The following is a 140634-nucleotide window of genomic DNA, read 5'->3' on the forward strand; positions in this document are numbered from 1 at the left end:
GGATGTATTGATTTGATACAAGCAAGCTAGTACTTCAGTGTGTACTTTCTACTGCAGTCTCTCTCCGGTACCTCAAGGTCTCGAGGCAACTGGATGAGAACCATTCATCATTGCACGCAGAGGAAGGGTTAAGTTAACTTTGAAGTCATGTCATGCTGACCTTCCGGTCCAGTAGGTGGCGAACACATCTTAAAGTCACGCAGCAACCCGCCATTAAACTACAAGCAGAAGAAGAGGAGCAGCGCTCTGCAGTGGAGGACTGCCTGCCGGAAAATCACCAGCAGAAGAAGAAGGGCAGCAGCCCGGAGAAGTAGGAAGTTTCCCCCAGAGCGGCTGGTCCTGGACGTCGTGGGTATCAGTCCCATTCGCAGACCTCTGAGACGTGAGTGCCAAACACCGCCGTATTCCCCCGGCGTGACACGTTCACGGCCCGCGGAGGCGTTGCAGCTCCGCCGCCAGCGACACCAACCCTCCACCGCCTCAGCGTCGTCTTTGTCAGTTGAGGAATTTGGCTGAACGTCGCTTGCATTGTTCCTCCTCGGCGTGGGGGTTCCGCCAGAATCCCGTTTTTGTTGCGGATTCAAACGTTGAGGAGATTCGGTCGTGGAAGCGCGCTGGTGTGTAGGTGTGCTAGCATTAGCAACACGGCTAGCTGGGCTGTTCACCAGGTGAAAACATGAGCAGTCCTGGTCCAAGTCACCTGCCGAAGCTGCCGTGAGTCAGCGGGAACGACGTGAGCTCGTCAAGTCCCGGAACCTCCGAGTCGAAGGAACCAACGGCGGGTTCTTCATAAGGCCGGTAGGATGGGGTTCTGGAGTTCTGGACTTTGCAGCCTGAAGGCTGAGCACTGCTAGCTGGGTTCACTCCGAGGTGTGGAAAGTTTCCTGGGGGAGAAAAATTACAGGCGGGATGTGTCCGTGATGGCGCCACGTTCATGCGTGCAGCTCCACTACCGGGGAGGACCGGGGGTCGCAGATCTGAGGTCGCGGACCGGCGAGGACCGGGGGTCGCGGACCGGCCCACACACACAGTTGCTGCTCTGTCAGCATTAATACTCGATATCGTCACTGTGTCCCGTTATTTTCTGTTTAAAATTGTTTTGAGTAGAATTATATCAGAGCAGGATTTTGAAACTGTGTATTCCAGTTTTACTCCCTTTTTGAAATGTACTTCTGCCTCAAAGGTTCAAGGGTCAAACTAATAAACAGTAATGCATCCACAAAACTTTTAGAAAGCTGCAGGATGGAAGTTGAAGTCCACCTGAAGAACCCTCAGACCAATGGCCAGTGATCCAGACTGACTGGTCTCCTAATCAATGAGAGTTGATGAGTGTGTTCTCTTGCACCTGCCTTGGCGATCAGTCCTGTATCTCTGTCACTCAAACACGGGTTCAGCACTGGTCACATATGTGCTGCCTCACACGTCTGTGCAATAACTGAGATATGGAAGATCACTTGAAGAGATCCAGCAGTGCCAGCAAATTCTGTTTTTCAAATAATTGGAAAATAAGTGGAGCCTATCCCAGCAGCCTTCCCCCTGGACAGGTCACCAGTCCATGGCAGGGCCAACACATAGAGACAGACAACCATTGGCTCTCCCAGCCACGCCTACGGTCAATTTAGAGTCTGGATTAACCTGGTCCCTCTTGATGTCTTTGGACTGTGGAGGAAGCTGGAGTACCAGAGAGAACCCAGCAGGAACAGGGAGAACATGGAGACTCACCCAGAAAGACCCCGAGCTGCAGCCGGGGCTCCACCCACAACCTTCTTGCTGGGGGCCACAGGGAGGACCACTGTCCAATATTCCATGATCTATTAATTTAGACATTAACAAATGTGTGAGAAGCATTTTCCGATCAGTTGTATTTCCTGCTCTCTGCCACTGTGACTTCATCAGTTAGAAGGTCTGAGCTGTTTGTTCCACATCAAAACTGCTTCTCACCAACTGAAGTGTTTTCTCAAACTATCAAACTTCTGTAGAAAACACTTTTCTAGCGCCTTGGAAACTGAACGAGTTGAAACTGGTCAGTAGATTTAAAACAGTGTTTTAAAGAGCGCATCAGTTTGACAGTTTTCACTTCCTCGTATTTAATGTAGTTAATGGAGTTACTGGTCCGCCCTGTTTTGATCGTGTGTATGAGAGTGACTGGACTGGGAATGGGAACGTGCTCGATAGTTCCTGTGCACATACCAGCCTCTTTTCCCAGCACGTCCATGTACTCAGAGGTTCTGGTCACGGCTGCGTTGTGACGCGTAACAGCTGGCGGCGGGTCTGTGGGCTGCAGCCTGCAACTGCAAGTCAGCACACACTCAACAAAAGCGGCGTTGGAGTTGCTGAAACAGCCTTTTTAGTGTCTGGTGTGTTGTTTAAAGCTGTAGTGCGTCATATTTTCATATAAATGAAGGCCTGGTGCCGGTGAGGTGGCAGTGCTGGTGAAGCTCACCGCTGCCAGGGTGATCTGTCCGTTCACCCCCGTGAGTTTGTGTACGTGGGGACGTTCCCATGCTGCTGCTGGCGCTGGCGGCTCCTTGTTAGCCCTCTGCTAGCGTCAGTGTGAAAGAATCATTTAATAATTCAGTCACGAGGCAAATGTTGAGTCTGATGGTCACATGAGTTCCCCCCCCCCCCCCCCAAGGAAAACAACAATGATGTTTGTGCTCTCATTTAATTTCCAGTCCACCCTGAGGGGGGTCTGTCTCCACTCTGATGTGTTCTCTCTGTGTGACGATGCTTCTGTGTCTGCTTGGCTGTTTCAGCTCCACATACAAGCACCCAGATGAGAGACAGGTGAGGAGACGGCGGCTCACTGCACCGCGGTGGTGAGTCCTTCAACCGCCTCCCAACCACAGGTGACCTGGTGTGGTCTCTGTCTGATCACGGTTTGATGGCTGCTCCTGTGTGTTCACTCCCTCCCTGACCTCATACGGTCACGTCTGTACAAACGCACGGTTTAGAAGCTGGACTCCTTGAGTTTACGACATGGACAGACGCAAGCTGGCAAAGAAAAACAATAAATTCAGAGGCTGAAGTGGAGACACTCGGGACTCTGGAAGCCACAAACCGTGTAGTTTTGTTTGGTGGCCTGAAATCAATCAGGTATAAAAGGCAAGCAAAACAATGCAGCGTGGAGAGAAATGACAGCGACGGTCAACAGCGTCCCTCAGTCAGTCGGACTATGGAATGTTTAAATTTCTACATCTGAGATGGTGAATAAAACATTTGATATGACTGAGTTTTTCCCACTTAGGATTAAAACTGTTTTATTTGAAAGATGTTCCTGAAGAAACGGTCTGACCTGAATGGATCACATGGAACTGTTAGAGCTGTCCAGCAGTTAAAATAATAATAGTGTGTAACTCACCGACGAGATGACTCCCACCCTGCTGCTCGCCCTCCTGTCACCGAGGACCTACGCTGCCGTCGTCATTGCTGTCGTCACCACCATTCACGGATGGTGGCGTCGGACGCACACGGGGACAACCAATCGCTCCAATCACGTTTGGAAACCTCAAAAAATTCCCTTTTAATCCCAGTTTTCTGAGCATCATGAAACAGGAATTGAATTCACTCAGCAGAGAGGGAACTGATCGCCCTCAGAACTGCTGGCATGGTTGGGCTGAGTGACGGCTGGGTGATTCCAGACCGATCACCGACCTCCCGCTGAAAGGGGCCATACCTGTGCCAGTGCCATTCCTGCACTGGAACAGGTATGGCGTTAGAACGCCGGGATTCTCTCCTTAATTGGGGTTCTAGGTTGTGGCATCACTCCAGGAGATGCCTAGGGAGACGAAACGACTCATGAGCCACTCATCGCTCTCCTGGAATAAATCTTAGCGGTCCTGAAAAACCCTCTTTGACCCGATGCACGCGTTCAGGTCCTCTAGCAGAGCCAGATCTGCCATCGCTGAGCCTGAACGCCTCACAGCCAAAGCTCTGATTTAAATAGGCGACTGACTAAAGTTCCACTGTCACATCACGGATCTGTTGATATATCAAACGCTTTCAAGTACGGGACTGTGTGTCCACCTGTGCCTGCTTATAGCAGCGTTCCATGCACCAGTTCTGATTGAAAGGGTACTCAGGTACACAATTATACATCTAAAAATTATTTTTTAATTGGTAGGCTACACATTTACCACAAGGGTTTGTCCATCAACCACAAGTCCCCTCACGTCAAGTCTAAATGTGCGTACACAAACTCTGACCTGTCGTAAGAATACGTTCATGCTTGAATTGATAACAGCTTGTGTAGAAATGCACGTACAGACGTTTTACACTCGCTTTAGGTCGCACGCTCGTTTGATAAAGGAGGGCCACTGTGAGGAAAACATGAAATGACCTAAGACCTGCAGCTACATGGGGCAGACGCAGTTAGACAGGAAGTCCTCGGGACTCACTTGGTGAATCCGTCCATTTTCAATGTAAAACCACGTGTAAAACAGGTGATCACAAACACAGACAGAAAAGGACCGACCACCTGCTGGACGTTCACGCAGTAGAAACACAGCCCAAGAGAAAATGATGGAATCAATAGAACCTGAGTTCACTAAGCCGGGGAACGCATCTTTGTGTTTTGGAAGGACGAGCGGCCGCCATTCAGACCTGTTCTTATGTTCATAGCACTGTAGACTTGCTTGTCAACATCTCTTCATGTTCCTTATTAATCAGGAAAACAGTTTTTATCCTTTTGCGATTCTTGTAAATTGGAGGTTCATTGAAGGAGGGAGGTGCTGGACCTGCTCTGCTAGTTGCCAGGAGGGAACTTTGGTTGGGGTTTGGCGCCACACAAATAAAACCGACTGAGTTCTTTATGTGCTATTTGATTTTTCACTTCATGAGCTTCTGCGCTCCCTGAGTGATGTTCATGTGGCGCGCAGCATAACTCGTCAGCACGCTGGGAGCTGGGCTCCTAACGGCTGGGCGTAGTCACACTGGTTACATGGATTTTTCTCAGTGTGTGAAGTGCTGAGGGTTCACCTGGATAGAGGAGACCAGTCGCACTGCATGCTGCGTGTGAGGGTTGTGAATGGACATTTTGTGTGGTTTTGCTGTTTATCTTTGGTTTCCATTCACTTCCAGACATAAAGAAGGGCTTGGTGTGTTTTGGAATCACCAGTAAATCAAGCAGGGACATTTTTGTTCTTGTTTTTTTCGTTTGTTTTCTTTTTATGAATTCCAGACTTCTAAGAGTGAGTAAAAGCTAATATATGGGTGAAGTAAATGTATATTTTCATACACACAGTACGACTATTGCTCTCTTCTTGTCTTAGCCAGTTGGAGAATTTGCTCCCAGCGACTCTTGAGAGGTGCCAGACGAAGCAACGATGTCGGTGACTGTCCACGAGAACCGTAAATCCCGCACCAGTACCGGCTCCATGAACATCTCGCTGTTCCACAAGCCCTCACACCCTGACAGTGTCCTGACCCACCTGAACACGATGAGGAAACAGTGCATGTTCACGGATGTCACTTTGTGGGCAGGGGACCGCTCCTTCCCTTGCCACAGGTAAAGACACAGTGACGTCCTTCTGTTCCCACTGATGAAGACAACAAGCACTTGCCTCAGTCGCTCTGTAGATGACACGACTGAAATATCTCTATCAAGATGAGCATGAAATTCAGTAGACATCCCCGCTGCCTGCAGAACGAACCCTGGTGGTGCCGAGACTTCCTGGCGTGTCACCAAGCAACAACAACACAGGCTACAGCATCTAAATAAATCAGCTCCCCTCAAATAGAGACAGTAACTACGTGAACCGCGAACCCTCATGAAGGGAAATCCACTTCAGCTAAAATAGACAACATCAACGGGTAGCTGTGACATCACTCGTACCCACTGAACAGTTCCACATTAGCATTGTAAATGTGGAATCAGGAGAATAATGAGATTAGCGTTCGGCTCACAGAGCAGAAACAGTAATTCAGAACTTTGTTTTGTACCCTGACGTGTTCTGCGCTGTTCCTCAGACTCCCGTGACGCTGTTGTTAGGTTTCCTGTCAGCTGATGCAGGTGGGTTAGGTCACTCTCCCCGAGGTGGCAGGACCCGGCCCCAAACTCTCAGCGGACACATGCTGTCGGGTACATGGTTAAAAGTCCCTTCCATCTCTTGTTCCTGCCCACTCTTCTGTGGTTCCCAAGGAGAAGGTCATGGGGTCAACGTAAGATGGCGAGAAGAGTTCATAAGTAGACAGGAGGCGGCGGCGAGAGACTCCGACCACACTTTATCCGAACAATGTCAAAAAGCAACGGTGAATGTAACTGGTGTCTTTCTGCCTCAGGGAACTACAGTTTTCTGTATATGGACTACAGAAGGGCCATCTTAGATTCTTCACCTATTTGCGGGAAAATAGCGCTTGAAATAGAAGCTGTCAATCACAAACATGAAAGAAAATGATGTAGTGTTGGGAGTCCTTGCTCACCGTCCTCCTGTCAATCATGTTGATAACGTGAACGATCACGGCAGGAAATGATGGACACCTGGATGACTGGCAGGTGTGTTGGTCTTCAAATCCACTGTAACGTCATATCTGCACTTTCAGTTTCATTTGTTATTCTTTTTGCACTTTATTTCAGAATTTAGTACGTCATGTGTACCGTGAAGTACTGCAACTCTGTTGTTTTTCTGGTTTGAGTTCTTAAAATAGATGTTAATATCAATAACAATTTAAGTCAGTCACCTCAAATACACGGCGTTCCAAATTATTATGCAAAGTGTGTTCAAGTGTCAGAAAGGTAATTTTTTGGTTACCCAGTGAAACTCATGGATGCTATTGTGTCTCAGGGCTCTTTGGGTCAGTGAAATCAATCTGACACCTGTGTCAATGAGACTGCCAGGTGAGTCCAATTAAGCAAAAAACGACGTAAGAAGGACGTTCCACATTATTAAGCAGACCACCATTTTCAAGCAAAACGGGGAAGAAGGAGGATCTTTCTAGTGCCGAAGAGCAAAAAATAGTGGAATGCCTGGGACAAGGTATGAGAACTTGAGATATTTCGCGAAAACTGAAGCATGATCACAAAGAGCTTTGTCGCTGATTCAGAGCACACACGGATTCGTGCTGATGAAGGCAAAGTGAGGAAAGTTGCTGCCAGACAAATGCATCGGATTAAGAGCTGCTGTTAAAATGCCATTACAAAACCGCCGACAGATATTTGAAGCTGCTGGTGCCTCTGGAGTCCCATCAAGGTGTGGGATCCTTCAGAGACAGTGATGCACAAACCCTCTTCTCGGCCACCCTTGAACAGCTCCCACAAGCAGAAACGGCTCCAGTGGGCCCAAGAAATACATGAGGACCAATTTTCAACAGTCTTGTTTACTGATGAGTGCCGTGCAACCCTGGATGGTCCAGATGGATGGAGTGGTGGATGGCTGGTGGACGGCCACCACGTCCCAACAAGGCTGTGACGTCAGCAAGGAGGTGGCGGAGTCGTGTTTTGGGCTGCAATCATGGGGGGAGAGCTGGTCGGCCCCTTCAGGGTTCCTGAAGGTGTGAAATGACCTCTGTAAAATAGGTGGAGTTTCTGACCGACCACTTTCTTCCATGGTACAAAAAGAAGAACCGTGCTTTCCGTGACAAAATCATCTTCATGCATGACAATGCACCATCTCAGGCTGCAGGGAATACCTCTGCATCACTGGCTGCCATGGGCATAAAAGAAGACAAACTGATGGTGTGCCCCCCCCCCCGACCTCAACCCTATGAGCATCCTCAAGCTAAAGATCTATGAGGGTGGGAGGCAGTTCACATCCAGACAGCAGCTCTGGGAGGCGATGCTGACTCCCTGCAAAGAGCTTCCAGCAGAGACTCTCCACAAACTCAAGTTCAGTGGATGCAAGAATTGTGAAGCTCCTATCAAATGAGGGCTCCTATGTTAACATGTAACCTGACCTGTTGAGATGTTTTGATTAAAATTGCTCCTGATTTTCTCTACATATGAGCTGCCACTGCTTCTACTTTAACAAATGACCATGTTCAGTACTTTCCAGCAATACCATGGTTTGAAACTCTGTGCATAATAATTTGGAACAGTGCGTTTTAAGATCTTATTTTTGAACAAAATACCGTTATCATTGGGAGGTTTGTTCACTAACATTTGAATTGTACTCTAAAGGTTGATGACTTGAAAAATGTGACAACTGTCATTTGTAGTGAATATTTAGCAAAATCAGAGAAAAATATCATTTGCATAATAATTTGGAACGCAGTGTAACTGCTTCAGTGCAGTACATCCTCTGTTCCTGGGATGCAGTATTCAGACCAAACTTGTATAAATCAGCTGACAGGCTACAGCACAGCAGCACCATGTGACTCTTCTAAGGAAGACTGCAGGAAGTTTGACGTTGAAAACACGTCAAAGTATGAAACATTTTCTGAATGAGTTATTTTGTTGTTCTGGTGGTTTTATTCCTTGGAGGTTTTTGGATGTGGCTAACAAACCATTTTCTCTCCCAGGGCAGTTTTAGCAGCCTGCAGTCGCTATTTTGAGGCCATGTTCAGCGGAGGACTACGGGAAAGTCTGGACAGTGACGTCAATTTCAGAGACAGTATACACCCTGAGGTACCACTAATCTCCCTGAAGAGAATTACACTGTACTAGAACAGAGTACTCCTCAGGTATTGCTACTTCTTTCTTTGCCCTCACCAGGGCTGTCAAAGAATATTCCAAATGCTAATCTCATAATTCTCCAGATTCTTGTGAGACTTTGGGCCGGTAGCGCGCTGTAGCACCTTGGCTGCTCTCGCAAGATGTGGTTCTGTTCTTCCACCACACGCCTGCCAGATGTAGTAATGCAGCTCAAGCCGGTCAACTGCCCTTACACCTCATAGAAGAAGCCACACAGAAGAGAGCTGGCGTTGCCCCGTTATCTCTGCCCCCGCATATGCCAGCTGCTAGCTTCCACTGCTGTCAGCTGGCATGTCCAGCAGGGAACTTGAGAATGATTGGGGGGTTGGGCTGTTGTTGGACCGTAGGGGTGTATCCTGTGTTCAACTGCTGTTAGCCACCAGCTCAGATGGTTCTGTAGCAGCCATATCAACGATACCAGAGAGGTTGTAGACGGTTCAGACACCACCAAATTAACACAATGTTCTATCTGATGCAGCTCTACATTTGGCTTTTCTTAACCCAGTCACACACTTAGCTGTCCGGTCCATGCTTCCATAAATATACGTTCATACACTAAACACAGCAAACCTGCCCCCCCCCCCCCCCAACACACACACTTTCACTACATAGTCTTGTAAAACTAAAGTAAAGCATCAAGGGCGAGTTGGAGTTGAGTCATTTACGTTAGTGTAGCTCTGCCTAGCCTTACTGTAGCTCTACGTAGCCTTACTGTAGCTCTATGTAGCCTTAGTGTAGCTCTGCCTAGCCTTAGTGTAGCTCTGCCTAGCCTTAGCGTAGCTCTGCCTAGCCTTAGCGTAGCTCTACGTAGCCTTACTGTAGCTCTACGTAGCCTTAGTGTAGCTCTGCCTAACCTTAGCGTAGCTCTGCCTAGCCTTAGTGTAGCTCTGCCTAACCTTAGTGTAGCTCTGCCTAGCCTTAGTGTAGCTCTGCCTAGCCTTAGCGTAGCTCTGCCTAGCCTTAGCGTAGCTCTGCCTAGCCTTAGCGTAGCTCTGCCTAACCTTAGTGTAGCTCTGCCTAGCCTTACTGTAGCTCTACGTAGCCTTACTGTAGCTCTGCCTAACCTTAGCGTAGCTCTGCCTAGCCTTAGCGTAGCTCTGCCTAGCCATAGCTTGTTGGGAGGAGGGGCTTGGTATTTTCTGTCGTTAAGTACTGTCGGCTTAAACAATTTCGCTGCTCTACGCCAGGAGCCCGTTCCGTCGAAGAGGTTCAACCCTGAACGGAGTTGATTTGACCTCAGATAAGAAACTCTTGAATTTCAGTATCAATTTGAGTTTGATTTGAGTTCATCAACTCCGAGTAGCTTCACTCTCCTGCACCACAACTTTTGCCATCATTCAGCCAACATTAATGGAGCCCCAATATTAGGAGTCACCGTGGCAACCACTAAAAAAGGGGTCCACACACTCGACTGCTCTGTAGTCAGAAATCCTCACGTGATCATGCCAGGATGAACATACTTCCAGGGACAGTGATGCAGCTGCAGAGGAGAGAGAAGCAGAACTGGTGGGGGAGTCAAGTGTGTTAAAATGTATTTTTATGAAGGTTCAGTCCCGTGGGTGAAGAGAGATGGAGGAAGCAGCTTAAAATGAAAGGTTGGCGACATGTTTGATGTATGAAAGTGAGGATCATTCAGGGGTTGTCCAGGGCACAGTAGCGTTGGTGTTGGTGTCATACAAATTGACCTGAAGAAATCAAAAACGTTGTCATCTTAATTTGTTTCCTTTTCACTTTTATTCTCCACGTCATTCTTCAAGTTTAATAACTCATAAATCTAAATTGAGTCATTTTGAGGAGCAAGGGATCAAATATCAGCCTCTTTTATGTTTGTAAGCAAAACTGTGGCTCTGAATTTTCTTCAGCTTCTAAAATTTTCATAACCAAAATGACAAACTTAGGAATCACAATGAAACCAAGATCACGATACTGCCATGAAAATATTAAGTTATGATATTTTTTGCCATTTTTTAACTTTTATTTTTTATTCATATTTTAGCTCAGGGCTTGTAGAGTACAAGACAGGAGCAGCGAGAACAAAGAGTGGTTAACTCAAACTCTTCTGCAGGTCTTGGAGCTGCTGCTGGACTTCGCCTATTCATCCCGAGTCATCATAAATGAGGAAAATGCTGAGTCGTTGTTAGAAGCGGGAGACATGCTGCAATTTCATGACATCCGGGATGCAGCAGCAGAATTTTTAGAAAAGAACTTGCACTCCAGCAACTGTCTGGGGATGATGCTTTTATCAGACGCCCATCAGTGTAAGCGGCTGTACGAGCTGTCCTGGAGGATGTGTCTGCTGCACTACGAGACGGTAAGGAGGATGAAATGCTGCCTTTCTTCTCAGGACAAAGAGGGTGTCAAGGGTCCTGAAGACCGGAGCTTCCCTGGTGTCCCTCCTCTGGTAGATGTCCAGCTGCATCAGAGCCAGTGGCCAACAGTTTAGGACAACAGTTGTCATGTTGTGTTCAGCCAAGTCTGAATTCATGTTCTTCAATAAAAGAACTAAAACCCTGCTGGTGAACTTCATGTGGCAGTAGCCAACCTGTAACCTGGTCAAAAGGGTCAGAATGTCAAGTATCAACAGAAAGTGGGATCTATAGATGTAGTGTCTGTCAGTCCATCAGTACATTTTTAAACCCCATAGTTACAAAATCAGATTGACTTGATTGTCGTCACATCGGGGAGCAACCCCTCAATGAGGGAGGAAAAGCTTCCGAGCCCAGAGGAGGGATGGACACGACGACCACCCCCCTCCATTCCTTCAGCCATTAGTCTGGGCCACATCGCAACGCTCTGTCTGATGCGCAGTGTTCGGTCTGTCTTGAAGGTTCGAGAATCGGAGGATTTCTACAGTCTGACTAAAGATAAGCTGCTTGAGCTGATCCTCAGTGATGAGCTGGAGATAGAAGATGAGCAGGTGAGTGGGTCTACTTTCCTCTGGGACTTTCTTTGTCTTTCATTAAGCACCAAAGCTGTAGATTCTCAATGCTAAAAGCAGGTTAGTTGTCAGGAATATTGAGCAGTCGTTGAAAGCTCTCCCAGGTTTAATGCCATTGCATCCAGGTTCCTCCTTCAAAACTGGACCGGTTCCACTAAATGTTCTCAAGGAGTAGTGAGCTGAAACATTAACATGTGACTCTGTGTGGCTTGTGGTAGGTTGTGTTTAATTCAGTGGTGCGATGGGTTCGATATGACTTGGAGGGTCGGCGCCACCATTTACCGGAGCTGCTGAAGGGCATCAGGTTGGCGCTGATGCCCTCTGAGTGTCTGCTGGAGGCTGTAGCCTGTGAAGAGCTGGTCGTGGCTGACAAGAGGAGCAGGTAGTCTGGGTCCCGTCACGAACCTGATGTGAAGTTGGCTGGAATATTTTATGCGTTCAGGCAAAATATGGTAGCAGGAAGGAGGAGTGGTGGTGTCGAGGCCTGGTCTCCGCATGGAAGGGGGCCAGAGAGAGAGACATCAGCAGACTTGTGGAGACTGAAGTTGTTACCTGTTCTTAGAAGATTTCATGAAAATTTGAGTGTTGGATGAAACAAAGACATTGTGACTCGTCTACAGGTCGATAGTAGAAGAAGCAATGCAGTGTAAGAAGAAAATCCTTCAGAATGACGGAGTGGTGACGAGTCCCTGCGCCCGACCCCGCAAGGCAGGACACACGCTGCTGATACTGGGGGGCCAGACCTTCATGTGTGACAAAATATACCAGGTAAGACCTCGTCTCGGACGGATTTGCCCCATCAGCTTCCTGGCGTGGAATCGGAGGCCAGTTGGCGGGATCCTCGCTAACCTGTTGTTGAGCCACCGTGGTAGTTTAGAGTCTTTGCTTCATTCTTTGCTGTTGTCACACTCCAACCAAGGCTGATCACCCACATAACCTGGACTAGAATGCCTTTATAGCTTTAAATCAAGATGATAATCATGGATAAATGACATAGACATTTAAAGTAGTTGGTTAGTTTTAATTAGATCAGTTTAAAAAAACAGTAGCGCAAAGAAAATCAGAGCCAGTGAGTGTAGTTAAAACATCTGGTCTGCTCTTCTCTCAAAGAAGTCCTGCTTTGTGCGGGCCTCCACCCAGTGTCCAGGAGCCTCCACCTCTGGAGCAGGTTAGATTCTATGAAGGAGACGCAGGAGGCACGGGCCCTGGCTTGTCGTCAAGGAGCCATTTCATTGTGAATATTGTTGCAGGTTGTTGACTCCATGCATTGTTGGGTGAATATACTTTTATCTTTCTGCAATAAAGGTTTTACAGAAGTTTGAACTTATTTATGTCCCGTGTACTGGGGCTCCTCCTTCCATTCGTAAAAGTTACTGCGTCGGCTACGTGAGGTGTCAGGTGTGCGGTTCGTGGGTGTGACTGGATGATGACTTGCTGTGTTTCACAGACTGAGTTAGATGTTCAACAATACAAAATGGATCCAATTTTTAGGTGGACCATAAAGCGAAGGAAATTATACCCAAGGCCGACCTCCCCAGCCCCAGGAAGGAGTTCAGTGCTTGTGCCATCGGTTGTAAGGTTTACGTGACCGGAGGGAGAGGGTCTGAGAACGGCGTGTCCAAAGACGTATGGATCTACGACACGGTCCATGAGGAGTGGTCTAAAGGAGCGCCCATGCTGATAGCCAGGTGAGTCGATGGCTCCAGTAACTCCATAGGATGGTGAGTAATGGTCTTGGAGTATTCTTCGTGCTAACAGTACTCTACCTCCTTGGAGTACAGGGATGCATTGTTGGAGACAACCACCACCCTAGTAAAGTTGCACGGACGCCTTCAACGCGCCCATAAAGCACATTTAACAATCAGGTGGTTTTTTTTGTTTGAATTTTTGTCTTTAATCTGCGAAATGACCCCTGGAAGTGGGGGGGGGCATCAAAAATGGATAATTCTGATATAAATGGTGGTCGTGCTGTTGATTTGACCTCAGAGTCAAATTTTGTGCGCGTAGGTTAAAAACAAGGTCTCTCAACTGCTTTCTTCACAACCTCTGGGGGGTGCCGTTGAGCCAGATGTGCACATTTATGGACCAGACCTATCCAATGTTAAATTTTCACCAGTCCTGATAATTACATACATGTAAGATGTCGTGGCGGCCTGCAGCCATTTAGTCACAATTAGTTGCCAATTATTAGATGAATCCACAGCGGCTCTGACGACCCACATGAAGGGTGAGGAGCTGTGGGTGAAGCCCAAGTCAGGTCAGGTTTATCTGTGGCACCAAACCCCAACCAAAGTTCTGTCCAAGTAGAGCAGGTCCAGCACCTCTCCCTCCTTCAATGAACCACTTCAATGAAAGAGATAAAGAGAGAGGGAAAGGAGGAGAGACTGATGGACAGAGACAAAGACAGGGAATGGAGGAGGACAGAGACTGACGGACAGAGACAAAGACAGAGAATGGAGGAAGACAGAGAGAGAAGGAAAGAGAGGGACAGAGAAAGAGAGAGAAAGGAGGAGAGACTAATGGACAGAGACAAAGACAGAGAATGGAGGAAGACAGAGAGACAGAAGGAGAGAGAGGGACAGAGATAAAGAGAGAGAGAAAGGAGGAGAGACTGATGGACAGAGACAAAGATAGGGAATGGAGGAGGACAGAGAGACAGAAGGAGAGAGAGGGACAGAGATAAAGAGGGAGAGAAAGGAGGAGAGACTGATGGACAGAGACAAAGACAGAGAATGGAGGAGGACAGAGAGACAGAAGGAAAGAGAGGGACAGAGATAAAGAGACAGAGAAAGGAGGAGAGACTGATGGACAGAGACAAAGACAGAGAATGGAGGAAGACAGAGAGACAGAAGGAAAGAGAGGGACAGAGATAAAGAGACAGAGAAAGGAGGAGAGACTGATGGACAGAGACAAAGACAGGGAATGGAGGAGGACAGAGACTGACGGACAGAGACAAAGACAGAGAATGGAGGAAGACAGAGAGACAGAAGGAAAGAGAGGGACAGAGATAAAGAGACAGAGAAAGGAGGAGAGACTGATGGACAGAGACAAAGACAGAGAATGGAGGAAGACAGAGAGACAGAAGGAAAGAGAGGGACAGAGATAAAGAGAGAGAGAAAGGAGGAGAGACTGATGGACAGAGACAAAGACAGAGAATGGAGGAAGACAGAGAGACAGAAGGAAAGAGAGGGACAGAGATAAAGAGACAGAGAAAGGAGGAGAGACTGATGGACAGAGACAAAGACAGAGAATGGAGGAAGACAGAGAGACAGAAGGAAAGAGAGGGACAGAGATAAAGAGACAGAGAAAGGAGGAGAGACCGATGGACAGACGGGGACGTGAGCAGGTGGAGCTACGGGTGGCAGCTGGAGCCTCTTCAGGTCTGGAGCCTCCTCCAGCAGCACCAGGATCTGGGATGAGGGGAGAAGACGAGGAGTTAGTAACACGTCTGAGGACAGGAGGAGGAGAGAGAAGCCCAGTGCATCATGGGAGATCCCAGCAGTCTGAGCCTATAGCAGCAGATCTCAGGGCCAGCCTAAGCAGTCCTGACTATAAGACTGATCAACAAGGAGGTCTTTAGTCTGCTCTTAAACCTAGAGAGGGGGTCTGGGTCCTGGACTGAAACTGGGAGACTCAAGCCCAGGCAGCATCTGTGTGTATGTGGTTCCCTCAGTCATGTGACACTGGCAGCCACCTTTAGGTATTCATAGATTTTGCAGGCGACATTGTTGTTTCTTCAAATGTATCACAGTATTAATACTGCAGGAATCTGCCCCTCCGTACTGCTAATGAGCTGATGGAGTGACGCAAACCTGCAGCAGACGTTAAGGATGTGATGGACTCCTAGCCAACTGAAACGGTTGCTCTGCTGTGAGTTCCCTGAATGTGGCACCGGCAGCAAGACAGCATTTGTGGCCCACGATAAAGTTGTGAAAGGGATTCAGCTTTGCCGGTGTTTGAAATAACGTGTTTGGTCTCTGAGAGACGGCATCTTGGAGAGAGAGCGGTCTGCGGCGGTCCCTCAGTGACCGTCAACAGGCTGTTTGACAGGTTGGTTAGCAGATAAAAGTGAATAACGACTGTTAGCAGTGGACGAAGCAACAAGAGCCTCAGGTGTGGAGTTGTCACATCCTCACCTGCAGCCCAACCAGAAACGACGGCCACTTTGTCTTTCGTGTTGACATCACCATGCACCTTAGGAGGGAAAGAATGTCTCGGCCTACAGAGCATCGCGCTACATTGCTGGATCAGTGCTCATCATGTGATGTTCTCAAGCCAGGTTTGGCCACGGTTCCGCTGAGTTGGAGAACAGTCTCTATGTTGTTGGAGGTCACACCGCCATCGCCGGCATATTTCCAGCTTCGCCATCCGTCTCCCTTAAACAGGTACGACTGTCGAAGAAAAGTCTAGAAGATTTGATACAAGAGAAAAAAAACTGTGTGTGTGTGTGTGTCTAGGTGGAGCGCTACGACCCTCTCAGTAATAAATGGACCATGATGGCTCCTCTCAAAGATGGAGTCAGCAACGCCGCTGTGGTCAGTGCCAAACTGAAGGTCTTTGTGTTTGGAGGGACCACCGTGCACCGGGACAAGGCCTCCAAGGTCGGTGGGCCAGTATGTCACCAGTGGTTGGGTTCTAGTTTTTGCAGCTCCCGAAGCCCCTGGGCCCCCAGGGTTCATCTCCAGAATGAGTTGAAATACATGCGTGTTCCACAGTTGCTGTTCGTCATGCGAGAGGTTCAGAGTTTAAGTGTGACGAGGACCCCTGGTCTGAGCCAGACTCTGTTTGTCTCTCACACACACTGCATAGGTGTGTGTGTGTGTGTGTGAGTGTGAGTGAGTGGTGTTTGCGTCAGGAGGCACAACTGCGCTCCCGTGGCTGAAAGGTGGAGGTGCCGGTGTTCTGCGTGTTGATGTGTGCTGATGCTCCTCGTGGGAGGAGGTCGCCGCTCCGCCGCGGCACTGACTCACGGCTGTCTGGTGTCCATGTAGGTGCAGTGCTACGACCCCGTGGGGAACCGCTGGAACATCGCGGCCGAGTGCCCCCAGCCCTGGCGCTACACAGCAGCTGCTGTGTTGGGGAGTCAGATCTTCATCATGGGGGGTGACACTGAGTTCACTGCTGCCTCTGCTTATCGCTTTGACTGCGAGACCAATCAGTGGACTCGAGTGGGCGACATGACATCCAAGCGGATGAGCTGCCACGCCGTGGCCTCGGGAAACAAGCTGTACGTGGTTGGAGGTTATTTTGGAACTCAGCGCTGTAAAACGTTGGACTGTTACGACCCCACATCAGACAACTGGAACTCCATCACCACGGTGCCTTACTCCCTGATCCCCACAGCTTTCGTCAGCACATGGAAGCACCTGCCTGCCTGAAGCTGGACCGGCAGTGCCAGGTAAATCTGGATAAGATGTTACAGAGGGAAATGTGTAGCTGTCAGTCCATAGGAGCTCCTGAAACATCTCAGCGCGTGTGTTCTGGTTCCCAGGTGTTGGTGCGTCCTCCACTGAGAGGCGGCTGGCGGTTCCACACTCTCCAGGCTTCACTACAGCTGTGAGAGCTGCCCCTCTCAGACGGGTCACACCTGAGCAGAGCAGCACACCTGCCTGGCCTCTGGACACTGAAGGCTCCATCTGGTGCCTGGTTCCAGGCAGTGCAGCACAAGCATCATCACCCAGCATGCACCTGGTTTAACTAGCAAGTGCACCTGTACCTGTCAGTGCCCCTACAGGAGTGTTCATCCCAAAAAGGATGTGGTCAGGTAGTTTGTCAACACATTCCGAACTTAAGGCAGCACAAAGAATTTGTGCCATTGACAATTAAAACCAGTTACCTGTGCTGGGAAGCAGGGTTGGATGATGAGCCAGGTCACACCCGGCTCACCACCTGATGGTCTTTACTGCAAAGGTTGTGTACTTTTCAGGTGAGTACATCTCCGCAGTACTGTATACTAGGGTCCGCATGTGCTCCGGAGCAGCCATGAGTGGCTCATCACACTGCCTCAAGTCCTGATTGGGTTCAGTGGTTCCGTTGTTCAGCCCTGATGTGGATCCTGCTTCCTAGTACAGGCCTCCTGGTCAAGGGCGCCATGTTCGACCGTGAGATGCACCCACACAGACACTCAGCATGACACACTCATGGCAAGACACACATACAGATGTCCCCAGTAGGCCAAGTATGGAGGAGAATCTTAGTGAAGTTCCCATCAGGGAGCCCTGGTGGACTCCTGCAAGTCTGAGGCCCGTACACTCACACATTATGAGTGGGCGCCGCCTCCACCTCCTGGTCGTGTCAGGAGCTGATCGCTCATGTTTACTATTACAGTGTTGCAATTAGCAGATGTAACCTGAGGGGATGCAACGAACCAGCACATCTACGAATGGAGGAGAACGACAGAACAGAGGAACCCTCCGTCCTCAGCAATAGTTTGGAGAAACGTGTCGTTTCCTCAGCAAAAAGCTGTGAGCTTCCTAGAAAGCAATACGCCAGGTGGGGGTGTGAGAAGAGCCAGATCCCGCGGCGAGCTGATGAACACGCTGTGGAGACACTTCCACCGCCTCGTGTAGCGAGTTTGAGCAGCTCCTCATCTGACGTGATACTGCCGAAATAATGTAACCCTACACAACCAAGTACCAGATTCGCAACGGTCTGTCATTGCCATCAGTGTTGGCAGACATTTTAAAGAAGTGATCTGTTACTAATTATCCATTACTCATTGCCTCGGTGAGAGAAGGTGTCAGCTCAGGTTCACTCCTCCTCTCTGCAAGACCATGATGATGAAACATCCAGTGATTCAGCAGCAAAGTGAAGACGATGGTCTGCTTCCTGCTGATGAAGGTAATTGGTCAGGAGCTGCTGGAGCGCAGGACAACCAACCTCTGGTTGATCCAGACTCTAAATTGACCGTAGGCGTGGCTGGGAGAGCCAATGGTTGTCTGTCTCTATGTGTTGGCCCTGCCATGGACTGGTGACCTGTCCAGGGGGAAGGCTGCTGGGATAGGCTCCACCCCCACCACCCTCAACAGGAGAAGAGGGGGAACATGGAGGGATGGAGGGATGGAGGGATGGATGAACTAGTACAGTACCACACAAACCAAGTATTTGTTAGTTGGTGCCATCAACCTGATTTGGGTGTTCAGAAGGAGTAAAGTGAGGGTGTGAAAGTAGCGAGCGGCTCAGGAGGAACAGGCCCAGACCAAGAGGAAAGGCCTGTGGCTCTGATCTCAGTCACTCTTGCTGTCATCTCAGACTCTGAAGTTCAGTATCCTCTGATGGCGCTCAGACGAAGGTTGAGATCGCCACATTCCTTCATCATTCATATATTTTTGACCCCCAGTATTGGTGGCAGCTTCCGCCTTGATGATCCCGTGTGGGTCCTTTTGATCCAATGCACAATGTCCCCTCCCACGTCGCACACGTCCTGGTGTGTTGTCCGGTGAACCGCCAGAGTCGCATCAGTCTGTCGTCAATACGGCGAGCAAAGGACAAACTTGTGCACGTGTCCTCCAGGAACCTGCACCACCAAAGTCTGGAGGCTCTCGCGGCTGGTGTTGGTGCGTTCAGTCTGTCCAATAATTCCAGACCAGCTGATGTGGTTGTGGCTCCTGCAGGACACAGACGCTCCAGCGTGGTACTTGGCCTGGTTTTGTACAGTATTTGTTGGTATTCCAACCCTTCTGGCTGCTGCACCGAGATGGAGAGATGTTCCAGAAAGACTCCTCAGAAGCAACAGTTTCTTAAACTAGAGAGGAATTGCACGTTTTTGATAGAATTTACAATTTTTAAGATGATTTGGAAAATCGACTTGTAGAATTTGTGGCAGAAATGGGACCTGCTGTATGTTTTTACTGGTGAAATAAACGGCGCCTCGCCTCTCAACACTGGACTTTTCTCTTCTGTCTTCATTCGCTGCAGAACTTCTATCCATCCGTTCCAGCTCTGGAGTGGTTGCTGCTGTTCTCAATGGGTCGGGACCTGCGGGTTCGGATAAAAAAAATATGCAAGTGGGTCAGACGTCGGGCTGCCCTTTTTTCCCAAAAAATATAGATCACTGGTAAAGAAAGTGCTGCTGGGATGCTGCTGCACGCATCACGGAGGGGCGGGGCCGACCTGATGCTGCTGCACGCATCACGGAGGGGCGGGGCCGACCTGATGCTGCTGCATGCATCACGGAGGGGCGGGGCCGACCCTCTGAAGGAACCAGATTCATCAGCTCATCACTCTCTCTGGGCCGCCCACATCCACAGCTCTGCACCTGAGACTTGATGCACCAGGCTTCACCGTTCAGCTCCAGAAGGACGTTCAGGTGTGACAGTGCAGGATGAAGAGGAGACTCTTCAGTGTTTGGCCAAATCACCTCAACTTTATTGGTTATTCTTAACGGTGATGAACACCAGGAGACGATCAGTTCTCTTGTCCAGGTGTGGTCTTCATTAGTGGTCACACCAGTGAATACTAGTAACAGTACTCACTGAACTGTGCTGTATGGATTTGAATGTATACTCCAACAACTGTGTGACAGTGATGGTATTTGCTGCTGAATGACGTCAAGAGACTGTTACTGCAACAGAAGTTTGCTGATCTGAGAGCAGTTGATCAGAGTGGTGCTGCTCCAGACTTGCTGCTCTGTACGGGATTCAGTCCAGTATCTGTAGATTAATTCCTTCTTCATACACTGGCGAATATGCACTTGATACAGTATAAACGTAGCAGAGTGGACTTCTCGTCTTTATATATCTAGAGAGCTGTAAAGCCCCGTCCCCATCAGTGAGGGAGGAGTTCCCTCATCCTTTGATGCTGCTATTATCATCCTGGCGACGTCACCAGGGCACAAAGAGTGGGAGTAGTCTGAGAGATTTGCTAGCATTCAGAGTGGAAGTCATTTAACAGATGGACATAAATAAATGTAAAGAGAGGATTCTTGATAAAAAAGGAGCATCAACTGGAGCAGAGCCAGAGGACAGAAGAGACCGCGCGGATCAGGGGAGCTGGTTGCCTTCCATGTCGGAGGGTGTGTTCAACAAGACCTGCAAGTGGGAGCAGAACAATCTATATGGCAAAAAAAAAGAATTTGTTTATTAAAAATGATTTCTGAACTGATTCTAAGTCAAATGTCACGTAAGTGTACTTGACAAAAGTGTGATAAGAATCCGACCGCGACAGGACTCGAACCTGCAATCTTCTGATCCGAAGTCAGACGCCTTATCCATTAGGCCACGCGGCCGATGATAACTTAACGGGAAGTATTACTGCATATATAGACATGTATACATGTATGGGCATTAGTAGGTCATTCTTTATCTGTCGAAATCTATTTCATTTTTATATCAAAGTTTAAGTTTTTATGGCGCAAAGGTTTGATCAAACAGCAAATGACGTCACTATGACTGGCTTGATTCACGGCAGGTTCTGCTGGATTTCATCGGAAACGCGATTGAGATTATTGGCCCTCCTCCGGGCCGTTAGATGGCGCTGTAGTTGTACACCGCTGTGACGTCGCAGTACCCCGACGGTAAGCACGGTGAGGTTGGAGCGCGAGTACGACGTTGTATAAACCTTGAGGCGAACATTATTGATTACAAAACGTGCCAGAGGTGGAGCCTTGTCATCTCCGTCCAGCTGGCAGCTGCTGACGTGGCTGTGACGTGTAACCGTTCAACATCGGTGAGTGAACGTTGTTTCTCCTCGCAGTGGCCGAGCACTCGTTACCAGCACCGTGTGACTGCTGTTGAAAGACCTGCAGGCCCTCAGGGGGGAGGTCCAGGCCCGGAGGCGCTGATGAAGGTGAAACAGGTAGAACTGTGAGTAAAACCCAGCCATGACGTATTAGCCGAATGACGACGTGGTGTCTTGCTGTGTTCCAGCTGCAGTGACTGGTCCTGGTGGGGTGATGCTCCCTGCACTACGCCGCTCTCTGCTGAGGCCTCTCCTCCCCACACAGGCAGCATGTCCACGCCCCTTCTGCTCCACCAGGCCTCCCTCCATCCAGGACCAAGACTCCTCGGAGACTCGCCTGAACCCCCTCAACATCCAGATGCTGTCGCGGAACCTCCATAAGCAGATCTTTCGCGGTGTGGAGCCGGAGTACCGGGAGGAAGACGTGGAGCGCAGCATCAGGCACCTGCAGAAGCACCAGCTGTGGGGGAGAGAAACTCCTCTGTTGCCTGACGTGGAGCTGAAGCTCTCCAGGATGTACGGCAGCGATCTCGACCAGCACTTCCGTGTTTTGGCCCAGAAGCAGAGCCTCCCTTACCTGGAGAAGGTGGCCAAGCTGAAGCAGGCCACGCTGCCACCGCTGCCTCAGGAGTGGACATGGGAGGCTGGCTGGACACGCTACGGGCCGGGCGGGGACAGTCAGAAGGTGGACTTCCCTGAAGAGACGGCCCTGGTGTTCGATGTGGAGGTCTGCATGACAGAAGGACAGTGTCCCACGCTGGCTGTCGCCGTGTCTCCCACCAACTGGTGAGGAAGTCATATTGATGTAATGGATTCACTGGCCAACACTTCGGCCAAGAGCATCGAATCCCTGCAAACTCCCGCCCAGGGATGTCGATGTGAAGGTGCCGCCCTCAGGTGTGAAGGGTTTCGTCTCTCTTCGTAGGTACTCCTGGTGTAGCAAACGCCTGGTTGAGGAGCGCTACTCCTGGTCCAACCAGCTGACCCTCGCTGACCTCATCCCACTGGAGACGCCCACCAACTCGGCCCGTCCTCCGGGGGGAGAGTGGAAGGAGAGGCTTTTAGTGGGTCACAACGTCAGCTTTGACAGATCTTTCATCAAGGAGCAGTATTTGCTGAAGGTCGGTACTGAGAGGTTGGGGGGGCTCCCTGCTGGGGGTAAATACTCCACATCAGTTATTTTTCCTGCTAAAGGGCTCTAAGACACGCTTCATGGACACCATGAGCCTCCACATGGCCATCTCCGGGCTGACTGGCTTCCAGCGCACGCTGTGGATGGCCAATAAGATGGGGAAGAGGAGGGGCCTCCAGGAGGTCAAGCAACACATGAAGAAGACGGGACAGAAGAGGGAGGGGCCCATGGTTTGTATCAGTTCTATTCTTGTATGAAAGGGGGGACACAGCAGCGTGTAGGAGCGGCTCGCTGATGGCAGGTGTTTGTGCAGATCGGCTCCTGGGGTTGGATGAACATTAGCAGCATCAACAATCTGGCCGACGTCCACGCCCTGTACGTGGGAGGCCCGCCGCTGCAGAAGGAGGCCAGAGAGACGTTTATAAAAGGAAGCATGATGGACGTTCGCAACAACTTCCAGGTCTGAGCTTCAATCCCTCCTGAGATGTTCTTTCATTCATCTCACCTTACAATAACTGTGCCTCTGCTGCCCCCTGCAGGAGTTAATGAGGTACTGTGCCTTGGACGTTCAGGCCACTCATCAAGTCTTCATCCAGCAGCTTCCCCTCTTCATGGAGAGGTCAGACATTTAGCTTGAACCCCGATGTGCTGAGTCACTACTGCTACTACTACTGCTACTACTACTGCTACTACAGTAACATGCTCACTGTCCTTGGCCAGGTGCCCTCATCCGGTGACCTTAGCTGGAATGCTGGAGATGGGTGTCAGCTATCTGCCCGTCAATCAGAACTGGGGGCGTTACCTGGAGGATTCTCGGGACATTTACGAAGAGCTCCAGAGGGAACTGAAGAAGTCTCTGATGAGGCTGGCGGATGACGCCTGCCAGCTCCTGCAGAACGACGGGTGAGGAGACAGTCACGTGGATTCATTTATTTTACTCTGACATCAAAAATGTGAACGTGTTCTATCAAAGCTTCAAGGACGACCCCTGGCTCTGGGATCTTGAGTGGGATGTGCAGGAGTTCAAGGTGAAGAAAGAAGCAGCCAGCAAGAAGAAAACAAAGACAGACTTGGAGAAACAAACGGCCGCTCCTCTTCCAGACAGGGAGGAAGGTACCAACACACCCAGCATGTTTCATTGAGAGATGAGTGGTTACAACAGCAGTGACAAACCAAGCTGATCGAGTCTGGTTGGCTGCTGTTAGACCCTGATCCTCCATCTGAAGAGGAGATGGACGGCCGCCCCCCCTGCAGGCTGGCGGTGGACAAGCTGAAGGAAACAGTGAGCCGACTCCCCAAGAGGAGGCAGCATCTGCCGGGACATCCAGGGTAAGACGACGTCAGGCCCAAGACCATTCAGGGTCCCTCCGCTGTCACTCGTGTTATTATCGGCCTCACTGTGACATCAGGTGGTATCGGAAGCTGTGTGAGAGGATGTCAGTGGAGGACGGCTGGTCGCCTGGTGCCAGCCTCATCAGCCTGCAGATGAAGATCACGCCCAAGCTGATGGGCCTCACCTGGGACGGATTCCCCCTGCATCACAGCGACAAACATGGCTGGGGCTATCTGGTGCCTGGGCGCAGAGACAACCTGACGCCTCAGCAGGACGACGGCAGGCCGGTGTGTCCACACAGGTGTGTAATACTCCACTCTCACTGGACAGGTGTGGTGCCTCTGCTCCACCTCAGGTTTGATATGTTGACTTGTTGTGTTCCAGAGTGATTGAGAGTGTGTACAGAGAGTATTGTGAGCTGAACAGCAAAGAGCAGCCTGAATACCCGAACTGCGGCCTGTCGGACGACCTCATGTGGACAGACAGCAGTGTGTGGGCCAAGGTACCACAGTGCACCGACCGAAGCAGGTGGAGCCACACGGCTCTCAAATGTGATACTTGTCTGGTTCCCCCACCTGGGCTGTATGTCTGATGGTCCTTCAGTGTCTTTGTTCATTGTTGAACACCACGAGACAGGTGTCACATTACAGGCTCCATTAGCCTGAAGCTGAAAATACTGACGGTGTCTTCACCTCCTCCCAAGGTGGAGGAGTGGAGTTCCAAGGAGCGTCTCACAGAGGAGACTGGAGATAAAACCACGAGAGGCGGGGTGAGCAGAACTGTTGCTCTCTACTGTTGCATTTTGGAGGTTTAATCCTCCTTCTATTGAACAGCAGTGACATGATAAGTTTTTGTTAAACCAACAGTCCCCAGACCAGCATTGTGCCCTGGAGAAAAGCTCCTGTCCCTATCACCATGGAAACGGCCCCTACAATGATGTGGATGTACCAGGCTGTTGGTTCTTCAAATTACCTCACAAGGTAATGCAAACTGAGAGCACCTGGTTTAACCATCACTGCGACCCTGAGCACCTGACCCAAGGTCTGTTTCAGGATGGTAATCACCAAAATGTTGGCAGCCCTTTTTCTAAAGACTTTCTGCCGAAGATGGAGGACGGCACGCTCCGAGCAGGGAGGGGCGGAACCAACGCCACGCGTGCCCTCGAGATCAATAAAATGATGTCCTTCTGGAGGAACGCTCATAAACGCATCAGGTGCATCATTGTTTACCATGAAGTTCTTCGGCTGCTCAGTCAGGAAGTTGATGGTTGTGTCCTTGTAGCTCCCAGATGGTGCTGTGGCTGAGGAAGGGAGAGCTTCCCCGCTTTGTCAGCAGGTTTGTGGGGTCTGTGCTGTTCTCCGACCAGACAGTGATGACATCACCATCACTGTGTCCAACCGTGTGTCTGTCCTCCACAGGCATGGAGAGTTTGATGAAGAAGGGCAGTATGGCGCCATATTGCCTCAGGTCGTCACCGCTGGAACAGTCACGCGGAGGGCTGTGGAGCCAACATGGCTGACTGCCAGTAATGCACGAGTAAGTCACCAAGGAAATACACTTCCTGATGCTTCATCCGACGGGAGAGAAACTCAGATTTTGTGTCGACAGCGGGACAGAGTAGGCAGTGAGCTGAAGGCCATGGTGCAGGTGCCACCCGGGTACCACCTGGTGGGTGCAGACGTGGACTCACAGGAGTTGTGGATTGCAGCTGTTCTTGGAGAGGCTCACTTCGCTGGCATGCACGGTGAGGTTCCTCAAAAGCACTCGTCTCGTGAAGCAGATCGTGCGTCCTCACGTCTCTGTTGCCTTCAGGCTGCACAGCTTTCGGCTGGATGACCCTTCAGGGGAAGAAGAGTCAAGGCACCGACCTGCACAGCCGCACAGCAGACACTGTGGGCATCAGCCGGGAGCACGCCAAGGTTTTCAACTACGGACGCATCTACGGTGCAGGACAGCCGTTCGCTGAGAGGCTGCTGATGCAGTTCAACCATCGTCTGGATCAGACAGAGGCTGCAAGCAAGGCCCGGCAGATGTACGCCCTGACCAAGGGAATCCGCAGGTACGGACCCAACCATGATGGGTCAGGCCCCTAAAAACCAAGACAAGCCGGCGGTGACTAAGGTCGATGCAGCTCTACAGCTGGTTTATGCTTCTGCGTCACGGTGACGCTGTACCTACGCCATTGACGCGGACCCTACGCCGTAGCCTGACGTGCACCTCCAAAAAATCCTGACTATGCGTCGCGTCGACGCGTTGTGAACGTCACGGACTGTAATTGGTCCGCTCGGAATGACATTTGCGGTTCAGCACAACAACACCGCCATTTTTAAAGTTTCTGTGGTGAGAGCTAGACGCAAGAATGGACCAAGCCGAAGAAAAGGTTATCGAGGAGGTCCACAAGTACAGAGACAGCCACACCCCCTAGCGGCTTGGCAGTGAATTGCAGAACTTCGAATGCTCAATGACGGCGTAGGGTCTACTACGGGGTCGCTCGACCGTCGCCGTGACGCAGAAGCATACACCAGGGTTAAGATGAACACTGCTGACGACTGAATGTCAATGGTGGACCCAGGAGATCTGATTTGGGTGTTGGGGTCCTTACGGTTTCTTGACCGATCAGGCAGCTCATCTGGGAGTCCTTCAGATGCACATTCATGATGAGTATGGATTTGTTTCCTTCTCTCTCGCTTGTTGCTTAGAATCCTTTTTCTCTCAGACACGCTGTGCACTCTTTCCACTGACCTTGTGTAGCCCCATTGATGATTCAAAGAGGTTTTCTTGCACTGCTGAGGTCTTCTGTATCAGGGACCGACACAGATCCAGGAGAACCGTTCTGGTACAAATTCCCTAACCCTTGAAGAAATCCTCAGCATTGTGACACTGATAGGTGTGAATGTTACAAGCCTTCCATGATTAAATGCTAAAAACAGACATTTGAGCCAGTTTGCCGTGTTTTGTGCCAGGTATCATCTGTCGGAGGAGGGCGAGTGGCTGGTCAGCGAGCTGGGTATTGAGGTGGAGAGGGAGGAGGACGGCAGCGTCTCCCTGCAGGAGTTACGGAGGATCAACAGACTGGCGTCACAGTGGTAAGGGAGCATGTAAATAACTCGCCAAGGTCCTTTCAGACACTCTGAAATGTTTGTTCCATTTATCTCTCAAGCTCTCGGCGAAAAAGGTGGGACATGGTCAGCAAACGCCATTGGTCCGGGGGTACCGAGTCAGACATGTTCAATAAACTAGAGAGTATTGCCCATTCAGCCCAGCCGTGCACTCCAGTGCTGGGCTGCAGGATCAGCAGAGCGCTGGAGCCCCAGGCAGTGAAGGACGAGTTCATTACCAGCAGAGTCAACTGGGTGGTCCAGAGCTCAGCGGTGGACTACCTCCATCTGATGCTGGTGGCCATGAAGTGGCTCTTTGAGGAACATGACATCGACGGGCGCTTCTGCATCAGCATTCATGATGAGGTGCGATACCTGGTCCGCACTGAAGACCGCCACAGAGCAGCTCTGGCGCTCCAGATCACCAACCTGCTCACACGGTCCGTTTACAACTTCCTGTTCATTGATCTTCACACGCGCGCACACTAATTCACCACTGAATCATAAACCAGTGTGTTCTTCTGCAGGAGCATGTTCAGCCACGCGCTGGGCATGCACGACCTCCCACACTCAGTCGCTTTCTTCAGTGCCGTTGACATTGACAAGTGTCTGAGGAAGGAGGTCGACATGGACTGCGTGACCCCCTCCAACCCCACAGGTGTGGAACGGAGATACGGCCTACCCCCCGGTGAGCCCTGTGCCATTACCAGCGTGTGTCAGAACCATCAGAATGTCAAGTAAAACCAGTTTTAATGTTAGTCATAAAGAACTGCTGCACTGGAACAGACCAACTGTGTGTGCTTTCAGGGGAGGCCTTGGACATCTATCAGATCATTGCCATCACCAAAGGCTCCCTGGATAAGGAAAGGTAGTGCCAGCAGTGCTAACACACGTCTGGAGCTGCTCATTGCTTCCTCTTCTTCTTTTTGGGTTCCTGTGTCTCCTCCGTGTCCTGTGACTCTGGTGGCTGAAAGATCAGATGGAGAAGAAACGGAGGATTCAGGGGAGGGAAATGTTCAAAACAATATGGACGTTCCAGAAAGCTCTACGAATCAATTATTACGCCTGGAGAACCAGTTGAGAGATACCACCTACCTCCTGACTGTGGTCCTGCTCCTGCAGGGCAGCGTCCAGAGTGGCAGCGTTGATGCGGAAGTCTCTGGAGGTGCTCAGCTTCATGTACTGCATCAGATTGACCTGGACGACACACAACTGCTGCTGAAACTGCCGCTGCCAGCGCAGTGCACAGTGGCACAACATGGAAGAAGTCTTCCAGCTACCTTTGATTTCTTTGAGAGGGTGATGAGGTACTTCTCATACTGTTCGATGCTGAAGATCAGGTTGGGGATCGCCTTTGTCTCCCGCAAGAGTTTTGCCTGCAGTGAATGAACAACACAATTGTTGAGGTTGTGCAGTATCTGTTCATTTTTCTACTAATAAAGTAAAGGAATGTGTGTGTGTTTATCATGACTAAGACGTATGGAGGCGTCCTTACTGAGGCTGCAGGGTTCACTTCACTCCTTTTCTTCCTCTTCTTGTCATCTGCACCTCCGACACTCAATTCTCCACCCTGACAGAGCGAGAGACAAGAACCCAGTCAAAAACCTCCCTCAGGGCTTGATGGTTAAACACTTCTCTACCTGAACGTATGTGATGAAAGCGTAGCACTGCGGCGTCAGGTGGGAGCCAGAGAGTTTGACCTGAACGGTGCAAGAGAACATTAGCATGGCGTCAACTGGGTCCCACGTTCAGAGCGACAGACGGTGCCTGAGACTCACCAGCTTCTCAAAGCGTGAAGGAAGTGCACAGTTGGCAGCACATACTTGAATGTACTACAACGAGATGTAGAGAGGCCGTCACACAAGGCAGCTCATTACACAAAGTCCTCCACACTCATAATAAACACGCACATATTTGACCAGGGTGGTGAGGATGGTGTACGTGCGGCTCAGCTCTCTCAACAGCGTGATGGTGCAGGTCCCGGGAGGCAGTGCTGTCTGGACCAGCTCGATGACTGCTGTCAGGAGGGTCCCAAGCTCCAGCGTCACCGCTTTCTCCACCGGATCCTGATGACCAGCTGTCTGAGTGGCCTCTTAAAGACACAGCTATTTAGTGGCCCCTCCTCCCTTCTTAGCTCTCACAATAACAGCGAGAAGGAAAGAGTCCTCACCTGAGTCAGACTTATCTGAGACCATCTGGCTTTTCTTCTTAGCGATCAGCCAGTCCACCTCATCAAGCACCTTATCAGCCTGAGCAAGGACCAGCAGCTGCGGTCAGACACCAAGGTCAGCTCAGCAGACTCAGGACGCACGACTCAGCTAGAGAACACTTACTGCTGCCGTTGTTGCCGTCTTCACGTTGACCACAGCATAGTGACGCTGGTTCTCCACCTCCACATCCTGAAGGCGAAGACCAAAGGTGTCAGGAACTTTTCCTCCTTTCACACTGGTTATTGTCCACAATTTTGTCCAGACAGACTCCATCAATCAAGCTTCTTTTCATAACAAAACCACTCGTCATCCACTCACTTCCTGGGCTACTGAAATGTGACTGTTCAAAGAGGAGCAGAGGAAACACCAGAGGCAGGAAGCAAAAGAGAGAACGTGACTCCATTAAACACTGAACAGATTTTAAACTGATGAATGAATCCTGAAATGAGTCCCGAAGCAGACAACCAACCAGTGCTGGTGTGTGTGTGTGTGTGTGTGTGTGCTGGTGTGTGTGTGTGTGTGTGTGTGTGTGTGTGTACACTGCGCAATGACATCTTTCTCAGTAGTTGGGCTTTTTCATGTGTTCGTGCTGCATGTTTGTACCTGGTCGATATCTCCCAGTTGGCTGTGGATGTCTTGGCAGAGCTCTAGCAGCAGGCCCACGGGGCTCTTGAAGAGAACGTACAGTTGGAACAGGAGCGAGAGCAGCGCCTTGGAGAACGCCGAGTCCTCTGAGGAGAAGGAGGGGACCTTGGATCACTTCCCACCAAAGCTAACAGAAGTGTTTCATTTCACTCACTCACCAAAACTGGCCTCCTTGCAGATCTTCACAGTCCAAGTGATCATCTGAACAAACTGTTGGTTCAATGCATACGAGTGTGAGCAGAAGCAGCGCTGGCGGCGTCCAGTGGAGGGTGTTTAGGGGGGCACATACCTGCGGGGACGAGGGCTTTAACTGCTGCGACAGCACAGTCAAAATACTGAGCAACAACTGAGCCTCTTTACTGTTGAATTCATCTTCTCCTGCACTCAACTGAGTGAACAGCGCCCTCTGTTGACAGGTGGAGCAGACAATCAGCGCAGGTGCTCAGACCAGACAAAATGAACCGTGATGTGTAGTGTACCACATACCTGGAATTGTCTTATGTAAAAACAGTTCATGTCCGTGACGTTGGCATCATCTGGCTCGACATCCTCCTCTGACATTTCTGGAAGAAACACAATGGAGTTCCTGCAGGTGACATCATGATATTCTCCAGGTGTATAGCTGGTCACCTGTCTGTGTCTCACCCATGCTGGAGAGGAGCTGGGCCACCCTGTCTGGGTAGCGCTGCTGGCAGGTAGTGAAGATCCTGAGCAGACCCTCTAGACACAGGTGGGACAGACTGGTGCGCTTCTCCTTCCTCCCAGCATCCTCCACCACGCTGGGGATGTTGGTGTAGCGCCACATCAGCACACTGCCAAAGATTGCATCGTCTCAGAGAAACAAACCAGCATCAGGAAATGCTGTTACTCAGGCCAAGGGATTCCTACCTTGTCATGTCACAAAGGAAGCGGAAAGTCTTGTCAGTGTTCTGCCCATCTGGGCCGTCAGTGTTCCCAGTTTCCTCCAGCTGCTGGATCTTCTGGACCGCCACGCTCACCGAGTAACGCACAAACTCTCCATTTGAACGCAGCACTGACAGAGCCTCCCCTCGGCTCTGAGCGCTGTCCCTGGAAAACAGCCCTGATGGAAGTTAACATGTACAGTATTTTGAGTTCACGTATGGGGTCTTTGTTTTTACCTGAAGAGTGCAGTGAGGAGGGTTGAGATGAAACCCATCGAGAGCAAACTGCGAGGAGTCTTGTGTGAGGGCAGCCGACCCTTCCCAGATTTCTCCTTCAGGAGCTCGGACAGCTTGTGGTAGCGGCTGAACAGATCCATCAGCTCCTCCAGGTGCGTTTTACTGACAGTTAATCAGAGCATAGAAACACATCAATGGCACCGAGTCTTTTCTAGAAGACGATCCATTAAGACACATGACGTGTGTGAAGAGTGACAGTGACTGAGGAGCTGGACATCAGAGCTCTTCAGCTTTGAGAGACAGAAACATACATGTGAACATCTCAGTATGACACACGCGTGTCATTTATGGCATCGGGAACCTGAAGCTACTGTGTTCTGTTTTTCTCCCTATTAATCTATCAATATTTCTTTAAGATAATGGAAATATTAATAGAATCAATCGGGAAAGAGTCACAGTGGTGCATTGAATTCTATAGAATCACATCAGTGATAACTCATCATATCATTGAAGGAGATGGGGCCTGAACACGTAGCTTTGTGTCACGCCTCCCTTTGTGTCCCTGTTCGAGTATTGAACACTTGAATCATAAATGCTTCACAGGTAACAACCGTGCCAATAACTGAGATGAACTAACCCATCATGACAACGCTGCACATGTACAGAGCTTTGTGTTCCATACACACACAGTCATGATGACTGTGATCATCATCACATATACGTTCCAGCCCAAGCTGCTACCTGTAATTGGCTCTGACGAAGGTGTACTCCATGAGGACCTCGTACACGCCCATCACCAGCACAGCATAGATGCTGTTCTTCACCCCCACACCAGACGCCATGGAGAACTCGGCCGACTTATCCTGATTAACAACACGCACGCAGTGGACAAGTTTGTTTGTTTTCAGGGAAATGGATTTCGTGTTTACTTCATACTGTTCTAAAATGTACTGCTTCTTCCACTCAGTGTGGTTGTAGTCAGTCTGTTACAGCTCCATGAATTCATACCAGTTCAAAGTCCTCCAGGTCACTTTTACTCATGCGTCTCCTCATGCTCTCCAGCATCGTCTGCAGTTCACTCTGGTAGCCTTCCTCCTCCTCATCATCGCTGCTGTCAGCATTAAGGGCAGCTGACTGGCGAATGTTTTGAAGCCACAGCAGACAATGAACAGCACAGCACACAAGATGGGCCTGAAGCAAGAAACACTCCTGGATGAAGGGGAACGAGGTGAGCTAAGTTTTCAGCTGCATTGGGAGCATATACTCCTCAGTACCAGTGGCTCCTGGAGGTAGACGTGTTCTCCGTGAGCAGTGATGCACGGCTCCAGCTTCACGGGGGGGAGGAGGTCTTGCTCAGGTTCGTAGTATCGCTTCAGCTGAAGGTAGGAAGATAAGAGACGTGACTTCAGGATCAACACCATGTGCCCTCAGTACACTTACACACCTGTGAGAAAAGGGTCTGCATGATGGCGCCTGCAAGTTGGGAGTTACGACGGAGAACAGCGTAGAAACCCTGAAACAGGCAGGAAAGGAATGTGTCCATCAGCGCCACAGAGGGCAGTTTGGTTGTGGTTGCACTCGGTCGTCCTTAAAATGAAGTAAAGTCAACACAGAAGAAAAGTGGCGTCTAACCTCATAGAGCAGGAGGCGCACGTCAGCCTGCTGGCCAAGGCAGCGGCGCAGGCTGCTGAGGATCTCCAGGCAAAACGCCTCGTTAGCTGCAGAGTTGTAGCGAGAATGGACGTCCACTTGGATCTATTCAGGGGTCATGAGGTCAGTTTCTATACGTGACACACAGGTTCACAACTAGACATACGACACACCTGACTGGAGGAGAGCGCCTGGCTGCACTGGCTGGAAGTCAAGCTGCCCAAAACTTTGAAGTTCTTCAGCAGCAACAAGAAGCCTGTCACTGCAGACTTCCTTCCATCCACTTGGCTGGTTGAGGGTGTGAATGTATTTGAGGGATTAAGATTGTAAAAGATGCATTTTCTTAATCATGATACAAAAACTAGCAAATCCTGGCTGATGACACGACAGAGCCAGAGAGGGAAAAAGCAGAATGTGACATACCTGGAGAACATGGCCTTGCGGAGAACTAGAATCAATGCATCTTTCATGGACATACTGACCTTCAGCAGAGGCTTGAGATTAGACAGAGAACAGTCACTCAACACGACACCTCTCTGTGAGCATGTGTGTGTGTGTGGGGGTTTGTGTGCGTGCATACCTGGACAGCTTTCAGCAGGCCCTGTACGGTAGACAGAGGCAGGTACGACAGGTGGTCAAAGGTCTCTGTCACCTTGGATGATGACTCCAGTAGAATCATGGGAGCAGAGGTCACGATGTCAGAGAAAAGGTCTGACGAGACGGAAGAACCAGGTAAATAAGCTCATTAGAATAAAGGGAGCCTGGCCTTGTGAGGACTGGGCCTGTGAGGTCTCATCACCTAAGTAATGGCTGACTGGCGAGGCCGTCTTTGTCACCAGTCGATTCAGAACTTGCTCCAGGATCTCGCCTCTGACTGCTTCGTGCATCTGACCACAGAAGAAACACACTTCCTCCAGTGAGAAACGAGCTCCACAGTCCATGACTGCAACCTGCCATGATTGCCGTTACCTTGAAGGCCTGCAGGAGCACCTGGCCTCCCAGCTGACATGCCAGCTGAGTGGGGGTCCTGGCCACAGCACCAGAGCCCTCTGGGGTCTTGCAAAAGGGTCCAGGTTTGGGTCCATAGTTGTCCAGGAGGAAGAAGCCCAGCTGTACCAGCCCCTGGGTCACATGATCCCAACCAAACACACTGTAATGGATTCACAAGGCAGATCAACCTCAAATACTGTCATTATTTTAGTGAATCAAATAAACAGGAGGGTGAGAATAAATGAGTGCATTCCAAAAATGGAGTGCTGTTGGATGCCTTGGTTCATAGGAGTTATTTGTTTTGCTTTTTTGAGCGACATCTTTCCAGGTGGCATGGGCGCTGTGGATAAATGTGCCACCATAAATGTGATGGTAGTGGGATCATGGAAGTCATGGCCAGGAGGGAAGTGGCGCTCTGACCTGTTCTTCACCGTGTGAACCACCATCTGAGCCACGCTGCAGTGAGCAGGCCGGAGGTCCTGCAGGAACTTTGACCCCTGCAGCAGCTGCTCATCTTTAAAGCTCTTGACGATGGCCCCCTTCAACAGCTCAAACACCTACACAACCAGTGGCCACACAGCATGAATGAATGAGCGGATGATAAATGAACGACAGAACAGACTCCGCTGACAATAAAAGGAACAACAGGAGGTCTCTCACCTGCTCCTCGTAGCGCTGCACGCGTGCCACTGATAGCAACAGGGCAACACTGAAAGGGCAGAGGTCCCCATAAGATGTCTGCCATTTCAAAAAGCAAGTCAATAGTTATGTGTCGTGACCATTTACTTCAATTCCTAACACGGTTTCAGTTGTAGAGAGGAAAAACACAAGTTACCTTGAAGCTTTTAAGGAGTTCTCTGCAGAGTTCGTGGTTGAGTCTTATAGCAAAGACAATGTGGAGGATTATAGTGCCCTCCACGTACCTCAACTGGTCCTGTGGAATAGACTGGACCTCCAGATCCAGGCTCCTCAGAGAGAAAGTGTGGGGGGTGTTACAGAATAACATTCAAGCAGGTCACAAGCAGTAATTTTACTGTGTACAAATCAAGACAACAGTCAGAGCTCCCACCTGCAGATTTCCATCACTGACATCCATCTGACTGCGTGCTAAGAAGTCCATGAACAAGTTTTTGTTCTTAGCATTAATGAAAATAGCATCAAGCTAAAAATATGTAGCTGCTGTTTCTGAATTCTGGAGTCACAGAGTAACGCAGCGGTAATAAAGCCTTCTCCTCATTTCAGTGAGTACTTGACAGGTAAAATAAACTTTAAAAGAATGGCGTTGAGGAAGGCGGCCACCAAGTTTGATGTTGGAAGTGACCTCATCCTGAAGCGGTAGATGAGATTTGGACCAGTGATTTTGGCGCTTTGACACTTTCCGGCTGTTGTCTTGGGAACACAGCACATCACTCACTCTCCGTGTTTCTGCTCCTCTTCCTGGTGACGATCTTGCTCCTTAAAGTAACTGATGATTCCATCCAAGACCTGTTTCTTGCAACCCTGGAAGACACAACACAGACGTTTGGATAATAAAATGTAGAGAGGCAGACGTTACTTATCCTGCACACGTACCTTTCCAGATAAAAGCAGCAGTTGATAAACTAGCGGTGGGATCTCCTGCAGATCCAGCTGACTGAACATCCGCAGAACTTTCTCCACCACGAACTGCATCTCCTCTGATGATAAAGGAACGTCCCTACAGTGATGCAGAGCAGAGCCACAACAGCTCCATCAGATTATACAACTCATGAAGCCACAATCGCAGGTGACATCAAAGCTGTTACCTGAACATGGTGGCCAGGTGGACAACACACTGTGGGTCCCATCTGCATAACAAGAGACAAAGAAAATGTTTTCATGAGAGGGGGGAGGTATAAATAGCATGCTGCTTTTTAAAACATGATGTTGAAGCACCCAACACACACACACACACACACACACACACACACACACACACACACACACACACACACACCTGCTGGAGCAGAGGCTGTTGATCAGCTGTCTCTTGTATTCCTCCCCGTTGAGTTCACCTGCAGTTGTCATGTCGCCACACAAGAGACATGGAGCAATGATCTTTCACAATAAGCACCTGGCAGTGAGACGGTGGCAAGGCTGCTAACTGGCACCCACCTTTGCCGTAGGTCAAGGCTTTACAGGCTGACAGTGCAGTCAGCACAGTAGGAAACAGCTCCAAGGATTTCCCGTTGCCCATTTTCCCAGACTTCACGGTTTCAACAAAAAGCGATGCCAGTTGCGCAAGAGAGGATCCAGATAAAGTACGAGTCTGCAAACAGACTCAGGGTTACCATAGGAACCAGAGGGAGCCTTTATCACAGGTGTCGCAAACAGAGCACAGGAACAAAGAGAAGCCTCAGTTGTTATCATGATGGAAGCCCTGGAGATCAGATGTCCACAAGAGTTGGTCCAGGCATTCATTATATAATCACATCTGCACGCATCATCAGTCTCCAACCAGCCCAGACACACGAATGCGAAGGCCCGCGTCGTGATATTTAGCTCCCCGTATCTGGAGAGAGGTCCCAGTTGTCCTGCTGTCATGGGACAGGTGTGATACTGGGTGGTATTCATGTTGTGGGTGGTGTAGGTTGTTGGGTTCTACATTGTGTATCATGGCTACAGGGTACTGATTATGAAACACTTACTGTGCTGATTAATTTGTACCAATCCAACGAGGGACAAACGACACCCAACACACCTGCTGTATTGTCTGTGCTGGGACCACGTTACACCGCACCATCCCAGTCCAGTACCACAGCCCAGTTGGGGAACTGCACACGCCAGCTATCCTCCACTGGTGTTTGGTTGATCAAACATGATCACTGAAAGACGTCATTTTGAGAAGCCTGTATTTTAGTTACCTCCAGCATTAGCAGGCCAATGATATCAGCTGCCACCTCAGGCTGGAGGTCACCGGACTCACACAGGGGGATGCACTGCTGATAGAGCAGGAGCCTGCGTTTGGACCCCTCAGTGGAACTGGGAGGAGAGCCTGAGGCAGGAACAGGTGACAGGTGCCGTTAACGCACAGCAGGGCTGCCACTGACAATAACTATCATGATCAATTAATGTCATCATCATTCAGTGAATTCGTTTGTCTATAAGATGTCAAGAAATTTCAAAAATGCTCATCACAATGAACCCAAGTGGCCCAAAGTGGCATGTTGGATTCTTCTGTTCCTATATTCAGTCAGACAGGAAGTTGCACAGTTCACATCGTTACTGTTGGTGATACTGACAGAAGCAACCATACTGCTGCTGCTATGACTGACACAAGGATGAGATGACGGTGCTCTTACCCTTCAAGATGCCTTTAATCACGCCGCCCACCTTCGTACCCTTCAGGGCACTACTGGTAATCATGGAGGTTAGCTGGAGGTGCAGAGAGAAAATTACAAACTCATGTTGGCAAACCTTGAGTCAGCAGTATAAAAGGTAATTAAAGCTGCAAGCAGCGTTGTGAGGACCTGAGCCCTGGCCTGAATCCCAGGGTGTCCTGGTCCAGGGTGGAGGCCTTGTAGTTGAGGAGTTAGAAGCCTGAGTCTGATCAGAGAGTGAGAGCAGAGCTGAGAGCTGGCCCTTTAAGAACCCCTCCCCCACTGCTCTGTCTCTGATCTGTGCTAGAGTGGAGAGCAGAGCTGAGAGCTGGCCCTTTAAGAACCCCTCCCCACTGCTCTGTCTTTGATCTGTGCTAGAGTGGAGAGCAGAGCTGAGAGCTGGCCCTTTAAGAACCCCTCCCCCACTGCTCTGTCTTTGATCTGTGCTAGAGTGAGAGCAGAGCTGAGAGCTGGCCCTTTAAGAACCCCTCCCCCACTGCTCTGTCTCTGATCTGTGCTAGAGTGAGAGCAGAGCTGAGAGCTGGCCCTTTAAGAACCCCTCCCCCACTGCTCTGTCTTTGATCTGTGCTAGAGTGAGAGCAGAGCTGAGAGCTGGCCCTTTAAGAACCCCTCCCCCACTGCTCTGTCTCTGATCTGTGCTAGAGTGAGAGCAGAGCTGAGAGCTGGCCCTTTAAGAACCCCTCCCCACTGCTCTGTCTTTGATCTGTGCTAGAGTGAGAGCAGAGCTGAGAGCTGGCCCTTTAAGAACCCCTCCCCCACTGCTCTGTCTTTGATCTGTGCTAGAGTGAGAGCAGAGCTGAGAGCTGGCCCTTTAAGAACCCCTCCCCACTGCTCTGTCTTTGATCTGTGCTAGAGTGAGAGCAGAGCTGAGAGCTGGCCCTTTAAGAACCCCTCCCCCACTGCTCTGTCTTTGATCTGTGCTAGAGAGAGAGCAGAGCTGAGAGCTGGCCCTTTAAGAACCCCTCCCCACTGCTCTGTCTTTGATCTGTGCTAGAGTGAGAGCAGAGCTGAGAGCTGGCCCTTTAAGAACCCCTCCCCCACTGCTCTGTCTCTGATCTGTGCTAGAGTGAGAGCAGAGCTGAGAGCTGGCCCTTTAAGAACCCCTCCCCACTGTTCTGTCTTTGATCTGTGCTAGAGTGAGAGCAGAGCTGAGAGCTGGCCCTTTAAGAACCCCTCCCCACTGTTCTGTCTTTGATCTGTGCTAGAGTGAGAGCAGAGCTGAGAGCTGGCCCTTTAAGAACCCCTCCCCACTGCTCTGTCTTTGATCTGTGCTAGAGTGAGAGCAGAGCTGAGAGCTGGCCCTTTAAGAACCCCTCCCCCACTGCTCTGTCTTTGATCTGTGCTAGAGTGGAGAGCAGAGCTGAGAGCTGGCCCTTTAAGAACCCCTCCCCCACTGCTCTGTCTTTGATCTGTGCTAAAAAAAATTGAACATTCGTGTCCAAATTGTGGTACGAGTGTAGGATTTTTCCGTCTCGACGAAACAAATCCAACGGTGTCGGTCCCGTGTCTGTAGGACGTTCCTACGGGCTGTTGTGGTGTTTTTACTGTCCCTAGATGGCGCTATTGAGTTTTTCTTGATTTCCTTTTAGAATATCAAATTTTTCGCCGACGTGTGTGCCAAATTTGTGAGAAAGAAAGAATTCCTCTTCTCTTGCCCCCCCCCCCCATTGAAACCAATGTTGCACCTCACCCCCTCTCCTGCCCCCGTGACCTGCCTGTGAAATTTGGTGGGGTTCGGAGCTTGTTTAGGGTGGTTTTTTGTTTGGGGGGGCGGGGGTGGTGTTGTAGTGTGCTGAGCAAACACTGTCAGTCTTCGCCCCGGAGTACCTCCGGGCTCAGGCCCTAAATTTACCTTTTCCTGTGGGAGGGAGGACAGGTACTCCTGGAGTTCTGCAGCGCTGTCCCCATCTGACAGAGAGATCATCTTCTCCATGGCGGCCTTCGGGCTCAACCACCATGAAGCTCAGGCACTCGTCCGCGTTCACCGTTGACTGTCGTTACTGATATATTCCGCCTTGCTCCTGCTTCACCATTGCTGAAGTCGTCGCAGCGTCCGAACTCAACCAACCAGCCGGGGAGCAGGCGGTAAACTTCCCGCCAGCGGACACTTCCTGGTGGGCACCGCGGGCGCCACACTCAGTTCGCAATCCCCAGAAAACACGACGAAACAACGCTGCTTACAGTAAAAATATAAAAAATACTGAAGACTCTTGAACGATGTAAAGTGAAAGGACATATATTTTCTACCACAGGGAATTATTCAGCTGGAAATTTGTGTTACGGCTGGTCAAATGTGATGTTCCCTACAAAAGCTTAATTTCTACAGATCTGGCAACATTGTGGTTACGTTTGTGCGACCGGAAAGTTGGTTTCTGGAAAGCTGCGTTTTCCTATTGTTTGGTGTGTTTAGGGAGCCTGGCGGCGTCTGACTGACTGTGCACATGACCTGCTAAGGGGACTTGTGGTTAATCAATAATCAGTTTCGACTGTGGGTCTGATAGGAAGTAAAATATACTCTGAATTTAGGTTTGAGTCGCAGTTAATAAAGCAGCCTGTGTAATTACCGTCTTGTGTGAGCAAAACGATGCAAAACCTACGATTTCCCTTATTCTTATATCGGTTTCGGAAAAATTATTCTGCTATTAAAACAAAAATTGTGGAAAAGATGCTTAAATATTGTAGCAGTTATCTAAGTAAGCAGCGGGCTAGTGGCGCAATGGATAACGCGTCTGACTACGGATCAGAAGATTCTAGGTTCGACTCCTGGCTAGCTCGGCAACATTTTCTTAGGCATCCGATACCTTTTATTTAAAAAAAGAAAACATTTTATAATGTTGTTATGAAAATTACAGCCAACATTCACCTTATCGGTTCCCCAAACTGATGAAAGTTATTCTGTGAAGTGATTAAAAAACTGAGCATGTAACATTGCTGATGTGGAAAATTCAAAGTTCAAATGAGCACACATGAATTTGACAGTAGTGACTGCATGAAGTGTGAACGCTGTGGGATGAGTGCTGCTGGCTAGAGAGCACAATATTTCTGTCTGGTGAAAAAGTGCTGACGGTTGATGAATGTAGAAAAGTTAAGACTTCGCTCCCTTCAGCTGTCTGGTCCGCCTCGGCTCAGGAATCCCTTCACCTTTATAGGTGCAAAAGACAACAATTTTCCAAATTCAATACACATATATAAATATATACATCCACAGAACCTTGAATGAAAGTTTAAATTTACCTGAAAAAAACATAATCGTGGTCAAATAATTATTTAATACAATTCATCAGGTCCAAAACATTGCTAGTGTCTAGACTCCAAGCGGTTGAGGGACGAGGGAGCCGGCAGCGTGAGCAGGCCTGTACCAGGTGTACCAGGTGTGTCACCGACCCGGAGCTCAGGAGCTTCAGATACTGATGAACCAGAGGAATGTCTGAGAAACATTTAACGTCTTAAATACTGTCAGACCAACAAAGCAGCAAGACGAGGGTCGACACTGGTTCAGCAGCTCTACGCTGGTCTGAGCTGGAGGACCAGAGGGGCTGAGCTAAGCTAACGGTTGCTAGCGGACAATAGTAGCAGCTCAAGTTAGCAGCTTTAGCCACTGACAGGTTCATGTTGTTCCTGTTAGTGAGTGACATCATCACCATGGTGACGAGGTCGAGGTTCCCGCTATTCCACCTCTGACCACTTGTGGTGATTTGAGTCAAGCAGCGTTGCGTCCGAACTGCCAAGTGGCAGCCTACGTCCTCCCGCTACGTCCTCCTCCTACACCCTAAACACGGCGGCACCATTCAGACACCCCAGAAGATTGGTGGTGAAGCACGACCTCTGCTGGCAGAGCACAGACACCGCAAATAGTATTACTTTTTCAGCGGGTGGGGGCCACAATTTGGAAAGAGGCTGGTAATTTAGAGCCAGTCACTGTACTGAAGGGCATCAAACTACACAACAAAATGTATTTGTTGGGTCTTCATGAGATTTAAAGATTTTAGTATCGTACCTCTTTTGTTTAGCTACAATCATCATTTAATCATTCAGCACTGCTTTAATGCCAACGAATGAACAGCTCAGAGCACTGAGCAGCATATTTTTGGTGCCTGGCTGCTTTTGCATTGTATACATTTGATGAAAGTCAACAAAATTCAGAGATGTTCCATTTCTCAAAAGTAAAAACCCTACGCAATATATTTGCTCTGTTTGGTTCGTGCTCCCACTGGCATTCCAGCTACGGAATGGCAGTGGGAGCAAATGTTGGAATGCCAGTGGGGGCACCTTGCTTCTCGGGATGCCTAGAAAGTTCTGGCATCTGTTGTTCTTTCCGCATGGCAGCCAGTCAGCATCAGATGATCACGCAGGTCTTGGGTGCCAGAGCTATCGAGTGCCTCAGCCTTAAATGCTGCAAGAAAAATACTCTCAAAAAAAGAGCTACAGCTGTGTAACATGGAGTACCTTTGCTTGTGTACTATTGACTTCACTTGGCTCCCTTGGCTTAGTCAAAGGGTTTCCTCTGGCCTCTTTACGCCAACATCGTTGTTTGAGTTAACAAATGTATGTTTTTTAGGGAACAAGACACGGTCACCACCAACTGGCCACCAGGTCCAGTTTCCCGTCTCACTGCCTCTCCAGGATTGGCTGTGGCATATGGATGATGTGGCCGTTGTTGGAGGAGCAGGCTGCCTGCAATGCTAAGTCTCAAAGCATCACTGGCTGCTACCGTATTTCCATGAAAGTGCCCATCACCTTATAGTTCAAACAAATCACAAAGGTGAGCTTGAACCATAAAATGTAACGAGGCCGGCAGGAGAGAGTTTGTGTGACACCATCCCAGGCTCCAGAGTCAAGGCAACAGCTCGGCTGAGACCACTGGGGGCAGCATCAGCCTCTCCACAGCAGAGCCGCGGTCAGAGAGCGTTCGGCCAACCCTGATCATGGGCGCCATGTTTGCTACCAAGGCCTGATGAGGCCTGTCACGGGGAAAACCAAGCATTTGTTTCCGCCCCGTTCCTGCTGGGCAGCCATGATTATTTGTGGAAGTTGATCATTGATAATGTGTAGTGGAGCAGTGGTCCTCCCTGTGGCCCCCAGCTAGAAGGTTGTGGGTGGGGCAGTGGTCCTCCCTGTGGCCCCCAGCTAGAAGGTTGTGGGTGGGGCAGTGGTCCTCCCTGTGGCCCCCAGCTAGAAGGTTGTGGGTGGGGCAGTGGTCCTCCCTGTGGCCCCCAGCTAGAAGGTTGTGGGTGGTGCAGTGGTCCTCCCTGTGGCCCCCAGCTACAAGGTTGTGGGTGGAGCCCCGGCTGCAGCACGGGGTCTTTCTGGGTGAGTCTCCATGTTCTCCCTGTTCCTGCTGGGTTCTCTCTGGTACTCCAGCTTCCTCCACAGTCCAAAGACATCAAGAGGGACCAGGTTAATCCAGACTCTAAATTGACCGTAGGCGTGGCTGGGAGAGCCAATGGTTGTCTGTCTCTATGTGTTGGCCCTGCCATGGACTGGTGACCTGTCCAGGGGGAAGGCTGCTGGGATAGGCTCCACCCCCACCACCCTCAACAGGAGGAGAGGGAGAACATGGAGGGATGATGGATGGATGGATGATGGATGGATGATGGATGGATGGATGACGGATGATGGAGGGATGGATGGATGATGGAGGGATGGAGGGATGATGGAGGGATGGATGGAGGGATGATGGATGGATGGAGGGATGGATGGATGGATGGAGGGAGGGATGGATGGATGGATGGAGGGATGGATGGATGGATGGAGGGATGGTTGGAGGGATGGATGGATGGATGGAGGGAGGGATGGATGGAGGGATGGATGGATGGATGGAGGGAGGGATGGATGGATGGATGGAGGGATGGATGGATGGATGGAGGGATGGTTGGAGGGATGGATGGATGGATGGATGGAGGGAGGGATGGATGGATGGAGGGATGGATGGAGGGAGGGAGGGATGGATGGAGGGATGGATGGAGGGATGGATGGAGGGATGGATGGAGGGATGGATGCACACACACACAAACATATTTACAGACACGTCAGGCAGTCAAATGAAATCAAACCCGCAGGTTTGAAGTGATTTTCGGTGGTGGTGTCACAGCTTCTAGGCAAACTGAACAGAACAGGTTTGGTGATTTTCCAGTTGACCAGGACAAAAATGCGCTTTAAATAAATGACAGTCAATCCCCAAACACATTTGTGAATCCTCCTGTGTGCACCTATGAGTTAACACTGATTTAACACCGTGATCGTTTTAATTTTCATGTAACTTTTATTGAACAAGATGAGCATCATTGAGATTCAACCCTCTTTCTGGCCAAGAAGGCAGCATGAAACAATGTTACAACTGCGAACGCAAACCGTGCACACACACGTGACACATCACCGACGATGACACAGAGTGACCAGTCCATCAATGCGTCGGTGCAACAATCATGTTTTTAATTGCATTGATCAAACAAACTTGTTTCTTTGTCTTTTAACCAACACATGATGAGACTTTCCTGTACCGTGGGAACCTAGAAAATTAAATACATCCTCGTTATTACACGTTATTTTTGTCAATCAAACTTTCTTTATGTCTCCTTTTCTAGTTCTTGTACAGTCCACACTTGGTCCACCTCCTGTGCTTGAGGACAGACACATAGGAGACAGGAAAAAGAACTGATGTACTCAAGGGCGGCTGCCCAGAACCGACTTGGCATGCTGTGACAGTCCCAGGGCCCCGGGTCCCCCTGCAGCCAGTCCCTCAGGACCCTCTGTGTCTTCCTGCTTGGGCTGCTGTAGGATCCTTTGAGCCTCTTCATCCTGTATCTCCTGCAGCAGCTCATCCTTGGGGGGCCTTGGTGTACCACTGTGGTCCTCCTCAGCTTGGAGCTGGGTCTCCAGGACTTTTGCTTCATCCTCAAGCTCAACCCCTCTGGGCCGTTGTGTGACTACTTGAGACTGTGCAGCCTCCTCAACATATGCTTCCTGTGGGAGCTCATCCTCCTGGTCCGTCGCTGCATCCCTGGGGTCTTCCTCAGCATTTATCTGGTCCTCCAAGACCCCCGATGCCTCATTCCGCTCTTCTTTCATGGCCTGCTTGTAGTCCTGCTGGACTTTTGTAACCTTCCATTCTTCTGCCCTACATTCCGCATTGCTGGCCCTCCAAGTGTACTGCAGAAACCTGGCTTCATCCTCTTGGGCCATGTACAGGATCTTGGTGCCCGACCTCCACTCTAAGACACCCGGGGTCCTGGACACTCTCAAGAGCCATCTTTCCTCCAGGTGGGACACCTGTTAGCACTGGTATGTATGGCTGTTAGCACTTGAGGATGCTCTTCTCACTGTACATCTCAAGTAGAAGGGTGAGGGTTGTCTTCTACGTTGTCTTGGAAACACACTAACAAGTTTGATATCTGTAAAATGACGAGTTGTACTGCTCTTATACTTACCCTCTCTAAGTTCTGTTTTAGTCATAAGGCTAAGAGGCTAAATGACTTCAAAGAAAAAATCAGATCAAAGTAAGACAGTCAGAGATTAAAGACAGAATCGTGAAATCAAAGTTAGAACTGCAAGACCAAACCACACACATACAGACAATGCACACATGTATATATATATATATATATATATATATATGTGTGTGTGTGTGTGTGTGTATATGTAAATACCAACACAGATATGTATTTATGTTTTTACATATATGCACACACACATATATACATGTATGTGTGTATTTGTCTGTATGCATACATACATGTATATATGCATACATACATGTATATATGTGTGTATTTAGGTGTGCATACATTTGTGTATAATAATTGTCCTCTATTATCATATTTTGATAATGTTTTTCAACTCCTTTTGATGTTTTGTCTCCAGTTTAAACAAAATCTTGAAAAACTAACATGGGCGATTATTTTTAAGACGGAATCTCGTACAAGCAAAGGTCTTCTGCGTGTTGAACAGGAGGTGACGTCACGGACGCTCCGCCCGCCTCTTACGGTGTACTGCGCATGCTCAGCGGAGAGGAGGAGGTCCGCCACACTGCAGCGAGTCGCTGGTCGCGGTGATGTAATGTTGCCCGTGTTGTGACTCCGGATGGCTGTATGTGCCAGGCTCTGCGGAGTGGGGCAGTCGCGGAGGTGCCGGAGGCGACCGCGGCAGAACCAGCAGGAGCGGGGCAGCGACTCCGACATTGACGAGGAGGAGGAGGAGCGGATCGTGGGCCAGAGGCGAGGCGACGCCACGGGCCCGAGCTCGGGCCCGGGGAGCCGCGTCGCCTCTGCAGGGCCGAGTTGTGTAACGTTGTACGGCAGCGGTCTCGTCAGTGGCGGCGGCGGGAGCTTCACGGACCCCCCCGGCGCGGGACCTCCACACCCGCAGTTGCTCTCAGACCTGCCGCCGGAGCTCTTGGTGGAAATCTTCTCCCTGCTGCCCGGGACGGCGCTCCCGAGCGTCGCCCTCGTCTGCAAGAAATTCAGGCAAATCCTGAGCACGGAGACCATCTGGAGGAGGCGCTGCGCGGCCGGTAAGTCCCGCCGAGGGAGCCCCCCCCCCCCCCCCCCCTCCAGCCCGCGGCTCCGGTTCCTCCAATAGCTCTTCCAGCGATGTTGACGGTAAACAGAAAGGAAATGACGGGACGTGGAGGATTGACGGAGCCTTCGGGCTGCTGCGTGAGCAGGCCCGCCGCCGGTCACGGGCATGTCGGTCTGCCGAGGGTCTTTTCGGTACCAGACATTAGAGGTCAGCCGCTAGCAGGAGCGTCCAGCACCGCAACATCCGGTGAGAGGCGCTGACATTGGGAACTGCAGCTGAGCTGATCGACACGATGACAGTGGCGGACCTGCGGTTTCACGCCGGGGGGGGGGGGGGGGGGCTTCACTTTGAAACCGTGCCAGAAAACCAGCCAGTCATCAGCGGGGCCATGTTGAGGAACACCTGAGTTCCTGAGTTCCAGGTGACCAGTGGCCTCTTCCGGCTGCTGTGATCAAAGGGGGGGTTCACAGGAAGATGGAACCTCTTCACATCGACAGTAGTTTGTCAAAACAGGGCTCGGGTCAGTCATATATCAGGGTAGCCAGCCCCACCCGTCTGGCTCCGCCCCTAGTGTGACGATTGGCTGAGTCAACCCTTTTCATGGTATATATATATATATATATATATATATGTATATATATATACGTATGTGTATATATATACGTATGTGTATATATACGTACGTATATATGTGTATATATATACGTATGTGTATATATACGTACGTATATATGTGTATATATATACATATGTATATATGTGTATATATATATACACGTACGTATATATATGTGTATATATATACGTACGTATATATATGTGTATATATATACGTACGTATATATATGTGTATATATATACGTACGTATATATATGTGTATATATATACGTACGTATATATATGTGTGTATATATACGTACGTATATATATGTGTGTATATATACGTACGTATTTATGTGTGTATATATACGTACGTATATATGTGTGTATATATACGTACGTATGTATATGTGTGTATATATACGTACGTATGTATATGTGTGTATATATACGTACGTATGTATATGTGTGTATATATACGTACGTATGTATATGTGTGTATATATACGTACGTATGTATATGTGTGTATATATACGTACGTATATATGTGTGTATATATACGTACGTATGTATATGTGTGTATATATACGTACGTATGTATATGTGTGTATATATACGTACGTATGTATATGTGTGTATATATACGTACGTATATATGTGTGTGTATATACGTACGTATATATGTGTGTGTATATACGTACGTATATATATGTGTGTGTATATACGTACGTATATATATGTGTGTGTATATACGTACGTATATATATGTGTGTGTATATACGTACGTATATATATGTGTGTGTATATACGTACGTATATATATGTGTGTGTATATACGTACGTATATATATGTGTGTGTATATACGTACGTATATATATGTGTGTGTATATACGTACGTATATATATGTGTGTGTATATACGTACGTATATATGTGTGTATATACGTACGTATATGTGTGTGTATATACGTACGTATATGTGTGTGTATATACGTACGTATATGTGTGTGTATATACGTACGTATATGTGTGTGTATATACGTACGTATATGTGTGTATATATACACGTACGTATATGTGTGTATATATACGTACGTATATGTGTGTATATATACGTACGTATATATGTGTATATATATACGTACGTATATGTGTATATATATACGTACGTATATGTGTATATATATACGTACGTATATGTGTGTATATATACGTACGTATATGTGTGTATATATACGTACGTATATGTGTGTATATATACGTACGTATATGTGTGTATATATACGTACGTATATGTGTGTATATATACGTACGTATATGTGTGTATATATACGTACGTATATGTGTGTATATATACGTACGTATATGTATACACGTGTGTGTATATATACACGTGTGTGTATATACACACGTATGTACGTGTGTATATATATACATATACATGTGTATATGTATGTATGTATGTATAATCACGGTCGTCTACCCCCCAGGCTTCAGCGGTGTTGAAGAGAACTTCTTTGCGTAGTTGAGATCCTCTCTGGTCGCTGCTCACCTGCCGCTCTGCATCTGGTGAGCAGCGACCGGCGTGTCCGATACGGCAGCTCTACCAGAAGCAGGACTGCTTTTCCAAACACACAGAACTCAATGAGAAGAAAACATGACACAATCAGAGAACTGCTGGTGAAATAATGATTTAAAAGAAAAATGTGAGGAATGTTATCAAGAAAGTTCCACAGCGGCGTATCAGAAGGTGAGCTGACAAGAAGCTGGAAGCAAAGAATACCTGTGCGGTGGAAAGAAGAAGATGTAAAGTAACAGCCTGTAAAATAAAGGTTAATGCTTAATGCCAGCGACATCGGAGACTCCTGTGTTGGAGGGGGGAGGAATGCATGTGAGAGATTTGTTCTTTGAAAGTTAGCAGGTCCCAAACTAACAGTCGTGAATGAGGTCTGATGAGGTCACGGCTCCTGACTGTGATGTCACTGTTATGCAAATATGCCGTCTGGCCTTGGCAGCTGTTTGAGTATCTTCATCTCACAACCGTGCACAGAATGAACTGCACCAATCGTCTCAAAACAGAAAAGTGGTCTTGGTCATCCTCTCATTTTCCCGATGTGTGTCCTCTCTGCAGAGTTTGGGATGAGCAAGGATCTGAGGAAGATGGAAGTGGAAGGAGTGTCCAGCCAGGACCTGTATGTGAAACGTGAGTGCGGCGGTCCGATGGACGGGGCAGGATGATTTGTTGAAGTAATTTGTGGGTCTGGTTGCATGGATGTTTGTTGTGGAGAACTTTGATACTGGAGCAGAGATGGGATGGGTGGGGGCACCTGTGGGATCTGGTCCTTGAGGCTCCCTGCTGGATTGATCAGAGCCCTTTCCGGGCTGTGCCTGTGTTGTACCTGTCCAGGTGTCAACCCTTGGGTGAAGTCTGGGCGCTTTATGAAGCTCCTTCTGGACTATGAGCACATGGACTGTAGTGACATGTGTACACACTGTATGTACATGCACAGCCACAGCATGGGGGGGCTGTCATTGATGGAATGCAAACAGTTGCAGCAGTGTTTTGCATCCTGAAGGATAAACGTGTGACCAGTTCTCCTCCGCACTGCTTGCTTTCGTATTAAGAGAGATAAGAGGCGTGTGTGTGTGCGTGTGTGTGTGTGGGTGTGAGTGTGTGTGTGAGAGAGTGTGTGAGGGTGTGTGTGTGTGTGAGAGAGAGTGTGTGTGCGCGCATATGACGTGTGTGGATCTCAGTAGCTCCTCTTGCCTTTCTAACAGCTCATATTCTAAAGCAGAGACTGATGAACATGGAGTGACGGTGATGTTGTGTTGCAGTGCTTCATCCATACAGACACATCTTGGGTCTCTGGCAGCCGGACATCGGCCCTTATGGTGGATTGCTCAATGTTGTGGTAAGCACAAAAATATGCTCTGCATTAATGAACCCCTCCAGAGAATCCATTTGGTTTTATGGCTTTTAAATTATTCAAAGTACTTCTCTCGCAGGTGGATGGGCTGTTCATCATTGGCTGGATGTATCTGCCACCACATGACCCTCGTGTCGAGGATCCCATGAGAAGACGGCCGCTCTTCCGTATTCACATGTGGGAGAGCAAAAAGGCCACAGTTGAGTGCATGTATGGACACAAGGGTCCTCACAAAGGAGACATACAGGTGAGGGCTTACACCTGTGCACCAGTACACAAACTCTACAGAGCTGTATGAGTTAGAGGTTTAGAAAAGTGGGTCACACTTTTGTTATTGCAATATTATTCATTTCAGGCTGTGAAGAAGGATGAATTCTCAACTAAATGTAACCAGACTGATTATCACCGCATGCCAGGAGGGAGACAGGAGGTTGGTCAAATCTGTTTCCGTCTGCAACTGGTGGAGGAGTTCAAACCTCAACGTCATCAGCGTGTTGTGTTCATGGTGTGTGTTTGCAGGAGTTCAGGACCTGGTTGGAGGAGGAGTGGGGCCGGACGCTGGAGGAAATCTTCCATGAGCACATGCAGGAGCTCATCCTGATGAAGTTCATTTATACGAGCCAATACGAGTATGCGTCACTTTCATAGTTGCACATGTGAGACTGTTCCAATCAAACAGACCCGATCTGAACAACTGATATTCTAAGTGCTTTGCAGATGTGTGACAAGCTGATAACAGGACGGCACAAACATTTTGAACTGAGACGCTCTGAAAGATGAATGTGATAACATTGAGTTATGAAAAATGGCTGTAAAACACTCAAGGGTGACGTCCAACAAAGGCTTTTGTCCTGCACTGTGGAACAAATGCAAGCAAGAGAGACAACTAGGCTGTTGAAGACTAATGAAAAAGAGGGAGATTTTTTTAATATGAATAGAATTAACAGGTAACCCATTCCAGGTTCCCCAAACAGGCATCAGTGAGGGAGAACGTGTAAAGCTGTCGTGGCCCTTCTGTTGATCCTTGAGGAACCCCACAGGTTATTTTACAATTTTTAGAGAAATGATAATCAAAGGCTTTGATGTTTTTTGTTTTGTTTTTGCCAACAAATTTTTGAGGATTAGACCAGCACAGAGACCAGTCCCTGATCTGGTACCAGTAGGAGGTCACTGGTACCTTTGACTAGTTCCGTTTCTGTGCTAGGATGAACCTGGAACCTGACTGAATCCTCCAATCAGCTGTTGCTGTGGAGAAGTCCCAGAGCTGTTTAGCAACTGCTTTCTCCAGAACCTTGGAGAGAAAAGGAAGATGTGATGTTGGTCTGTAGTTGGTAGAACTTCTGGATCCAGGCTTGTTTTTGAGGAGGGTTTAATTCCTGCTACTTTAAAGGACTGAGGGACAGAACCAGATACCAGCGCCACATTGATCATATCTAAGAGGGACGGGCTAACGAGGGGAGAGAGTCTTGGAGCAGCTTAGTTGGGATGGGGTCTAGGAGACAGGTGGAGGTTTAGAGGAGGACATTATTGAACTGAGCTCATGAAGGCTGATGGGAGAAAAACTATCCAAGTGTGTGTCTGGTCCTCCAGCTGCCTCTAAGGTTCTGGGTTCTAGGGGCCATGTTGTCAGCTGATGGCAGCAGGAGAAGAAGTTTCTCTCTAATCAGGAGAATTTTGTCATTGAAGAAGTCCATGAACTCTTTGCTGCCCAGGGAAACAGGACTACTTGGTTCAGTAGAGCTGTGGCTCTCTGTCAGTCTGGCTCCAGGACTGAAGAGGAACCTGGGTTGTTCTTGTTCTTATTCAACAATGTCTCATTCATTTAGTTCTGACAGTCTTAGGTGGTTGTTGATATAAAATTGTGGCTCTTGTGCTTTCCTTCGACAGTAACTGCTTGACATACCGGAGGATCTACCTGCCTCCTGCAAAGCCCTCTGACCTGATGCAGCCAGGCCTCTTCAAAGGCACCTATGGCACTCATGGTTTGGAGATTGTCATGCTCAGTTTTCATAGAACTTCAGCAAGAGCCACCAAGCTCACAGTAAGTCTGAACTGTTTTCACTCTTGACTGATGTTTGCTTAGTGACCCTTCACATCCAGCTATAACATCTTAGGAACTGCTCAGGGTTTAGTTTTGGTCATGCGGGACTGCTTCCTCAAAAACTGAATGCAACAGTGTTCATCTGGAGGGTAGAAATAAAGGTGGCTGAAACAGGCAAACCCAAGACTTTGGAGTGGGAGGCTACAGTTCAAGTCCTCTTTGCAGCTTCGTGTCCAGTTTAGCTCCAGTGAGTCACATGAAAAAGATGCTTCTATACTTTGCATTGCAAGTTTGCTGTTTGTTTGTTTTTCAAGTGAATTTCTATTCCAATGTCATGGCAACAGAAGTGCATTGAATAAATGCGCATCCCTCAAATTCAAAGCTAAACAAGGTCACATGATGCTCCTTAAGCTCATCGCCTCCAGGTGAATCTCTCAGTATGAGCACGTTTCCACAGGCTCACTTCAGCTCGGGTCGGTACGGCTCGGTACAGGTGCGTTCCCACGAGCACTGGTACCACATCAGTGTGGGTGGACTCACCAGCCGAGAGTTCCCCGGCGTAATTTGTGTGCCATAACAACAACAATGGAGGTCGTGGAAGCGGCGTGACGCCTGCTGCTCGTCAGGGGTTTTTTCTTCAACTAAACGTGAGGGAGGACAGACAGGCGAGGCTTCACGTGGTGAAACAGAACCCCCAAGAAAAGAATAAGAGACTTCACCGAGCCATGACCAGGATTCCACCGAGGCCAGGATGATAGGAAGTAGACGATGTGACGGGTAAGTTACCCAATCAGAGCCCCGCTATGTGGTTACGTCACATTTTAGTCCCTGCTCGGCTCGCTTGGAACCCCAGCAGAGCAGGGACCACAATGGTAACGGTTAGTACCGTGTTGGGGCCGGTGGAAACTGGGCCAAACCAACCCGACCCCACCCAAGCTGAAGTGAGCCGGTGGAAACAAGCCTTTAGTAGCCTGTATCCTGGGAGGAGACACACTGAGACTGCAGCTGTTTGACTGTGAAAACATCGAGTGGTTCTTCTAAACTTTCTAAACACGAAGGGACCAAACAAGCATACCCAGACCTGTTGGGGGTAGTTTTGTATTTTTGAACGCATGCTCTAAACTCACAAAGAAGAATAGAAGGTGCCTAGACACTGTGCTGCAGTTGGACAGTGTGATATGAGTCTGCATGTTTATAAGGACAGTGGAACAGAAGGTGTGGGTCCAGTCGCAGGAGTTCCGGGAGCAGAAGGTGATCAGGTCATTTCCATCATGATCCATCACAGAAGTTAAAAAGCCCTGACAGAAGTATTCACCTGTGATTTGAAGCCGCGTGGAGGACAAACTCAGACCATGTCCACACACAAAGTCATCGCGTGCTTGTGGAACCCCCGCCCCCTCTGCTCTGATCACATGATGTTTGTTTAAAATGTTTGGTGTGACAGCCGACTGGCCCAAATCAAAAATGGGAATTGTCTCCCCTGAAGCAAGTCCACCCAGCTGGAGGAGGGAGAGGACCACAGACGGAGTGTCTGTGTTGGACAAGTAGGACGTGATCCCTGTTTAACTGCCTTGATTGGAGTTGGTGAATGATCCTTGTTAGGCTTGCTGGAGCAAAGTTAATGAATTGATTGTAGTGACTGATATTCATGTGAGCACTGGCACACAAAGCTAACCCAGATTACAATTTCTTCAAAAGACAGATCATAAATGATCCTCACTGTCGTCCTGCCTCTCCAGTCACTTATTCAGCTTTGCTAAAACTCTCCTTCACACATCAGATCAGTCGGTGCAGATGCCATTGTGCATCTGTTTGGGGGAATCGTTGTACCAACACGCTCACGTGGGATTTATTGAACCAGTCTTACCTCACCGATCACAGCATACGAATGACCAATGGCTGATAAATGTGGCTTCTGAAAACCGCCATCATTTTAATGTCCATCCCAGTATATTTTGGCTTTGGAAGCCCCGCCCCTTGATTACACAGCGGGGACAAACATAATCCAGCCGAGTTGCAGAGCAGCCGATGAGGGAGGAGACGACTCCTCCCTCCTGATACCGCTTGGTCCATCATGGTGACCTGCTGACTCCTCCAGGTCACACTGAGGTGAAGATATGCAAGAGTTTTGATCGTAGCCTCCGCTCACACCCACACTGATGATCCGGAGACGTGTGTGGGATGACCGTCCGCCTATTTCCTGTCGTATGTTTGTTTGGTAGTTTAGGACCATCGTCTGCATGAAATGGATTTGACCTCGAAGACGGGCCTCGTCACATAGGTGCTGCTAATCTGTCTGTGCAGGGAGACCCCAACGTTCCTGCGGGCCAACTCACCTTAGATGTCGACCTGAGCCGGCCTGTTGTCCTCCCAGACTTGGAATGCCAGTGCAACATCGAGGAGCTGTCGCGGCTGGTCCAGGGGGTTCATGAAGAAGTTCAGAGGGAGGCGCGAGAACAGGCCAAAGACACTCCTGCCACAGTGAGAGGCCCCACAGAGGGGGCTTGTGGTGGTGCCAGTGCAGCAGTAGGGGTGGAGGAGAACCACGGTGCCTGTTCAGACAGCTGCCAGCCGGGCCCCAACAGCAGCACCACCAGCCCTCCTGAAGCCCAGCCCTTCATTCTGCCCCTGGGAGTCATGGCTCGCAATGAGGTGTACCCCCGCACCTGCAGGAAATGGTGAGTAAGGACATGTCAAATACACGTTTTAAATCCCGTGAAGAGGAGGAACCCAGTGACCGGGTTGTGATTCGTCCTGAGCTCTGACCAGTTGCTGTGATGGAAGTTCAAACCCAACCAACCAGAACTGTGTAGTTCGCTCATGACTGCTTGTTGTTATGTGTGTTAAACTCTGTATAAGCAAGTGGTGTGAGGTCATGTTGACCTTGTGCACCTACAGCGGTAGCTTTGGGATGCATTCTGTTTCGGGTGTCCTGTCCACCAGGTCCATTCTGGTGGATGTGATGTTTTTTGGTAAACGCCGGGGATGAAGGGATTTAGCTGGCTGAGGTCGCTGTGACGGCACAAAACCTGTTTTCAACTCAAGGGTTCACACGCTACTTCTGTCTAAAATTTGGCTCCAGTATCTCATAGCATGAAAGGAGCAGGAACAAAGCTGCTTGTAGCGGAGTGGGTTCTCCTCATCTGTACAGGGACTACTCTCTGGGAACATCATTTATAGTTGTGCATACTTGAAGCTTCTTTTGATAAATGGATGGTAGATGATAGTTGGGTTTTTAGGGAAAAAACTGGCACATCATTTTTGTAGCACTGCTTTTAAATCATCGACTCATGGGGCGGAAGTCGTTCATCCTGATGTGTTCATTAGTAAGGTAACATACAGTGGCCAATCATGGGCTGCTTATTACAGCCAACACCTGGTGAAATTTCTATCCACAAAATGCTGATTGATGTATTTGATGTTCCTCCATTTCAGCTTCTATGGGACTGGCCTGATCGCTGGCCACGGCTTCACCAGTCCCAAGCGCACCCCGGGGCTCTTTGTGCTGTTTGATGAGGACCGTTTTGGTTTCATCTGGCTGGAGTTGAAGTCTTTCAGCCTATACAGCCGCCTGACGGACCGCCTAGCCCACGCTCATGCCCCAAACATGGAGCGATTTGAGGCCATGCTGCGCAACATGCAGTCCTGGACATCCTGATGAACCAAGCTTTAAGCCTCCTCTCACAGTAGAATACAGAATAACATCCATTATTCAAAATCCGCCTCTGTCCACCCCTGACAACAGCACTCTCAGTAACTCATGACCTTCGTCATTAGTTGTTAGCTTCTATCTATTCACGTTTTAGGTTTTATTGTCTAATAAAGGCCGTTTAAGCAGCCTGACCTCGCACACTTCCACTCCCAACTCACTCTGCCCCCCCCCCCCCCCCCCCCACTGCAGTTTGACCTTCAACCTCCAGGGCAGCATGATAACAGGTCACATGAAAAGCTTTTATTTATTTATTTATTCCCTCCAGGAGAAAAGGAATGATATTTCGTACCACTTAATATGGATCAAACTGTTTGTGCCTCTGACTCTAAACCATGTCTGTACTTGGTGGTGTGTGAAGAAGACAGCCATGTCTGAAGTGTTGTACTACATCCTCTTATACTGGTTTAGGTGCCCACTTTATTGAACTGCATGCTGCATTTTTGTTTTTTTTATCAAATTTTAGAAAACAACATTATTAATGTTATCATTATCATTGTTACTATGAAGCGGCTGCCTTGTTTTTCAGTTTATTGCTTTACAGGCTAGATTTTTAAAAAGATCTCAGCTGTATTTCTTTGTGCCATAAGTCAGTGAAAAACAATCCCACTCCACGCAGTCCATTTACAACAGGGCAGTTTCCCAACCACTGACAAGAATTAGCTGTCTTATCAGAAGCTGATGTTTCGCTCTTTGAACGTAAGAGATAACTTTAATCTACGCCCGGTGTTATATTATGTAAGTGGGAAAGCTGTATTACAAAATAATGGCATCAGCAGTCCAGGCTCTTCAGTATTTATTATTAGAACCATCCCCCTAGAACCGTCCCAGACTATAAAATGATCCATCCTGAAAAAAAGCAGACTGTCCTGAATGAAGTCTCGTTCTGCGACAGAATCATTCGTTTTAATCGTTCAAAGTGACCTCTAAGATAAATGAAATGTACGAATGAGGAGATAAACTGACGAGATAAGATTAGCGATGAGGGGTAAATCAATCACGCCACAGTCAAGGACTCTAGAGAGAGCATGTTGGCAGCCTTGGAAATCATCCATGTAAAACAGTGTGTGATTACTAGATGTCATTATTGAGGTACAGTTACGTTCATGATTTAGCCTTTAGCATAGCCATACTAACCTGAAAACCTCTTATTTGGAATCAGGATGAAGTTTGAGAGACAGAACCAGCGTGGCGGTGCAGCTAGCAGAGAGCTCGGTGTCGTCGATGTGCTGTCAATGTCCTGGATTCACGCCACAGTGTTCGCAGTCATCGAGTTGCTTTATTATGTGATAAAATGGCTGAACGGCGTGAGAGTTTGCTGCCCTGCTGCTTTACATTCTGCTGCAAATAGAGCTGTACTAGGAAGTGTCTGAGAGCACAGCCCTCCTCCAATTTGATGTCCATGTAATATTTGATGATAAATTAACGAGAATATGTGCTTATGAAATTTAATCATGGCCTGTATGATTGACATATCTCTGTGTAAGTGTTTAAATACTGCATTCTAAATGAGAGCAGCAGCAGTGTGGTCATTGACCGGCGACCGGTCCCATCATTGAGATGAACATGAGAGGCAGGACTCCAGCTCGTTCTTAAGATAATACAAGACGAAAGTAGGACACCAGAGGAAAGACGTCTGCCAAAGCAATATGACATCATCAGACAAGACCCCAGTATTGGATCAATCCCACATTGACAACTCCTCAACCAACCAAGTTCTGTAGTCCAACGCATTGTCATCGAGATCCGTCTACAACGTGTTGTGTTGCCTGCTAACAGAGAGATAAAAGCAACCACACGGCCTCTTTCATGGGTTTCCGCCATGACGAGATCCAGGAGAAGTTAGATGGACAGAAATGTCAGGCAAGTGGCAAGGCACCGCAGACATCAGAGTAGTTTGATCAGCCCGTCTGAGTCGGCAGGCCCTCCAGCTGCAGTCAGAAGTTGCCATCGGGATGCTAACTGCTTCGTCTCTACTGAAAGAGACCTTTAAGACCATGACTGCTGTCACCTCGGTGTTTGTAATTGCAGGAGTCGTTATACTCAAACTACTGATTTATAATCAATGATTGAAAAAAACAAGCCAAGAAACCTGCTTTCTAATACTTAAAGCCCTGTTCCATGAATTCGTGGTCTTGAACTTACCACCTTACTGGAATGGATCGGACCCATTTAATGCAATGGGACATACATGAGTCTATTACATCTGTGATTGACAGACTGGCACCAATGTTTGAGTTGTCAAGGAGGTCTAATAGGTGCATGCAGACATTTTTGTTGTTGGCAAGTGTTCTTATTTTTCTTTTGTCCCAAATTCTTCCTAAGTAATGATTTACATCTCCCTGCACCCTATTGTTGTCGGCCCCAGGACAATGTGACGTCCATCAACTCGACCCTCGACAATTGCTATTTAGGCTAGATTTCAAAATTATACAATTTTCGTGCTTTGTTCGTCCTGAACTATCTCTTACCTTTAAGATGCATCGCACTTACTTGATTTCCAGTTTTCCATTTATCTCAAACTTATGGCCAGGGACCTGTACTACACAGCAGGTTCAGCATGTAGAAGGTAGCTTCAGGCTGCATGGGTTGACAAACCAGAGAACCATTATGAGAGCTGAGCAGTAACACAGCGGTCATCAATCAACCTTTAGCACCAGTGCGAGGTGACCAGTCACAGACACGGAGAGGTCGCGAGACGAACTGCAATGATTCATAGATATGAAGAAGAAATCTTTTAACCAGGCTATTAGTAATGCAGCTGCTGCGCACAAAACAAAATGGCAATCAGCAACAATTAACCACCAGTTAGAATGTGTAAATTGACTGATTTTCAGTATCACAGTTCCATCATTAAAGCATGAGTAGATCTGACTACTATCACTGTTTATGCTGTGTATTGAATGGGTGGTGCTGCTTATGGCCTACATTGGCATCAGTCCATCAGCTCCAGCTGGACCATAACCCTTCTATTTGCCTGTTGAGGAAGCAGTGTGACTGGGAGAGCCCAGCTGATGGGTCTCGCTGGCTACGTACAGCCTCGCTGATCAGCTAATATCAATTGTTCCCTCGATCACAGGTGCTTATTAGCGCTTCTATGATCGAGGGAAAGACCACAGGGTTTTTTTTCAGTCAAACTCCTGTGAGACCCCCCCACAATCCACACGCACACATGAAATTGTCTACGAGACCTGCCTGGTCAGTGGTGGTGCTTTTATATATGCGAACTTGTGTCTTACCATCTACACAAAATCCTGCTTTGACCCTGAAGTTACCTTTCCAACCCACTGCACCTGCTTCATAGTACAGGCCCCAGTCCTGCTAAATGAAAAGAATCAACACCACTCAAACTGCATCTCAAGTATGTCCAGTAGGAGTCTGTATGTGTCATCGCAGCCTGATGGGGAGGCCCAGGAGCTTTCCTACTCTTAAGTGCACTTTTCTGGGCAGTACAGTGATTCATTCAAAACCACTGGTCAGCACTTTTCTATCAGACTGCAGCTTTACTGACATTCGCAAAAAAAAAAAGCTACCAAAAAAAGTCTGTTAAAGCATCATCAGTCGAATTCTGTCACTTCCCTTGAGTTCCTCCAACTTCCTAGAACTTTTTAAATTTGTTTTTTTACCTTATTGTATTCACAAGTCCTCAGTACTCAGCTATTTGAATGGGTTGCCTTTGAAAATTCGCTTTGTACTGCTTTCAATAGCTTAAGCCTGATTTTGTGAAGAACAACTAAGTTTTCCATATTGAATTGCTCACATCGGACTTCAGGGAGCTTTTCAGCTTAAGCGCTCTTCTCAGTAATAAATGAGTTAACTAAACATATTTGTGGAATCTGTTCATCCTTCTGTGATTTGCGAGTCTATTACTTCTGCACAAAAGGAGTTATTTTTCTACCTTGGCTCAGTGTGGCACGATGAGGATTCTCAGCGTGACCACCACAGAAGCTCCACTGACAACACATCTCTCCTGTCCCACCCAAACCAGGGCATTCTTGCTTTCTTCCCATGCATAAAGCTACGCTTGCGTCCCCAGTACATCCAGACAAGTTGGATACTTCCTAAATAGCTAACCGGCATCTTGTCAGGGGCTCTGTCACCTAGGACGATACCAGCAGCAACTGGACTGAGCTGGTGACTTTTGTAAAGGTAGTTTTGTTGGAGTAGTGCACATGAAGTGCCAAGATATTCCAGAGGACACCCAAGAGCATAGCTAATGGGTACGGTGGGCTCATCACCATTAAAGGCTATTGCTAGGCTAACACTGGCTGTAGGTTGTCATCCCACATGAGGCTATCATCACAAGTCTTTGTTCAGTGTTATTACCTTTTAGGCTCTCTCTGGTTCCCCCATCTGACCACATCTCTGCAGTCATGACCCCCAAAAAAGGGCCAATAGCCAATGTCCAAAGAGGTGAGCGTTGCTTCTCGCTCTTGTCCTGGGTAATATGGTTCGCATATTTCTGGTGAAAAACCACAGCCACTGTGCATTGTATGCATGCATGTGCCTCACTGACTGACCCGTCTGCACGCATTGTGGCGTGATGCCTGGCAAGATTAGGGAGAGGAGGACGAACTGGATATTCCCCTGCTGCGTGAGGGTATTGCCAATCAAGGGGACAGGAACACGGATGACATCTGTTTGGACATTCCTGAATGAGATGGAGGAGGGGGATGATGATTTTATCTTCCTGCCCCATGAATCCAGGCCTCCCAGCGCAAATGGAGCTTTTCCTGGACTGACAACAATCTGTATGAGGTTTGCAAGTGAGCCATGGCTAAATTAAAGGTAGCACAGCCAGTGGCCAGGGACACAGAGGGGATGGTGAGGGTCCCGTATGACTGAGAACAGCTGGCTCCTGCCCAAACTCCCACTAAACAGGAGCTTCCAGCAAGCCCAGACTGCATCAAGGAGGTGAGCAGATTCTGGTCTAGCCCCTACAAGAGAAAACTCATGATGCATGGCTATCCCAAGCTGGAGAGTAAGGGTGACCTGGGGTGGGCAGAGTCCCCAGTGGTGGAGCCTTCAGTTGCTTACCACTTCCACCCCAACTGCTGAGCTGTTTCACTGTCTTCAAACATTTCCTTGCCTGGAAAGATGGGGCACATAATGATGGGCATCTAATAGTGGATGAACAGGCACAGGTATGGAGGTCAAGCAGTTTGGTCTCCAAAAATGCCACTGTGGTGGCAGCATAACAGGCTGAGAGGACATGAGTCAGCAGCTGGGCTAGAGAACCCCTAATACAGTAATTTTGGATGAGATTTGTGTGGTTAATGATTTCCCCTTACATTTTTCCTGGGGGGGGGGGGGGGGGGGGTCCATGCAGGGCTGCGGCTGGCCTGGCTTTTTCAGGTGAAAGGGCTCTCTGGTTGAAACTGTTAGGACTGGGCAACGCTCAGCAAGCTGAGTTGATGAATACACCATATGACCCCACCAAAGGTCTCTCTGGCTCTCATGGTTCTGGAGAAGATAAGGGAAACAAGCACTCTCTAGACACAGGAAGGGGAAGCATTAAACATGTGCCCGCCCCGCAAGCAGGTGCCACGGCCCCTGACCTGCACTGGCTTTGTAGCAACAGCTGCCGGTGAGAGGGAAGCAGCTGGAAGCTAAGCCATCACACAAGCCTGCCAAGTTGCAATGAACAGCAGCAGAAAGCAGGGTATGACAAGCCATGAGAGGGGCAATCTTTGCGGTGGAATTGTGCCTCTTTTGGAAAAATTGGGAAATACTCCTGATACTTTCTCATTCCAAAAAGTGGGGAGGAATAAGTAGAGGTTTGGGCATGGCCCATGAGCGGCTGAATTTGGATGTGGTCGGTCTACCACCAAGTGGGATTTATACAATTCACTTCACCAGCTCCTTGTACAAATGTAGGCGGCATATATTTGAATATTGGTGTGGTGCGAGGCAGGCTGTTTCTTTTCTGTGCTCAGTGATGGACATCCTTGTTTCCTTCAGGACTTGTTGGAAAAGTGGAAGGCATTTTCCACCATCAAGGTGTATCTGTCCGCTGTTTCTGCTTGTCACAGTGGCCAAGGGGGTAACCCTGCTGGACAGCATCCTTTGGTGTGCCAGTTTATGAATGGGGTGTATCACAAGCTCCCGGTTTCCAGGCCCTTGGTTCCATCATGGGATTTGTCTTCAGGGAGTACAGTAAGTAACCAAACACTCAACCGTTCATGAATTTTACACAATTTGTGGGTGAATAGTAACTGAATAATAAAACACGTCACACAATGTTTAAAAAGATTTTATTTCGAATTCACAGTAGACTTCAACCCTGATTAATAAACCAACATGCAAACACCATAAATACCATTTAGAGTTTCTCAAAGCTCTCCCTGTGACTATGAGCAGTATATCATTTGTTTGTATTTCATGATTCAGCATTTCTGGATTGAGGAAAGACGAGAGCTGACTTGTCTACAGCTCACTGCGTTCCATCATCTCTCTGTGTTGTTGGATCTTCTGTGGAAGCGTCTGAGTCAGGAAGATGAAGCGATCCTTCTTCAGGTGATATCCGGGAACCTGCTGCTTCTCATTAATTGCCAAGTACTCTTCTTCTTCTCCATACTTTGGCCAAAAAGCAAGGCCATCCCCGTTAGGAGACCTATAAGCACACATGATACTACATGATACATGATACCTTACTACTGTGTCTTATGTTTGCTTCATTGTGGTTTGTATTGTAAACTTGAGTTAGGAGTAAATTGTACCCGGTGCCAGCAAAATTGCCCCAGTAGCTCATCATTCTTTTGCTCAACTGTTCCTCCTCTACTGAGCATTCATCTAAATATAAAAAAATCTTAAGTGAAACACTGAAACCAGAGAAAACCTGATGATAATATGCAGTTGGGATGTTGCATGGTCCTTACAATTTAGGATGACATGAGTGGTGGTAAAGCAAAACCCTAAGACTGTAAAGATCTCGTCTCCATGGTCGGACCCAACAAAGCTTGGCCTTCTTGCTGCCATGAATTTTGGAGGATACTGGTACTCATACAAGTATACCTGGGCGCCTGCATCTGGTGGAAGACAGATGGGTGTGATATATCCATTTATGACAGAGTGACACCAAATATGAGTTGCATATTTTTGTTCAATTACCTCTGTGGGCATTTGCTGCCTTTATGGCAGGAATGGTGAACAGCATATCTCCAAACAGCTCAGTAAAGCCATCTCTATTTTTCACACGGTCTTCACCACTTCCAATGTATTCCTCCAACATCAGTTCTCTTTTCATGGCGTCGTCAGGCTTAAGAAATTCAGGGTGTGTCAGAGAGGTGATGCATGATGAAGCGGTACAATACTGTAACCTATGATAATGTCTTACATTAGGCACGAAGACAGAGAGCAGTGTCACCAAGGTCTCTCGGTCGATTCCCTCAGTCCAGTTTGGAGGAGCAAAATACTAGAGGAAAAAGTAGATGCAATTAACACTGCAAAATAGAGAAGGGACATTGAATCAGGACCATAGGAATCAGGTGCCAAGACTGACTTCATCCACAGATCAGATATCCACCAATCCAGATTCCATTCGAGGTTGTGCTAGATGATGAAACCGCCATGAGAGAACATGAGACACATCACCCATCCCCATCTTCAGCTCATACAAAATGCTTAGGCATACATGTAAATCTAATCCATTTGTGTGTGTTGTCTGGTTTACTAGAGCCAGACGGCCTTAAACGTAACAACAACAGTGATAATGATAATATTCGAGTATCAGAATCTGTATCCCCAAATGTGTATCTGGATTGGGTCGGACCTGAAAACACGTGGTTCAGTGCATCTCGACTCCAAACAAAAGCAATTTTAAAAAATTCCATGGGATCTACTGCAGTTTATGGGTTGGAAGAGCTTACAGTTACTTACATTAAAAATTAACCAGCCACCTTCATCATTATTAAAACCAGTCATGAACGGCACAGTGAGAAGCGCCTGTTTGTTGTACAGCTCATCCACTGATTTGGTCAGGAAGGTTCCATCAACATTTATTGGGTATCTAATTTGTTCTTCCTTGAGAAGGAAAATGTGACAAACAGTCATAGACAGACACAAAAATATTTCACTGAAACTTTGGAAGATTGTGTTGTGATATCATGTCATCGCATAGAATCTTACCTTCACAATGGTTACGATAGTATCAATATTGAGGTTCTGCATGCAGTCAGCGATCTTCTCTGAGCTTTCAGTGCTGCATCCAGAAATATTTGCTACCATCTGAGGACAAAAGCAGGAGTTCATCAACACAAAGAGGACAACCAAGGTGTGATGTCATATTCCCCAACTATATGCCACTAATACGCAGACTGATGGTGAACCTTAGTTGTAGGTAGAGGATCATTTAACACGAGTAAATCCATTGCAGCAGTACCACTCTCAGCAATGCCTCTGTGGACCAGGCCATCAGACAGTGGCGAGAGAAGCTGTGAACAAAAGTTATGAAAGCATCTGAACAACAGTATCTTTGAACTGATGTCACTTGCTTCATCTGCTGTCTGACTGATGCTCACCAGCAAGGATACGCTCACTCCTCCAGCAGACTCCCCAAATATGGTCACTGATCTTGGGTCTCCGCCAAAGTTGTGAATGTGATTCTGGATCCACTTCAGGGCTTCTACCTGGTCCAGCAGGCCAAAGTTACCTGACATGTGCTTGTCTCCAGTGCTGGGTTGGAAAAACAACTGTAGTTGACATGGGTTTGTTGACAGCGGCTGCTAGAAAGGGTTGAAATTCCTGAATTTTCCTTCACAATGTGCTGATCAGATACATCAAAGTAGCAGAACAAAGTATTTTTTTATTAAAACCTGAAGCATTTTACCTAAGAAAGCCCAGAAGACCCAAGCGGTACTGGATCAGAACCACAACCACATCCTGGTAAGCAGCCAGGGCGGAGCCATCGTACATTGAAGCGGAGCCTAGAGTGAAGCCTCCACCATGGATCCAGACCATCACCTGGTCAGGCAAGATAGACCTTGATGATTTCCACAAAATATAAAGACACACAGTTTTTCTTAGCTATAACTGAGCTGAGCTTGTCAGAATCTAGAACGCGTTCAGAGAGCACATGCCGTCACCACGGTGCACTTTAATGCTCGGGCTGTAATTAAGGCAGTGGTGGGTGAGCCCTCGGTTAATATTAGCACCATTCTTCTGAGAGCAAAGCGCATCAGGCCCAACGGTGAATTCCACCTCATCTGAGGTGCAGTGGGCTCTCTTAGACTCCACCCAAGCAGAAGAACAGCCTTACACCCCAATCCACACCGTATGAAGCCAAAACAATCATGAATGGCTTCATCACCCTTTTCTTGCTTGCCTCTGGCATTGGTGGTGATGTTAAGCTATACAGTCCCCCTCCAAAAGGGTCACCTTGGGCTTAATGTCTTCGACATCAAATGGCAATTCCTTATTACTGAAAAAAAAAATGCTGGTACTGATAGAAAGTAAGAGGGTCATTCTGGATTTTAGAGGACACCTTGCAAATGACTTTGAAAATGGTCCCTTGGAACTGAGCATTGCCGATGTCCTCAAAGATGAGCTTCCTTTGGGAAGCAGTCTCACCTCCGTGGTACCTTGTTTCCCATTTTCTGTCCTTGTTAAACCGCAACAGCCTCCTAATCACCCTTAAAGTCACTGTGGTGAAAAAGGTGTCCGTGGCTACGACAGGACGTGGAATTAATCCACGGTTCTCCTTGATAGCACACCCACACTGGCACTTCATTCTCTTGTTCTCCACGGATCGAATATTCTGAGCATTGACTGCACCAGTAGGCTTGTTGGTCTCTATGTGGTTCAGGTATTGCTTCTTGCTGTGATTTGAACCCTTGAAAGGATCCTGATTCCACAGGTCTCCACTGTTCCCTCATGCTGCATCTGCTGGCAGCGCTGCCTCAACCAGCCTGGCTTAGGAGTTCTTCTTAAATAGTTCTCATACATATGAAAGTTTTTCATGTCATATGATACATTTCATTTTAATTTAGTTTCAACATTAATTCAGTGCATCAAAGGGAGAGTGAGTGAAATCCATCTTTACCTGGTCTTTTTTTTTTTTTAAATAAAGAGCCCTTGCAAAGCAATCTCACTTTTCTGCTTTGTTCTTTCTAGGAGTGGACTTTTGCACTAAAACTACTGATGACACACACACACACACACACACACACACACACACACACACACACACACACACACACAGTTGTATACATGCACACAGTAGGGCTTCTTCACTAAGAGGCTCTTCAGTCCTCCACTTGTTCCCTGTCTCAATGGCGCCTGTTTGAACTTGTTACCTGTATAAAAGACACCTGTCCACAACCTCAAACAGTCAGACTGCAACCTCTCCACCAGGGCAAAGACCAAAGATCTGTCTAAGGACACCAGGGACAAGACTGGGATGAGCCAGTCTACAAGAGGCAAGCAACTTGGTGAGAGAAGATCAACTGTTGGAGCGATTATTACAGTAGAAAATGGAATAAATACAAGATCCCTGACAACCTCCCTCCACCTGGGGCTCCATGCAGGATCTCACCTCGGGGGGTACAAATGACCTTGAGAACGGAGAGGAAACAGCCCAGAACTACACGGGGGAACTGGTCAATGACCTGGAGAGAGCTGGGACCACAGTTACAAAGGTTACTAGTAGCACACACCACCTCGGCATGGATTAAAACGCTGCAGTGCTGGAAAGTTCCCCTGCTTACGGCAGCACACGTCCAGGCCTGTCTGAAGTTTGCCAGAGACCATCTGGACAATCCAGAGGAGGACCGGGAGAAGGTCATGTGGTCAGATGAGACCAAAATGGAGCTCTTTAGTATGAACACCACTCGCTGTGTTTGGAGGGAGAAGAATGCTGAGTCTCATCCCAAGAACCCCATACCCACTGTGGAGCATGGGGGGGGGGGGGATCAGGCTTTGGGGCTGCTTTTCTGCAAAGGGGACAGGACGACTGATCCGTGTTAAGGAACGGATGGATGGAGCCATGGATCCTGAGATTGTGGACGAACACCTCCTTCCACCAGTGAGAGCACTGAGGATGAAACGTGGCTGGATCCTTCAGCATGACAATGATCCCAAACACACCGCCCGACAACGAAGGAGCAGCTACGCAAAAAGCATTTCAAGGTTCTGGAGGGGCCCGGCCAGTCTCAGGACCTCAATCCAATAGAGACTCTGGAGGGAGCTGAAAGTGGGAGTTGCCCAGTGACAGCCCCAAAACATCCCAGCCCCTGAGAGGATCTGCATGGAGGAACAGCCAAACTAGCAGCTACAGTGAGCAGACCTGGGAAGGACCTACAGGACATGTCAGACTGTCACTGCCAACCAGGGTCACATGACCAAGTACTGAGGTGAACCTTTATTGATCAAATAATGAAATCACATTGTAGGATTTTTAATGAATTAATTGGTAAATCCCTGGGTAAAATAAGTATTTGGTCACCTACAAACAAGTAATATTTCTGGCTTTCACAGACCTGTAACTTCTTCTTTAAGAGGCTCCTCTGTCCACCACTCATTACCTGTATTTAAGGCACCTGTTTGAGCTCATTATCTGACCAGGGCGACTGATCCGTGTAAAGGAAAGAATGAAGGGGGCCATGGATCCTGAGATTTGATTGAAACCTCCTTCCATCAGCAAGGGCAGTGAAGATGAAACATGGCTGGGTCTTCCAGCATGACGATGATCCCAAACACACCGCCCGGCAACGAAGGAGTGGCTTCCTAAGAAGCACTTCAAGGTCCTGTGCTGCGTCCGAATGGCCAAGTAGGTCTGATGGCAGGTCTCAGAGCAGGTCGGAGGCTGTCCCAAACCACAACTGGCGCGAGTAGCGACCTACTTCTCAACCTAAATTCCAGCCTAAACACGCCCACATTGTAGGTCGGTTCAGGTGCATCCTACGGAGCAACCTATGGCCCACAATGCACCGCGGACTTCTTCTTCGTCCCCTAAAAACTTGTGGACGCGCAAGCCAAGTTTGGGCCACCAACAGTCTCCCATTCTGATGCAATATGAACATTTATAGTCGTTATTAATGACTTAAAGGTGTGTTAATGTGCTTAATAATAGACAATGACTAAAAAGTGCGTTCAGAGTGGAGTGCAGTACCACAGCCCAGCCAGCAGGTGGGGGCTTTCGTTGGTGCTGTCTACCTATTTGCGGTATCTGTGCTCTGCCAGCAGAGGTCGTGCTTCACCACCAATCTTAGGGTGTCTGAATGGTGCCGCCGTGTTTAGGTTGTAGGAGGAGGACGTAGCGGTAGGTCGTAGCAGGAGGACGTAGGTTGGCACTTGGCAATTCGGACGCAGCACTGGAGTGGCCCAGCCAGTCCCCAGATCTCAACCCCACAGAAAATCTTTGGAGGAGGTGAAAGTCTGTGTTGCCCAGCGACAGCCCCACAACATCCCTGCCCGAGAGGAGATCTGCACGGAGGAACGGGCCAAAACACCAGCAACAGGGTGAAGACTTACAGAAAACGTCTGACCTCCGTCATCGCCAACAAAGGGGACATAGCAAAGTATTGAGATGAACTTTGTAATTGACCAAATACTTATTTGCAAATAAATTCTTTAAAAATCCTACAGTGTGATTTCCTGGATCCCCCCCCCCCATTCTGTCTCTCCTCGTTGAAGTGTTCTATGATGAAAGTTACAGGCCTCTCATCTTTAAGTGGAAGAACTTGAACAGTGGGTGGCTGACTGTATACTTTTTGCCCCACTGTATATTTCCACACGTGTGTGTATTAGGGTTATTACGGAATTTCACGTCACAAAATAAAATTCAAAGACGCACGAAATAAAAATATCAATGTAAAAAAACAATGCGTAGTGGCCCTGCGCACCACCACACTGATGATATGTCAATGACCCTATCACCGACGGAATTCACACATTACAGGAAGGAGGACGAACTCTGTAGCAATGCCACAGAAGAAGCGGAAGAATTGTTTCAAAATGGAGGAAGACGAGGTGGAACAAGTAACGGATGCTCCTTCATCAAACATGACAAATATACATATATACATATATGTATATATGTATATATGTATATATGTCATGTGTACACGACTTCCACGCAATGCTGGAGAGATGTGGGGACAACACACAGCAACTACGCAGGAGATCGACTGATGTCTGTTACAGAAGGGTTACTTCCTGTAACCACTGAGTGGCCAGGACATCTGACTGTGGGGAGTATAGTGGCCCTTTGTCACTATCGGCGCACGCCGGCGGTTTACAGGGTTTTACGCGTGCCAGTGTACAGTGGGTAGGTAAATGTTCATGCAGGTGTTAAGTGCATAACACAACAACTGTCCAGTCAATACTATTTGTTGCAGATTTATTTAGAATACACAAAATCTCATTAAAACAACACACACAAACTCTAACCTGCGGCAAGGCACGGTCAAAAACCGTATGAGTTCCACGGCGTGCGTGCCTGTACTGATTAACCCGCCTATATTTATAAAAGTCTGGCAACATCCTGAGACACCGCCACCTACTGACACAAATGGGTATAACATATCCAGAACAAAGAACATGATCTGGCTCCTACAGGGAGTTTCCCACTGCCACCAGGTGGTGCTATGACGACCCTGCCACAGAAGGAAACAGGATCTTCGTTGGCTCATACTCCAGCCCTCCACTGTATTTGGTGAACTTCAGCATCAGAGGTTTTGACTGACAGACAAACACACTGGGAAGATCAGCTCTCCAGTACTACAGCGTCCTTCTGATCAATCGCTGGTGAGACTCGGGTGTGAGGGAAACCCCCAATAGGACTGAGACAAAAATTGTCGGTCCAAGTGTGTACGTGTTTTTATACAAGAGTCAAAAGGAGGCTGGGACTAAACATTGAATAACTCTACAAATGAAAACTTTAAGTATGAAAGCGCTCAACTTAGAAAGAAACATAATCAGAACTGAATCTCAGTGTCGGTCCAAAGCTGCTTAGAGGGGTTCTTACTGGGAGTTTGGCATCATGGGCTCTGGCCGCAGGGGTGTAAATGTTGAGGTACAGGCAGTCTTCTGAAATGTCTGGGACATCAGCCATTTTGCCACCGAGTAAATCAAGAAGTTGGATAAGAAACTCTTTACTCTGAACACACCTGAAAAAATTCAAAGGAAAGATATTACTAGAATAGTAATATAATATATATAGTAATACTATATAGTACTATAATAAGAAATCTGGACGATGCCGGTGATTCTCCTCCAACAGGTGGATGTCTTACATGGGTGGCTGCTTGCGAGCGTCTCTCACTCCCTCCCATCCTTCCACAGCCTGAGGTGCAGACAGCCTCAGAGAGGGGCCAATGGGGGGTTTGGCAAACGGGACCCCCAGATAGGCATGAACCCCTGTCTCCTTCCCCTTCACGCTCACGAGTTCGCCTCTCAGGCTGCCGAGCTCGGTGTGGATCTCAAGTGCTGTGAGGACGTCAGAGTCACCATCGACAACCATGCACATTCGCCAGCATCTCTGAGTGCGAGTTTATCTGAGCTACAAACCAAATCCCTCTCAGATCAGTTCTGAGCATCCAAGAAATTGATTTAGTATTTTAGCTCTCCACTTCAATTCAGCTGTACCAGCAAATACGCGCGGATACAATGAAATGATCAGTTCATCAAATCAGTCCTGATATCCATCAAAGACAAACCTAAACATTTGCTTCCTCCTACGTCTGACAACAGAATGTTTCCTCCTCTTTTATGATCGGGAAACACATTTCTTGAGCCTTTGGACGACTGAAAGCACAAATAAGCTGTTTAAAGATGTGAGATTGCAAGTCTCACACCAAATTTGTTTCCACATACTTAACCTCACAGTGTGTATGACCAGTTAACGATCACAGATTAATAATGAATGCAAGTTGATCAGTTAGTGTGTATATTGCAGCACAGCAGCGCTCATGGACTGTGGGAGGGATTTTTCTGTATTTTGTCTCCCTTCTTTTCTTTTTGTTGTTTATTTCATAGAGAGTTGCTGTGGGGGGCAAACTGTCCACGTGCAATCAGATGTTTTTCATAAAAAGGTGATGATGAAGGTTCTTTTGCATTTTTTTCAGAGTTCTGAAAGACAAGGATCACATCATCAAGATATCTGCCCACCACAGACTTTTGTTTCAAAATGGGTTGGAAAAAACATGTCAGACCTCCCAAACAGCCCCCAGCGGCCCGTGGCCCTGGTCTGGTCCTTACCTGATGGTGAAATGAACACTCAGCAGTGAACACCAAGGCCAAATGTATCTTGGGACGCACGGAAGTGTTTTTCTCAGGGCTCGATGTATTTTAGATTCAGAAATCTCGATATCCGTAGATTGATAGGTGCATGTCAGGACCAGGGTTGTCTTGTTGCCTGGAAATATTTCTTCTCTCTGTGTTGGTTATTTGCTTTCAGTCAATAAATCCCTGATTCAGACTTTGGTAGGTGAAGTTAGACTGTGATGGAAAACAGACAGAACTGTGACAGCGCTGCTCACCTTTGACCTGTGACAGTCGCTCCCAGAGCAGATGGGTGCTTTGGTATCTGTCTATCTCTCTCTCTATATATATATACATGTACATATACACACACTATATATAGTGTGTGTGTATATGTACATACATACACACTCACACACATACGTGTGTATGTATCTAGAAGAATTTCATGTACAGACGTGTATATACATGAAATTCAAGAGTATTACAGTATTCCCTGGGTGGTGTTTGTACGCCGCTCACCCACAGCCGTCAGTAACCGTCTAACCCTCATGGTTGCGCCGCTGTAACGGAGGCTTCGAGGCGTTCCCGAGCCCATAATCGGTCCTGGTTCTGGTTCAGGTTCTCAGCAGCAGCGGCAGCAGGCTGAGCAGCGCCGGCAGGGCCACCACGACCTTTGGGTGGAGTCACCTTTGTACTCAGTTACCATCCCAGCAGCGGGGGAGGAAGTGGAGCTCAGGTGAGGCAGCGCGAGGCGGTGAACCCGGGGTCAGTCCCCACTCGCGCGCGCGCGAATCTCGTACACACACTCAGAGTTACGCGTTAAAACAGCGCTGACCTGGAGGAGGGCCCCCGTCACCACACGCCTCCGCTCACCTGGAGTTTCTGCGGCAACGTGGAGAGAGAAACCCCACGACAGGACAAGCAGGGTTGGCAGAGAGCGGAGCCTCATGGCGGGCGGTCCGGGCGGGTCGGGTCGGGTCGGTCTGCTGAAGGTCACCGAAGACGGAATGTCGTCCTCTTCCAGACTCTGATGAAGCGAGCGCTGCACTGGTCGAACTGCCTCTGCAACTCAGCGACAGGTCTACGGGAGACCACGCCCCTTCCTGTTCAACAATAACAGTAAATCATTTTCCTGGAGAAGCAGAAGGGGGTCCACGGGTGGTCCTGCACCGACACGCGTCACTGATCAGTAAGAACACCAGTGGCTTCTGGAGACGCACCTGTTCCGTTATCCTGCCTCATGAACGCGTCACTGACGGTTCGTAGAAGTTCGACCAGCAAGACTTTGGGTCTTGCAACATCACCGTGAAGCAGGAACCTGGCACCAGAGGCTGCGGGGAGGGGCGAGAGGTCTGCGTGAACAGAAACTCCACTTTCAGCCCGCGTCAGATCCACAACCAGAGAGGTCCTCTGGCTGTTGCACAGGGAACTCAGGACAGAACTCGGGACCCACCTGGACCTGCCAGAGGCGCTGCAGTGTTCCGGAGTGGAGCCCCGACGAGCTTCACCCAGGCTGGGAGAGCATCGGCCATTCAGGGCCTGGATGACGCCGCTGGTTCCGTCGTCGTCTCTGGCCGGTCAGCAGCAGAGGAGGGCCGTTCATCAGTCTCTCCTCCTTTCTCTGTCTTTGTCTCTGTCCGTCAGTCTCTCCTCCTTTCTCTCTCTCTTTATCTCTGTCCCTCTCTCTCCTTCTGTCTCTGTCTTCCTCCATTCTCTGTCTTTGTCTCTGTCCATCAGTCTCTCCTCCTTTCTCTCTCTCTTTATCTCTGTCCCTCTCTTTCCTTCTGTCTCTCTGTCTTCCTCCATTCTCTGTCTTTGTCTCTATCCATCAGTCTCTCCTCCTTTCTCTCTCTCTTTATCTCTGTCCCTCTCTGTCCTTCTGTCTCTCTGTCTTCCTCCATTCTCTGTCTTTGTCTCTGTCCTGCTCTCCTGCTCTCTCTCCGTCCCCACTGATCCTGGATCTGCTCCACCTTCCTGCTGGTAAAGGAAGGTTCTGGTGGCTGCTGTTGCAGGATGTGCTGCTGATGGAGAATTGTTGGGTGGAGGTTCATTGAAGGAGGGAGGTGCTGGACCTGCTCTACTTGGACAGAGTCAGGACAGAACTTTGGTTGGAGTTTGGTGCCACACAAATAAACCTGACATCAATGACATCATGGTATCAAGGAGAGGCAGAGAATGAAGTGCCAGTGTGGGTGTGCTATCAAGGAGAACCGTGGATTAATTCCACGTCCTGTCGTAGCCACAGACACCTTTTTCACCACAGTGACTTTAAGGGTGATTAGGAGGCTGTTGCGGTTTAACAAGGACAGAAAATGGGAAACAAGGTACCACGGAGGTGAGACTGCTTCCCAAAGGAAGCTCATCTTTGAGGACATCGGCAATGCTCAGTTCCAAGGTTTTCAAGGTAACCCGATGTGGACGGGATTCGTGCTACTGACAGGGACGTGACGTCTCACGCAGCTCTTTGAAAACTGCACGTTGTCCGCTATAACGGGAGTCGAACTCGTGACCTTAGATCCACATCAGTCTTCTCTTGCTTGATAAAAATTAACATTTCGGCAGCTAAAAACTAAGTTCAGCCAACAATTTATTAAGATGCGTGTATACATCAGCGTTCTGTCACACTTTCCATGATCTACTTTCCTTAGACAACGCTTCCACGTTTTGGCGGAATGGATACCGCCTCTGACTACGGATCAGCAGTTTGTGGGTTCGAATCCTGGCGATTGGCTCGGCATATTTCTTGGTCCGGATCAATAAGCGACAGGACAAAACGTTTGATTTTTCACATTTTAACAGTCGTTTGGCATGAAGTCACATTAGAGATAAGACTGCTTGTGTTCGGGCAGGTTACTAAGTGAAGAAATTCTGATCAATTCAACTTTTGTAGTAAAATAAATTCAAAGATCCAAATATACATTTTGGTCTTTTTGTATCAATTTGTCAATTCGATATTGGTGCTTGTGTGTGTGTGAGAGAGAGAGAGAGAGAGAGAGCGAGAGAGGTTCCGCCATTTATGCTCCGAGTCGGAGACACACTCACATACCCGCGCACGCGCGCGCACGTCGGGAACACACGGAGCCAAGGGCTAATCTCTCGCGAGGAACGACGCCGTTATCGGAATCTCTACAAACAACACGAGAATTCATCATTCACACGGTAATATAACCCAATCTTCCACGGTGCGTGTGCTGCGTGCCAGCAGCGCAGGGGGAAAACATTCCTAATTCTTATTTTCTCCAACGGTTTTCGATTCTCGCACCACACTTGAATGGCCTTCAGGCCCCACTAGCATGCTAACACCACGCTAGCGATACAATGACTCTGCTTTAGCAGGAACATCAGCACGAAGCTGGCCGTTCCCGCCGCGCAGCGCCCAGACTAGCTAGCGCTCACTAGCTAGGTAGCGCAGGCAGCGACGTCGCGCCTTCAGCAGTTAAAGCTCTTGAGGGTCGGAAACATCGTCAGGATTTTCTCATATTTTGCTAAAATGATGAACCTCCCGTCACGGTTTGCCAGACACAGCCAGCGAGAGTCCATCAGTAGCGGGAAGTAACGTTTAGTTAGCTAGGCAAACAGTAGCCAGCCTCCCGCAGCTCCGAGGACTGCAGTCCGAAGTAGGGTCGTGGTACCGAATAACGGTACCACCGGTGTCCGTGTGGCCATGACCGGGGTCGACAAAGCATCTGCACCCTGACCTTCTCCCATAGATACTCGGAGATAACCATAGCTAAATTCCCACCATCGAATCTAACAGCTTCAACCTGATGTTTCTGCTTTGATAACTTTCAAAAATGACACAAACCCCATTTTCTAAATTATAAAGTGAGGCAGAGTTTAAAGCTCGTTACCGACGCGAGAGAGCGCGGCTGAGGAGCCCTTCCCCTGGACGCTGACGGGACCGTTGCCTTGCTGAATTCAATTCTCTGATTGAGAAATAAGCACCGCCAAGTTCAACTCACATTACACAGTTCCGTTCGAGAGAAACTCAGATGCTGCCTCAGGAAGCCGAGGATCCCAGCTGGACCTGTCTGACATGAAGGCAAACGAAGCAGAGCCTGTGGTTACTAAATAAAGCACCTTGCAGAAATGCACATTTTCTTGTTTGACTGTCATTTCATTGTCAGGATTGATGTCTGGATTCATACCCCAACGAGATGCTCAATTATATCATGACATCTAAGTCTTCAGTAAGTTTAGGTGAATGGCTGTCGGTGGAGGACGGCTCAGGACACGAGCTTGCATCTCTTGTAGCAAGGGGAAGTCAGCGTTACCACGTAGGAAATCACATCCGTGTCTATGGTTTTGAAATGTCACTGTAGAATGTCATAGGTTTGACAAAGCCCCTTTTTAAAAACAAAAAACAAAGTAACTTATTCCTGCATAAACGCCTGTGACCTTGAGACCTATTTTGCTATTTGTCAAGTTATCCAACTTCTTCTATGACCTTATTTTAGCAGTGAACAATGTCCGAGGAAGAGCTGGATGAAATTGTGCAGATAACTGTGGAGGATTTTAACCAGGATGGCCGCACAGGTGAGGTTCTTAAGACAAAATATGAACAAATACTTTAATCAGTTCATCAGTGATTGTTATTTTTGACAAGTAATAATAAGGTGTCATGTTGTACAATAAATATGAAGTTCATGTCAGGATTTGGTGTCAACAGAATATTTTTTTGCCAGGCGTTAGATCAGACGCCCGTGTGTCATCTGGACATGTCCCAGTGTAATCTAAAACATAAGGTGTCTCTGCGCTTCCTGCCAGACATGCTGGACAATCATGGAGGAGATGAAGAAAGGCCTCAGAAGAAAAAGAGGAAATTAAGCAACAGCCAGGAAAACAACAGCAACAACCAAGATATATCTTTTATTAAGGTACTTGAGTTCTGTGTAATAGATGCAGTTCAAAGCCTGGAGACAAATAGGGAGTTTATATTTGTACCTGTTTGTATAATTGATTCTCTCTTTCCAGAATCTGATGGTCTCATTCACCGCTTCAATCAGCCAACGATTGGAGGGAATTGAATCAAAGCTGCAAGCTCTGGACGCCACATGCAAAGCCCTGGCACGCAAACTGGACAGCTTGGTGCCGTGTGCCAAGAGTCCCATCCAGGTCCCCATGGTTGCAGGGTCACCTCAAGGGGCCACGCAGACTTGGAACAAAGTGCGGTGGTAAGCTACAGGTGTTAACAGTCTTACACAAACCATTCAGCACCAATCAGTCTTCTCTGCTCAGAGTGCAGTTGGAGGTCAAAAGAACACTCAGGGTAGAACGGGTGCAGTCTTTCATTATTCTGAGTCTCTTTCCATCAACATGAGCAGGACCCAGACTGAGGGGCTGTGTTACACGGCTCTGGTCTTTGCATGAAAGGGTAAACTTTGGTTGTGGTTTGGCCGTTCAATCCATGACAATGCCGTTTTGGGGGCCTGAAAATGGAAACTTAAGAAACCAGCTTCCAGAGAAACGGGGACCGCCTCCGTCACCATGTAAACATGCAGTCCGAGACCCTGCGAACAGGTGAAGGCACAGCACCGCTTCTCTCGTGCGCGTTATGTTTTCAGTCCAGTCGCTACACATGAGGAGGACAGCAGTAACAATAGTGGTGGAGTACCGGACGGTGTTGGTGTTGCTGTCTTTTCTGAGTTTATGAATGCTCTCCAGCAGAATGTTGATGTTGCTGCTGGACGACCGTGACCAGTGCAGGTGTATAGGTGCCATGCACGGATCTCTTAAGGTGCATCATTACACAGCTACACTGCAGGCTCGCGGCCTCATAGCTGTCGTCCACACTGGAAAAACCAGTCTGGAGTGTATTTGTGTTCTAATACTTATTTAGAAGTTGTGAAGCTCACACTTATGGCTCAAAGCTTCGTCAGCCTGCATTCCTCCTTTCACTCAGCTCCTGTGACGTTCACGCTCTTAGCACTGCGCCAAGCTCAGTGTTTCTTTGTATGTCGCTCACTGTTAGTGGTTTAAGGGCACCGGGCTGGGCAGGTGTGTTCACAACGTCTAAGTGCAGGAAACATGTGGGACACTCTACACTTGCTGTGCAAAGAACGTATACATGGGAATGTGTTACCCAATGTGTTTTGAACTTCCCCCTCAGTGTCGTTCCACAGACAAATGTGATCGTGAGCAGTGAACCCGCCAAGACCCAGGAAGACACCCCACTGGAAAACCTGCTTAGCAAGTGAGTTGCTTATATGCAATACTTCGTGTGGACAGTAGTCCGGGGTAAATCCTTCAAAGAATATAAATGATGGTCTTCTTTTGAGAACAGTTATACTGAATATACCTGACTCAGTAGCCTCTCACAGTTTTCACTTGCACTACAATCTGTGTTCGTTAACAGCACGGTGACCAGGAGGCGACAGAACACAATCCTGGTTAAGGTGCCGGGCCCAGAGGAGAGCCAGGAGGAACAGGAGAGCGGCTCAGAAGCCAGCGACTCAGTTTCCAATGGTGGCCACTCCAGCAACATGCAAAATGGCCAAAACGTCACACTCATCACACTCAACTCAGAGGGTATGACTTGACACCGCTGACTGACACTGAGAGACTCACACAAATGTTACTGCTTTCCTTTCTTTGTAGTCTGTTAAAGGGAAGTTGCATATATTTGTTAAAGGTTTGTCCTCATTTGAGCACTCCGTTATTGCTGGCTGTGGTGGCAGTCGGGGTTTGGCAAGAGTTCAAAAGAGAAGGACGTTGGCAGATCTGCTCACCAATATTGCAAAGGGGCTGTCCTGAAACAAGCCTTGTATCAACAAAGCTGTTGTGCCTTGAATCCACAGGGAGCTCCTGAGACAGTGTGGAGACTCCTTCTCTGATCATCTGAATCAGTCCTTCACATTTCTGTGATAATGAGATGTTATTTACTGTACTTCTTCATAGTTGATGTTTTTTTTAAAAACTTCCATACAAACAAAAAACAACAACTGTGGAACAACAAGCTCTCAGTTTCCCTCTCCGACTCCTTGGCTCACGTCACCGTCTGGGTCCTCAACCTTACGGCTGAACTTTGAGAGTTTTGGTGAGCGGACCTGTCACCGTGCAGCAGTCTTGGTTACCCGTCAGTGCGACCCAGACTGTCACAGAGACAGAATGTTGAAGAAGTGGGTGCAGCTGGAGGGTTGACCAGTGCTGTGGAAGTACCGTAAGAAGAGGAGTGGGGCGACCCAGTGTCTTTTGAGTCTTTGGATCTTTTTTGAATGCTAGTGCAAGTCTGAGTCCGTGAGTCTGCTTCTCGAGACAAAAAGCAGGATGCTGTAAAGCATCATACCCTCGTGGTTTACCACAAATGATAACCCTCCCAACGTCCCACAGCAGATTTCTCTGGATTTTGTTTTTTGGGCATTAGGGATTATTGTTGCAGTTTTCAGAGGGTGGTGTTGTGGCTGACCGTTAGGATTTGAAGAATTGTTAAGTGTTCGACAGTGAGGCAGTTCTTTGGCATTTCTGTCTGGATGCTGTCCATTCCCAGGTCTTGCCTGGTTAAACTGGCACCTAGCATCTTCCTCTGATAAGAGGGGTGGCTTGTTGTGGTCCTGAGGATGGAGGGCTCTCAGCTCTGTCATTAATTTGTCTGAATTCCTTCGTGCTGAATTATGCATAGAATGCCTTCCAGTTAGCGGTGAAGAGATCTGCTGTACTACGTTCAAACCACTGACCTGGCTTGGATCTGTGTTGGTGTAACCCTTTTATGTTAGTTCAAACCAAGTCATTCTTCACAGGTTAAAGGTGCAACAAGGGAGTGCTTTATGTTCACTCTCAAAATCAGTAGCAGGCAGCGGGCGACGAGGCATTTGGGGCTTCGTCCATCTTCTGTGGTAACTGAGGATGAAAGTCTCAGTTTACCAGCATGATAGTCATGAGCTTCGGCAAGTGACTGAACCAATGGGTTCACTACACCTGAAGTGAGCTTCTTCTGAAGGCCGGCTGGTCTTTGTGGCTATTGAATCCCACTGGATTCTAAAAATGGGGTTTGATTTTATGAAGGTTTGATCAGGAAATGTTTTTAGCTTGCAGCGGTGTTTATTACTATGGTAGAACGCACAACCGATGCTGTGACCTGCCTTCTTATTGCTTTAGAAAGCAGTTGTGTTATATCTGGCCATGCTGATCCAGTTATCAATCAAAATCAAGGAGTCAGAACCTCCCCTTTGGCCCTGCACCTTTCGTGGGCCAAATTAACCTGTGACATGACACGACTTTGCTTCCCCATTTGACGCCAGTCAGTTTCAGTCGTCTGCAAAGGGTTACGTTATTTATATTTGAATCCACCGTTGTCTGATCTAGGAGGTGGGTTGTGAAGCTGAGGTTGTTGACCCTCTCAGACACACAATCAAGGTGGTACAGCTCAAGTTGATTTTTGGTTTATCTACAATGACAGCGACCCAGTTCTTCCAGTGTCTGGTGAAGATGTCCCAGTTAGTGGGAGTCTGGGAGTTGGGTGATGATGTCAGCAGAAGGAGACGGGTGATATAAGCTGGCAAAGATTTTGTTGCTTCTGACGGCTGGCACTGTGGTACAAATCCAAGATGATTCTCTTCTCTAGTGAACGTCCTCGTTAGGGCCGTCAAAATTGACAAAAAATAGTATTCTTTCTAAATGTTAAAACATGCTGAGTATAGAATATATACATATTAATAACTTAAAGTATTTTTATAATTTAACACAGCAGACCTTGTTTTTCTCTCTATCCACAAGGGGCTGCAAACCGATACAATAAAGGCACAAACCATGACTGACCACAGAACTGGAAGTGCTTCCAGAGGCTTGTTCGATCGCCCAAAGAGCAAATCTCTCTGTCCAGTCTGGTTCTGAACTATCCGCCTACGCCCACACTTTTCAGCTCGTCTGTCTCTTGTGGCTTGACAGCCGGCTCACTTCTGTGTGGCTTCTTCTTCTATGAGGTTTGTGAGGTTTTTAATGGTGGTCGATTGTCAAACCAGCTCCAGGGTGCCTTACTGCCACCTACTGGCAGTGTGGGGTAGAAGAACAGAACTGTGAGTGCAGCTGAGCTGCTACAGTGTGCTTGGAGACCAGAGTTTTGCACAAACTTACAATGTATTAAGATATACATTTTGCATATTTGAATATTCTTTTATTTATATGTGTATGGAATATGGAATATTCCTCCACTGCCTTGGTCCACATACTGTTAAACAATGTCCAGTCTTGTTTTACTAACCCAGTGAAAAACACTGGAGCGCTGCGATACAGCCAACAAAGCTTTTGTGCCTTGGAAACAACAATGGTGGGAATTCCAGGGTGGGGACTTGTCCTCAGTTGTACATTCCCTATTCTACCCACCAGGTTGTCCCAGTCATTGCACCAGGACCTCCACGTGCTTCTGTTGTCACACGAGGAGTTGTACGCTGCGTCTTTTCACCTGTCGTGTGGGAGGATCACAAATTTGCCCCCAGGTCCACCCGGGACACGTGACCAGAGCATATACCCTCATCCAGCTTCCCACCCACAGACATGGCCAAGTGTGTCAGTGCGGATGCCTGACTGAGCTGGAGGCAACACGGAGGCTGTGGACCCTGTGTTGATAGGCTGCAGCCGTCTATCCTGCGACCTGTCTTCCATTATTCTTTTGTTCTGTCTGACATGATGATGATGATGATGATGATGAAGCTGGCCGGGCTAAACCTGGCATCGGATACAAATCAATCCAGCCAGTTGTTGGACTCTGAACTTTACTTGAAAGACCACAGTGGGCCTGGTGTTGCATAGCCAGGAGACCCTGAGCAGTAATTATTTTTGCAACTGTAGGTGGGTAAGTTTTTGGTCGTCACTCAGGATCAGATTGTTGGAGGACTGTGAATTACCCACAGAAAAGCCATCGTTTTATTAATGTAATATGTTGTTGTGAAGAGGAGAAGAAAGCAGATGCCAGTGCAGAGTGGTGAAAGGCACTGCAAGCAACAACAGACTCTTTCTATTTTCTTTCGTTAGGCCTTAAGCGTGATTCTGTTTGACATCTCAGCAAGATCAAGGTCACTCAGGGAGAAACACTGGTGCCTGAATGGAGTGTGGAGCAAGGCCACGTGTGCTGACTGTAATGCAGAATGCTGTTAATTACTAGTTACTTTTCATTTTTGTTTGGACCTCAAAATAATTGCTCATTTGTTTTCCATTGTTTGATAACTTCTTCATAGAATTATTTCAAGATTGACTTATTTCATCTGACACCCATCATATTCAGCAAAGTGTGTTGTTGTGACACATTCATGCCCCGTGAGGGTTCTGATGAAACAGCCTAATTTGTTATTCATGCTTTCAGTTGCTCTTACTGAGCTCGGGGGAGAACAGTTGACTTCTGCTTGTGCAAACCCAAATTAAGTCCATAGTCTTGTGATATTTGCTGTGATGGTGGGTTTGGTATTTTTTAGTGCTCTTCAGATTCTTTCTTATCTTCAAAGGCTGACTATTATTCCTTCATTTGCTGCTGTGGTTAAAAAACCTGTTAGTCAGCATGAGCTACATGGTACCATGTGGCCCTCAGAGCCGCGTGTCTCACGCTTTGTTGTCTGTTTGCCTTTGTGGTGGACTTAACGGCTAACATACACTTTTGCCTGCAAAGGAAATACTTTGATTTGATGTAATTGAAGGAGACACTCGGATTTCTAAAGCTGAAGCAGTTAAAGGGCCCAATATCAGGCAGGAGTTGAATGAGCAATACAAGTAAAAAAAGGTTAATCACCACAATACCGAAGATCGTTTTCCTGGCGCAGTGAATATAAACCAAGGCAGGCCTCATTTCATAATTATTATGACGTTAAGATGTGTAGAACAGAAGCCCCATCCATTCAAGGAGGGTTCCTTTATGTTGCCACACGAGTGCGCTGTTGCATCACTTGAAGTATCTCACAAGCTCTCTCCAGCATGACGTGTGTCAACTTGACAGGGTGGATGTATTTAGCTTTGTAACCCTAAAGGAAGGGTAGGTGTTATTTCCATTCCCTTGGATACAAGTTTGCTCATCTGGGTTCTGAAATACCTTCTCTACTGTTCTTTCTAGATGATTACCCAGGGGGCACCTGGCTGGGAGATGAGAACAACCCAGAGATGCGAGTTCGTTGCCCAGTGTCGCCAGCTGACATGCTCCACATCACCACAAACTGCCGTACAGCAGAGAAAATGGCACTGACACTATTGGACTACCTGTTCCATCGGGAGATCCAGGCCATGTCAAACCTCTCCGGGCAGGGCAAACATGGCAAGAAGCAGCTGGATCCACTCATGATTTATGGCATTCGCTGTGAGTGTTTGCTGCAGACATACCAACATCTGCCATTGATGGCCAAATCAGTTAAAGGCTTTGTAATTGGCCCTGGTGGAGAACATGTCATCAAACATGTTGTTTCGGTTTTTTCCTCTTCCACATGTCCGTTAATCAGGTAACATACTCTTAGAAGACTCCAGTTTAGCTCAGACGTGGCAACCTGCTCCACAAGCTCCATCTTTCTTGTGTGCAGCTGCCTGCCAGCCGTGTTTTCTGATGAGCTTTCCCAGACAATTTACACAGGACGTTCAGAAGAATTCTGTTACTCATTGCCAGTATCTTTCCAAAGACATTATCAGCTTCACTGCATGCATATTGGTTGTTTTACCTCCGAAATTAACACCCATCATCTGCCAAATGTGAGTAGATTTCCCATTGGCATCTAGACCTTGTTGGACATTTGGTCAGATGGCTGATAAATGTTTGATCAAAAATATTAATGTAATAAATGTCTGTCATGGCGGCCCGGTGGAGCAGTGGTCCTCACTGTGGCCCCCAGCAAGAAGGTTGTGGAGCCCCGGCTGCAGCACGGGGTCTTTCTGGGTGAGTCTCCATGTTCTCCCTGTTCCTGCTGGGTTCTCTCTGGTACTCCAGCTTCCTCCACAGTCCAAAGACATCAAGAGGGACCAGGTTAATCCAGACTCTAAATTGACCGTAGGCGTGGCTGGGAGAGCCAATGGTTGTCTGTCTCTATGTGTTGGCCCTGCCATGGACTGGTGACCTGTCCAGGGGGAAGGCTGCTGGGATAGGCTCCACCCCCACCACCCTGAACAGGAGAAGAGGGGGAACATGGAGGGATGATGGGTGGATGTGTGATGGATGGATGGATGATAGATGGATGGATGGAGGGATGATGGGTGATGGATGGATGATAGATGGATGGAGGGATGGATGGATGATGGATGTCTGTCATTATGGCAGAACAAAATGCAACTGCTGGAGCAATCAAGATGGCCTGAGCTCAGGCCACACACCCTCTCCAGGCTTCTAGGTCTCTTACCATTACATACCTGAATAGGAGTGCCGTGCACCTGCACCATGAGTAGGGTTCAAGTACTGGCTACAACTGTAAAGAAGCAACACCATGAGGCATTCGTGCAACCATGGATGAAGTCCTGGATGAGTCTGAACTCTAAACAGCTCTGTACAGAGAAGCGCATGAGACTTCAAGCTATATTCAGCTGCAGCCGGTAAACGGATGTATCTGTTCTGAAGGACAGGCTGCTTACATTTTCTGCTACAAATGTGGCTGGGAAGCTAAAAATGACTCCTTCGGGACTCACTGTTGCCACTTGAGGATCAAGGTGGTATTTCGCGGCAGGTTGACCAGGGCGAGCTTGTTGAGGCTAAAATGATAGGTTACAAAAGACCCCCTACACAGAATGAAGACTTTGCCATGAGGGAAGCATCACTGCATGATGAGTGAAAACAAATGAACCAATGAAAGACCAGACACAACACCAGAACTCAGCAGCACAAGGCCCACGCATCACTGTGGGAACGTGGTTGATAAGATGGAGGCTCTCTGCTATGGCTGCCCCGTTACACCACACCATGACAAACTTACTGCTGCACAGACAACACTTAGGGAAGTCACGAGTTCTGCTTATATCATACAAAATGCCTTTACTCAGCTAGGGTTTGAATCCTTGCCCCTTAAATCAACAAATGAACTCTGTGAGACCTTCCCACACTTCAGCCCCACGCCATTACAAAGCAGCATCGAATTGAACACAGAAATAGACTGCAGTCTGTACTCCCATGGCATTTACAACGACATGCATTCATCACTGCGCACAAGCATTAATGTTGAACACATTTCTGAACATACCAGACCCAAAACGACAAGCACATGTCTGGCAGAAAGAGCTTAACGGAGTCGCCCTTAATTCAGTGAAGCCTTTGATTCCTGTTTGATTCCTACACACACTTATATTTCATATTAGGGCTCTTTTAGCTATAGGCTGTCTTTATGTAGCCTAACGTAGAGGTATGCAGGTAATGGAGCAGGGCCAGGTCACTTCTGAGTGACTCACTCTACTGTTCCCAAGAGAAGGAATGAAGGAACACCTTGACTGCCTGCCTGTACACGACCCATCAGGTGCAAGGGCTGCCATCTATCTACAGTTAATACTCAGCCTCCCCAGGCTTTAGCTGCATTGAAAATTTGAGCAGAAATGAGATGTCAGTCAATCCCTTAAATGCTTCGAAGTGCCTCTGTAGACAAGCATGCAGAGGTGAAGTGCCCCTGTTCTGTGGCCATTGTAGTGCACCAGCCTCTGGTTTTATTTTAGCTTTAATATTCGTTTTCAATCTTTTCTTGGCTTCGTACCTTGAAGTTTTACTGCTAAGTATCTGTACCAACAATTCTGTTATCCTCAGCTTTAATGAAAGACACAACCTGCGAATTTGAGTCTTACAACTTGACTGTTCGGACCTCAAAGGCTGTTATGCAGGTTATTTTGGTGACACGATTTCCTTTTTCATGGACAATACTTGTGTACGTGTGCAGTCAGTGATGACCTGTGACCTCTGTCATTTCTCTGCAGGCCACTTGTTTCACAAATTTGGCATCACAGAGTCCGACTGGTATCGCATCAAACAAAGTATTGATTCCAAATGTCGCACAGCTTGGAGACGCAAGCAGCGTGGTCAGAGTCTGGCTGTCAAGAGCTTCTCCAAACGCACACCTCGCAGCTCAGTCACAGGTGAGGTACATGTCATCTTCTCACATGCACCCATGACACTCACTGGACACCCCAGGTCTTTATGATGCAGTGCACAACCACATCTACACATGAACAGTGAAGACAGAGATCCTTCTTTCTCATGCTGCATCAATGTCCATGATAAAAATGAATCAGAACCTTGACAATATTATTAGTATTATCTTTATTATTGCCTTTATTTAACCTGGTCGGTCCCGTTGAGACACAGTGACCTCTTTTTCAAGGGAAGCCTGGCCAAGACAGCAGCATAGAAAAGATGCAACAATTACAAAACACACAGAAGTCACACAGCAACAGAGATAGAATACATTGCACAATAGAAGCAGCAGGACTAAGGCTCCGGCTTCACATTAAAACAAGAACAAGAAAGACAAGAAGTGCAGTATGAAGCTGCTCCAATTTCTCTCACATGAGTTTTCAAAGATCCAAGGTTGATGAGCTCCTTTAACGTGAGAGTTCCAAGCAGCAGGTGCCGCACACTTAAAGCAGTGCTTAACTTTGGGCACGTTTCGTACATAAAACTCATTAGTGGTAATCGCTTTGGGATTTGGAGGAATAATTACATTAATAGTGGGGGAGCAGACCCACGGCAGCTTTATAAATAAAAATATGCCAGTGTGCAAGGTGTCGTGCTGCCAGAGATGGCCACTCAACTCGAGCATATAAGGAGCAACCACCTGTTTGTTCTGAGAGAGGGACGGCGGCAGCGTTGGAGCTGTCATTAGTGTCATCGTGCAGCTCTGGTGATTTCTTGTAGGTAGAGAACAAATATAAAAACAATCCACACTGGCAAATACACCTTGATTTCTGAGTCTGAGTCTCTGTGGCCTCAGGGCTCCAGGGAGGTGAAGGGTCCTCCAGGAATAGTGACCTCATATTCCAAGACAACTGATGGTTTGTTTGGCTCGATTAGGTTCAAAATTACAAACTAATGTGTCATATAATAATGTTGGAGTGCTGTAGAACAATTAAAACAGTAAATGACCTTTTAAAGTCAAATTAACGTAAGCTGAAGCTGTAAACTGTAATTGATTTTGGAATTGTGGAATGCTTTGGGAGTTGGTGCATCAATATCTGTTTCCATGTCCAGACAGACTTGATAGCTGACCTGCCTGGCTCCCCTCTCATAAACCCTAACTGATAGCGTTGCTGAGTTTCTGTGTTTCAGTCAAACAAGGTGCACTTTGGGTGGGGAGAGGAGGAGATATCTGCTGCTGCTCGGGGCAGTGACATCGCTGCATCTCACTGGAGCACAACATGATGAGTCTGCTTCAAGTCATGAAGTCATTCGCTTTGAGCAGTCGGTATAGATGTGGGCCTACTGCTTAAGCTTTGAAATGAATTGATAGATGTGCTTTTAAGCTTCAAACATGGAGGATGTTGTTGCCAAGCACTTTGGCCTGTGACCTCTTTCATTGGTAGCCAAAGCTTTTGTATGGATAGATGCTAATTATTAGAGTAACTCTGGCTGGTTTAGCTAAACGTTGGGCCGCGTGTGGAAATCCTGGACAGAAGTACGGAACTGGACGACATGTTTCCTGCCTCACATAAACATATTGTCACTACATCTGAATGAACAGAAAACACTCGTCTCTGCCGTCGGGTTATTTAGGGTCAGGCTGTGTTGGCGTCTGACCGAGGCCGGGGTTCTCCATGCACAGGCATTCCCAGCAGCCAGCAGAGAGGCTGCAATGGATGAGGTGAAGTGAAGGACGAAGTTTTGCTGAGTCAAGGACAAAGTGATGCTCCTTACTGTGAGAGCAGTAACAGTCAGCAGGAGTTTCTCCTAAATGTTCGTACTTGTTCAACAAGCATTTAAACATGTAGAAAAGTAAGTTTTCAACTGCTTTCTGTGTTGAAAGTTGTCACGATCAAGTTAAAACAAAGCCTGTCTGAATGTAGACCAGCAGGTGTGTGGCTTCACCTTTCGTCGCCAAAAAGTATGAAGAAGTTGTAAATTCTTGTAAATGCAGCTGCTGGCTGTCAGAAGGGTGGTTTGTTTATTTACAGACTTTCATTTCAGTCAGTGTTGGAAATTTTACTCATTCTCCTCCTAATTAGACTCATGACTATAAAATGGGCTTAAATTGTACAAACAATCTGCAAATTTCAAATAGAAAAACAGGAAATTCGGTGGGAAGAAAAAACAATTTTGAAAAGGTTGAACAAATTCGATGGGGTTGTGAAGGTTTTCCTCTATTTTTACATCTGCATACTGCCACAACGGCGGTTGGTCAGTTTGATTTGTGGGCCACCCAGTTGCATAAATTACGCTCACGTCTTCTGCACCAAAATGCGGTTTACTAGATCACCTTTCTTTTCTGCCTTTCAGTCCCTCTTCTACTGTAGTAGATACAGTACTATCCTCCATTGATGCAAGTACTGTACTGCATTTCTTTAGACTGTCCCATCAGAGGCTTCTTATTTCCGCCGCCAGATGAAGGTTATTTTAAGAGCGTGTGTAATGCTGCAGATGGTTGTAATCTGCACACAATGACTGCTGTCCTTCCCTCCCTGCGAGCCATCACCTCTCACCTTTGACTAGGGAACGTACGCCTGCAGAGGAAACCCAAATATCCTGTGAAGGCACACTAGGGGTAGATTTTCAGGCCCTGCCTTTTCGGGCCACACACACCCAAGAGTGTACAACACAAATACTAGCATGTGCAAACATGACAAAGGACACACACACACACCAATCATTTCCCCTCAATCAAATTACATGTTAATGGGCTGGAAAGAAGGAATTCTTCTGCTTTTAAAATGATTATTTATCAGTGAACCAGCAAGTAGAGCTCAGACCAAAATATCGTTTCTGCAGGCCACCTGGCTCTCACTTCCTCGTCTGGCAAACACAAGGACTGGGTTATTTACTTAATAGCAGCAGTAACGAAAGATGGGAGACAGTCTTACTTTGAGAAGCAACATGCAGCGGAACAGAACCTTTGAGGTGCTTGTGATGTGTTATGTGTTTTGTGTCATTAAAGCAGCATTTCACAATTTTTTTGGTCAGTTTGGGCTCAAAACACCTCTTGGCACTGAGACCGCTAGAGTTTTTGTTATGAGGAATCCCATGCTTGTGGTCTTTGCACAGACCGAATGGTCTTTTCACCTTCATGGTTCACAGGAGAATGCGGGATTGTGTGACCGTCATGGTTTGAGGTAGTGTGGCACCTTGGTGTGTGAAGTGACCGGTCTGTGTGGGGGTTTCAGGCTGCTGCTGGGATGGCGGGCGTTCAGACCGAGACCCGGAGTTTGTGCTTGGCTGCTCGACCATGAGTGTGTTTGAAATGCTAGCTGGCGAGTCCTGTAATTAGGCATTTGATAAACACTTCTAAACACACCAGCAACCACAGATGGCCTGGGAATTAGCCAGGAGTTTGATTAGTCAAGAGTCTGAGTCAAGTCAAGGTTATTTGTACAACACATTTCACATGATGGGCAGTGAACTTCAAAGGAAATGTAAACAAAATATGTTTCAAAAAAGATGGTATTAGAAAAGGACGAGAATCTGAGGAAGGAAATATGTTCCACTCACATGAACTTAGACACCTCATCCTTGTGTCTGTGGAATCAGTCGCTCTGTGGCTGAGTCCCTTGTAGACATGAGCATACCCGTGATCCGAGTGCTTCTCCTCCTGACCAGAGGGAGGCATCGCAGAAGAAGCAGCCCACATCGAGACGTCCACCCAGCAGACCTTGCATTACACGCTGGCCAATCAGCAGGTCCAGTTCCACCGCATTGGTGAGGATGGACAAGTTCAAGTGGTGAGTGTTTGTTGGAATGCATCATGTCACTGGGGGCGGCCTGTTGATATCATTCTTTGTTCCTGTTGCTGTTACCATGTGACGGATGGTCTCACAGAGCAGGTTTGTAGTGCACAGAGACGGATCACTCCACCCACCTCAATGACACATAAGGCAGAAATACAGTACAGCTAACACCAATGAGGGAGCGGCAGCCCAAGCTCAGGGATCAGATGACCTTGTACAGCTGTTGATGTCAAAGGTCACAATCAGGCCCACCACAGCATAATGGGTGGGCTGACGAACAGGAAGTGACCTGGACTACTTAAGCTGGTCTTTTCTACGTCCCTCATTCCAGACTACACAATAACAGTGGCTGGAGCATGTATGTACAAGTAAACAGAATAAAATGCACTCAACACACTTGGTATGCCTACCAACACTTTTGAGTGGCCTGTTCAACAACAATGAACTCTCTCAACGCAACCATCACATGAGAGGAGCAGCCACTCACAGCTGGACTAAATAGAGAATACCAAGCTGGAGGAGATGGAGGAGCACCGGCTCCAGGATCATCGCAGATATGAAATATTGGCTTGGATTAATTGCTGCTGGCATTCAAGAATCACGGATTGATTCAGTACTCAAGTGCTGAACTGTGTATTCTGTTGATTTCTTATCAACAAAGTCAAAACACAGAATACAGTGACCCGAGTGTGTCGCTTCTGTAGGCTGGTGGGGGGGCAGAGTAGCTCATGAGCTGCTGTCATCACCGTACTCTGACCTGGGCAGAGCCAGCACTCTGACACAGGAATTCTATATGTTGTAGGACAATTCAGCCATGATGTTCATAACTGAAGGTGGAAGAAACTATGAAAAAGGACAAAAGTTGGAATTCTGTACATTCATTCACAGTATTGTGTTATGCTAATCAAATATGTAATGGAACAGTGCACAACAAAGTGCACCATTTGTGTCTCTAAGGCGCGCACACACACAGGCGCACACACACAGACAGGCACACACACACAGACAGGCACACACACACAGACAGGCAGCCCTGCTATGATCATAGCTGTAGCTTGACTGCTAACTTGGTCGTTCATCGAGCCTGGTGGGGATCAGACAGCCAGTTTCCTTTTGTTGTAGTGGAAAAAAGTTCACCCACTAAAAATGCACCTGAGTGATGAAAACCCCCAACTGGAACCTGGAGCCAGTCGCTGGGGCACGCTGCTGGACGTGACAGTGCTCCAGAGGTTGGTCGTCATTTGCAGGGATTTTGCTGTTCTCACTACATGATGCATGAGGTTTAAAGTGCTGACATGAGGTTTGTGCTCAGAGAAGGTTAGGAGCAGGCATAAAAACAGAAAGTGCGAGTGGTTAAAAATAACAGAAGATGGAGGAGTGGGGGAGAATAATTGTCAGGAACCAACTGTGCATTATGATCCTCCTGATACTCGTTAAAGCGTTAAAGGGTGCAGCTGAATTTATGAAGCTGCGAGTAGAGCAGAGGAGATGGAGCACTCCTGCTGGCAGTGATTCAGTGTTGAACCTCCATGATCGCTGCAAAATGTGACTGCTGCTGTCGCTTGATTGACCAGCGTACTTAAAGGTGGATTTAATTTCACTTTTTGCCATAGAGAAACCTTTAAGTTTACTTTGAACACATTTAAAAATATATATATATGTATAAAACTAGAACATGTACATATTTGCATATGCAAAAAAAAAAAACCCATCCTCAAAGTAAATCAAAATTCCAGTGATTGTAAACAATTCCAGTAATAATGAGTAGAAAACCTTATTTGGACAAAAAGTAGATGCATTTCTGACTTAGTGAAATGTTTGTTCTTCTAATATCTATGTTTTTGTTGGTTGTCTCACCTGCCGTGTGTCTCTCAGATTCCACAGGGCCAGCTGCACATTGCCCAGGTGCCACAAGGGGAGGAGGTGCAGATCACACAGGATAGCGAGGCAAGTGTGTGTGTGTGTGTGTGTGTGTGTGTGTGTGTGTGTGTGTGTGTGTTCAAAATAGATTAGGTTACCACTCCTGCTGTGAAAGTATCCTTGCTACATGAGATGGCCATCATATCGTCACTGGGAGACTGTGTCTCTGTGACTGTGAGCAAGAATGCAACTCATTAGCCTGGTTAGCTAATGAGTTGCAGCGTTTCACTGGCAATTTTAAATTCAGTATCGGCACTCTTGGACACCTCGGCATACATTTCATCTATAAACTGCACTGCAAGTTTTCTTCAAGTCCTTCATGCCAAGAAACGGACACATTTCAGAGGCGCCACACAATGAGAATCCATTATTCTTTCAAGCTTTTGTGTCATCAGATGTGACGCTCGCTATGAAATGAAAAGCTTGCCATGTTTTTCCTCAGAAAATTAGGGTTGATCTCACTCCAGCTGCAGGGTGAAAAAGTGTCAAATTTGTAGCTACGCCCTTGTCCTGGTGATTGATCAAATTTTGGATTGTGCAACTGTAGACTAAAAGGTTGTTTATTTCCAAAGAAAGAAAAGAATAATCAATAGAACCATGACTCCCCCCTGTGGTTCATGTGCCTCAGCTACGTCAGGGGTACACAAAAAATCTGTCGTGATCTCTCAAAACCCCCATTAAAAATAAACTAGTGATTTATGTTTTTCCCACCTGCACTCTGTGAACACCTGATACTTCTCTTGCTCTGACCCTGATCAGGCACGAAGCTCTAGCCAATCAGAGGCAGAGTAGTGCCGTGGGTGTTTTTTGTGGGGTTGTGCCCCCAGTAGGCCAATGGGAACCTCTTCCTTGGCCAGCCCTTTAGCACCCAATATGTTGTCTAACTTATCAAACATGGATAAAAGTTTGAAAGGATGTCACCCCCACAGCCACGGGAGCAGCAGTGGATGCATCTCACCAGCTGAAGAGGCGAGTCTGGTGCTTCCAGTCCAGGCTCTCACAGAAGTGTCACTAATATCATTGGTGCTAGCTGGCCACTGGTGGTGCCAGATCCAGTTGTCAGGAGCACATAACCCTAGCATGGTGCCTGGATAAAAACCTATGCAGACCGGGGGGGTGGCCAGGACTTGAGCCTGGGACCTTGTTTCTGTGAGGCAACCACACCAACCACTGAGCCGAGACATAACTGAGCGTGGTCGAAATCATGAAACTGCATTGGTTGTCTTTGCCTGGTGGCTCTTATTTGCAGGTAAAGCAAAGTGCACTGGTTACAGCTTGACAAGGTGTCTGCACAAAAGCAGATGTTGCCGTTGAGTGTCTGTATATCTGCCATGTCATGCATCAGAATCCAGGTCCCACCCCTTCCACTGTTGACCGTGGTCATCATTAAAGATTATTAGAGGATGTGGGAAAGAGAGAGATTGATTCCAGGGCGCCAGTCTGTGTAAACACACATGCAGTCGCACAGTGTTTAGGACATGTGGCTCATATGCATGACGGCTTTACATTAATGCAAAAACAATTGACACTTCGGCCACATGTTTTTCACATTTCCTCTCCAGTTGAGCTAAACAGCACTCAGAGGGAGAAATGCACGAATGAGTGAGAGTCCGAGTGAATTGGAGGCAGAAAAGCTCTAAAGCCTTTCCTGCTCTTTGTGGCTGAGCCCAGTTTTTTTCCTCCTCTCTCCTTCCTAGTCCATGATATTGTTTGTTTTTTAGAGCTCAAAGCTTAGCAACAAAATTCCGGTTCTCCCAAACTGCCACTCACAGAATATGTTTTCATTAGGAATGGGCCTCTCTCATCAAAGGCATTGGTTTGAGCATGCTTGAGAAGGAAATGAGTTGTTTGGGAGATTTCGCTGCTCTTTCACCATATGGCACGGCAGACAGCGCTGCATGTACATGAAGTACAATTAGCAGGAGAAAACAGCCGAAGCTTGGCAGACTAAATACGGCACATCAGATGGCCCTCATGTGGCCTTGTGAATATCGCTGTGGGTGTGCAGGGATTTTATGATGGTCATTGCATCGCGGTGAGACCGACGTGATGCGCTCATGCCTGTGCAAATGTTTCTGTAATTGTTTGTGGAAGTCTTGATGAAGCCAAAAGGCAGAATAGCTGACATGTAATACCAGGACTCTGCATCTGCTTTTTATTCCTTAGTTGTCATGTATTAACTCTGAAGAATGTTGCACACTCAGTAACTCAGTTTTGACTTCTTTCAGATATTATCACTGTCAATCAACACGTTCTTCATTAGCCGAGGTTGATTTTGAAGATGGACTGTATGAACTGGCTCTGGTCACCATGTCAGGACATAACTTATCTCCTCTCCAGTCTCTTGAGGGTCATCGCTAGTGCACTCAAGTAGAAAACTAGTGTGTTGTAATGTGTTGCACATTGTTTGGTGGTTCCTGATCTGAGTGAATTGTGGATGTAGTGTGAACTGAAGGAGGGTTTTGACATGATGCACAATCTCTCTATTTCAGGGAAATCTCCAGATCCACCAGGTGCACGTTGGCCAGGATGGACAGGTAAGAACAATCCATCAGGTCGAATATCCAATAATCTGAATTTTTTATGCCTACTGACAAGAAATCGGTAGCAGCTTGCACTGTGGGAAAGAGTAGAAATAATATGCCAACAAGAGTGTAGAAATATGCCCTTGTCCAGACGTAGGGCCTTCCTCCTGTATTTACTGTGACACATTGAAGTTTGCTTGGGCTTTTCTGTGTGAAAACAAACTGAACTGAGGAAACTGCGTCAAGTTTACAACCACATCAGTTGACCAGGACCAGAGCAAACAAACTGTAGGTGTGAAAATGCCCAAACGCGTTGACTGCTTTGGCCTTAAGGAGCTTGTTACAGGTCCCCTGTAATATTTATGCTCAAATAAATACTGTGTCTCTTTACACTGATTGGAGTTGCCAGGAAGTGTGCAGGATCTTGTTTTAGTTTTAATACGAAGAATTCACAGTAGGATGACAAACATGAGCGATGAGGCTTGGGTGTATACCAGCTGCTGAACGGTACCAGAGTACCCTGCTGTCAGAAGCTGCTCCGCTGGCAGAGCCTTTGTCAAGTAGGCAGTTTTACACAGACACAGAAAAGGAAATACGGAGAGCTCCTCATCTATGGTCATCTGTTGTTTTTGCTGTTCTTCATTTGTCTCCACTCTACACACACTCACACTCACACACACACACCCACACACACTCACACACACACACACTCACACACACACACACACACACACTCACACACACACACACACTCACACACACACTCACACACACACTCACACACACACTCACACACACACACACACACACTCACACACACACTCACACACATACACTCACACATACACTCACACACACACTCACACACACACACACACTCACACACACACTCACACACACACACACACTCACACACACACTCACACACACACTCACACTCACACACACACACCCACACACACTCACACACACACACTCTCACACACACTGTCACACACACACACTCACACACACACTCACACACACACTCACACACACACACACTCACACACACACTCACACACACACACACACACACTCACACACACACTCACACACATACACTCACACACACACTCACACACACACTCACACACACTCTCACACACACACACACACACACTCTCACACACACACACACACACTCTCACACACACACTCACACACACACACACTCACACACACTCACACACACACACACACACTCTCACACACACACACTCTCACACACACACACTCACACACACACACTCTCACACACACTCTCACACTCACACTCTCACACACACTCTCACACACACACACTCTCACACACACTCTCACACACACACACTCTCACACACTCTCACACACACACACTCTCACACACACTCTCACACACACTCTCACACACACTCTCACTCACACACACACACACACACACTCTCACACACACTCTCACACACACACTCTCACACACACTCTCACACACACACACTCTCACACACACTCTCACACACACACACTCTCACACACTCTCACACACTCTCACACACACACACTCTCACACACACTCTCACACACACACTCTCACACACTCTCACTCACACACACACACACACACACTCTCACACACACACTCTCACACACACTCTCACACACACTGCATCCATGTCTGGTCATCCCCTCCATCCTCCATCTCTGTTTTGGATGGAGGGCCCTTCCTGTTTCTCTGTTCTGTCCTCTGAGATCCAAGAGCGTCTCGATCAAAGCAGAGCCGGCCTGTCTGTGACCGCTGCTGGCCACATGTGGATGCCTGAAGACCAGCACATCATTTCACTTCCATGATTTCATCATTTTCTTTCTAGAAGCTATCCTTTAGAGGGAAGGAAGTGCTTTCTCACGCTTCCTGTTTGTTAAATCGCTTGTGTTACTTCACTGGGACAGGTGTTTTTATGTAACCGTGAGTTTTTTCCTGCTCAAATGTGGAGGCTACGTGTTAGGAGCCATTACGCTCAAACTGAATTACACATTACAGTTTTCAAGGCAATGTAGATGTGCAGCACTCTCTCACAACTGTGGCTGACTAACGCTGTCTGAGACCAGGCCTTTTCTGATTCATCGGGGGTCGTGTCATGTCCAAAGCTGCCAAGGTTTCTTAAATGCACCATTTGTCTTTCGGGAAGAGGAGTTCTCAGACAAAATTGAGACACTCGATCTTAAAAATGAAATGATAAACACTTGCAAAATATTATGGATTTTGGAAAATGTTGATGCAATTTATAAAACCTGGTGTTCTATCAGTGCTAAAGCTGAACTGGATAGAAGGAAATGATCTGTGAGGCTCTGCTGTGTGATGCCCCCCCCCACACACACACACACACACACACATGGATGAGACCTCTAACTCTGAGAATGCTTATGCGGTGATACATCCGTTGACTTGCCATTGGTCGCTTGTGGGGTTCCAATGGCAGAGTGCCACCTAGTGGTCACAGGAAGTAAGTCTCGTGTATCAAACATCAAAACCAAACTCTGTTGTGCTCATGTGATGTCCAGAAAGGGTAGATTTGTACGTGCATGTTCTCCAGGGCCCCCTAGTGGGTACAGGGAGGGACATTTGCACCACAGTGCACACATTGGTCTGCTCCTACGCGTAGGTTCCACCTCCCTCTCCCTGTGTGTGGGGGTGTAGGGCCCACTAACTCTCATGGCCCTAGCATGAACGCTTGCTTAGGTGAAGATGATGCTTTCCAGTTGTTTTCTTGAATTTTGAAATTTCGTTAATTGCATGATTAGAAACTTTCTGAAGACAAAATGTGCTAAAAAGAAGAATCGGAAACATGCTCCTAGTAGTTTCCCCTCTAACGTGACCTGTTACCTGCTGATGGTCATAATGGAGGATAATCAAGGATAAAGTAATGCTGGTGTGATAACTTTCCAAAGTTGTAAAATCCAGATTTTATTTTCAACCACTTTGCAGTGTTACTGTCTAGTAAGCGAGCAAAAATCCTGAGAGTCCTCAAAGCAGCCTCAGGAGACCTGGTTTTTATTGTCTCAGCAGTGCGCAGGACAACGAGACTTGTATTTGCCACTTTGTTGCTGCTCATAACTCAGAAGAGACGAACACAAGACAGAATGAGACTAGAGATTTTCAACAGATACTTTGCCAATGAAAAGACTAAAGAACTGAATGCAAGTAGCAACTTTGTTAAGTCAGTGAAGTAATGCCTTTTGTTCAGTAATGTGATTACAGGGACGCGCTGGTGGGTGAGGATTGAATAATCTCCAGATGCTGCACGTAAAACAAGTCATCACTCTGCTATATATTATGTCAAACTTTGGGGTGAAGTGGTTGTTGCAAGCCACTTTCTGGCTGGAAAGTTGTGCTTTCAGCTGTTCAGTTTTCATTTTATTGTCTGATTAAGATCTCGGTCTCACAGTTCAGGGCCCCATTGGTGAATACTGGACTTACGGGATATTTTGTTGTTAAAAATGCTGAATTTCTCACGCCCGTGAACACACAAACATGCTTGTGTCCTCATTTGACCAGCTTGTTGAGCCTGACGGCAGCATTCCTCTCCGTCTCTTTCTTCAATCGTGGAACAAGTTTGGTTAAGAGTTTGCATCATTAAACACAACAGTATTTATCAAATCAGGACAGAATCCTTGAACCATTTTTGCAATTTCCCTCGGCCGTTGCAGCGGGTTAGTTGCCGTCGTGATGATGTGCCGTGACATGCATAACATGCATTGATAGATAGAGTTTGGAGCTGCTTTCTGTAATGCGTGTAGGCTGTAGTTCATTAAGAATCAGCACCACAGGGTCCCAGGATGTGAGAACCAGAAACTGCACAAAGGCCTCTATTCCCTTGGCAGTGTCTGGGAGCCTTGTCCAATAAAAAGCTCTTTTATTTTCCCCTTCTTTCCAGCTCATACTTCGATTGTGTCTGTAAAACGATATGAGTGCTGTTCCAAAACAAATACACAGCGATCCTTTCTCCAGCCTCATGTTGCAGATGAAGCTTTTCACACAAACATTGCGGTACTTTACAGTGGCGATGCGTCTCTCTCATATGTTCTCATATTTCCTCAGAGTTGGGGTGGTGGACTTGACTAGGGTCAGCTCTTAATTCTGATTACATCCCAGAGAGACAGTCAGGGCAAACAAGTATAATATCAGTGATACCACTTCCACAAGGACATAAATCACTTTAACCAGATATGGGTGCATACAAATGACTTGTCCTGTTTTTATCGTGATTGGTGTTGTGTGTCTTGGACCAGAATTTGCTAAGAACCTCGGACAAAGACAATACAAATCAGACTTAACCCTGCATGCTTTCTTAAATGTCTTATTTCTCTGTTTACAGAGAGGCCCACATCAAACTGCTGTGTGATGTCACTGTTTTTGTAATCTGGCAGGAAAGTGTGGAGGTGTTGTTAGTGTAACCTAGACTACACAATTCATCACACCACTTCTCTCTTTGTCTCTTTCTGTAAAGCGTTTTCCCATCTCATGGTGCCTTCACTTCACCTTTATTCCCGTGCAGCTGAAGCAGGAAAAAGGCTCCTGCCACATACAGGCACTCCAGCCCTGAGCTGCCTCAGTAATGGTCTTGATGGGCAGCTTGGACACATTTAGATACGTTATATCAATAAAGAAAAGTTGCTGCAGTCTCAAGACAGCTGATTTTCGGCAGCGTCACAGAGGCTCCATCAGCTTCTGCATTTGTCTGCTCCCCTCACTGCTCATTTGGCCTTGGCTGACAGCATTCGTCCTAAGGAGACCTGCGATCAAAAGCCGGGATGTCAAGTCAGTTGTTTAGATGCCTCAGCGACAGCCGCGGCTGGAGGCGTGTTGCTTGGGGTTGTCCATCCACATCCGTCTGATTAAAAAGGTTAATGTCTTATCCCAGGAACTCCATGCAGGAATTTCTTCAACTATAGTACAAATGACCACTCGGAGGAACTGGGAATATTTATATTCATAATGTTGTCTGGCCCACATGGCAGAGGTAAACAACCCCAATATGATTTTTCTATTTTCCGTTAAGTGATTATTGCAAAGATTCTGGGCAAGACAAGGGTCCAGACATTTTTTGTATTTTGGGAGAAGGTGAAGGTTGAAGTTATGAGACGGCTGCAGACTGAACCCTGTGTCTGCCCTCTCTACACCCGTCCTGCTCTGAATTATTGCATGCTAAGAGAACCGTAGTGTGCTACACACATCTCACTATTCACTTTGTTTGTTTGTCTAACTTCTCGTGTGGATTTTGAGTCTGTGTAGTTTGGCATCAGATGTTTGTGTATCCGGTTCCATGTGAGTCTCTGCCAGTGAAGCTCTGACTGTGCCAGCTGAAAGTCTGAGGAAAATGGATCCTAAGATCTCTGCCGGCCAATAAAAAGCCTCTCATGGAGGAGAGACGGAAGGGAAAGCAGACCCATGAAACTATCAAATAAATAGTATTTTACTGTGCTCCCCGTCTGTCATAGCTGCTTATCTAGTGCTCTCTCTCTCTGTCTGTCCGCTGTGATCTTACCCTGCACTGATGCAGACCAAATGGAGGATTTGAAGATGAAAGGAACGAATGACGAGGGGGAGGGGAGGGGGAAAAAAGATGGGGAGTGGAAAGCCAAAAAAGGGAGACTGTCTGGAGGAGATGCCTTGTGCCGTTCATGATTGAAAACTGAGACCAGTTGAGCTGTTGCTTGGGAAGAAAAGACACACTCCGTTAAGAAATGCATTGTTGTACCAAATGCCACAAGAAAGCCTGACAGGGGGGATGATCCACGAGCAGGAGTGACTCAGGCATACACAATGACCTCGGATGCTCCTTTCTCTCTTACCCAGCTTTCTCTCTTACTCTCCACTGTAAGTCTGTGAAAGCCGGAAATAAAAGCCAAACAAGAAAACCTCCAGAAGGGCAACACAGTTGTGTGAGCTGCAATAGTTTCTAGAAAATTCTCCTTTCATCCCGCCAAGTCTGGAAAAACCCAGCACATCCCAACGGGCAGTTTATGAAACAAGCCAATCTACTGATCTTATCACTGACGATGGACCTGAGTGACGCCCACTGGGGGCTTTAGACATGAGTCTGGACAAAGCCCCCCACCAGCCTCACATCCTCCCCCTTGCTGAACCTCTGTCGTCCCGCTCTATCAGCACATGCTGCGTTGCATCTGCTGGATCCTCACAAGTGGCATTGTTCATGGTCAGTGTGGGAACTGGGTCACAGATGGAACAGAGAGTCCGGTGGGGCGCTGGTCCCTGGCAGCGGGCTTCCAGGACCCGTAAACACGCAACCAGTCCAGTCAACTTTTTGATTTGTTATTTTAACACACGAAGCGGATATTTGAACAGTCTTAAGGGGTTAACCTACCAGATTAAGCGTGTGATTTGTGCTGGAATCAAACTGCTGGCCTGTGGCCTGAGTTCCTCTGTCTTCTTTCTCTCTTTGCTCAAGAATGTTGTTTCCAGTATGGAATGGGTTGTTGAGATTCCTGTCCACTCATGAGAAGAGGTAAAATGAGATGAAAGATGCAAACAACATGTTTTATGACCAATGTTTAGTGTACGTAAGCACTCTGGGATTTAGAGGCCTAGTGGTGGATACTGTTTCAAAGGAGTGGTGGTCTGCTTTATGTCCGTGTGGCATCAAGGCCTGGAGATAAAGGGCTTCAGACCAAGGAACTCTAAGTCCTGAATTGTGTGCATACATTTCTAACTCAGCATTTCGGAACAGTAAAGAGGACGGTACCCCAGTGGTCGTTTCTTTTGTCTGTTTGGGCCGAGCCCAGGGTCACAGGCTGTGTGAGTTAGAGGGACCAGATGTTTTAGATTCATTTCGGTGTGACTCAACATCAGCACAGGCCTTGTGTAGCCCTGCCCCACCAACCCTGGGCCCACAATGCTCCATCATTCGTCAGTTTTAACTTCAACATGATCCTGACACGGAAAGCAATTCTTGCAGCCAAGGGCGGATATTTCATGTCGCTATTGGTGGGTGGGGGTAAACCCAAACAATTCTAAAGCAATTCCTGAAGAGGACGCCAAAACTGCCGCCAAAGGTCCCGCTGTATTAAATTTATATATAAAGGGAACTCTTACTACATAGAATTTGATCACTGGTCTTGATTTGTCTGTTTGCAGGATAACTCTAAAACACATTGATACATTTTGATTAAATTTGATGGGTTGTTAGAATTGAGGTTCACAAAAAGTTCCAAAGAATTGGAATCGATTCAGAGCTAATTAGGTCACATCTCCATGGCAGACATGTGCGCCCTCCAGCTGCCCTCTTGTTACGGTCGTCTACTGAATAACTGACAAACGTTTTAAATGATTATTTAAAGTCATGATGATAGATTTTGTAGTAACAAGCAACAAACATCAACCTAACTAAGGCTCATACATAACTAATAAAATAGAGTGGACCAGTTATGAAGCTCGTCCCTGCTTTGATCCATTCCAGATGTCACATTTACTGGTAAATGGAGAGTTCAGATCTCACCTCTTCAGGTCAATACTTGTTTGGGATTCATCCATCCCCATTGCACAGACACACAACAACACTAACTGGATATTTAGTTCTGTTGTTGACAATTTGAACAAAGAGCTGTAGAGAGAGAGAGTTGGGCCGACTCAGGGTTTGAACGGTCAGAACAATTCTGTCATGGCATTGGTTCAGAGGTGGTCACGTGTTTGATGGGCGCCAGGTTCGCTACCATTAACCAATATTTATCCAATGATACACAAAGCAATTACCAGGGAGGAATTTTCAACTTTAATAAATTATCAATAATCAACTTCCACAAATAATCATGGCTGCCCAGCAGGAACGGGGCGGAAACAAACGCTTGGTTTTCCCCGTGACAACGACGGGAGGAGGTCATGGGCGCTGAAGGTTGGAGAAACGCTGGTCACCAACTGGTTTGTCCCTGTTATGGGAGGTTCATGTCAGTTTGTCTCTTTGTGAAGGATTTTTATTGGAAGAGTGAAGTCATGTCATCATTTATTCACATCACGCTCTCAAAAACTCCTGACTGCGCTTTAGAAATGAACGACGACGTTTACCAAGACTTAAGCTAGCATTACTAATGATGACCCTGGCGATAATTAACAGTTGATAAGACCAGCTTCGTTTTAGTTCGCAGTCATCAAAAGGGTTTAAAGTAATGTCAACCTTCTTTCAGTGATGGATGAACTCGGGAGACGAAGGAGAGGCTAAACAGCTTCGTGGTTCATTGAGCGGTTGGACTACAACGCATTTGACAGGCTCGTTTCAGATGTTCAAGCTAACGACACGCTGGGTTATTGAAGCGAGGCCTTTTACATCACGACGGACGGTGGCAGTGACGTTTATCGACTTATTCACGTGAAGAGGAGCGATTTACACCAACATAGCATATCTGCCCCATGAAGTTCCGTCGTAGAATCATCAGGCCTTGGTAGCAAACATGGCGCCCACGATCAGGGTTGGCTGAACGCTCTCTGACCGCTGAATCGTGACTGCCCTCTAGTGGTTTATACCTGCCAATGGAATTATGCCAGTGGCTGATCTGGCAGCCGGTGATGCGAGAAGCTAACATCCATTGCTGCGTGTGGGGACGGCTCATTTCTGGGGCTGCAGCCAATGGCTCAGATTGACACCATGTCTGCTGAAGTCCTCCACCTCAGCCAAGTCCTTCTGTGTGATCCCCAATTTAACATGAACAGTTCCTGCCTCCCAGCCTCTCACCCATATACGCCCCCCATGACTGCCATTATTCCTGTTTCTACTTTGTCCTTGCTGAAGCTGCACTGGTTAGGAGCCAGGATGAGATGTGTACATGCCAGTTTGTTTCAAAGTGCTCCAGTTAGCATAACGAGATTTCCCAACATCAGGATAAGGACTAATCCAGATTTCTGAAACCTGACTATGATGCTCAAGTCCAGGTGTGAAATATGACTCAAGGCAAACTCCTCAGAAATAGAGGCATTGATAATGATGGTAACTGTGGACCGACCTTCATACCCTCATAAATACGCAGATGCTTGGAGTCAGTGTTTGATTAAAGGTCAGCCACAGATGGAACAGGCTGCAGACTCGCTGAGTGCTGATGATCACAATCAGACAAACGTGTGAATGCAAACATAGCTTGTTTATCCATCCATCTTTTGAACCACTCCTATCTTGTATACTCCATTGCCTGATTTCTTTCTAAATTTTTTGTGTGTGCCCATGGACCACAAACGTCGACTGAACTGGATAGAAAATAGTATGTTTGGATAAAAAGAGCATGACTAGCAATACTCATGGGGAGCTGTAAAACTATTTTTGTGGTAATTATAGCAAAACGGCTTACATAACGAGCACTGAAGCTCGAGGGGGTTTTATAACATTTACCAATGAAATGGAAAATACCAACAAAATATATTTTCAGACCAACCAAGCATTTGAACATCTTGGAGAACATATAATTATACAGACGATAGAAACAGTTTCATTGGGTCTGATACAAATTTCACACCATCTGACTCAAATCCCTCCATCCATCCCTCCCTCCATCATCCCTCCATCTTCCCCCTCTCCTCCTGTTGAGGGTGGTGGGGGTGGAGCCTATCCCAGCATCCTTCCCCCTGGACAGGTCGCCAGTCCATGGCAGGGCCAACACATAGAGACAGACAACCACTGGCTCTCCCAGCCACGCCTACGGTCAATTTAGAGTCTGGATTAACCTGGTCCCTCTTGATGTCTTTGGACTGTGGAGGAAGCTGGAGTACCAGAGAGAACCCAGCAGGAACAGGGAGAACATGGAGACTCACCCAGAAAGACCCCGTGCTGCAGCCGGGGCTCCACCCACAACCTTCCTGCTGGGGGGCCACAGGGAGGACCACTGCTCCACCGGGCCGTCTTTACTAAAAACCTTTCAGATAATGTCGCTGGTCATGTTATGCACTGCTTTAGGGCTGGGCAGTATGACCTCTACTTCGTATCGCGGTATATATCGAACGCCCTCACAGTAACAGTGTACATCCTGGTTTAAACTTAAGTGTACAATTGTAATAATAAAGCAAAGTTATAATGTAATTTTTAAAGCATTTATTGTGCATAAATCAGAACTCAAAACTCAAACTTAAAATCCAGCACTGCAAACTAGTGCAAACACAAATAACTTATAACAGAAGTACAAAAGGATGTTTTCTATATTTGAAAAGAGTTCCAAGAAAAATCACGCTTCATCTTCAGATTGCAAATTGCTCATGTGACCTCTGTTTGCTGTCACTGTCACTCGGCACATCTTGCAAAGAGTTGTTTTCTGTTCAGCATCGGATGGTTTGAATCCAAACCAAGTCCAAGTCATGGACAGAGCACCTGTTTTGACCAGCTCCTCCTGCTCTGCTGTCTCTGTGCTTGCAGCCATTCTGAGGCAGGTGCGATGATGTCATCGACGATAGGACGGTAGAGCGCAAATCCCTACTGTAGGCCAAATGAATATCATTTCTACTGTCTACTATTTCTGTTTCTAAATGATAATCCCTGTGATTCAGCGCTCGCTCATGGTAGCACCGCACCGGAGGGGCCTTTTTATTGATCTCCAATACAGTTGTTTTGGTTTACTGAGCATGCGGCCAGACAAAGACGTGGAGGGTACAGGACGACCTGGAGAGTTGGTGAAGAGTTTCGCTGCTGTTAAGTCACACATGAGGTCCCAACACGCAGGAGAGGTGCACTCGAAAAGGCGCTTCATCTGGATTTGAAATGACTTGAGAATTTTGTAGTGAGATATTTTGTTAGTTCAGTTATACAACTTGTGTATGTGTCATCTCCTCTGGCTCCATTAAATCAGGGAATCAAACAGGATCAGTGGAGACACGATAAAGTCATCTTCTTAAATCATGAAATTTACTGACATTGTAAAAATTCCTTCATCAATTTGGCAGGTCTGATTTTGGATTTGAACTTTAGAACAGAGAAACCCTCAGAGGGACTTTCTTCCTTTTTGTTTTAGGGGTTTGACTCTTAATTATGGTTGTTATTTTTGTCATCAGTCCCCTTTTGATTTTCTGGTTCTGGATCAGAACTCAAGTCAGGCTGGTTTCACCATAAAACCTCTATGAGCCCTGTCTGGATTTGATTCCGAGTTCACTGGTGGGAGTTGTGGAGCAAAGGATGGAAGGGAGGGTTTAATTATGAGCAGGTGTGTTGCTGTAGTGATGTGGGTGTGCAGGGAAGATGTGGGGCAGGTTACTAGGTCGCATTGGGACAGGACGCAACAGTGCAGGAGATGTGCAGTGTACAGCAGTAATGTAAGGAAGCCTGGCGAGTCATGCAGCAATAATCCTGTTACACTTTGGCTTCTGTCTCTGTCCAATGATGATCAGAGTCCATCTGTAGGTGAAGTCAAAGGCGCCCATGTGGAATGAAGAGAGGCGATGAGAGCAGAGAGACATATTTAGGCCACTCTGTTCATTCTCTAGGTCGACATGAAGGAAGTAGCCAGAACTCCGCTGTGTCTGTGTTTGAGCATCTTTACAAGCGAGTTGCAGCCAAACTTTAACCCCCCCACCACCCACCCACCCATCCAGAGCTAGTCTTACTGCTGGGACATCTGTCCAGAGTTGGCAGTTGCAGATGTTGTTGACAGCTGTGAAGCCGAGAGGAAGTTCCAGCCACTCCAAAGTCCAAATGTTTCTTTTTTCATTTCCCTGTTTTGCTTTGTTTTCTTTTTTCTTTTCTTCTTTCAGCTCCAAGGAAAGAGGAGGTTCTCTGGTGGGAATGATAGGAACCAGATTTGTGTGTCTCTCGTTTCTGTGAGCCCAGAAAAATGTCTTGTGTGTGTACAGATTTTGATGTCTTCTGTAACCAGGATCTTGAGTAACGGTGTATTACCCTGTACTTTGGTTACAGAGAGGGTGAAGCACAATTTGAAAAACGCAAACACTCATATGTACACCGAGCAGATGAGTCACATGACCGGCTGATGCCCAGCTGACTTTAACTGAGACCGTCTGTGAGCCTGGGAATTGATGCCAGTCTGCACCAAGTATGTGCTTGATGCTCCACTCCGAGACTGCGAGCAGGGATCAGCATTCAAGCAGGGTATCAGGAGCATTGCTGCTTCTCTGAACAACCAATGATTTGTTGAAACCCTCATTCGTTTCCTATGAAGGAAGACACAAGGTGCCTTTAAAAAAACAAACAAACAAGAACCAAAGCTGATGGGCCCAGATGAGGGCTCAGTTAAAGCTTTTCTTCATCCAGTTGGTTGTCTTTTCCCTCATGGAATCATGAATATTTCCTGCATTAAACTGCAGTTGTGTGCTCCTCTCCCATCGCTCCATTTCTTTAGTGTCCTGGATCCAATACTTCCAGCATTACAGCATCCGCAAACCATTTTTATTCTTTTCCTTTTTTCTCAAGGACATAAGCAGCTCGTGGAGCCTGCAGACAATTTCAGATGCTCTTGATTGTTAAGTTCTCTTCTCTCCAGTACTGCGCTGTGGTAACATGTCCCTTCAGCTGGGGGGGGGCTCAGAATTTAGGGAGGATTATTGGAAAAAAAATACAATGTAATGTTTTACAGTAAGTTTTCATGAAAGTGTGTATTTATCTTAAACTAAGGAAACTAAGGGTGGTTTTGTCAGGGAAGCAGCCCTTTACATCTGTGAAGGCTGAGGGTCGTCCTCCTTGTCGCAGGTGCGGTAACCTGTCAGTCAGACCTTCATAGTTTTGAAGCTGATGGTTTTCTTCAGCTTGCACTTGTGATTCTTTTGTCAAAGTTGTTGGAATGTCTTTGCTAGTAGAGGTTGTTCTGTTTGTCTGATTGTCTTCCCATAGTCAGCCAGCAGTTTCATTGTTTACACCTCGGACCAGCTCATCCGGCAGGAACTGGCTGGCCTCAAAGGCGAGCTGTGTTCAGCAGCCGACTGGAGATGCCAAAGACACTTTTATTCATTTTTCTATTTGTTCATTTATTTACATTTATATACATTTAATCGTTAACCTGGGGGCCAAACACATGCTACTACTATTAGCTGTGTCTCCCTTCTACTTAAGATGTGTGGTGTGTTGCGTGTTTGTTGCCACTGGACTCGTGGTTCAGCACACTAGCATTCGCTTCGCCATCTCAAGGGATTTCAATCAGGCAAGACTGGACAAGTATTTCCTCTTTTCCAACTGTGTTTTTGAGTAATTGTAGGCTAAAATTATTTCCTTGCAGGGATTAGTAAAGTTATTTTCTGATTCTGAATAAGAGGTTGCCATTTACAGTAATATGAGAGGTTTGAGAACCCACATTTTGCCAGAATCATCCTGGCCACTTCTGCTAAATGAGTGGAAAGTGAGGGTTAGCAATCAGCACCTTCACTATTAGATGTTATTACTGAAGATCACACTCTCCCTGGAGCTTCAATTGAGTCATCATCTCGTTGTCGGTTACTTGCAGCGAAGCGATCAAGACTCAGAGTTTTCCCAGCGTGAGGATGTGAATCTGTGGACCCTGCTCTCACCCAAGGTCAGCTAGCGAGAGATAGCCCCCACCCCCCTTAACAGATTAATGGTATAGAAAATGGATGGATGGATGAAGGATGTGAATCTGCTCCAGGAAAGCCTCCTCAAACATAAATGTATTGGTTTCTATGAATAATCCTGATGCTTCACCTCATAAAACACTTCCCGTATGAAAGTATTTGCTTTGCATCATTACCAACATGCTCAGTGATAATCATGTCTTATTAGCTGAATGAGTAGTAATTACTATATTGCACAAGCACATAGTTCAGTAATGGTTAAATGAACCTCCAGCGTTGAAGCAACCCTAGTAACCCTAGAGACAAGCCAGAGAAGGACTTACGGGTAATGCTGTCATAGTGACATTCATCTTGAACACGACTGCACATGAAAGTAAGTAACAGTTTTCTTTTTTTGGCTCGTTGGTGCATTGAAGCCAAGTGTGACAGCGCTGCACCCAAACAGCAGAGACGAGTTGTTCCTCCTCAGTGAGTCATGGGACAGGATGTGGAGCAGAGCTAGTTCCTGTGTAATCGCTGCAGAGATCCCAAAAAGCCTTCCAACTATGTGAATGCTTTGTGAGCCTCCTTGCACAGCTCCACACAGCTGAGAATGCAAATGGTTCTCAAATGGAAGATGAGAATCTAATTGAGTAAGACAAGTGTTTACAATCTCAAGTGCCAACCAAAGCATTCATTGAACCCCAGTAATTGTACACTTCAGTACACCAGTTGGACTGTACAGACATATCATCATGCTTAAGTTTACACACACACACACACACACACACTGCTACTGACCTGTTGTAGCCAGACAAGTACTTGGCAGAAGCAGTATCTTGGCAGAAGTGGTATATGCTTCTGAATGAGCGAACAGTGACGAAGCGTTTAGACAGCAATGGTGTAGTGACACAGACGCGGCCGATTCTGCTCTTTGTCACTCACGGAGGACGCCTCCGTCCCGTATGGATGGATGGACACCTTAGAAAGGTTTAACCTTCCAGAGGATAACTTGCTGAGAAACTGGTGGGAGCAATAGTAAATAATGCATCAGTGTACTACACAACAAAACAAACGAGAAGAGAAAAAAAACCCAATACAAATAAAACAATGGTAAAAGAAGTGAATAAAAACAAATAACAGAGAAAGCAGCAGTGATGATGTTCAAGTTACTGTAACACTCTCATCTTCCAAATATTCCAAAAAAGGTTTCCGTACTTGAAGAAACGGTTTTCTTTTCCCTCGAACAACAAATTTAAGTCTTTCCAGTAAAAGGTATGTTGCGATTTCCTTCAATTTTAACTTTACTGAGGGCACTTGCATAATTTTCCAGAAAAGAGCAATCAGTCTTCTAGCTGGGGGAGCCTAAAATCAATCAATCCTGATTGTTTAGAATTTACTGCAAAGTTTTCAGGGTATAAGTCCAGGATCCCAAGTTCGGCCTGCAGGGGGAGATTCTTATCCACCATCTGGGAAATGGTCCCAGTCACTGCCTGCCTGAATGAGCCCTCCCAAACACAATGGAATCGCGTTCCTTTTTCCTCTGAACATGAACAACATATATCTGGAATATTAGGATTATATTATTCAATTTCACTGGGGTGACATAAGTTTGCATTATTTATATTGAAGCAGTTTTAATTTGTTTCAGTTGTATTTTGTTGTGTCTTTACGTGTGCCATTTCCCAGGCTTCTCCTAATATGTCTTCTTCAACATCGATGATTCAGTCCCGTAAAACAAAGACACAAGGCCCCTTTTGTCCAGATTTGTAGCAATTAGGTTTTCAAAGGTGGCTCAGACTTTAGGTCTTTATTCTTTGATTATGTAAAATGTTTCAATTGTAAATATTTTTTAAAAATGTATTATTGGTATCCCGTACTCCTTGCATAATTGCTCAAAGGTAGGTAGTTTCCCATTTCTGCACAGGTACCCTACACATTGCACACCTTTGGGTGCCCAAAGCTTGACACCAGCATCACATCTACCTGGTGTAAAATCCTTGTTTCCCCGTATAGGAGAAAAACAAGATAGACCTTTCTCAAAAATGTCATTGCCATTTTAAGAAAGGGGTTCTTTGTCTTTTTTCTCACTGTTTTCAAATCTGATGAATAGAGATACAGATTGTTAGGGTAGTTCTGATGTAGTTGTTTGCTCAATATTCACCCAAGCGCGAAGAAAATTTGAGCTAAAATAAAACAAAGCAGAGTGCAGCTGAGCAGACCAATAATACCTCAGCATATGTGGAAGATGAAGGCCACCTCTTTCATATGGTAAGTAAAGCAACTTCAATCATAGCCTAGCTTTTTTATTGTTCCAAATGACTCTAGTGAGAGTACTGTTAATACTGTCAAAAACACACTTGGGAAGTGGGAGTGGGATTGATTGAAAAGGGTACAAGAACTCTGGCGTATATCCATTTTAATTATATTGAGATTGGCTTTACTGTCAAGTGATTTAATGTTTTGGTTCTTTTTTCTGTTAGCAAATCATAGTTGGAAGATACAGCAGTTTTGATTTCAGCAGTAATTTTAACACCTAAATATGTAAAACCATTTTTTGCATTTGTAAACGGTGTGTTTATGGTTGGTGTCAGGCGTTCAGTTTTGTTTAAGAACAATAGTGATGATTTAGAGAAATTAATTTTTTATCTAGAGAACTCTCCAAATTGTTGAATTAATGTGGTTGGATTTGGAATACTGTCCTTGAGCCTGGTCAGAAACAAGATGGCGTCATCTGCGTACATACATGCTCTTGTTGACCTATCTGGATGCCCTCGAGGCCATCATGGGCCCTGACAGCCAGAGGGAGAGGTTCGATAGCTAAAGTGAATAGCATCGGTGGTAATGGGCAGCCTTGTAGGATTGGACGCTGCAAGTTGAATGGTTTTGAGACAACGCTATTAGTCAGAATCTCTGCTACTGGGTTTTTATAGAGTGCATGAATCCATCCAAGGAATCTCTCCAAATCCATTGTGGTAGCAATTTTGAAAGGTAGTGCCACTCAGTTCTGTCAGTTGCCAGTTGGGTGTCCAATGACAGTATCGCTGCATCTTGAGTCCCAGCTTTTTTCATGTAATGTATTAAGTAACAATATGAACCCTGGAACTCTTCTAGTCCCCTCTTCTCCGTCATCTCCCTTCAAAAACCTGTAAAACTTGTAGGACTTAACCCTGATCCACATAACTGAGGAGCAGCTCCACTGGTGAACCTATACCAGGCAGACCATCAATGAAGTCCACAAACTACGCAGTTGAAAGAATTACTAACAAACAGTTTGGAACCAAACTCTGCAGTAAGAGCCTTTAGCTCTGTTAGCACAGCGGCTATACTCTCCCTGTTCTACGTGGTTTTTGACATGTTAATTACTGATCTAGTAAATGTAACTGGGGGGTTTATATTAAATAATGCAAAGCTGTGTGGAGTAATCAAATCAAGCCGCCATTCTGGTCCACCACCGGAAGGCGGTCCCAACTTGTTAATTTGTTAATATTAGAGGTACTTGGAGCAGCTTTACCTTTGGACGCAGCCAAACTGCCCGTCTACGACGTCCAGCCTTCATGTGAAGCCAAGACAACATCTTCCAACTTATTTATTTACTGTACAGACCGTGGAAATTGGTCGGAGGAGGTATCAATCTTCCCATGTACCTCAGCAAGAAAGTTAATACAGCCAGAATTTGAAAGTGCTCCTTTAACTTTATGGTTCACTTCAACCTTGGAGGCAAATTCTCCTGTTGATCAGGAATGTTTTATGGGTCATAAAATATGATTCATTGGGCCGAGCTCTTAACAGTCTTCCTCTATATTAAGTGTCTGCCTAACCCTGCTTCAACCCGGGTGTGCTTGAAGCGTCCTGGTGGTTGTCTGTTCAAGTGAGTCAGGCAGACTTTTACGCTAATAGCTTCCATCAGTCTGCCAGGGTCTGATGCACTGTGGTGATGAGGTGGCAGACTTTGTGGTGAAACTAGTGATGTTTCTCTGATGATAAGGCAGTCCGGTGGGTACCGGGGTAGTTAAGGGAGTCATTGCCAGACCGTCACTCAGAACTTCAAAGGGTTAGGGGGCAACAGACCTAATCTGTAATTGAGGTTTGTGAGGTTTTGGTTATTCTGCAGGGTTGCATATCCTCCCTTGAATTCTAGATGTGTACTGAACATGTCCCTGCACCGAGTACAGCTGGAGACAGAGACCTCACACATCACAGTGACAATATACATATGAAACCTGCCAGACTGGAGACACTGGAAGAGTTCTGTGTTCCAGTACAAAGCCCTGAAACTGCAAAAGAATATAAATGAGACCATGTTGTCATTTCATGCAGGAATGTGCTTTATTTCAAACCAGTAATCCCCCCTCTGAGAGTCATAAGCTGTTTTCTCTTATGAACTCCAGGCAAATAACATCGTCTGCAGTTGCCCCCTCACACAAGTTGCACACAACTGGGATGGTGTGTGTCAGACATGTTCTCACCTACTAGAGAGGCTCTATTCATGTTAGGCGATGGGTGGAGCCTGCAGGAGGCAGGACATGATGCAGCCAGTTTGCTGTAGTCACATCCCAGCGCCAGCTCAAGTCCCTGGTTGTTTTTGTTGTTGGTCTGAAGGCATTCCAAACTCTTGTCTCCAGTTCAACTCCCTATGCTTCATCAACAGGCATTTTAATAGTGAAGCTTTTCAGCTTTTTTGATGTGCAAAATACAAGATAAAGCGATGCTATCAGCTGGTACTGTGAACGTGCCTTTATTTATTTATTTATTTTACTTTTCCTCACTCCTACTTGAAAGTGGAAACTTCCCTGAGTTCCAGGGTAAAACGGGAATGGGCCCTTCTGGTGCTCCTTCAGTCACGTGATTGAAATGTTGTCCTTCCACTTGATTGGCTCAAACCTTGGATGAGGGAGGTGGTGTAAGGGTTCTACATGTCGAGTGCAGTGGACTCAACCTTTTGTTTCTCACCTTGTGCTCCTCCAGGTTTGCAGTGCATCTGTAGACTTGGTGCCATTGTTACTATGTTTCAGGCTGTACTGGCAGGTACTACTAGTATGACCTCTGACCTCGCTCAAATTAAAACACCATCACTAAGCTGAGTGAAATTCCTTTGATACATCTTTCTGTATGCAAATGTGAATGTATGCGTTGACAGCATGTCAGGTTTAATCACATGGTGGATGGTGCCATTTTTGTGCCCCGTGCGCTCGGGGCGTGTTCGGCCTCATTCTGGTATTTAGGCGGCAATCAGAACACACACCAGGGTGCTAAGAGGCAGTCATTAGACACCTGAGTATTCACAGGTGTGCCTGGTGTCGTTCCCTCTAAAGCCCAGGTTGCTCCAGGACTTGGAGGGTTGCTGTTTCAGTGGTGCTCACATTTCACCTCAGAAGAAGAGAGCACTCCTTCCCTGGAGAACTGGACGTCCCCCTGCTCCAGGTGAAGGAGCAAACACGTCTGATGTTTATATATAATAATCACAATGATACATTTTATTTAAGGTGCCTTTCAGGCCACTCAAGTTCACCTCACAAACAATGGTTCAAAGGACACAACAATACAAATGCAATAAAATCAGAAATCGAAAAAGAAACCAGAAGTGGTAGATGACAAATTACAGTGAGTAGGTGAGTTTGAGAAGGTGGGTTTTAGATGGGATTTGAAGATATAATAAGTTAATGTTCCTGATGTTGGGGGGACAGGAATTCCAGAGGTGGGGGCAGAGTAGCTGAAGGCTCTGGTCCCATGGTGGAGGGTCGGGCAGAGGGCACAGTGAGGCTGGTGGAGGAGGGTGACCTCTGGTCAGAGAGGTATGGGGGCTTGAGGTTGTTGATGGCCTTGAAAGTGTGGAGCAGGATTTTAAAGTCTATTAAAAATTTGGCAGGAAGCCAGTGGAGTTGTTGGAGAACAGGAGTGATGTGATTGATGGATGGCGTTCTGGAGACAATACAGGTGGCTGAGTTCTGGACCAGTTGTAATTTATAAATGGACTTGAGGGGGAGACCAAAGGGGAGGGAGTTACAGTCGTCTGGGAGGGATGTGACATGATAGTGGACCAGGATGGCAGCACTGTTGGAAGTGAGGGACGGACGGAGGTGGTTAATATTCCCAAGATGGAGACAGGCCGAACGGGTAACATTATTAATGTGGGTTTGGAATGACAGAGAGCTGTCGAGAACGACACCCAACCTCTTAACCTGAGGGGAGGGGAAAACAGAGGAGTTGTCAGTGGGGTTGGGTTGGGTTGGGAGTGTTAATGAGAGAGGATGTAGGACCAATGAGAGGACCTCAGTTTTATCACCGTTGAGTTTGAGAAAGTAGGAGGAGAACCTGGATTTGATGTTTTGTTAACAGACACAGAGGGAGGGGGTGGGAAGGTGGAGGTGGGTGTCATCCATGTAGCTAAGGAAATGGATGTAGTATTTTCAGAAGATACGACCAAGAGGAAGGAGATAGGTGATGAATAGCAAGGGACTGATGACAGCGCCTTGAGGAACACCAGAGAGGGGATATGGGTGGGAATTGAATGTCCTTAGCTGGATGAACTGAGAGATACCATTAAGGTAGGAGATGAGCCAGTCCAGGGGTGTGCCAGATATTCCAAGAGATGCTCGCCTGTCGAGCAGGATGGTGTTAGAGATGGTGTCAAAGGCTGCCATCAGGAGGTCGTTGGTGATCTTAGGAGAGTGGCCTCTGTGCTATGACGTGGGCGGAAACCAGACTGGACCTGTTCATATAAGTTATTGTCATGGAGATGAGATGCTACTACATTTTCCAGGACTTCTGAGAGATGTGACGAAGGTTATTGAAGTTGTTGGGATCAGAGCTGGGTTTCTTGAGAATGGGTGTTACCGCCGCAGATTTAAGAGATGATGGAACAGAGCCAGAGGTTAGGGAGGAGTGAATGATAGCAGTTATCAGGGGCAGCAGAGAGGGAAGGCATGCGCTCACCAAGGCAGTGGGTCGAGCTGACAGGTGGATGCTGGTAGATCTTTCTTGTTTTAGAATTAAAAAATGTCATTAGGGAGATACAGTGTTCTGTGGAGTAGACATGAGGAGGAAAGCGGTCCTGGGGGCGTAGTGTATTCCTCAGCACTGAGAATAGGGCCTTGGAGTTCTCATCACCAGCACTGGTGAGACCTGCATAATATTGGGATTTAGCTGAGGAAAGGGTGATTTTGTAGTGAACAATGTGGCAGTGGTACAGTTCCTTGGAAACAGAGAGTCGAGTTTTCTTATAGAGCCGTTCAAGTTGATGTCCTTTGGTTTTGAGTTGTGGTAGAAGAGGTGAAAAGCAGGGAGCCGAGTGGGTGAATGATACAGTCTGAGTTTAACAGGGGCACCTGAGTTCAGCAGAGTGAAGAAGATCATTGTAGAGGGTAGCCTGTTGATCGGGAGTGGAGGAGTAAATGGAGCTGGGGAGGCTGTCAGTACCTGAGGAGAGAGCTGCTAAATTAATGCTTTTGATATTGAGGGAAGAGATAAGACGTGACTGTTTAGTTTCAGACAGCTTTAAGCTGGAGTTGAATGAAATGAGGTGGAGCAGGTCTGGGAGGAGGAGATGGAGCAGGTCTGGGAGGAGGAGGTGGAGCAAGTGTTGGAGGAGGAGATGAGCAGGTGTGGGAGGAGGAGATGGAGCAGGTCTGGGAGGAGGAGATGGAGCAGGTCTGGGAGGAGGAGATGGAGCAGGTCTGGGAGGGGGTGGAGCAGGTGTGGGAGGAGGAGGTAGAGCAGGTGTTGGTGGAGCAGGTGTTGGAGGAGGAGATGAGCACGTGTGGGAGGAGGAGATGGAGCAGGTGTGGGAGGAGGTGGAGCAGGTGTGGGAGGGGGTGGAGCAGGCTTGTCTACCCTGATGGCTGTAATAACAGAACATAACCACACCAGATAGCGCGTGGGTTTTAGCGTTGGTTTGTATCTGGAGATCATAACAGAGACTTGACTACACTGGGACTTGTAGAACTCTGGTGGACGAGGCTGCTGAGGGGAGTCATTTTGTTTTTTTCAGGTCAACTGTTGATATCAGATCCAGTTGACCAACTCATGTTGGCAGCAATGCTCAATGACGTTCCTCCCTGTGTCCCAGGTGCTGCGCGGAGCTCAGCTAATAGCAGTGGCATCGGCTGATGGGGCGGCGGCAGCGGTCGAGGGCTCCCCCCTCCCCCCCGACATCCAAGTGCAGTATGTCCAACTCGCTCCTGTTGCTGATCACACAGCTGCCGTGCAGGTAAAAACACACTCCCTCAAAGTCCTCCAGGCTTGTGCACACTTGTACACTCACTGAGACGGTTTGTTACCGCGTAAAGGTCCACAACCACAACCCTCATCTGATGGAAGTAAAACAGCCCCCACCAACCTAAGCCAGTCCTGACTTGTGTGTTTGTCCCTCTCCGCCACCCTTAACAGGATAAGAGGTAGAAGATGGATGGATGGAGAACGGATGGAGGATGGATGGATGGATGGAGGATGGATGGATGGATGGAGAATGGATGGAGGATGGATGGATGATGGATGGAGGATGGATGGATGGATAAATGGATGGATGGAGGATGGATGGATGGAGGATGGATGGATGATGAATGGATGATGAATGGATGGATGATGGATGGATGATGATGGATAGGTGGATGATGGATGAATGGATGGATGATGGATGGATGATGAATGGATGATGAATGGATGGATGATGGATGGATGAATGGATGATGAATGGATGGATGATGGATGGATGAATGGATGATGGATGGATGAATGGATGATGGATGGATGATGGATAGGTGGATGATGGATGAATGGATGATGGATGGATGATGGATGAATGGATGGATGATGAAAGGATGATGAATGGATGGATGATGGATGGATGATGATGGATGAATGGATGATGAATGCATGGATGATGGATGAATGGATGGATGATGAATGGATGATGGATGGATGATGAATGGATGGATGATGGATGAATGGATGATGAATGGATGGATGATGATGGATGGATGAATGGATGATGATGGATGGATGATGATGGATGAATGGATGATGAATGGATGGATGATGGATGGATGAATGGATGATGAATGGATGGATGATGGATGGATGAATGGATGATGGATGGATGGATGATGGATGGATGAATGGATGATGGATGGATGGATGATGGATGAATGGATGATGGATTATAGACATCATACTGTCTACAAGCCCTTGAAGCATTTGGCACCAGTCCAATATTCTCGAATCACGTCATGGCAACTTGGAGCCCAACAGACCTGTGAGAGGAACTTCAACAACGTCACTCAGTAACAGGAGGTCTCAGGTTAATGAGTCCAACTTCACGCTCGTCAGACTGAACCCCACAAGCAGTGCAGTTGTGCACTTGCTGATGGTTTCTGTGCCGGATTCATGAGAATTGTTTCAATCACCTGACTAGACAACAGGTGTCCTCACACTGCCTGTCCTACCACGCCACTGCCCCTCTCCTATCCCTCTACTGCCCCTCCCCTATCCCTACTGCCCCTCCCCTATCCCTACTGCCCCTCTCCTATCCCTACTGCCCCTCTCCTATCCCTACTGCCCCTCTCCTATCCCTCTACTGCCCCTCCCCTATCCCTACTGCCCCTCCCCTATCCCTACTGCCCCTCTCCTATCCCTACTGCCCCTCTCCTATCCCTCTACTGCCCCTCTCCTATCCCTCTACTGCCCCTCTCCTATCCCTCTATTGCACCTCCTCTATCCCTACTGCCCCTCTCTTCTCCCAACTGCCCCTCTCCTATCCCTATTGCCCCTCTCCTATCCCTCTACTGCCCCTCTCCTCTCCCTCTACTGCTCCTCTCCTCTCCCTCTACTGCCCCTCTCCTATCCCTCTATTGCACCTCCCCTATCCCAACTGCCCCTCTCCTATCCCTCTACTGCCCCTCTCCTATCCCTACTGCCCCTCTACTGCCCCTCTCCTATCCCTACTGCCCCTCTCCTCTCCCTCTACTTCCCCTCTCCTATCCCTCTACTGCCCCTCTCCTCTCCCTCTACTGCCCCTCTCCTCTCCCTCTACTGCCCCTCTCCTATCCCTACTGCCCCTCTCCTATCCCTCTACTGCCCCTCTCCTATCCCTCTACTGTCCCTCTCCTCTCCCTCTACTGCCCCTCTCCTCTCCCTCTACTGCCCCTCTCCTATCCCTACTGCCCCTCTCCTATCCCTACTGCCCCTCTCCTATCCCTCTACTGCCCCTCTCCTCTCCCTCTACTGCCCCTCTCCTCTCCCTCTACTGCCCCTCTCCTATCCCTCTACTGCCCCACTCCTATCCCTCTACTGCCCCTCTCCTCTCCCTCTACTGCCCCTCTCCTCTCCCTCTACTGCCCCTCTCCTCTCCCTCTACTGCCCCTCTCCTATCCCGACTGTCTCGTCTCTTGGCGTGTAGCGTGTTGAATAAACCGTGTTTCGATGGTAAAGTGAGGGAATGTTACGAGGGGAAGGCAGTAATTAGTAGATACACCTGGGGTCCCTGGATGGTGCGGCTTGTGGAGCAACAACCACATGTGGAAGCGGGACGGCGCAAACACACAGGGGTCTTTGAAGCGGTCAGTTTTCACTTTTTCATTGTTCACTCTGTTTTGTTTTCCCCGAATCACGTTTTCTCCTCGCTGTCTTCCCCTGGAGTGAGACAGAAACGACTGTAGGCTGTGATTGTGGAGAGGAAACGTGCTGACCAGCCTCCCTGAGCGAGGAGTTCCTGGGCGTGGCGCCGACTGTGGCGGAGGCCTGTGTGGAGATGGACGAGTGGCGCCTCAAGCGCTCTGCTCCCAGGGCCCTGCTCCGGGCTGCTCAGTGAACCACCAGCAGTTTGTTTTCACAACTGATTCATCTGAGCAGATTTTGGGGTATAAAAAAAGCAAATCTCTTCCTAACGTTCAATTGGACGCAGGTTCTGATAGAAATCAACAAAGCTGAGTCAGGTGGGATCAGTCAGCGCCGGCTGGGCTCAGTCTGGCCATGTGGACGTGATCAAGGACAGTGAAATCACTTGTTAGCAACTTGGTGTCTTTTGATCAAACTGTTCACCGAACTGATTTTGGTAGGTGTCCATGTGCTGGGAGGACTGTGTTGATGCTGTTGTCAAACATGGCTACCCAGCGGGAGCATCTGTAGGTGGAGCCACTGACACCCCGACGCCAGTGTATGCAGGCGCTAGCGGCCAGCCAGACCAGCGGAGGAAGCAATCCCAGCTGCTCGCAAACGCTGGCGCTGAGATACTTTGGAAGTATCGAGCGATCTGCAGCCCGGCTGGAGCGGCCCTAGCACAGTTGGGTTTTGATGTCCTGAACTGTCAACGTCACCGACTGTAGAAGTTCAAAGTTCAGATGAGGGTTTGTGCTTGTTTTCATCTCCCTGCTCTGAAGGGTTGAGTCGAGAGAATCGCTCTCATCTGTTTCCAGACATGTGGGAGCATTTACACTCGATCTGGAGAATTTATTTAGGCGTTGGGATTGATTTATCTCCGCTTCTCCCCTCGTGGAAGCCTTGTCATGACACAAACTAGATGAAGTGCTGTGGTGGGCAACATGAAACAGGGTTTTCTTGCTTAGCGAGGGGCATTTCTTCAAGTCGGTGATGATCTGTGGCAGAGTTTGGCGGCTTGGTCCCCCGGCTCAGGTTGGTTTTTGGAGCTTTTCTTGAAGAAATGTCAGAGCCACGTCTGAAATATTCAACTCAAAGCAAGAGTGGCATCATCCATCAGCATCTTCACACGGGGAACGACACCCCCGCTCCAAACATGGATCAGCCTGAGGTTTCTCTGGCCTCTGTAGCGCCAGTGTGTGAGGTACAGCCGTTGTCTAGTGACAGCACGCTGGGCTGACGGGGGATTAAACGCTGCAGGTGTGTTTGAGGGAACCTCTGGCGTGCATGCGAGGAGCGAGTGAGTCACTCTTCACGCTCATCATCCAGGATTGAGTCATGAAGCTCTCATCTTTTTAAAGGCTTTTTAGCCACACAATAGCCGGCTCTGTCTGCCACCGGCCGCAGAGACGGACCGGCCACATCCTCACACAAATGGCTGCTCTCGTGTCAGGTCTCCCTCCATCTGTCACTCTGCTTCTTTTCTCATTTCTTTCACCCGCCGCCCCCCCCCCTCTCTGATGTGTCTGTGCTTTAATCTCTGCTGTCATCTCTCCACTCCTGTCTTTGCTCCATTCATATTCTGTCTCCCACAGTGACACGAAGACGTGGGAGTGGCGTTCCATCGGCTCCCTCGTAACATATCTAACCGGGACCAGTTAGCTTAAACAGCATGCGACATAATGAGTGACGATCGCCTGAGCCAACGGCCGTGTTTTCCAGTGCCTCACCTCTGACCATTCCTCTCTGTCACGTGTCCCAGGCTGCTGAGCTGGCCCCGGCGCTGCCCGCCGACATGGAGGTGAAAGAGGCCATCCAGGGCGCCATCCAAGGAGAGAACGGCGAGGTGGTCCAGATCGTCACGTCTGTAGCTACCTGAGAGAGCCCTGTGGTTCAGCCTGGAACGTTGAGTCATGGCGGAGCATCGCAGTCAACAAACGCACAGTCTGACGAGCAGTTTTAACAGACGCTGAAGGTCGTTGAATGAAGTGTCTTGTTATGTTTTTGTTGTTCCTCCTTTACAAACTTCTCATCGCCAACCAGAAGTCACAATCTGGAAGAACTCACAGACTTAAAGACCACGATACTTTCAAATCAGCTGTGTGGTGTTTTCATCACCAGACAGACCAGGCCCAAGACCGTACACAGTGGGATTAGTTTCTCCCCAGGACCAGACCGTCACCATGGCGCTTCATCAGCACACACACTTGTTTACAGAAACCTTGGAAAATAGTGGCGTTATTTGGAGTCAAGTTTCTGGCCTAAGCCTGAAACCCCCTGGATCCCACCTCACACGCCCGTGCTCTGCTCCGTCTCTCGTCATCGCTCTCGTCACTCCGGACTTTAGAGGGAGTGGATTCAGCCGAGGACAGCTACCCTCGGTTGTGATGAATTAATTTCCCCGCCACTCTTTCTGATTTAATCCATGCTGTGTCTCCCGGCTGTGAGCCCTACCCTTCACTTTCTTCAGCATGCTTTCGTACTCTTTAACCGCACAGCTTTGTTTGATTCTTCTAATTGTAACATGCCGAAGCTTTGGGGGGAGCTTTAATCTCAGAGGTAGAAGACCATGAAATAGAAGAGGTGGTGCCAGTGGTAGACAGTACGAGTTGCTTGTAGAAAACCAAGAAAACCTTGAAGTTGTTTATTTCCCCGTTTTGTGTCTGTGGAAGATACATTCATGTGAATAAAACATGGCTGTGGTTGCCATAAAAGTGTGTTTTCATTTTGCTTGGTTTCTGTATTTTCTCTCTCTGCCATCAAGCGTGGCCGTCAAAATGGCTTCAAAGTTTTCCGAGATGAGACTTTGCTTACATGCAGTGGAAACAGACAATTGAGGAGAGCGAGAAATGCTAGTTAGGGTTTGAGGTCACGTTTCATGTTGAGCCAAGTAAATGTGTATCTAGTCAGCGTTAAGAACTCAAGGATGATGCTACTGTATTGTCAGCAGTCCTGCCAAACTAGACGCTAATTAGACTGGAATTAATACCTCGGTCTCTGGCTAACACCGCCATCCACTTCAGGGCCTCGCCGTGCTCCGGTCGGCGTGTTGGAGTGATGCTCTGCTCTCATGAAGAACATCTTTGCAGGCTGCTAGAATGCAGATAAGCCAGGCAGTGTGGAGCTGTGTTGGTGCGGGAAGTTTCCCATGCTCCGTGTGATGTAATGGTGTATTTTGGAGTTGGGGGGCGAAAAAATGAACTTGATAAAACAACATCCACGGACTTGGCTGCTTCCTCCTCGTCTGCTAGTGCTGTCTCTGACCTCCACACGCCGCCTCTTCATCTGCTCTGCTCCTCGCCGCGTCTGCTCCTCCACTTGTGATTTCCTGTTTCTCCTCAGGAAGCTGTTTACTGTCCATTTACTCCCCTTTTAAACAAATTTGCTAAGCTGGTCGGGAGGTCAGCAGGCCGCATGGCTGCGTCCGCCCCCCCAAAAAGTCTTGACACAGCTGAGCTCGACTAATGGCTTGGAAGAGCGTCCCCCCCAGTGACCCCTCCATTAAATATTGGACTTAGAAGGGAACAGACTCTGCTCCTCACTTTTACAAGCCTGGGCTCCATCCAGGAGCCAGAGTGGTTGCCGTAGCAACGAGCCCTCTCTCAGGCTGCCTGGATGATAACCTGCTGAAAACAGAAATGAGTGATTGATGGAGGAATGAGATTGTTTGGAGGCGGAAAGCATGTTTGGGGAGGAGGAGTGGAGCGATGGAGGGAACCCAAACCATGCTCTGCGTTCTCCTGCAGAGTTGGCGGTTGCACCAGCATCTCCAGAACAAATGTGCACCAACCTGGGCTCGCCTGGCATGAGACTGCCCCCCAGCAGCAGCTCCACAAGCGCTTATCTCAGGAAGTGTAGAAAAGAGGGAACACATTTGTGTGAATGCCCAAACACAAGGATCATCAATCAGCAAATGTTAATCTTTTGGAAAGCGAGCTCCGCTCAGCCAGGATTGATCTGTTTTATGTCCAGAGACGGATTACGTCAGTGTCTCCTTCTACACTCCTTTTCAAATCTTTCTCTCTGAATATGTCAAAAGGTTACCTGCGAGGCATGCGAACGCCGCTTGCGAGACATCTCTCTCCTTTGTGTTTGCAGTTGCATGTCAACAAAGAGCGTCTCACTTTACAGCCATGAAATCCTGGAGCTTGTGGGCTCTAAATGGGGGAGCAGCTGAGTCTGGGCCTTCAGCAGCGTAGAAAACAAAGAGCCCCGGACGAAGGTCCAGGGATGGTGCGGTGCCTTATCTGCTCTTTCTGTTTGCCCGGGGGCTGACAGGCGGCTGCGCCCGGAGATCTGTGTTGATCATCCATCATTCGTCCTCCTCCAAGCTGCTGCGTTCCCTCTCATGACTCAACGGCCTTTGTTTTTAGAACCACAACAGGAAGGAATTGTTGTAAACGAGGCTCTGTAGAAACGAGCGTCAGGAGGGGCGACTGCAGGGCCGCAGGGGGTCCAAGCAGTACTTCACAGGTCAGAGTACATGGGACCAGGAAGACATTACTTCTGTAGTACTGTAGTTTCCATGTATGTAAATATACTTATGTGACATAAAAGAGGCTGGCCGCGGTATCGTGCGTGCGTGTGTGTGTGTATATATATATATATACACATATATATACATATATATGTATATATATATATACATATATATACACATATATATACATATATATGTATATATATATATATATACACATATATATACATATATATGTATATATATATATATACACATATATATACATATATATGTATATATATACATATATATGTATATATATACATATATATACATATATATGTATACACACATATATATACATATATGTATATATACATATATGTATATATAAATATATATGTATATATATACATGTATATATGTGTATATATGTATATATGTGTATGTATATATTTATATGTATATGTGTATATATATACATATAAATATGGAGCAGCACGGTGGAGCAGTGGTCCTCACTGTGGCCCCCAGCAAGAAGGTTGTGGGTGGAGCAGTGGTCCTCACTGTGGCCCCCCATCAAGAAGGTTGTGGGTGGAGCCCCGGCTGCAGCACGGGGTCTTTCTGGGTGAGTCTCCATGTTCTCCCTGTTCCTGCTGGGTTCTCTCTGGTACTCCAGCTTCCTCCACAGTCCAAAGACATCAAGAGGGACCAGGTTAATCCAGACTCTAAATTGACCGTAGGCGTGGCTGGGAGAGCCAATGGTTGTCTGTCTCTATGTGTTGGCCCTGCCATGGACTGGTGACCTGTCCAGGGGGAAGGCTGCTGGGATAGGCTCCACCCCCCCGCGACCCTTAATGTGTAGGAATAAGAGGAAGATGACGATGGATGGATATATATATATATATATATATATATAATGTGTTTGTATATACATACACACGTAAAAATGTGTATATATACATACATATAGATAAATATTTACATATACATCTATATTATGTATATACACATATATACATTTGTATATATACATACGTAAATATATACAAATGTGTATACATATATACATACATATACTGTATGTATATAAATATACATATATTTATATACATGAATACATATGTGTGTGTGTGTGTATATATATATATATATATATATATATAGACCAAATAAGAGAAAATAAGACTACATAAACTAAATTAAAATATCATGGCCGCCATTTTACCTGCAGTCCATAAAGTGGGCTTCACTGCGACCCACTTCAAAACGCACACTTTCATTTCTAGTTTACAGTAATATGTACAATGTAGACCATGTACCATCAGTAGTTTTTATGGGGGGGGGGGGCAGGTCGGCTCATCACGTGACAGCACTACGAGCTGCTTGGCGCGCGCCAGGCGATGGTCCTCGTGCCACCTGGAGACGCGGGGACGAGTTCGGCCCGTCCGAGCGAAGCGGTCCCGGACACGAGTGCTCGTCCCCGGCGTCCGAGCCGGAGAGAAGCGAGCGGGGGCTCGGAGGGAGGGAGGGGAGGTCCTCCTGCAGCTGAGGGAGCAGATGTGAGGAGAGGAGGGCGCGCTCCTCCGCACGAACACTCCACGATGCTCCCCGGTCAACGAGTTCGCTGAAGCGCAGAGGTGCCAGCGCGGACCTGCGCCTGACCTCCTCCAGCCCGGTAAGTCCCAGCGTCTCCGCTGCGGGGGTTTTCGTCGAGGTGTGCATGACGTAGATGTCCTGAAGCTGAACTTATGACGTGATGACGTAGGCGGGCGGCTGTCGTGCACGGGACGCTGCTGACTCGCGTGTTCGCAGCCGCCCGGAGGTCCGCGGGCGGCAGGAAGCTCAGGTTCCGCAGCGCAACTGTTGCGGTAAGTTGTGGTTACTGATGCTCCTCTCGGGGTCGTGACGTCTTAATGTGAAGCAAGTGCACCGTGAAATGACGTCACGTACGTGGAGCACTGACACACACGGCGTCAGCTGCGCACCCTCGCCCCCTCCTGGATGGGGGACCACGTGATGCGGGTTTTCTAATTTAATGAAAGTGTTTATGATCACTGGATTCATTTAAATGAGGAGTTGCACCAACGAGTGTGTCAGTGGCCACCACCACGCCACGCCTTCCGCCAACCCCAGCGTCCTAGACGCCGCCATCGATGTTGGAGTTGTAGGGGAACGTTAGTTCCGGCGGTGGGGACGAACACTGACCTGCTCCGCGGTCACAGGAGTCCTGGACAGACTGGCAGGGCTGCTGGAGGCGGGGCCAGCCCTGACTGCACCGGCCAGGTTCTCAACAGAACCTGGCAGCCACTTCCTGCCACGGCTCTTTTTCCTCTCTCCTATCATGGATTTCTTCTTGGCAAATTGCAGCTGGCAGCTGAGAGAAGAATCCAGAAGGTCTGTGAGAGCGGCAGAGATGATGGGGCGGCACCGCACCACCGGGTCGCCGTGACCTGCAGTGTCTGTGTTCACACCTGTTGAGTTTCAGCGTGTCAGAATGGTCGTTTGCTTTCAGAGGCATAAGGGACTGACATGGATCATCAAGGCTGGACCCCGCCCAGTCTGATGCCGGGGGGGGGGGGGGGGCGGCAATGCTAGAAAGCTCCCACGTGATGAAGGGAACCGCCAGCGTTCCCCTCAGTGAGCAGAGGAGCTGTGTTTGATTTACCCGCTCGCGTTGTTGCTCTGGCTGTAAATCTGCGTGTGCCAGATGTGGCGTGCAGCACCAGGCTGGGTCCTGGACCCTGGAGAGTCTGATGTCTCCAGGCATGTTTCCCTTCAGGCTCCAGGAGGTCAGCCTGAGACAAGACGGTGTGCATGTCTGGACTGGTTAGTCACCAGAGTCTGACCCGCTTCTCGCCTTCTCGGCTAGTTCACACACCCACGTGTGGCCGACCGGCTCGTCTCGGCTCATCTGATCTATCGGAGGTGAAGGTGTGATTTATTGTGTGACGCCTGAGTGTGCTGTTCCTGCCGGCCCGGTTCTGGGGTTGTGTCCCTCACTGGGAGCGCAGCATCTCCAGCCAGGGCGTTCGCTGGCTCGCCCGAGACCTGCTGCCTCCGCCATCACCACAGAACAAGAAACAGCCTTGTTCAGCCCTCAAACACGTCTGCTGGACGCGTGACAGCAGCGGCACAGAGAAATGAGTTTTCACAGTCTGAAGTCACTGGGCCGGGCCTGATTCAGCAAGCATGACTCAGCGTTTGAGGAGATACCGACGAGGAGGAGCAGTGCTCAGCCTCCAGAACGAGCTCTTAAGTTCCACCGCGACCAAAACAACCAAGTCGCCGGGATGATGCTTCATGATGGCAGGTCACTCTGTTAAAGGGTCAGGGTCTATGACAGCCCCCCCGCCCCCCCGCCACAGGTGTTCAGGTGGACTCATTATTATAGAGAACCTTCCTACCTGAGCGGTTCCCACAGCTCTTTTTAGTGTTTTCTCTCTCTCTCTCTCTCTCTCTCTCCCTCTCTCTCTCCCTCTCACTCTCCCTCCCTCTCTCTCTCTCCCTCTCTCTCTCTCTCTCCCTCCCTCTCTCTCTCTCCCTCTCTCTCCCTCTCTCTCCCTCCCTCTCTCTCTCTCCCTCTCTCTCTCCCTCCCTCTCTCTCTCTCTCTCCCTCTCTCTCTCTCTCCCTCTCTCTCCCTCTCTCTCTCTCTCTCTCTCCCTCTCTCCCTCCCTCTCTCTCTCTCTCTCCCTCTCTCTCTCCCTCTCTCTCTCTCTCCCTCCCTCTCTCTCTCCCTCTCTCTCTCTCCCTCTCTCCCTCCCTCTCTCTCTCTCTCCCTCCCTCTCTCTCTCTCTCTCTCCCTCTCTCTCTCTCTCTCTCTCCCTCTCTCTCTCTCCCTCTCTCTCCCTCTCTCTCTCTCTCTCTCTCTCTCACACACACACACACACACACAGATGCTGGAACTGCCATACACGCGGCCCGCCGGCTCATCAGGAGTTATTAGAACTGTTAGTCACGTATGCTCTACTCAACATGTTAGCCGGCTCCAGGAGCCACTTGCTCAGGATCAGATCCACTGGCTCCTGGATCCCTGGACCAACCTGAGATCGGCTCATGCATCAATGATAATGGAGAACGAAACTGAGGACAGAAACCAACACTCCCACGATGATGGCGGCGTGTTGTGTGACAGTGTCAGGGTGGTGCCGCTGACCCTCATTCTCCCACCTCCACATCCACACCTGCTGAGATCTGATGAGGATACACGCAGACATTTGATTGGCTGGTTTTGTCGACCAGTAGAATTAGCTGGGAGACACGGAAGGCTGGGCCTCCCCTCCTGTTAGATTGCGTTTATTACTTGTCTTATTTTGAAAAGTTTGTCTCGTCGTTTGGTTTACTTCCGGTTTCCTATGTTTTCCTTCCTTTTATCCCTCATCACCTGCACCTATCAGTTGATCACTCTTGTTGCTCCTCCTGTCCAATCAGCTGTCAGCCCTCGGCCTGCTGTTGTGTCCTGAGCGATGTCCTTCAGTCCGTTTGTGTCTTTGTCAGATCTCCACTCGGTCATTTTCTCAGCCTTCTTGTGATTCAGTCCTGTGAGCTCAGCAATGCTGCCTGTGTGCAGTTTGGTGAGTTTGTGTCAGAGAAACCAGAGCAGCTTGACTTGACTTTAAGCAGACGATGAGGTGAGTGGAAAATCCTCGTCAGTGTTGCTCACCGTGCTGTCACGACTACCGTCCAGGCTGGTGTCACTGAGCGCCAACGTTAGCTGAGTGGCTAAAACTGATGAAACAAACACGAGGTGATTTCAGTTGCTTTCATGAGTAAAAGTATCACTCAGACCAAGAGAAGCAGCAGGACATCTGCTGACGTGCAGCCGGGTCACGCCAGTGTCACGTGAACTGAGAAGGTTCCTGCCAGAAGCAGGGAACCCGCTGAGTGTGCCTGTCATTCGCAGCGGCCCCTGGGATTGTCTGCAAGGGCGTGACTACCTGCAGGTGGAGCTGTTGTCCTCCACGTGGCTGCCACAGCAAGTGCGACACCTCGTGGTAAAATGCAGCTAATGCAGCTCTTCATCAGTCGGCCCTGAGCTCAGCTTCCTCCAGTTATCCAGGCCTCCATCAGCCAGTGAGCCCTCCGACCCCCCAGCCTGCAGAACCTTGGTTCCCAGTATCTGCCTGCCCCCTGCCTTTCTGTTGACACCTGTGTCTCCTGTGTTTTGTCATGGTCCGTGAGCCAGGTCCTGACAAAATAGGACCAGGTACCCAAAACACCGACTTGTCCCTGGTACCATGTCAGCCTACTGGTCCCAGCTGTTGACCAGTCCTGCTGCTGTGGGCCAGTGGTGCTAGTCCAGAGCTTCTCTCACCTCCAGGTTCCAGAGCTGCAATGACAGACCGCCTGCAGCCACACAAGTTCTCCAAGCCCGGGGGAACCCGTGCAGCAGAAAGACCAGCCTCCTGTTCCCTCCTGGTGTCCCCAGTCCAGAGGTGGCCCACCTCAGCCACCAGACTCTAGAAGTCTGCTGTGCCCTGGGTTTGTTGGTCTTACCCAACACAACTGTCCATTTCCTCTACAGCTCATCTGCAGCCTGTCATCTCATGCACTCCACGCCCCTTAATTACCTCCAAAAAATGAGAGAGAAAATTGTGAGGAGAGGAAACTGGAAGCAGAAGCTTAAATGTCACAGAGTGAAAAAAATGGCACGCATTGTCTTAAGTGGAAAACGCAGGCGGAAGGATGTGACGTGATCTCAGCCTTTTGGCTGAGCTGCTGGTGTTCAGGTCCAATCATGGTCTGGTCCTGTTGGACAGACGTAGGTTCAGGTCTTTGCTGTGGCTAGGACACGCAAGGGAAGGGGAGCAGGAGGGAGGACAGGCCCGAGATGGAGGCCCTCCAGCTCTGATTATATCTGCAATCAGGGGTGAACAAGAACCTTTTCTCTCAAGGATGCGTCCGGCGTGAGCCGCTCAGCCCAGGAAATGGAAGTGAATGTCAAACCCAGCTGTGTTTTGGCTCAGCAGTAGTTTGGTGTAATTAGAGAGCGAGAGACAAGATGAGTAGACGGCCCTGGGTCCTGGGTCCTGGGTCCTGGGTTCTGTTGTTGCTGCTGAGTAATGAGATGGAGTGAGAGGGGCTGGCAGCGGCCCGCTGAAGGCCCTGGAGGAACCTGCTCTAAACATGAAGGATTAACAAAACTCGGCCGCCTGCACCGAGTGAACTTGCACTCAGCTAGTTCACCGTCGGGCACCGCGTGGGCCAGCAGTTTTTCCTGTGACCCTGATGTGTTGGACTGGTTTGTGTCAGTGACTTCAAGCAAGGTTAAGGTTCCAGATGAGAGCCGTCATGAACCTACAGGAGCACTAGAAGAACGTTCCTTCAGAGCTAGGTTTGCTATCTCTGAGTACAATATTGGGTGGGGGGGTCGGGGGGGGCACTTGTTGCCAACAGTACAGAAACAAATGCTGTCTTATACTTACAAGTACTGTGTGTGTGTGTGTGTGTGTGTGGGGGGGGGGCACATTCATTTTTGGGACTAATTCCCCACCATCTGGTTCAGCTCTTCTTGATCACATGATCGCTGGGTAATGAAGTTTGGTTACAAAACAGATCCAGACGTTGTTCCAGGTCCTGTTTTTCTGGGTCTTGTTGGAGAACTCGTCTCAGGAGCCACACCCACAGTGGCTCATCCCCTGCTCAGTTGTTCACCATTCTTCTTTTCTCACATTTTGAAAAAATGTTTTCGAATTCCCAGTAAAACTCCAATTGCTCACCAGTGCTGGAGGTGATCAGAGGGACGAGATGTGCTTCTGTCAGGCCTCAAGCAGGATGGCTTCCTTATTTTCTTCCTTTGAGGACCAGTGACTCCTGCCAGCGGGAGCCTGGGAGTCGCTGGTGCTGCCAGTGAGGGATCAGCGGGGCTGAGAGAAGCCAGGACAGGTAAGTTCCACTCTGGTGAAAGACAACAGTGAACGGGTGGTACCCCGAGAGCTAGTTTACAAGTGACACAGTAACAAAACTCAAATGTTGTTGCCATAGCAACCCACCTGCCTCCGATGATGTGTCGCGGGGTCGGAGTGCCTTCAGAGCTGCATCGTGACTTCTGCGCACGAGTGTGACATCAACCCACCAGAGCTGCTGACATGCTTGAAAATCATTTGGAAGGCGGGTCGGCAGCACCCCCCCCCCCCCCCCCAAACAAGTGGTCTTGAGCCAAAGGGTTGCTGGTTTGATACCCGCCCCCCCAGGAGATTGTTGAGGTGTCCTGGAGCAGGTAGTGATCCCTTAATTGCTCCTGAGCTGGCGGGTGTGTGGCTGCCCAGGACTCTGACTGTCAGGTTGTAGATGTTGAAATGGTTCAGAGAGACGAGGGTGAGACTGGAGGGGAGACGAGGCCGTCTCTGTCTCACCAGCATGGAGGGGGCAGAGACTGAAGATAGACTGACAGAAGCCTGGCATCGGATTCCAGGGAATGTCCTGGAGTGGAGTGTGTGTGTGTGTGTGTGTGTGTGTGTGTGAGTGAGTGAGTGTGTGTGTGTGTGTGTGTGTGTGTGTGTGTGTGTATGTGTGAGTATGTGTGTGTGTGTGTTTGTGAGTGTGTGTGTGAGTGTGTGTGAGTATGTGTGTGTGTGAGTATTAGGGCTTTAGTGATACACTAATCTCGCGATACAATACGATATATATCACGATATTCAGCTCACGATACGATTCGACACTTACATCATTTTCTGAAAGGTTTTAAAGGACAAAGAGATTTTGGTGACATCTTGTGAGTTCCCTTGACTTGGATTGAATTAACTGAACTGCAAGCCTCAATTCCACAACATCAGGCTCTGACTGGCAGCTTGCAAATGCTGGACAAAATGAGTCAAAGATGTGGTGAGAAAGTTAGTTTCATTTTTTGAAACAGTAAAACGGTAAATTGTAGCTTTCAAGCTTTTGAAAAGTGAAATGAAAAAAGAATTAAAGTGCAGCCAGTGGCCTACTTAGGCAGCTTTTTAGCTTGATCCTGAACACAGGAGGTAGCCAGACAAGGTTAGCTAAAAATACACCACGGCAGCCGATAATTCAAGTCCACTGGAGCAACATTTAAGCAGCAGAGTAGCTGTAGGCCTGTAAGGTCTGACCAACAAGTGAACACTCAACAGAAAAACTCCTCTTCACATAACTGCAGACCAAGTGATCTACATTCTCTTCAGATTTTTGTTCAGGAAGAGAATCTGATGGACGTGCTCTGGGAGAAGTGCACTTCTCTGAGCGGTGATGACAGAGAGACCCTCTCCGAGGAGACGCTCGTGCCAGGACTGCAGAGGTATCTCCTAGCAAGCTGTGACAAGAGTGGATACTCAAACTGGTGCTCCTTCCACCAGACCAGTGGATCTGCCTGCTCGTAGCGGGTCATCTGCTCCTTGGCTTCGTCCTCTTGGGTATTTGTCTTGGATCGTGCTGCACCAAGAAGGGCAGCCAGTGGATAAGACGGCCTTGGATTCCTGGCTGGAGGACCCTGACCTTCAAATAAATAAACAATAAAAACAAAAACACATGATTAATAGTTAAACACATTCCATAATTCCTACACAGAGGTTCCAGACAACACAGTGGACTTCATGGGATAAGGATGGGTGATACTGCTCTCTCCTTCCTTGTGTCACCCACCACCATCGACAGCCTCTTCTTCGGACGCCATCCCCTCATCATCATCAGTTCTAGCATTCGCTGTCCCTTCTTCATTCACACTCGAAAATAAAGAAGTCAACATAAAATGGAATTCATGAGCTTTTACTGCCATAAATCTTTTAATTACTATATTTGATATATATGCTGTTAAAATTGTTAGCATTAGTATTTATGCTTTTTAAACTATTTAATATTTATCCAAGTTAATATGATAGTATTTAATAATACTATTTGAAATCCTATAATATTAACCTGTTCAATAGTTTAAAAATCATAAATATGCTTTTTGAACGCTTTAATATATCCATTTTAAACTGTTAACATGATAGGATTTGCCTTTGAAACTTGAATCATGGATGATTTAGGCGTCTGCTTCCTCCCTGGCTTGCCTGACCTCGGATGGCTGCATGCTCAGTCTTGCAGCCTCTGCGACCAGTCCCTCATAAACTTCCTGTCTTTGGTTCTCAGTCAGGGAGGGAAGACTTTTGAATCTTGGATCCATCGCTGAACATGCGTGGAGAGTTGTCTTGAGGTCGATGTACCTCCCCTTAAGATCACCAGCCATGGCCGCCTTCATCTCTTCGACGACTGGCAGTGTGGGGGTCCTCTCCTTGGACATGTACTGTGTAGCCTCCTTCATAAGCACTGACCACTTCCTCAGCTGTTGTCACGTCTGACTCGGTCGGTGTGCACAGATCCTTCTCGGTCTTCCTCGCCTCACTCGTGAGCAGGTCTGCACAGATGGCCGGCTGTTGCTCGAGGAATCTTTCCAACATGTCGTGCGCACTGCTCCATCTGTAGTTAAACAAAAGTAAGAAACTGTGTTTAATTAATAGACCGATAGCGCCCTTCACAGCATGGATGCACAGAATGCTGCTTTACATTAATGACAAAATGAATTAGTAATAAAATCAAAATAAGCAATTACAGTAATGTTGATTAAGGTGCACTGTCGCTGTAAAATAAATATGTGTGTGTGTGCATATATATATATATATATATATATATATATATATATATATATATATATATATATATGTATATATGCACACAACCATGCACGAACCTTGTAACCACGTCCGTCATCAGCTTGTGTCCTGGTAGTTGTAGAAGTCTGCTGCTTTTTCAGCATGTGCTTGGCTGTGGTGCTTCGCCTGAAGAAGTTCACAAGAGGTCTCACTCTTCCTAACAGACATGCAGTGCTGGGGTTCTGAGGGCTTGTTGTGCACCCAGCTTGTTGTGCGCCCAGCTTGTTGTGCGCCCAGCTTGTTGTGCGCCCAGCTTGTTGTGCGCCCAGCTTGTTGTGCGGCCAGATTAAGGGTGTGTGCGTAACATTTTACATGTGGCGTGAACGCTGCCTCCTCAGCTGCTATAGACATATTCGCCGCGTTGTCAGTTCCAATTACTGGATCCTTCTCTGTGATTTCCCACTCAGCGAGGGCCTTCCTCAGAAGTTCTGCCGGGTTCTGTCCGGTGTTTTTCTCAGGCATGTCCCTGGTTTGTAAGACATAGGTACCAAGCTCCCATTGCTCGTTTATGAAGTGGGCCGTGACAGTGACATACGCCTCTGTTGTTCGCGAGGTCCGCACGTCAGGGCAATTCTCTCCGCACTTGCCAGGGAGGCTTTGACGTGTGCCTTTGTCTCTGCGTACAACCTGGGAACGCAAACCTTGGTGAGGTGTTCGCGGGTGACAGTAGCATAGCGGGGCTCCACGCGTTCACCATTCGCCTAAAGCCAGTGTTTTCCACCACCGAATAAGGTCTCAGATCTTGACAAATAAAACAAGCGATGGACTCTTTTTCTGCGACCTCGCTGAAGAAGATGGGAACTTGTTGGAATAAATGCCGTCACTGTCCAGCGTGGTTTGTCTCAAGTCCCGCCGCAGCTTCTTGGGCTCGGTTAGCTTCACCTTGTCTTGGTGGTGACGTCTCAGGTGGGCTCGCAGGTTGGTGGTATTTCCAGAGTATTGAACACTTTTCTAAATCGTTGCTGTCCTTTCTGGAATCCAAAATGCTCCCACACTTCTGCTTTCAAGCATGCGGGTGCTGGACTTAAAGTTGCTGCCATTCTCCTGAAACTCTCGCGTCTGGGTAACTACGCTGCTCTACAGCGACACCATCAGCTGGCAGACTGAACTGCTCTTCCCGCAAACACGGGAGATTTGAATGGGGCTAAATGAATCGATATGCGGGGCTGAGAAATCAACACTCTACTGGTACAAAAATATCGATACACAGTATATCGCAGAATCGATAAAATTGCCCAGCTCTAGTGTGTGTGTGTGTGTGTGTGTGTGTGTGTGTAAGTATGTGTGTGTGTGTGTAAGTATGTGCGTGTGAGTGTGTGTGTGTGTGTAAGTATGTGTGTGTAAGTATGTGTGTGAGTGTGTGTGTGTGTGAGTGTGTGTGTGTGTAAGTATGTCTGTGTGAGAGTGTGTGTGTGTGTAAGTATGTGTGTGTGAGTGTGTGTGTGTGTGTAAGTATGTGTGCGTGTGTGTGTGTGAGTGAGTGTGTGTAAGTATGTGTGTGTGAGTGTGTGTGTGTGTGTGTGTGAGTGTGTGTGTGTGTAAGTATGTGTGTGTGTGTAAGTATGTGTGTGTGAGTGTGTGTGTGTGTGTAAGTGTGTGTGTGTGTGTGTGTGTGAGTGAGTGTGTGTAAGTATGTGAGTGTGTGTGTGTGTGTGTGTGTGAGTGTGTAAGTATGTGAGTGTGTGTGTGTGTGTGTGTGTGTGAGTGAGTGTGTAAGTATGTGAGTGTGTGTGTGTGTGAGTGAGTGTGTGTAAGTATGTGAGTGTGTGTGTGTGTAAGTCCTGCTCCTCAGTGTAATTTTCATATTAATAAAAAAATGTTGGACAAAACAGCAGTAAAGCCTAGAAAATAAAGCGTCTATCATAGCAGTTCTGACTACTTTGAATGATTGGAGACTTAAAGATTATAAACTAAGAGTTTAGTCTGCATGAAATTAGCTCAGTCTTGTATTTTCACAGCTGTAGTGTGTTCATGTATGCAGAAAATTAATTTTCTCTGGCTGTAGTGTGGTGAGGAACTGTGTAAAATTTAAAAATCATTATGATGAAACATCCAGATTGTTTACTCAAAGACAAATATTCCACTTGTATTTCAACAACTCAGAGGAGAATCGTAAAATGGTAAAGAAAAGGTGTCACACAGGAACCGTCTCATGATGGGCAGCAGCACAGAAACACTGAAGGCGTTGGTTCCAGAAGGATGTGGAAACCCCCGAATGTTCCAGTGAGCTGCACCATGGAAACGACACCATTTCACCACAAACCGACCACGACCAGCGGCTCCTCACCAGATCCCTGACAGAGGAGTTAAGAATCATCAGAGGAGCTGTCCAGGAGCCAAGGACCGCGGTGGAGAGCTTCAGAGGTCCAGTCGTTCCAAAGAAACAGGTCGCGCACTCAACAGCCGTGGCCTGGATGAGCGCTCGCCACCCAAGACGCCATCGCTGAAGAACCAACATGTTGAAGCTCGCTGGAAGTTTGCTGCACGACGTTTAGACGAGAAATACTGGGAGAGTCTAGAGACCGTAATGTAGACGCCAGAACACCCATCTATGGAAAGAACCAAAGACCAGGCTTCCTAGAAGAGACCCACGGAACCTTCAAGATTTGAAGACTGTTAGTGTGGAGGAACCAAAATCCCACCTGAGCAATGCAGGCAGCGAGTTCCTCCATACAGGAGGCGTCTGGGAGCTCCGATTACCAACAAGGGTTCAACGTATTAAATACGTTGAAGTAACTGGGGTCAACACTTCTTCCCTTTGGAACATGGCGGTGCCCTACCGGGCTTCAGCTGCATACACGACTGACGATTAGTTATTTTGGACAAAATTTGACTCCTATGATGCCTAAAATAGCAGACGCTCATAGCAAGTTAGCATATGATCACCAGCACCTGCTGGAACGACGATCATCCAGTGCTGGCCTCAAAGGTACATTTACACGGGAGTATTTACGCAGCTTTGGAGTGCTGACGGAAGCACAGCTGTCGGGGCGGGCTAACAGCTAAGCTCAAAGCTAACCCCTAAAAACCGCCACTTCCATCCATCTTCCTTGCCAGCATTTGCTCCCTGGACAGCAAAGTGGATCATCTGCAGCTGGAACTTACGTCAAAACATGAGTTGAGGATCTGCAGTGCCATAATTCTGACAGAGACATGGATCAACTCATCAATCCTGGACAATGCTGTTAGCTTTGAGGGGCTAGCTACATTTCACACTGATAGGAACAGCACCCTCAGCAGTTTGTGTACTAACATTAACAACAACTGGTGTAAAAATGCCAGGCTTGTCTGAGGCCATTGCTCACCTTACATTGAGCTTTTGACTGTAAACTGCAGTCTACCTGCCCAGGGAGTTTACACTCACGAGGCTGTGGGTCTTCTCTACCGGACTGTCAGTGAGCTGCAGCCTGCTCACACTGAGGGCATTTTCATTGTTGCTGGGGATTTTAACCCGGCCAACATTTCCACCAGCATGTGGATTTTGCATCCAGGGGAGAGAACACTTTAGATCAGGCCTTCACCAACATTAAGGATGCATCAGAGCAGCCCCCGCCCCACCTTGGCTCCTCAGACCACTTATCTGTCATGCTTATTCCTGCACACAAGCCCCTGCTGATCAGAGAGAAACCTACGCCAAGGCAGGTGAGGGCGTAGTCAGAGGGGGCCATGGAGGCACTTCAGGGCTGCTTTGAATGCCGGGATCGGGACATGTTCAAGGCAGCTGCTACTCAGAATGACCACACCAACAAATGCACAGAGGATGTCTGCGACACAAAGTACATCATCACCCAAACCCACCAAAAACCCTGTGTGTGTGTGTGTGTGTGTGTGTGTGTGTGTGTGTGTGTGTGTGTGTGTGTGTGTGTTTGCCAGACTCCAGCTGATTCTCCCAGCCAGAGCTGATGTTCCAGAGCACCTGCACATCAGGTCACCAGCTCTTCTGAGCAGAAGTAACTGATTGAGCCCTGTGGCTGCTTTGCTCCATGAAGAACCCAACATAGAAGAAGTATTGCTGAGATTTGAGGTTATAAAGTGCAAACTAAACCCTCATGAAACAGACCTGCTGGTCTTCTAAGATCTACACTGAAGTCTTTGTGTTAGATTTATTTCTTTAGAAGTCTTTGGACTGGACTTCTTCTACCACAACGAGAGTATCGACTGAGAGGAGTGATGCAGATCTTCCAGTGCCGGATGGAGAGACTGGGCTGCTCCCCGGGTCAGTACCTGGGTGTAGTCAGCGCGGGATGAGTTAGCAGGTATTTTGGGAGCAACAGGATCCGACCAGAAGTGTAACTCTCCTCAATCAGTGGATGAAGACCTGGTCCTTTGTTTCAGTCTGTTTGTCCTTCACGTGAGAGGCAGACGGGCAGAAAGCTGCAGTCATCACATGGCCGCTGTACACAAAGGAGTTTCATTCATTCAGTCGTTCTCTGCTCGCTCTCCTCCTGACCAGCGGCAGGTGAAGGTTGTATTCCACCAAAGCCATGGCTGGAGATCCGCTGCTGCCCTGATGTCACAAGAGACAAACCCACAGAGTGAAAAGATCAGGAGCCTCTGACTGCTCGTCAGAAGGCATCCGAGTGGCCGATGCCGCCGCCATGTTTGTAGTCCCACTGGAGGACCTTCCAGTCACTCGCCTGCTTCTGAATAGTTTTTATACTAGACTTCAGTTTTGCTAATGGCTGGCTGAATGTTACACATATCAGCTGAGGGCCCATCCAAGTTCCAGTACACACATTTATTATTAATTTTTGGTCAGGAAACTTACTTTTAAATGTGCCTGTTTGGTGTCTGTGTGGCTAAGAAGTGCGTGGTTTTTATGTAGCTTCATAAATGCCGTTGAATGAGTCGTCAATGCAGCAATGGGTGATGAGTCTCTCTAGGTGTCAGTAGCAACTCGATGACATGTGATGGTCAGCAGTTTGATGATTGGAAGCAGCCCCCACCCCACAATTTGGGCATCTGCTTGCAATATGTTGGTTGCTAGACAACTGGGCTCATGGCAGCAGCGTGCTCTCTCAGGAATGTGAGTTCAGATGGATTAAACCTGTGATGACAACAAACACAAACAGAGTTCAGACCAGGGGAAAGTAACGAGTGTAGCTGCTCCATGATTGGTTATCACGTGGCCCCACCCATCCAGGAAGTACTTTTGTGTCATCCTGAATACATCCAAGCAGACAAACAGGTGGAAACACAACTTCCTTGGTAAGAACACCATTTTAAAGTGTGTGTGTGTGTGTGTGTGTGTGTGTGTGTGTGTGTGTGTGTGTGTGTGTGTGTGAGAAGAGAGAGAGAAAAAAACGGGGACATTTGCAAAGATGTTCAGTGCTTGTGTTAAATGAGGACGAAGTAATAGAGCACACATCATTTGTACTGTGAGCCTTCAGCCGTCCCTGTCCTCGCCCCGGACTGTTCTCAGCCGTCCTCCCTCTGCCAGGAACAAGGAGTTCCACCTGCAGCAGCTGGAGGGAACCAGCACCTTCAGCAGTTCTGGCTGCTGGTGTGGATCTCATACTTGTTCCAGTGTGTGTTTCATCCCCAAATCTTGATTGGTGTACTCTTGGACGGGCAGGACCAGTCCACCAGGCCAGAACACCTTCTGATTGACCAGCAGTCATTGGTGACTATATGGTCACCTCCCCCATTGGCACCAGTTGACACCTTTCCCTTTCTCTTGGAGGCATCAGTGACTGGGGGGGGGTCAGGTAGCCCCAGTTTTTTTACAGGGTGTCAGAGCAGCTGGAGCTCGTCAGCTCCGATGCATCTCTAAGACCGCCGTGGTGGTCACGGACCTGGCCCGTCTGCAGGCGGAGGGGGTCTCTGGCTCGTCTATGTGTGATGTTGCCTCTTCAGTTTTTGAGTGTGGTGTACATCAGTTAGAAAGATGTTTAGTGTCAGCACGCTAACTTAGCAACAGGATTGAAAGGCCCCCCTGCCACACGGGACAGCGTGAGGGGGATGATACCTAACTGATGTAATCCTTGCTTCTATTATAGACAGAAGTAACTCAACATCCAGTAACGCCAGAGTTAAAATGGACTGATTTCAAAGCAAAACCCACAATTGAGTTGTCTTTGGTGAAGTGCCACGACCACAGGTGACGGTGGTCAGACACCTGAGGAGGGGCGTGGCTGGCAGGTCCAGTCGGGACGGACATGTCTCCATCTGTGATGAATGAATTCTACCCAACGGAGGACGCTGCTCCTGAGATTCCAGCATCAACAGCAACCGTGGCTCACCAGCATGTTAGTTTGGTGCTAGTTATGAAAGTGTTGCAGGTTTCGTTTTTTGAATTTGAACATAGCTTTTATTTCCCTTCGTCTGTTTGAGGAATGTCTCACTTTAACCCTCTAGATGTTGTACAGGAGAGGCTACCGCTGTGTGGGTGACTGCTCATCCTCTGTGGACACGCTCACGTCCCTGTCCCTTTTTGCAACAGCTTGTTGCATCCATGTTGAACCTGGAGGTCCTGCTGAGGAACAGTCCATGCGAGCAGGGGGGCTTGTTAGGCTCCTAGCAGGCTTCAAGGGCCCCAGTGCTTGAGCAGTGTTCACCGTTTTTGTCTGAACGGTAGTTTTGGCTGCTATTTATAATTACGCGTAAGAACGATGAAAAGATCCAGCGTGTGATCCAGGTCCTCACTGATCTGGGCTTCCTCTCGGAGACTCTGAACTGGACCTCTGAGGTCACTGCGTGTGCTGAGTGAGTGTATTTGGATTAGATATTAGATCTGGACCATTACCGATCCATCTTTGTATTAGTTCTATATATCATTTCATCTCTGTGTGCAGTGATTGCTTCCACATGTCCGGCCCCGGGCTCCACAGGACCACACACGGCTGCAGTGTGTCTGGGCGCGTACTGGGTTCAGGAGCCCCCTAATGGGCTCAGACAGTCCCGGAGTCCCCTCGGATGCGTCGAGGAGGGTACACAGGTTGCCTGCTGATGAGGAGGTGGGTTGATGGGATAATTGTCTGGACTGTTTGCAGAGCAGTGGGATAACAGAGGGGATTTGGGCAGACACATCCTTGGGCTTGCTCAGTAATGATGAAAGAAAATTGGGCCGCCGGGAGGTTGAGCAGCACGTATGTGTAAACATCTTCTTCATACAACAGTGTCGATATTGTTTGGCGTCTAGGAAAGGTGGATTAGCCGGTGACTCAGTGTGTTTGATGGAAGGATGTTTGAGTGAATTTGGTTAAGCCGTTCATGTGATAGTTCTTAAACACGGGACACGCTTCACGTATCTACAACAGCCGAGGGGAGTTCGGGTTATTAGATCCACCCCAGGTGGAGAGGACATCTGTCCAAGTGATCTGTGGCAGAAGAAGCACAGCAGAATGGGGAAAACAGCTGTGGGCGTTCATGGACAAAACAGCCAACCACCATTTTCCACTGAAGGCCTCAAATGAAAGAGGGCTCATCTTTCCAGTTAGTTGTCATGGTGGTGAGGGGGGCCGGGGGCGGCATGGGTGAGGCAGACACCAGCCTTTAGTAGGGAGAAGACGAGGCCTTCAGAGGAGATGAACTTGAGCCACCATGGTTTTATTTGTGGCAGTGATGAAGGGAGTATTGTTGTTTCCAGAAATATTGCTGGTTTGAGTTATGTCCCTCGGACAATTGGATCAGTTTCTCATTTTTATTTTTCATGCATACATAATTCTGCACTGGTTGATGGAAAATGTCAGAGAGGTGCAAAGAAACATTGCATACCCCAGAACGAATCCACAATCAGTGTTTGTCTTTGCTCTTTCATTTATTTTTCTCTCATAATTCAGACCATTTGTTGGCATAACTTTTCTGTTTTGCCTGTAACTGTGTTGTTAGGTTACATAGTTAACCCTGGGACTATCACATATATTTTTGATTGCAGTCCTGAAGAAATTGCCGAGAGACGTTTCCTCTCAGTGAAGGTTCTCAGATAACAGTGCTCACCGGTTACCCGGCCAGCAGACGGGCCTGTGAACACCCTCGAACCGACTGAAAAAGGCAGACAATGTTAGATTTATTGGGTGTGAAAACCACATTTAAGGGTTTTGCGTCTCTCCTGAGATGGATGTTCTCAAGGCTTGATAGGAGCCCACTGCTGGCCCGGTGCCGGCAGCATGGTGCCGCAGAGCAGCCAAGAATCCAGAGGTGCAGCCAGCGTTTGTCGTGTCTCTGGGCCTGTGAAGGCAGCAAGTCCTGTGCCTCAACTGGGTTCACTGCTGGGGGGTTGAGTTATTTCCAATCACGATCATCGATTATCTATTTGCCCACCTACTTGATTGCTTTTATTTAATATTTTCCTCCTTACTAACCTACCAGGAACAGTCCGGTGCAGCCAGGAGGAGTGTTTCCTCTCTGGCAGCCATGTTGGGTCTCTAATGCCATTGCTGCTGGTGAGGGGGCGGGGCTACAGCAGGTCAGCTGCTGCTCTGCTCTCTGATTGGACCAACAGCAGGAGTGTTATTTTGGCAGCTACTAGCAGCAGAGGTAGTTGGCAACCTCACGACGTGCACTTAAAAAGAAGAATAGATATTTTTACCTGCTTTTCAATTGGTTGGGGTTGACGTGACATGTTCTCCCCCACGGTGTGTGTGTGTGTGTGTGTGTTTTTGTGTGTGTGTGTGTGTGTGTGCACACGCACGCACAATGTGCGTAAGGGCAGAGTCTTGAAAACCAAGAACAGGAGAATTGCAAGTGTGCGACTGTAGAGAGTGAAATGCAGCACCTTTGTGTAGACGAGATTTTCATCGAAATCATTGATTAGTTTAGTTATTAATTTTGTGTCTTTCACAGTTGACACTTGTGACTTCAGCTTCAATCGTACGGCTGGAGTTTGACAGAATCAGATACGCCTCATCAGTCCACCATTGATCTGTGGTCACCGCACGCAGGCCTCATCACCTCTGGAGTCATGTTCCCAGCTTACCTGAGTGATTCTGCACAGGTGCATGTGTCTGTCAGGCTAGCAGGAAGTCGGGTTGCAAAATTCTGGGAAATTTCAAAGTTGGAAACTTTCCATGGGAATTAACAGAAATTTATGGGAATTAACAGGAATTAATGGGAATAAACTGTGAATTTGCAAAGTTGAAGGCTGAAAACATAAAGATAGTTGGTAGAAAATAATATTGTAGCATAATATTGGCTAAAACAATCAGATTTGATATGCAGTCAGTTGAGTATAATTTGCTATTCCTCAATCAATGGAATATAACACACTATTTAATGCAGGGCTATTGAGGCCACACCCCCTACATGCATTGTGCATTTGCCAACACATGCACAATGATTTCTACATCACTCGACAACACCAACCAACACCTATAGGCTACATTTGAAGCCACACATACAGTCAAGTAAGTTTTGATGAGTTTATAAGTTAGATGATATCTAACTTGATATCTCACTAGTTAGATGATATCTAATATGATATTAAATTGTAATTGGCAAAATCAAAATGTATTGTTAGCTCACTGGTAAAGCAGATATGCTAAATGTTTGCTCGCGCCTTTTCTTTGAAGTTAGCTTATGATGGTGCTAGCTAACTGTACCACAGAATATGATGCTGTTTCTTCTGCAGTTTTGTTTCACCACACATGATTTTATACATCATCTAAATGTCTTGAAGACCTTTCCATTCGTTCAGTTTACAATCTACATGCATTGTTTGCCATCTTATCTAACAGAAAAATGCCACATACACCATCCGGTGTGTGGATGCATTTCACACCAACTACAGTTGATGGAAAGTCTTTGTTTACGTGCAATATTGTGCAAAGACATACGTGAAGAATGCCACAAAGATGGACAGGCATATCACTAAGTGCCCAAAATTCCCCCAGAGCTCATCTCCTGTCGTACGGCAGACAAGAGTTCCATTCCAGGCGAAAATGAATCTGTGGCTGTGGCATCAGGCTCCAGCACTCTCAGCTCAGCTCCTGGTCCCTCTGGCATCAGAGGATCCTTGGATTCAACGGATCGAAATAGCCAGAAAAATGCAGACGAGTGTTTAGCTCGAGCAGTTTATGCAACTGCCTCTCCCCTGATGTTGCCAACCAATGTCTACTGGAGGAGATTTTTTAATGTTCTCAGACCAGCATTCATCCCCCCAACCAGACACGCACGGTCTACCCATTTGCTGGATGAGGAGTTCAACGGAGTGCAAACAAAGGTCAAGGAAACCACTGACGAAGCAGACTGCATTTCAATCATTTCAGATGCTGGTCAAATATTCAGGGACAAGGAATTATAAACTCCATTGTTGCCACCCCACAACCTGTCGTCTATAAGAGCAGCGACACAAAGGACAACCGACATCCTGGCTCCTACATTGCTGATGATCTTAAAGCAGTCATTAATGACCTTGGACCAGAGAAGGTTGTTGCTGT

The 140634-nt window shown here is 47.8% G+C and overlaps 7 protein-coding genes and 2 non-coding genes across 22 annotated transcripts in view; 6 read left to right on the plus strand and 3 right to left on the minus strand.

Annotated features, from left to right (window-relative positions):
* Nucleotides 1-205: 205 nt before the first annotated feature.
* klhl25 (kelch like family member 25) lies at nt 206-19444 on the plus strand. Of its 10 annotated transcripts, none has more exons than XM_086208018.1 (13): nt 206-382; nt 2757-3206; nt 5271-5506; nt 8455-8560; nt 10692-10937; nt 11454-11543; nt 11783-11946; nt 12185-12332; nt 13056-13252; nt 15844-15949; nt 16022-16165; nt 16556-16962; nt 17056-19444. In XM_086208018.1, exons 3-12 carry the CDS (start codon nt 5325-5327, stop codon nt 16940-16942), a joined length of 1770 nt encoding a protein of 589 aa, XP_086064144.1. In that variant the 5' UTR covers nt 206-382; nt 2757-3206; nt 5271-5324; the 3' UTR covers nt 16943-16962; nt 17056-19444. The 10 variants fall into 10 exon arrangements, with proteins under 10 accessions (XP_086064144.1, XP_086064146.1, XP_086064148.1 ...); XM_086208020.1 differs by having other exon boundaries at nt 2757-2849; XM_086208022.1 differs by having other exon boundaries at nt 2757-2849; nt 5275-5506.
* Nucleotides 19445-20717: 1273 nt separating this feature from the next.
* trnar-ucg (transfer RNA arginine (anticodon UCG)) lies at nt 20718-20790 on the minus strand. The gene has a single exon. It is a non-coding gene; the product is annotated as a tRNA-Arg (tRNA).
* Nucleotides 20791-21072: 282 nt separating this feature from the next.
* Nucleotides 21073-28266, plus strand: polg (polymerase (DNA directed), gamma). The gene is made up of 22 exons (XM_086208031.1): nt 21073-21350; nt 21431-22028; nt 22168-22363; nt 22437-22604; nt 22688-22834; nt 22914-22993; nt 23095-23277; nt 23348-23487; nt 23580-23703; nt 23784-24008; nt 24092-24209; nt 24411-24476; nt 24574-24687; nt 24760-24920; nt 24989-25042; nt 25126-25243; nt 25316-25451; nt 25520-25766; nt 26671-26793; nt 26868-27245; nt 27333-27493; nt 27613-28266. The coding sequence occupies exons 2-22, from the start codon at nt 21457-21459 to the stop codon at nt 27675-27677; spliced, it is 3576 nt and encodes a 1191-aa protein (XP_086064157.1). The 5' UTR covers nt 21073-21350; nt 21431-21456; the 3' UTR covers nt 27678-28266.
* On the minus strand, nt 27530-39053 carry fanci (FA complementation group I). Of its 3 annotated transcripts, none has more exons than XM_086208030.1 (37): nt 38651-39053; nt 36760-36832; nt 36322-36452; nt 35573-35726; nt 35415-35472; nt 35224-35265; nt 35012-35135; nt 34854-34939; nt 34275-34407; nt 34100-34177; nt 33860-33996; nt 33419-33599; nt 33249-33336; nt 33030-33160; nt 32873-32943; nt 32623-32737; nt 32432-32554; nt 32244-32312; nt 32074-32175; nt 31808-31990; nt 31541-31662; nt 30800-30961; nt 30549-30728; nt 30306-30472; nt 30147-30223; nt 29950-30066; nt 29819-29870; nt 29619-29746; nt 29139-29204; nt 28976-29054; nt 28716-28897; nt 28584-28637; nt 28446-28505; nt 28301-28375; nt 28086-28181; nt 27901-28002; nt 27530-27772 (listed from the first exon to the last, which is right to left on the minus strand). In XM_086208030.1, the coding sequence occupies exons 1-37, from the start codon at nt 38729-38731 to the stop codon at nt 27710-27712; spliced, it is 3942 nt and encodes a 1313-aa protein (XP_086064156.1). In that variant the 5' UTR covers nt 38732-39053; the 3' UTR covers nt 27530-27709. The 3 variants fall into 3 exon arrangements, with proteins under 3 accessions (XP_086064156.1, XP_086064155.1, XP_086064154.1); XM_086208029.1 differs by having other exon boundaries at nt 28976-29072; nt 34275-34404; nt 38651-39015; XM_086208028.1 differs by having other exon boundaries at nt 28976-29072; nt 38651-39015.
* Nucleotides 39054-39500: 447 nt separating this feature from the next.
* trnar-acg (transfer RNA arginine (anticodon ACG)) lies at nt 39501-39573 on the plus strand. Its single transcript has one exon. It is a non-coding gene; the product is annotated as a tRNA-Arg (tRNA).
* Nucleotides 39574-44788: 5215 nt separating this feature from the next.
* fbxo31 (F-box protein 31) lies at nt 44789-55907 on the plus strand. Of its 2 annotated transcripts, XM_086208033.1 has the most exons (10): nt 44789-45307; nt 48049-48120; nt 48325-48411; nt 48753-48829; nt 48924-49091; nt 49200-49274; nt 49364-49473; nt 50732-50885; nt 53190-53563; nt 54321-55907. In XM_086208033.1, exons 1-10 carry the CDS (start codon nt 44878-44880, stop codon nt 54541-54543), a joined length of 1770 nt encoding a protein of 589 aa, XP_086064159.1. In that variant the 5' UTR covers nt 44789-44877; the 3' UTR covers nt 54544-55907. The 2 variants fall into 2 exon arrangements, with proteins under 2 accessions (XP_086064159.1, XP_086064158.1); XM_086208032.1 differs by lacking the exon at nt 48325-48411 and having other exon boundaries at nt 44791-45307.
* A 4930-nt stretch (nt 55908-60837) lies between these two features.
* Nucleotides 60838-73780, minus strand: LOC147258130 (pyrethroid hydrolase Ces2e-like). The gene is made up of 16 exons (XM_086208034.1): nt 73647-73780; nt 71249-71872; nt 71016-71126; nt 70669-70898; nt 68826-69018; nt 68558-68699; nt 63422-63555; nt 63114-63267; nt 62922-63026; nt 62722-62820; nt 62473-62616; nt 61931-62008; nt 61705-61852; nt 61473-61622; nt 61314-61386; nt 60838-61207 (listed from the first exon to the last, which is right to left on the minus strand). The coding sequence occupies exons 4-16, from the start codon at nt 70742-70744 to the stop codon at nt 61021-61023; spliced, it is 1683 nt and encodes a 560-aa protein (XP_086064160.1). The 5' UTR covers nt 70745-70898; nt 71016-71126; nt 71249-71872; nt 73647-73780; the 3' UTR covers nt 60838-61020.
* banp (BTG3 associated nuclear protein) lies at nt 72804-118852 on the plus strand. 2 transcript variants are annotated; one of them, XM_086208035.1, is made up of 13 exons: nt 72804-72954; nt 74253-74331; nt 74481-74672; nt 74770-74969; nt 75905-75988; nt 76151-76323; nt 80828-81067; nt 83641-83799; nt 87467-87588; nt 89470-89541; nt 92007-92051; nt 113621-113761; nt 117908-118852. In XM_086208035.1, exons 2-13 carry the CDS (start codon nt 74320-74322, stop codon nt 118022-118024), a joined length of 1557 nt encoding a protein of 518 aa, XP_086064161.1. In that variant the 5' UTR covers nt 72804-72954; nt 74253-74319; the 3' UTR covers nt 118025-118852. The 2 variants fall into 2 exon arrangements, with proteins under 2 accessions (XP_086064161.1, XP_086064162.1); XM_086208036.1 differs by having other exon boundaries at nt 74563-74672.
* Nucleotides 118853-122017: 3165 nt separating this feature from the next.
* Nucleotides 122018-140634, plus strand: part of znf469 (zinc finger protein 469) — a 228301-nt gene continuing 209684 nt past the window's right edge. Inside the window, 1 exon segment of the mRNA XM_086208037.1 lies at nt 122018-122285. The gene's annotated coding sequence lies outside the window, so the exon portion shown is untranslated.

Source organism: Aulostomus chinensis, chromosome 7 (assembly GCF_037954235.1).
Source record: "Aulostomus chinensis isolate RoL2024-O1b breed Wild chromosome 7, RoL_Achi_v1.0, whole genome shotgun sequence".
NCBI classification, from domain to species: domain Eukaryota; kingdom Metazoa; phylum Chordata; class Actinopteri; order Syngnathiformes; family Aulostomidae; genus Aulostomus; species Aulostomus chinensis.

Excerpts from the sequence above, each read along its gene's own strand:
- klhl25 (XM_086208018.1), top strand. The coding sequence starts at position 5,325 with ATGTCGGTGACTGTCCACGAGAACCGTAAATCCCGCACCAGTACCGGC. Across the intron at positions 12,333-13,055 it reads TGTGTGACAAAATATACCAG|GTGGACCATAAAGCGAAGGA; the intron begins GTAAGACCTCGT and ends TCCAATTTTTAG. Across the intron at positions 16,166-16,555 it reads ACCGGGACAAGGCCTCCAAG|GTGCAGTGCTACGACCCCGT; the intron begins GTCGGTGGGCCA and ends GTGTCCATGTAG.
- polg (XM_086208031.1), top strand. The coding sequence starts at position 21,457 with ATGCTCCCTGCACTACGCCGCTCTCTGCTGAGGCCTCTCCTCCCCACA. Across the intron at positions 22,364-22,436 it reads AGGAGCAGTATTTGCTGAAG|GGCTCTAAGACACGCTTCAT; the intron begins GTCGGTACTGAG and ends TTCCTGCTAAAG. Across the intron at positions 24,477-24,573 it reads ATAAAACCACGAGAGGCGGG|TCCCCAGACCAGCATTGTGC; the intron begins GTGAGCAGAACT and ends TTAAACCAACAG.
- fanci (XM_086208028.1), bottom strand. The coding sequence starts at position 38,731 with ATGGAGAAGATGATCTCTCTGTCAGATGGGGACAGCGCTGCAGAACTC. Across the intron at positions 30,729-30,799 it reads CTCCTCACTGCACTCTTCAG|GGACAGCGCTCAGAGCCGAG; the intron begins GTAAAAACAAAG and ends GCTGTTTTCCAG. Across the intron at positions 28,506-28,583 it reads CTTCACGCTTTGAGAAGCTG|GTCAAACTCTCTGGCTCCCA; the intron begins GTGAGTCTCAGG and ends TGCACCGTTCAG.
- fbxo31 (XM_086208033.1), top strand. The coding sequence starts at position 44,878 with ATGGCTGTATGTGCCAGGCTCTGCGGAGTGGGGCAGTCGCGGAGGTGC. Across the intron at positions 48,121-48,324 it reads CCAGGACCTGTATGTGAAAC|GTGTCAACCCTTGGGTGAAG; the intron begins GTGAGTGCGGCG and ends GTACCTGTCCAG. Across the intron at positions 49,275-49,363 it reads TGCCAGGAGGGAGACAGGAG|GAGTTCAGGACCTGGTTGGA; the intron begins GTTGGTCAAATC and ends GTGTGTTTGCAG.
- LOC147258130 (XM_086208034.1), bottom strand. The coding sequence starts at position 70,744 with ATGAGGCTCCGCTCTCTGCCAACCCTGCTTGTCCTGTCGTGGGGTTTC. Across the intron at positions 69,019-70,668 it reads CGTTGCCGCAGAAACTCCAG|CACTTGAGATCCACACCGAG; the intron begins GTGAGCGGAGGC and ends ACGTCCTCACAG. Across the intron at positions 61,208-61,313 it reads GGCAATTTTGCTGGCACCGG|GTCTCCTAACGGGGATGGCC; the intron begins GTACAATTTACT and ends GTGTGCTTATAG.
- banp (XM_086208035.1), top strand. Across the intron at positions 75,989-76,150 it reads CTGGAAAACCTGCTTAGCAA|CACGGTGACCAGGAGGCGAC; the intron begins GTGAGTTGCTTA and ends GTTCGTTAACAG. Across the intron at positions 76,324-80,827 it reads CATCACACTCAACTCAGAGG|ATGATTACCCAGGGGGCACC; the intron begins GTATGACTTGAC and ends TGTTCTTTCTAG.